This window comes from Corythoichthys intestinalis, chromosome 5 (assembly GCF_030265065.1).
Source record: "Corythoichthys intestinalis isolate RoL2023-P3 chromosome 5, ASM3026506v1, whole genome shotgun sequence".
NCBI classification, from domain to species: domain Eukaryota; kingdom Metazoa; phylum Chordata; class Actinopteri; order Syngnathiformes; family Syngnathidae; genus Corythoichthys; species Corythoichthys intestinalis.
In genome coordinates this window covers 27,234,548-27,378,726 of record NC_080399.1, presented here as the reverse complement: position 1 = coordinate 27,378,726, position 144,179 = coordinate 27,234,548, and the positions used below count along the sequence as shown (strand labels likewise).

At 40.0% G+C, this 144,179-nt stretch overlaps 5 protein-coding genes, 1 long non-coding RNA gene and 1 other non-coding gene across 9 annotated transcripts; 1 reads left to right on the top strand and 6 right to left on the bottom strand.

Moving 5' to 3' along the window:
- Positions 1–16,867: 16,867 nt before the first annotated feature.
- ppp1r15b (protein phosphatase 1, regulatory subunit 15B) lies at positions 16,868–21,639 on the bottom strand. The gene is made up of 3 exons (XM_057836828.1): positions 21,211–21,639; positions 19,236–20,062; positions 16,868–17,655 (listed from the first exon to the last, which is right to left on the bottom strand). The coding sequence occupies exons 1-3, from the start codon at positions 21,437–21,439 to the stop codon at positions 17,440–17,442; spliced, it is 1,272 nt and encodes a 423-aa protein (XP_057692811.1). The 5' UTR covers positions 21,440–21,639; the 3' UTR covers positions 16,868–17,439.
- An 804-nt stretch (positions 21,640–22,443) lies between these two features.
- rps13 (ribosomal protein S13) lies at positions 22,444–30,542 on the bottom strand. Its single transcript, XM_057836726.1, has 6 exons — positions 30,443–30,542; positions 29,960–30,008; positions 28,386–28,464; positions 22,962–23,131; positions 22,781–22,881; positions 22,444–22,519 (listed from the first exon to the last, which is right to left on the bottom strand). Exons 1-6 carry the CDS (start codon positions 30,463–30,465, stop codon positions 22,486–22,488), a joined length of 456 nt encoding a protein of 151 aa, XP_057692709.1. The 5' UTR covers positions 30,466–30,542; the 3' UTR covers positions 22,444–22,485.
- On the bottom strand, positions 22,603–22,735 carry LOC130916909 (small nucleolar RNA SNORA19). The gene has a single exon (XR_009063386.1). It is a non-coding gene; the product is annotated as a small nucleolar RNA SNORA19 (small nucleolar RNA).
- Positions 30,543–33,015: 2,473 nt separating the features above from the next.
- On the bottom strand, positions 33,016–84,469 carry pik3c2a (phosphatidylinositol-4-phosphate 3-kinase, catalytic subunit type 2 alpha). Its single transcript, XM_057836359.1, has 33 exons — positions 84,348–84,469; positions 77,035–78,272; positions 67,518–67,609; positions 65,731–65,891; positions 60,242–60,362; positions 59,990–60,101; positions 59,754–59,833; positions 57,939–58,002; positions 57,652–57,798; positions 57,542–57,575; positions 57,134–57,365; positions 55,738–55,860; positions 55,482–55,649; positions 55,290–55,401; positions 54,510–54,652; positions 52,830–53,021; positions 52,665–52,758; positions 52,490–52,584; positions 49,527–49,707; positions 45,813–45,917; positions 45,641–45,733; positions 45,172–45,301; positions 44,938–45,074; positions 42,548–42,717; positions 42,297–42,453; positions 39,503–39,612; positions 39,078–39,285; positions 38,857–38,981; positions 38,451–38,568; positions 37,313–37,391; positions 34,721–34,827; positions 34,515–34,640; positions 33,016–34,405 (listed from the first exon to the last, which is right to left on the bottom strand). Exons 2-33 carry the CDS (start codon positions 78,199–78,201, stop codon positions 34,223–34,225), a joined length of 5,166 nt encoding a protein of 1,721 aa, XP_057692342.1. The 5' UTR covers positions 78,202–78,272; positions 84,348–84,469; the 3' UTR covers positions 33,016–34,222.
- A 5,778-nt stretch (positions 84,470–90,247) lies between these two features.
- Positions 90,248–102,777, top strand: LOC130916676 (nucleobindin-2-like). 3 transcript variants are annotated; one of them, XM_057837563.1, is made up of 13 exons: positions 90,248–90,409; positions 90,789–90,932; positions 91,432–91,539; positions 91,615–91,747; positions 95,018–95,121; positions 95,309–95,494; positions 95,670–95,760; positions 95,839–95,897; positions 96,344–96,439; positions 101,043–101,132; positions 101,481–101,651; positions 101,729–101,780; positions 101,869–102,777. In XM_057837563.1, the coding sequence occupies exons 2-13, from the start codon at positions 90,792–90,794 to the stop codon at positions 101,940–101,942; spliced, it is 1,305 nt and encodes a 434-aa protein (XP_057693546.1). In that variant the 5' UTR covers positions 90,248–90,409; positions 90,789–90,791; the 3' UTR covers positions 101,943–102,777. The 3 variants fall into 3 exon arrangements, with proteins under 3 accessions (XP_057693546.1, XP_057693548.1, XP_057693547.1); XM_057837564.1 differs by having other exon boundaries at positions 90,298–90,405; XM_057837565.1 differs by lacking the exon at positions 90,789–90,932 and having other exon boundaries at positions 90,273–90,409.
- Positions 102,778–111,678: 8,901 nt separating this feature from the next.
- Positions 111,679–119,202, bottom strand: LOC130915752 (uncharacterized). Its single transcript, XR_009063135.1, has 6 exons — positions 119,111–119,202; positions 118,022–118,065; positions 117,841–117,943; positions 114,909–115,082; positions 111,884–112,073; positions 111,679–111,812 (listed from the first exon to the last, which is right to left on the bottom strand). It is a non-coding gene; the product is annotated as an uncharacterized LOC130915752 (long non-coding RNA).
- A 5,366-nt stretch (positions 119,203–124,568) lies between these two features.
- On the bottom strand, positions 124,569–140,526 carry LOC130915697 (uncharacterized). Its single transcript, XM_057835689.1, has 7 exons — positions 140,332–140,526; positions 137,901–138,025; positions 134,637–134,703; positions 134,341–134,488; positions 128,366–128,508; positions 127,636–127,746; positions 124,569–127,527 (listed from the first exon to the last, which is right to left on the bottom strand). Exons 1-7 carry the CDS (start codon positions 140,482–140,484, stop codon positions 127,342–127,344), a joined length of 933 nt encoding a protein of 310 aa, XP_057691672.1. The 5' UTR covers positions 140,485–140,526; the 3' UTR covers positions 124,569–127,341.
- Positions 140,527–144,179: the final 3,653 nt, after the last annotated feature.

Sequence of the window (144,179 nt, the reverse complement as noted above, 5' to 3'; positions counted from 1 at the left end):
CACACACACACACACAGTCAGGGGGCAAAAGTGCAACAATATGTCAGTCAAACATTCACATTGTTTGAAGTGAGAATAGAACAGATGGGATACAAACGATAAAACATACTTGGATGGAAAAGGGTGTCAAGTGGAGTACTCACAACTCGTGCCAGGAGGTGTTCAACCTCATTCGTAAGCAAAACGTTTAAATAAAATATGTATTTCTTATTTGTGTTAATTCCTAGTTTTTCAAACAAAAATAAAATTAGGAAAAAATGAAACAATATTTAATCAAATAATCAAATAATCAAAATAGTAGAACATAAAACATACTTCAAAATAAGGATAATTAAAGATGACTAAATAAATAAAAAATGAAAAAAAACTGAAAATTATCATGATAAAACCTAAGGAAAAATGTTTGATTTTAATACAAGAATCCTTAAAAAAAAAAAAAAAAGTATTATATGAACAGAAAAAGTGCATTTAAGTTTAAATAATATATATAAGAAATTTCCCTAAAATTGATATAAAGAAATGTTACACACATTGCATCTTTTTTTTTTTTTTTTTTTTAAACATAAAATCCTAATAGTTTTAAAGGGAACCCCAGACTTAAAGACTTGTAGGCTCTAATAAGCTACAATTGTTCTTTTTTACTAAACACATAAAATATTGCCATTACTTTAAAAATGTATAACATTTAGTACATGTTTTGATCTACAGAGGGCGCCATGTTTTATGCACGCAATGGACACTCGGGGTGATGACGTAGATGGACTGGACTAGGAGAATAGTCGTGTTAGCTCGCAAGCGAAGCTCGTATGACGACTGGCATGATTTTGTCACATTCTGCTGCTGGGCAGACAGTTTTGTTACAGAGCTGTGGAATGAGTTCCCATGTCTCATGAGCAGTGTCTTTGAACCGATCATAGGCAGTTTGCTGAGATATTTACTTGCTGCCATTTGACAGTTTGTATTCTCAATCCCTTCGTTGCTTGCCTTGGTTTTTTACGCAGCGAGACGTCCAACATATGCGCACATCGGTTAAAAGCGGTGAGTACCTACAATTTGTGTTTTTATTGAGTCTTTTGTTACCTTTTCATTGCTTCAAAATACTTTTTGCATGTGTTTCCCTCTCATACTTTTAAGGATTGTGTTTTCTTGTGGTAGCTTCAAAGCAGATTGTTGATCTATTAACCACATTACTCAAGTAGCGTATTTAAACCACCCTTATTTGATAATACTACGTTTAAGTATTTTCTTAAGGCATCTTTAGTATGTTCTGTCTGTATGCATCTAAACAAAACAAGCTGAAAGCGAATGGTAGTACTTTGGGTGTCAAATTCGCCTCTTGTAGGACATTTCGCCGGTGTAACACATTTTGGCAGAACACCGGTTTTGTCCTATTCTCGTCTCGTTTCATCTCCTCTTACCTGTTCATTTTGCTTTTGCTGCTCGTTTTGTGAACTATCGACAGTGCTGTCATGCTCATTAATGTTCTTCTTGGGTTCAAATTGAAAGGGCTGAACAGATGACATGTTTATGTTTATGTTAATACTCTGGAAGCCTGGCAGTGTACACAAGTTATGTCACCGCTCTGTAATGTCAACAACAACGGTGACCTACCAGTTAAACTAATTTTAAAGATTGTATAAAAATGAAAACATCAAGAGGGGCCTTCTTAATATCAAATTATTTTAACTCATACTAACGTTTATCTTTCAAAAACTACAAGTCAAATTTAACCAAAAATGTGATTATATTACACACAATGATAATATAAGCTAACAAAACAAAAATTATATATACTGTATATATACAGTATATATTACAGTGGGGCAAATAAGTATTTAGTCAACCACCAACTGTGCAAGTTCTCCTACTTGAAAAGATTAGAGAGGCCTGTAATTGTCAACATGGGTAAACCTCAACCATGAGAGACAGAATGTGGGGGGAAAAAAAGAGAAAATAACATTGTTTGATTTTTAAATAATTTATTTCCAAATTAGAGTGGAAAATAGGTCACCTACAAACAAGCAAGATTTATGGCTGTCAAAGAGGTCCAACTTCTTCTGACAAGGTCTAACGAGGTCTAACGAGGCTCCACTCGTTACCTGTATTAATGGCACCGGTTTAAACTCATTAACGGTATGAAAGACCCCTGTCCACAACATCAGTCAGTCACACTTCAAACTCCACTATGGCCGAGACCAAAGAGCTGTCAAAGGAACCAGAGACAAAATTGTAGACCTACACCAGGCTGGGAGGACTGAATCTGCAATAGGTAAAACACTTGGTGTAAAGAAATCAACTGTTGGAGCAATTATTAGAAAATGGAAGACATACAGTATAAAACTACTGATAATCTCCCTATATATATACAGTATATATACAGTGCCTTGCAAAAGTATTCGGCCCCCTTGAATCTTGCAACCTTTCGCTACATTTCAGGCTTCAAACATAAAGATATGAAATTTAATTTTTTTGTCAAGAATCAACAACAAGTGGGACACAATCGTGAAGTGGAACAACATTTATTGGATAATTTAAACTTTTTTAACAAATAAAAAACTGAAAAGTGGGGCGTGCAATATTATTCGGCCCCTTTACTTTCAGTGCAGCAAACTCACTCCAGAAGTTCAGTGAGGATCTCTGAATGATCCAATGTTGTCCTAAATGACCGATGATGATAAATAGAATCCACCTGTGTGTAATCAAGTCTCCGTATAAATGCACCTGCTCTGTGATAGTCTCAGGGTTCTGTTTAAAGTGCAGAGGGCATTATGAAAACCAAGGAACACACCAGGCAGGTCCGAGATACTGTTGTGGAGAAGTTTAAAGCCGGATTTGGATACAAAAAGATTTCCCAAGCTTTAAACATCTCAAGGAGCACTGTGCAAGCCATTATATTGAAATGGAAGGAGCATCAGACAGCTGCAAATCTACCACGACCCGGCCGTCCTTCCAAACTTTCTTCTCAAACAAGGAGAAAACTGATCAGAGATGCAGCCAAGAGGCCCATGATCACTCTGGATGAACTGCAGAGATCTACAGCTGAGGTGGGAGAGTCTGTCCATAGGACAACAATCAGTCATACACTGCACAAATCTGGCCTTTATGGAAGAGTGGCAAGAAGAAAGCCATTTCTCAAAGATATCCATAAAAAGTCTCGTTTAAAGTTTGCCACAAGCCACCTGGGAGACACACCAAACATGTGGAAGAAGGTGCTCTGGTCAGATGAAACCAATATTGAACTTTTTGGCCACAATGCAAAACGATATGTTTGGCGTAAAAGCAACACAGCTCATCACCCTGAACACACCATCCCCACTGTCAAACATGGTGGTGGCAGCATTAGGGGTGGGCGATATGGCCTTAAACACGTATCACGATAAATGCAGCAGATTTATCTCGATAACGATAAATGACGATAAAGTCGCCCAAGCGGACTGTTATATAATTTGAAAATCTGAATCAATGCATGAAATACAGATGAACAGTTTCTTGTTGATTTAGTTACCAGCATTCAATTTGATATATTTAACAAATGTACATGCAGTCTAGACATTAGTTTTATAAAAATGTATTGTAAACAATAAGAATTCAAGTATGAGCATTTATAACAGCGTGTATGGCTTGAACAATGTACACTGTCAAAATCGATATGCCTGTGCAAACATGTCATTGTAACACAAATGACTTGCAGCTTGAACAGTACACTTCAAAAAGACAATTTATTGTTAATGGCTGCTGTGACATAATTATTCAATACAAGTGTTTACTTTATGGTTTCAGGGTTTTTTTTCCCCCCAGTGCATTTTTTAATAAATGCACGCATACATGAACCCCCAAACAGACAGACAGACAGACACACATTAAAGCTATATTGATCTTCTGCAAATGAAACACTTAAGATTTTATGATAGCAATAATGACACAGAATTAAGCACATACAGAAAAATAGCTGGGGCCATTTCTCGGTCATATTGTAAGTTTCACCGTTGGATTGTGCTTTATGCTGAATGCTTTACCATCACAAAAGCTATCAGAGAAATCACACACAGTCAGATACAAAATAACGCGACATAGTAATTGCTAGATGCAGTCCGTGCCCAATCCACTCATTAAGTCAGTACTTCTCAAATGGTGGGGCGCGCCCCCCCAGGGGGGCGCAGAGCGATGCCAGGGGGGGCGCGAGTGACCTCGGGGAACATGCTTTTATTTTTTTTTAATTTTTTTTGCCGTACTAGAATAAAGTGTACTTGCACATCCACTCCGTGGGGGGCAGTGGCGCTCTCATTTTCAAAGTGCGTGCAGTATTTTTGAAGTAAGCAAGAGCACACGGAAGAGACTCATGCAGAGCTGGACTCACGCAGCGACCCACTGTCTTCTTCGGTTCTCACGTGTCCGGCTGAGAAGTGCCGTTTTCGGCTTGGGATCGTCACGACCACCGCCCTCACCTACGGTTCTACCTCGGCCGCCGAGAATGCGCTTTTTTCGGGTCGTTTGCCTTTGACTTTTAATATAGTGGGAAATGGGGAAAGACCACTGTTTACTGAGTCTAAAAATGATTATAGCGGAGAAGCCAAATCAGTTAAGACGCCACTTAAAGACATTCGACCTCAATCTCATTGATAAGCCGCTTGATTGTTTTTCAGCGAAAATGTGCCGAATATTGCCAATTGTCACAATCGTCCCGCTTTGTCAGTGTTATATCAGTAAACCAGTGAGCACTGTGGTGAATCAGCGAAAATAAAAACTTTCCTTCTGTCCAAAGACTTTCCCCCTCCCCTTCTATTCAGTTTTGTTTTTCGGTCAAATTTTTTGGCACGTTGTCCTGAAGAGTAAATGTTTCTAATCAATTTGAATTTGTTATTATTTACTGATTTTATTACATTTTATTTTTCAGTATCAAATGGTCAAAAATGTACCTTGAGTGTATTTTTACAGTTTGGATGTGACTTTTTTTTTTTTTTTAACTTCAGGCAAATTGATGTGCGTTAAGTCTTTTCTGTTACAAGCAACACAATGTTAAAAAAGTTATACTTTATTATAAGTTGATCTATGTTACTTTTTTTCTTTAATAGAAAAAAAAAGGACACAATGTTAGGCTGAGGCGTACTTATAATAGTAATATAGACGAATGATACTATTTACAGTGGCGGCAGAGAGTTGGGGGGGGGCGCGAAACATTTACGTCTTCCTTGGGGGGGCGTAACAGAAAATAATTGAGAAGCACTGCATTAAGTTCAGCCGTTTCGACAAGGTTAGAGCCGCTATCCGACTCCATCACGTTCATTTGTAGCGTTAGCCGCTAGCGGCCGCTAGCGTTAGCGGCTAGCGTTAGCCTGTGGCCTGGCTACCAGTAGAAAGCACTGAAAGCACCATCTCCGGAAATCGTGAGAACAAGGGAGGACAGCGGGTGAAAGCCCGTCTGGATGCCACCAAGAGTCTATTAAATGTCGGGTGAAAGTTTGGCGAACCTCCCTTAAGCCACACTCCATCACGTTTTGCTTGTAGCATTAGCTGCTAGCGTTAGCTTACCGAGCTTCTGTTTGATTGGCTTCCTGATGATCACGTGACTCCTTACGTAAGTACATTCACTGCTTTCTTAAAGGGGAATGAACATAGACGAACGAACAACACAGAGTCAAAGCAGGATGAAAAGACTATTTTCTTGTTTTATTAATTTACCGAATTTACCGACATGGTCAAAATTACGTCAGTCATCGTGAAGAATTTCGGTGACGGTAAATTTTCGGTTTACCGCCCAGCTCTAGGCAGCATCATGGTTTGGGCCTGCTTTTCTTCAGCAGGGACAGGGAAGATGGTTAAAATTGACGGGAAGATGGATGCAGCCAAATACAGGAACATTCTGGAAGAAAACCTGTTGGTATCTGCACAAGACCTGAGACTGGGACGGAGATTTATCTTCCAACAGGACAATGATCCAAAACATAAAGCCAAATCTACAATGGAATGGTTCAAAAATAAACGTATCCAGGTGTTAGAATGGCCAAGTCAAAGTCCAGACCTGAATCCAATAAAGAATCTGTGGAAAGAGCTGAAGACTGCTGTTCACAAACACTCTCCATCCAACCTCACTGAGCTCGAGCTGTTTTGCAAGGAAGAATGGGCAAGAATGTCAGTCTCTCGATGTGCAAAACTGATAGAAACATACCCCAAGCGACTTGCAGCTGTAATTGGAGCAAAAGGTGGCGCTACAAAGTATTAACGCAAGGGGGCTGAATAATATTGCACGCCCCACTTTTCAGTTTTTTATTTGTTAAAAAAGTTTAAATTATCCAATAAATTTTGTTCCACTTCACGATTGTGTCCCACTTGTTGTTGATTCTTGACAAAAAAATTAAAATTTTATATCTTTATGTTTGAAGCCTGAAATGTGGCGAAAGGTTGCAAGGTTCAAGGGGGCCGAATACTTTTGCAAGGCACTGTGTATATATATATATTATAGTAAATAATATATATTAAAAAAGAAACATAAATTACATAAAAGAAAAAGAAAAATATCAATCAATAAAAAAAATCAAATAAAAAATCTTCAGTCCATATGAAAATGGAATGAATGTCTATTGCTATCATTGGCAGTGAATGAGTTAAATAAATAAACCCTCTCCGCTGTTGTAAATGTTGCCAGGAGGGCCTTGAGCTTGCTCGCTTTATCTTATTTTCTTTGTTTGTCTTAATCCTGTTGATGCTTGGCCAAGCAGCGCAAATAAACTGAAGAAGAAAAAAAGTGAGCGGAAAACTCACACTCTACTACCCCAAGTACAAAAACCTTCCTCTGGCACGATGCCGCCGCCGCCACCACGCCACACATTGTGTCTTGTCTTTTGCAAATGAGGGCTAAATAATGCATGGCTGCGTGCCATGCTTCAACTGACAGCGGACTGATGCTTACAGGCCTCATGTTCTCATTTCCTTCCTTCTTCCATTTAAACACATAGAGAACAAACTTTCAAGTCTGCTAAATGCCTGGAAGAAACCCCTTCAACAGGACAATTTAAATGCGCAGCATACTTTGCTTGTAATTTGCAATATGAGAAATTGCTCTTCCAAATGTTAACTCTGTCACCATTGGCGGCAATAGACGTCCAATCTATTTAAACTTGGAGGAGCTAGCTGCGAAGGGTCATGGAACATGATTATTCACTGCCACTAGATGGGGAGCATTGAAGCAGAGCCATTTTCTATCTTTCTGTACTCACCAAATTTGTGTCTCGAGACAGTTCCTTTGACATCATGCTTGGTTTGTTTTCCGACAGACACCTGTGGGACTCTATGTAGACAGGTGTGTGCGTTTCCAAATCATGGCCAATCAACTCAAGTCAGAGTTGCACATTCACTATAGGAACCTTTTGAAATTTTGTACATCCATCATTTCAGCATGACCTAGATTACAATGGTACAGTGATCGCTCGTTTTCGCGGTTAATGGGGACCAGAACCCGCCGTGATAAGTGAAAAACTTCAAATTAGTCCCCCCCCCCCCAAAAAAACAACCTTTTTATGTGTTTATCTGTGTGTTCAATGAATTTATTCAGATTTAGCATTGGAAAGAGATACATATAACACATGTTTTTTTCACATTTTTTTCCAAAGTATAACAAAAAAAAAAAAAAAACGTATATATTTCAATACAAATTTGTTAATCATTTCAAATGTAATAATTATGATAAGTTTTAAACATGTATCTGTCCTACAGAATTATTTTTAAACAAGAATAAAATACAAAAATGCTTGTCTTTATTGAATGCTTCATTAAGTGAGTCCACACAAATCCACTCAAGCTGCTCACATACAGACAACGAGATGCCACAGCAACTGTTTGACAAGTTAAACGATGATTGACGCATGACGTTGAAGATTCGGTATTTATGAGTCTCTGGCAAAATCAAACCTTAACGTCTGTCAATCATCATTCACTTTAATAAGCAACTACAGTGCACTGCCTGACCAAGAAAAGTGGCAGGAGCGAGAGTGAGAGACGACGTGATCGGATGGGGACAGATCTATAAGATGCTGCATTTACTTATTTAATTTTAAATTGAAAAAATAAATCTGTGATGGAATAAGGGCGCGAGGTTTGAAGCATGAAGTAGCGAGAGATCCTCATATTTCATATCCTCGCTTCATCCCTGTCCCACATTTTGCTTTTAATCATTTGATAAAAACTTTTAATTTCGTCGCTGTAAACATGGTCCTTTTAAGACAGAGTGAAAAAAAAAAATGTTATATAAAATTTTTATTATAATTATTATTTTATAAAATTATTTTTATATTTGATAGACCCACAACAGTTGAAACTATATAGTGTTATGACCAGAGGTGGGTTGAGTAGCCAAAGATTTTACTTAAGTAAGAGTACCGTTACTTCATAAAGATATTACTCAAGTAAAAGTAGTCATCCAAAAAATACACTTATATAATATATTATAATTGTAAGTACAAGTAAAAAATATACATATATTTGGTGAAAAGAATACTCAAGTAATGAGTAACATTGTGAGTAATTGCTTACAATGTTAGAAATTTTTTTAATGGTTTTTTTTTTTTAAAGTTATCTGTTTGAACTGTTATTATTAGAAGAGTGCAAAATTTCCGATTCTTAGATTATTTGCGATTTGGCTGTGGAAGATTCGAGAACGATTCACAAACTTCCAAATTCCGATTATTGACATATGTCAAGTAAAGCGGAAGTAAAACACACTCAACGCGCCGCGCGGTCTTCAGGACGCAATGAGGAACGGAGTGAGAGTAGCTAAACATCATGCTTGTCATTACCCGGCCCCTCGGGTAATGCCGCGAGATAAAAAAAATAAAAAATACCTGACTGCTGCCGAAAGCTGCTACAAAGTACGTCCACATAATGTTAAGGTAGAGATCATATTTATATAGGACTAGATGCAGAATGGACTCGGTGGCGATAGCAGCACATGTAGAGAAAGCTAGATGCGGGCGTTAGTAAACGGCCGCCATCTTAAAACAGTAAACTTCCCTGCAAGGCTGTTGTAGCGAACCTTCCAAGCGAACCTAATTAACTTTTTATCTAAAATTCTCCTAAATCGGTATAATATTGACTTGAATCTATCTTTAAAATAGTTTTAAAACTTTCACATGTCGAAAGTAGACAAAAGGGAAATTATGGAATAACAGGAGCCATTTTAACAACTTTAACGGTTGATTGACAACATTAAATTAATTGAATGTAGTTTAAAGCTGCTGATACAGAATGGGGACTCGAGTATATTATTTATTGTTTTTAACTGTTAACTTGATACTGAAATAGTCGTTTATTTATCCCTGTGAGGATTTTTTTTTTTTTTTTACAGTTTTGTAACTAATGTACAAAACATTAGCAGCTAATAGTGGGGGGGTGTCACCAATAATCGATTTATAATTGAATCGTAGCCTCTGAATCGCAATCGTAATCAAATCGTTAAGTGCCCAAAGATTCCCACCTCTAGTTATTATTATACTGTACTATAGCTTATTATATAACCACCTTAAGACAAAGAAATACACACAAAATTATTGAATACTGTACTATAACCTTTTAATAACCAAATTAAGCCAAAGAAATACAAAAAAAAAAAAAAAAAAAAAATCATTGAATTCTGACGGGAGAAAAACAAAAAATGAAGCATCATTCATCCAAAGAGCATGAGTGCCCTCTACTGGAGAAAACATATTTCACATAATGAAATTAAACGCATCATATCTCCGGTTTTCAGTGGTTAATCAGTGCCAAATGAAAACTGGGAGAGAGGTTAAGATACGCGCTTTCAGGTCATGTTGACGGCAGCGCTGTATGTCAAATACTTAATTCTTTACACTGCTGAAAAGACGCCACGTGATTGAACAGGCCGGCGAGATCATAGAATGGCAAGTTTGAGTCTGATTAGTATAATAGATACATGTGATTATTGTTGTCACGTCTGGGTGAAACTGGTTGAGCCACTGTTGGCATCTCTGGCAGCAAAAAAAAAAAAAAAAAGAGTCAAATCTAATATGTAGTTAACGCGTTACTACCCACCATTGCTTATAACTGACGTGCTGACTCATATTTTAATTTGACGTTGATTACTGAGCGGATTCCAACTGTGTGGAAGATGGCTTTGGTATCTTCATTGCATAAAAGGGTCCTGTGATGATATGAATAATTATCAACCAATCTCTAAATAACTTTGCCCAGCTGAAATATTTGAAAGCAGCAATTACTAGCATTTTTTTCTCTTAATAATATTTTCAGTTTGGTTATAGACCAACACACAGCATTCAGTCACCAACTGTAAAAGTCATAAATAACATTGTCAACGTTATAGATAATAAACTTGCCTATGATGCTGTTTTCTATTGATCTCGCTAAAGCATTTCACATGGTGCCTGTTACTTTTAAAATGTCTTGAATGCATCAGATTTGACAAGAAATCCTGTAACTGGTTTAAGAATTGTTTAATTAATAGATCTCTGACAATACTGGCTGATGGATTTTTTTTAGGCATAGGCAAAAGGATTTATCTCACACATATATAAATAACCTTCTTTCAGTGACAGAGGCAGAGTTGGGTAGAGTAGCCCAAAATTTTACTCAAGTAAGAGTAACGTTACTTCAATAAAATATTACTCGAGCAAGAGTAAAAGTAGTCATCCAAAAAATGTACTCAAGTACAAGTAAGAAAGTACAGTGTATCACAAAAGTGAATACACACCTCACATTTCTGCAGATATTTTTAAGTATATCTTTTCATGGGACAACACCGACAAAATGACACTTTGACACGATGAAAAGTAGTCTGTGCGCAGCTTATATGATAGAGTTCATTTACTTTCCCCTCAAAATAACTCAAAATATATCCATTAATATCTAAACCCCTGGCAACAAAAGTGAGTACACCCCTTAGAAACTACGTACATCCCTAAATGTCCAAATTGAGTACTGCTTGTCATTTTCCCTCCAAAATGTCATGTGACTCGTTACAGGAGTGCTGTCAGCATTGCTGCAGAGATTGAAGAGGTGGAAGGTCATCCTGTTAGTGCTCAGACCAAATACCGCACTCTACATTAAATTGGTGTGCATGGCTGACACCCCAGGAGGAAGCCTCTTCTGAAGACGGTACACAAGAAAGCCCGCAAACAGTTAACTGAAGACATGTCAACAAAGCACATGGACTACTGGAACCGTGTCTTATGGTCTGATGTGAGGGGCGGGCTTTCTTGTTTTTTTCTCTAAGCACAAACTTATCTACCGTATATGAACTGTTGATATAATGATACTTTTCAATAACCCATTACATAACAACATTAACACATTAAGCCAGAGAAAAAAATCGTTAAAAAGGAGAAAAAAAACAGTAATGAAGCATTATTCCTCCAAAGAGCATGAGTGCCCTGCCTTTTAGTGGAGAAAATACCGTATTGGCCCGAATATAAGACGGTGTTTTTTGCATTGAAATAAGACTGAAAAAGTGGGGGTCCTTTTATATTCGCTGTCTAGTCTTTATACCCATTCACGACGCTAGATGGCGCCAGATATCATTGAAGCGAATGCTGAACTTGAAGAGTAATGTTCTGTCATGACAATTCTCAGCTACTCTCAAGTTTAACCAGTTTGCATTATTTTATTGCAATGTTTTTCCTTATTCAGATTTGTTTCAAGACTACAGTTACAGTTATACCTAACTTTCATGGTTAATGCAGTTATTGCAATTTTGTTGTTTTATCACAATAGATTAGGTTTATTTACATTTAAAAAAACAGAAGCCATTCATTTACGAATGTAATTGCACTTTAGTTTACATATTTAAATGTTCAGATATTAAGATTTGAATGAGGCAAAATAACATGCTTTTTCTCTCAAACAAAATGTTATAATCCTTTGTTTCAGATGTACTGTAATTATTTTCTGTATAAAAAATAATTTGGTGTTCAAAAAGTCTTTTTTCAAACTTGAGTCTTGAAAAAGAGGGGGTCTTCTTATAATCAGGGCTGTCTTATATTCAGGCCATTACGCGTAGTTCCTAGTTTGAGTTGTGAATACTGTAGTTCGTTCATAGTTACTATTATGAAATTAAAAGGATCATATCTCCGGTTTTCTGTGGTCAATTGGTGCCAAATAAAAACTGGGAGAGAGTTTTAAATCCGCTATTCGATTCATGTTGAGGGCAGGGCTCTATGTCAAATACTTCATTTGCTATGGTACTTTAAAGACGCTTGATTGAACAGGCTTGCGTGATCATAGAACGGCAAGCTTGCGTAGGATTGGTGTATTGGAGTCATGTGATTATTGTTGCAAATTGCAATGTCTTATTGGTAGGGCTGTCAAACGATTAAAATTTGTAATCGAGTTAATTACATCTTTAAAATTAATTAATCGTAATTAATCACAATCGCAATTCAAACCATCTATAAAATATGCCATATTTTTCTGTAAATTATTGTTGGAATGGAAAGATAAGACACAAGATGGATATATACATTCAACATACGGTACATAAGGACTGTATTTGTTTATTATAACAATAAATCAACAAGATGGCATTAACATTATTAACATTCTGTTAAAGCGATCCATTAATAGAGGGACTTGTAGTTCTTAAAAGAAAAATGTTAGTACAAGTTATAGAAATTTTATATTAAAACCCCTCTTAATGTTTTCGTTTTAATAAAATTTGTAAAATTTTCAATCAAAAAATAAACTAGTAGCCCGCCATTGTTGATGTCAATAATTACTTACACAATGTAATGGGTGCTGAAGCCTATAAAATCAGTCGCATCCAAGCGCCAGCAGAGGGCAGCAAAACTCCATAAAACACAAGTGAGCGTTTCACTGTACTGTCATTTAAATCTGTCTGAGCGGGACATCTGCGTTAATTGCGTCAAATATTTTAACGTGATTAATTATAAAATCACAATTTTGACAGCCCTACTTATTGGTGAAATTAGTAGCGCCACTCTTGGCAATAGCATCGCTAGCAAAAAATAATAATAAATCTCAATATGCAGATAAAATGTAGCAGCTCTTTTGTAGCCCAAAGTAGCGAAGTAAGAATAGCGTTTTCTTCACAAATCTACTCAAGTAAAACTACTCTTAGCTCATTCACTCCCAGCCATTTTCACCGGAGCAAGGCCCTTCGCTCCCGGCCGTTTTACTGGATTTTGACTGATTTTGCAAGGCCCACAGAAAATTCTGTTCTATTGCTATATAAACATGGAACCCACCAAAAGAAAGATTGGACTCTCTTCTTTCAGCAGGAAAAAAAGTAAGTTCATATCTTTTTCCATTCTTTAGAAATCAGCATTAGAAAATAGCTTGTTTGAGCAATTTCCCAATTTCTGATGAAAAAACAGAGAAATTGAGCTTTTTGTGAAAGCATACATTTCAAACATAACTTTGACTTTAACACAGCTGTTTTTTGCTTTAGTTACATCCGAAACATGTGAATAATGTTTTCTTTTTACAAAATAACATAAACAACAAGACAAATAGAGCTTTTGATAGCAAAGTAACAATTCATTTACACATAGCTAACTGAGATGAGGTTGCCGTGGCCGCGACAGCCGGGTTAACTTTTCCCTCATCACCGCCTGTCTAATAAAGATGGAATTTTTTGAGTGTCTATGGGGTCTGCTCGGTGAGCAGCACGGACTCAACGACATCGTCTGCTGCACTGGTGGTCCAGGTCGTTTTGTTCAGTCATCCAGCGCCTGGCATCCCGGGCGTCCTCTCGGTCGTTCTGCTTGGTCGTCCGCCTCCTGGCATCCTTCCTCTGGCATCCCGGTCTTGTGGCCCGGCCGTTCGTTACCGTTGAATCGGGTTGTGGGTCTTACCAAATGCTCTACTGCCCTTCAGTGGCCAATTTTATTGCTTTAAAATGGATTTTGCTTTGTGCTTTGGAGCTCAGTTGAATCAGAACCCAGAGATGTCTCTTATGAAAAAAAAAAAACGTAAAATACGTATAAATACGTCTATGGGACACTAAAACAATTAAAAATAGAACGTATTTATACGTTTTTGGGAGCAAATGAGTTAGAAGTACATTTTTCTCAAAAAGTTACTCAAGTAAATGTAACTGAGTGCATGTAATGCGTTATTACCTACCTCTGGACAGAGGTAATAATTTATATATATAATTTAAGACGGAGATCGTGGACATAAGAGTTTTGTTATGCGAGCAAGATGTTTCATGTCACTTGGTTTCTCTCTATTGGTTGTCACTACATACTGCAACAAGGGCTATAACAAAACCATCTTTGTTATTATAGTCTGTACTGTCTATGCTGATTTTGTTGTATATGTTGGCCTACTTTATGACCCACTGTCGTCACATTCCATGTGGCGGTGTCATGTCTACTCAAAGTCAAAGGTCAAAGCGGACAAAACAGGGAGCAGTACACAAGTCAACCACATGAGGGCAGCAGATCACATTTGAAATGTGTGTAAATAGAGGTCTCACACTGACCCCAACACTGGTCCTCCCAAACCTAAATGACAGTCTCCTGTAAATTTTCAGGCATGGTGTCTTGGAATAAAATTGTGAATCTATTCATGAGCAAATTTCACTCCATTTAGTGTATGTCACTTACTATAATCTTGATGCTGCTTACATTTGAGGCAGCCTGGAGTGCTGCAGGCCTGTTGCATCATCGGCTAATTGCCACCCTGGAGGTTGATCATCCTCATCACCTTCATCTTCTCCTCCTACTTCATGACTAGCACGTCTCTCATTATCCACATGTGCTGCAATCACCTGCAATCCTTTCCACGCCGCCTCCGGTTGCCAGGCAACCGAGAGAGGAGGCAAAACGTAAAGTGCTGTTGACTTTTCATTTGCATCGGTAATTAGAATACAGCACATCGACATATAACCAATGTGAAGCCCAGTATTCATGTTAACATAATTAATAGGAACAAGCTACCTGTGTCAGCAACACCAATTAGCTCTATACATGTGTGTGTGTTGCTAATTGATTGCACTCTCGGGGATGTCATTTCATCATATGCTGTTGTCTTACAACAGTCTTACAACAGATAAGGAGATGCACTGCCTTCTGGGAAATGATAGGTGTGCTTGCTCCTGTTTTTCTGTCTTCGTATCGCATAATTGTGGTGAAGATGTTTGGAAGGCTAGCATGGTAGTGTATATATTTTGATACAGTAGAGTTTGATTAGGATGGGCTCTCCCTTTCTGCTAGCCATATTTTCTCATTTTTTATATAATTTTTTTTTTTAATTGAAAAAAATCCACAATGAGCTGGGGGCGCCAAGTTTGAAGCGCGAATTAGCAAAGGATCCCTGTATTATGCTTGTGTAGTACAATTCTTCATATTCACATTCATTTTTAATTGTCAATAAATTCTAAAGAATGTGTTCTGCAATTCAGGTCAACCCTCCACCCCAAACAAAAAAAAAAGTTTCAACCCTTTAATGCCTACAATATGAGGCAATTGTCAGACAATCACAAAATTTGAAAAACAAAGGTCTTAATGAACCTTTTTTTTTTTTTCAAATTTGTAAAAAAGAAAAAAAAAAAAAACGTGTAATAAGCGCTCTAATATCTATAACCCTTGCTAAATCCTGTTTTCTTTTCTCATGGAACCTGTAGATGCATGAGTTGACTTGCATCCATTTTTTTTTTTTTTTTTTTTTTTGAGGAAAGATATTTCAAAATTCTGAATTAGTCTCAAAATCATGAAATTCTAAGTGTATTAAATGTGATACATTTGGCAAGAAAGGGATAACTCCTTGGGTTTGATTGACAACATGTGAATTCGAGACTTTTTGAAAAAAAAAGACTAGCAGCAATTGTTTTTTTGCCTGCCTTAGAATGTCTGTTGTCATCAATGACACTGAAACAATTCGCTGCCAACCCTCCCAGTTAAAATGGAGTGGATGTACTGTAATATTCGGACTAAAAGGCGCACCTGACTATTAGCCGCCACCCACCAAATTTGACACGAAAACGACATTTGTTTATACCCAAGCCACACCGGACTATAAACTGCTGCCGTCTACACTGTATTATGGACTATTTACACAAAAAGATATTAACCGGTGTTCGACCATTCCTTACTATGCGGCGAAACGTCCTACACAATGCCCAGCGCGCTTGTGCAAGCATCCGCACGCATGCGCACATCGGTTAGAAGTGGCGAGTACTCACTATTTTTGTTTTTATTTAGTTTTTTAGAACCTTTTTACTGCCTCAAAGATACTTTTTGCATGTATGACCCTCTAATACTTTTAACCATTGTGGGTTTTTTTGTGTTAGCTTTGAAGCAGTTGACCACATTAGTCACGTAGCGAATTTAAACCATCCTTATTCGATATAACTACATTTAAGTATTTTCTTCAGGCATTTTTTTAGTATGTTATGCCTATATGCATCTAAACAAAACAAGTTTAGAGCGCACGGTAGTACTTTGGGTGTCAAATTCGACTGAAGTAGGACGTTTCGCCGATGTAGGAGATTTTGGCAGAACACCGGTAACACTGTATTTGACAGCAGCATCCTAAGACTGTAATCAGAGCGTGATAATTATGACATGACAATGTCTTGAGCATTAATGAATTCTTACGACAGATGTCATTTAGTGTCATCAGGCAAATTATCTCACTTTTGAACGGCTGTAAAAGATCCGAGCTGGACATAGTCTTTGAGACAAAATTTGCCAGATGATACTTAATGACATCTGTTATAAGCATTTGTTAATCCCAATGACAGTAACATGTCATTATTATGATAGTCTTATGACACCGCTGTCAAATAAAGTGTTACTATACCTATTAACCCAGATAATTCAACAAATAAACTGCACTGGACTATGAGACATAGGTATCACAATGAGGGGAAAAAAGTAGTGGTTTATAGTCCAAAAATTACGGTAAATCACCATCGTTAGCAGGCAAGTGTGCTTCTGCAGACACACCACCAACAACTAAAAACAACCTTCTAATTTCATTGTTTATTCAGTTTTAAAGTTTTTTTCACAACCAGTCAAAATATTTAAAATATAATCATAAATATCCAAAGTCACAGCATTTGCCAAAAGGCTTACAATGTGTTAAGAAAATATAAAACGGCTTAAGAAACATACAACCAGAGCTCAAATATTTGAGGAAACACAAAAAAATTGCACCACAAAATAAATACATTCAGAAACGCAAGCCTTTTTTTGTGGCGTCTAGAGGTGCTGTACATTCATTTTACACAAAAACACCCAGTGTATGACTTTCCTAGTAGGTCCAAATGCAAGGCAAAGAACATTTAAGGAGAGCTTACATTGCAAAGTGTCATTCAGTGCAATGGTAATTCTATGAACAAATATTGAAAAACATTTTTTTGAGGTACAAAGTTTTGAAATGTCAAAATCATTCTTTTAAATAAACACAACTTCATACGCAGCAACCGGTGAGAAAAGTCCCCCCAAAAAATCATCCAGTGTTCCATCGGGTGTCCACATACTCGCGCATCCTGGCCCGGTGCGCGGCGTTAAAGCAGTATCCAATGGCTCGCTCCGCCTCGTCCACGCGCCGCCGGAAGCGCTCGCGGTCCCGGGCCATCTCCTCCCAGGGTCCTTTACGGGAGGCGGCGGTGGCGAAGTGCCACGCCCACATCACGTGGACCTCCACCACCGGAGAGAAGCGGACCTTGAACGAGAGGACACGACAAAACGTCAATCTATACAAGCGGCCATTTTGAATTCACACTGCAATTTACAGTAGGTTTTTTTTTAGCTGTGATGCAAGCCACGCAGGGGCTCTGCAACAATTCTCAGCAGACTCACTGGAGTCACATGAACAGTCAGCATGACAACAACCCCAGCTGAACAAACAAGTCCTGAAACACATTTGGCACAGTCCCCCCACTAATTTCATATATGGCGGAAACCACAGACAGGACTGAAAAAGCAGTTTCTGCTGTTGCACCCCTCTTTAAAATAAACGGCTGTATTTTAAGCCAAAAGAACTGTTGTGTTTGATAGAACAATATGTCTATATGCTGCCATAGCAGATTCATGGCGCACTAAGCCTCCGAACTATTTTTAATTTGTCTGTCTTACCCTGGAAACCCCCGTTTACAGACGTCGCGCAACCGCTTTTGTTTCAACCTAGCCATAAAAAGGTAAGTAATTATATTTATTATTCAAAATGTCTGTCATTTTTATCTTAGAATCATTATTCGATGTCTAATGTTTAGTTAAAAAAAACTACTTAAAAAAATTATTCACTTGCATATTTTAAACTTAAGCAAATTATGTCACAATGAAAAATTTGGCGTCTGTAAATAAGTCACGGATATCTACCTCAAAACTCGCTTAATTGCAATTTTTTTTGTTACTGTCGCATTTTCCCCAATGTGTTAGATAATCGATCCAAACAAAGACAAATCGAAAAATAACATTTAAAAGGCTAAATATATGAAAAAGAAAATCTCGACCACTCCTTGTTGTCCGCGATTTCTACATCGCGACCCTTGTTATATCACCATTTTCACCCATAAAATCCCCCCAAAATCCGGCTGTGGCCATTCACAGCTGTGTCTTGACACCCGGTGATACATGCTACATGGAGTTTTTGGATCAAAACAAGGTAAGTACGCGATAATATCTCATTAAAATTGTGGCGACTGCTCTCGCATGCTCTCGCCTCCAGTTAGGGTTTTGCAGTTTTTTGTATTGTTTTTTTAAATGCCCTCCTGTTCAAAACTTTTCTTCCCCCAGAAAATGGAGATTTTAAGCTCTCTAATGATGTATCACACATGCGTATAGGACAATTTTGAAAGTTGGCCAAATTGGGGGTCTCAGAGCGTAACTTCAAGTCACCTGAGTGTTTTTTGCCATATATGTGTGTGTGTGTGTGTGTTTATATATATGTTCTGCCACGGATGTCTGATATCACTGGTTGTCATGTTCTCTATCAAATTTTAACCATTTAACCAATTTCTGGCAGCCAAGTGAACATGACATTTTAGAGGCGATGTAAAATCTTATCAAGGCTCAAGATTAATTATTTAACATTACACCTTATCATTGGTATAACAATCTTTGGCTCTTTGCTGTTAGGTAGATGAACACAAGCAGTATGTACCAAAGTACAGTTTTTTTTGTTGCTTTAAGCCAAACATTTGTTGCTTTTGCCATTATACTTCACTAATGCAAAAGTAGTTTATGAAGTCACCGTTAGTTTGAGTAGCAGCGTATCATAGGAATGCATCAAGGATCTCATACCTTTTTTTGTGCATGGGGTGAGTGTCTCTCAGGTAGTTGGTGTCTCTGGGCAGGTCGTTTCCATGGCACCCGTATGACATCTTGAGAGCCAAACCTGGACCGCTGAGTATGTTTCTTGAGTGTTTCAGTGCATTTAGTTGGAGTGACTTTAAGAGGCTGTGGGACATGTTGAGGCTGTCGATCGCTTAAAGGGGCCTGGAAATTGAGCGGGTGGTAAGGGTCGTCTTTCTGGTCGAGGCTCCTCCACAACGCCTCTTCGTCATTGGAGGAAGGCGTTAAGTGGACGTCGGTACACATTGGCGCTTTGCTAATGGTGCAGGCGGTAAAGCACATGGGATTGTACGGGTCGTCGGGCCTGGAGAAGAACTCAAGGAGGCGTTCGTTCTCTTCCAGGTCGGCGGCGGACACTTCAGAGCTGGACCAGCTGGTGTCACTGTCAGAGCGCCTGACCCACATCCGCAGGCCGGACATCTCGTCAGCCATGTTTTTCGAAGACTGGCCATAAGGATCGTCCCACATTTCTGGGTTGAACTCGGTACTGTCACAGTCTCCCTCTTTAAACAGCGCCTCGGTGGAGAAAGCAGGGAAGATGTTCCAGTCGCCTCGAAAACCCACGTAGACGCCGTCATCAGGAGCCAGTCCTGACAGCAGGGCTTCGGCCGTGGCCTTGCCACTGTCCGACAGGTCGTCTGGGTGGCCCACCATCATGTTGTCATCGCCCTCAATCAGTGAAGAGAAGAGGAAGGATGGGGTCTGGCCATGTGGGATGTGCTGACCTATCTCATCTGTGATCCCGAAGTAAACCTCAAAGCGAAACATCTGGAAAACTGATGAAGAAAAAAAAAAGGTTAAACAGTGAGACACAATGGAGCACTATTGGAAATGTGCTTTCCTCTTAAAGAAACCAATTTTTATTACATTTTAAAAAGTTGAGTATTGCCCTCTTGCAGAATAACCTTGCATCATCTTTTACAGTGGAGCTTGATTTGGATGTTTAAATCATTCTTAGCTCTATTTATTCATATCAAATATCCCCATTGAAAAGAACACCTCAAAATAATAATACTAATACATTTCAAAAGGACTTTCTGAACATTAATTATGAGCAGTCGTTTTTTACATGTTTATTTTTTGTCAAAATATAGAAGGAGAAAAACGTTTTAAACTTCTGTAAAAATTATTCTACAAGCATTCAATCAAGAATTGGAAGTCTGGGTGTTGCCTAATGAGTGACGTCATGTGCTTGTCTTGGAATGACTATAATGAGGCGGACAGCAAAAAACACAAAACAAAAATATTTGGCAGACAGCATTTTTTTTTTTTTTTGAGTATTCCCATTGGCTATTTTTGTGTTCGATTGTTTCGCTTTAAAAAATTAATTATCTGCTCTAAAATTGTGATATACGAATAAAGATATTCAGAGAGAAAATTTTATGTAACTTATGTCCTGTATCGGAACATTGGAAGACAGTCTCTAAACCAGGGCTGTCAAATGCCTTTCTCTTATAAGAACGTTTGTAAAATTAAAGATTGCTTCAAACCTAACACATTTACTTTCGTTGCTGGAATGTGCGTGTGTACACGCACAAATTCTCTACCACGCTGAGCGCAAACTACCTTTCAGATTTACATCAAACATCAAAGGAAACCGAACTATAGTTTAAAACGTCGGAATCCTTCAACTGTTTTTTTTTCCTTTTCATATTTGACAAAAGCACATTAACGAAAGTGGAAAAAAAAAAAAAAAAAAAAAGCAAAAAACGAGGCGGTGAAGGGATTCCCTAACGTCATACATGTAATACCTACTTTGAAACCAAAGTCCAAAATGAGTAGTAACTTTTAAAATGAGCCAACTCTCACTAAACTGTTTACGTGAAGTCACACACAATGTAGTGGCAAACATAACCAAATAATCTATAGAGAACTGACTCATAAGGTTTATTAAAAATCGAGAATTTTAACGTTTCCCTCTTACCAGACAAGAAGGTGCAATAGATGACCCGAACCAGAAGCCAGAGGTGCTCCCACAGAACCACCAACATCTGCTTGGTCCACGGCAGAAGTGCCATGCCCCGGCTGCCGAACCGTTCCATAGCCGCCGCCGCGGCGTCGGTATTTGTTGTCCGTTCACAAGTCATCTCCGGGGACATTTTGAACGACGCAGGAAACAAAAAGCTCTTATCACGTATTCTGGTATTCTTCATTGAAGACCAGCTGGTTTCGCGTCAAAGACAAATAAATGTAACTACGCTGACGCTTCTTCATCTTCTGCCGAATCGGTGCCATAGTTCTCTCAGTTTTTCGTTGTCAGGCTTTCCCGTGGTGTAGCGTCTCCATTTTGTTGTTGATTTAACTTGTGTCTTGTAGTAGTCGCGACTGGCAGAGTCGCACGGCACTCTTTTCTTTAAAGAGCAGGATGACGTTAACATGAACTCTGATTGGTCAGAGCGACTGCCAGTCATGCGCGAATGACGCAGCGCTCTTGCGTTAGTGTCACGCTTTTACTCGGATTGGATACAGCGGATGTCAATCAATCCGTTGGAAAAATTAGGCCCACATTCGCTCATACGTCACCGTGACGCATCGAAAGGTCACGCAATTTCTCGAAACCCGAAAAGTCCTTCGTGTAGAAAAGCGAAATTGGAAATGAAAACCCCTACGTCGTGATTGTGAACATTTGATAACGTAATTACGTACTTGTTAACATTATAAATACGAATAAAAGTTTATCTGTACTGCACTGGAAGCAGCACCCATGTGCTGCGGTGCCTTCAGGGAACAACATGAAATCTGAACGTAATAGTTCAATTAGTATTTTTTTTTTTTTAGATAGTCAGACACAATCCTTACAATAATTTATTGATGTTATGAGAAATTACTGAGTTGGAGGCGTGTATTCACCAAGATTGAAAACCAGAAAGCAATGTTGCCATGATAGAAGAAAATTGTCACGACTATCATGCTGTTCCTCCAGCCATACACTGAAGTTTTAGTTGAAGTAGTAGTGCACAGCATGAAAACTCCACTTAAAACTACTAAAATGGCAGTCAAGGGTGACAATCAACATTTTTAACTTATTGGCTGCTATTGACTCGGAGGGCAAGCAAGACAATGATTGTTTCATTGCCATTGACACTTATAGACATTCAATCCATTTTAACCCAGAGTGAAAATGGATGAGTTGATGAAAACAAAAAACAAGTGAAAATTTCCCAACATTTAAACTTTTATTTGGAAAAAACAGAACAATTTATGCCACCAGAGCAGAAGCTGTAGAAGACTCACTGTAAACAGAAATAGAGAACACAACGTTAGAAGATACAGACTCAGCGAAGCAATTCAAATGTCACTGAGATGAAAACATTCGTCATGTGCGAAGGGGACTGGCAGAGGCGACACGGGAAAGCTGCTCTGCTAATTTACCTCCAAGTTTTGCTCTTGCACAAGAGAAATATCACAACTCTCAAGATTAGGGAGAGCAGGACAATGAATTTGTGCCTTGACAAGCAGAGTACAAATAAATACCAAGGTGATTGAATACGTACTACTTCCAGTTGGGGGCCAGAACTCTCTTGGTCTTATAGTAGCGAGCCAGCCTGTGGATTCTGCTCTCGATGAGAATCAGACGGAACTTTGCATCCTTATCCTGCACGTGGGCGAGCGCAGACGTTTGGTCAGGTTGCGATCAGGAAAAATGTGAACAGCTTTTTCTTTTGTACACAGCACCTTTCTGTTTCTCTCCAGATGCTTCCTGACGGCCACTGCCTTCTTGATAAGGTGGTACAGGTCCTCGGGGAGGTCAGGCGCCAGACCCTTGGACTTGAGGATCCTCAGGATCTTGTTGCCAGTGACGAAACGGACCTGAGCCACACCGTGGGAGTCCCTCAGAATCACACCTAAAAAACGCGTAAGATCAGGAACCACAAACACTTAACTTTCAAAATGTTATACTGTATACACACAACAGTGACTAATATTCTTGTGTTCACCTTAGTTAGCTATCAAACATCAAATTCTAAACAATGCTCTGAACAACAGTTTAAAGTTGATTTTTTTATGTAAAAAAAAAAAAATTAACACTTACAGTGTAACATTATTATATTTGACACAACAAGGAAGCGTTTTCGTCAATGATAACGATAACGAAAATATTTCGTCAACGAACAATTTTTTGGGTAACTGATGAACTAAAAACATGCCTTGGTAAACTAAAAGAAAAGCCCATTTTAGTCTGATGAGATGACAAAACATGAAAATGCGACATTGTTTTTGTCATATGTTCACAATGCGTGACATTTTCTTATTATATGTCTAGTACTGTAATTTCCCGAATAAAACGCGCACCTCAACCTGTAAAATCTAGGGAAAATTCTTGTACCCCTGTATAAAGCACACCTTAATTTTAGCACCAATAAATATGAGTCTCGTGTCTCGAACTGTTATAAAGCAAGCGGTTGCAGTATTAAATTCTTTTGTGAAATATTTTTTTCAAAAAATAGAATATTAATATTCTGTGGTAAAATTGCTCACAGTATACGATAATAATTTTCACAAAGTAAGGAGTTGTAGCGAGTTTTAACAGAATTCCCCAGCGGAACTAATGTTGGCAAGTTGTGTAGTTCCCGGGGGGAAAGAGTTTAGTTAAGGGAACAGCCGGAAGTAAATGTCCCGTGAGTTGCGTAAAAGACGTACGTTTTTACTTTGTGAGTTTCAATGTCAATAAAACAACGCAACTTGGCTACGTGGTCCGACACTCCTCCTCAGACTCCTGTCCTAGCTCGCCACACGGTCAACATTTATACGAAACGGATCGCCGTATACGTTCTCTTCAAGACCACATTGCCGTGTGCTGGCATATTGCGACGACAAGGTAAGAAAAATGTACCGGTAAATAATAGATGAATAGTACAAAAAAATATATATAATAAATTTTCTTAGATGTGAAAAATAATATCATGAAAACTATTTACAACATGAAAGTTGATTATTATATCACTGTCATTCGGATTAGGTAATATTGCGCTGGTCCCAGTTTACAATGGAACATGAATCATGATTAATTTTTTCTGTCCCCGTCCCTGTACCCGAGTATAACGCACACCCATGATTTTACAAGTAAATTTTGTGAAAAAAAAAACAGGAAAAAAAGTGCGTTATATTCGGGAAATTACGGTATGTCAGCCTGCATTGTAGTAGTGTTTTGGTCGTGCCACTCATGTTGAGATGTGCTGCGCCCAACCTCCCCATCCTCAAAGGGGGGTTCCCAAGTCCGGTCCTCGAGAGCCCCTATCCAGCTTGTTTTCCATGTCTCCCTCCTTAACATATCTGAATCAAATGATCAGCTCATCAGCAAGCTCTGGAGGAGCCTAATAACCCTGATGATTTGATTCTGGTGTGCTGGAGGAGGGAGACATAGAAACCAAGCTGGATAGGGGCTCTCGAGGACCGGACTTGGGACCTGGCACCCCTGCCTTAGGATGTGTTCAAACGAGGCTGCGCACAAGGTTTGCTTGTGTTAAACACATAGTGAGATTTGCTTTCTTATTTTAGAAATAGAGAATATGCACTGTTGCTTTAGCATCTAAAGGTCTTTGCTAAGTGATCATCACACACCAAATTTGATCGTCGTTTTATACTCTCAGACTTTTTACAACAGTTTGTGGCGTCCAGGTGGGTTTAATTATTTGAAAGTAATGTAGTTTTCCTGCTGTGTGTGTATTATAAGAGAGTTGGCATCCTTATAGATGCTACAACATGTGCTCGTCAGTCAATGTTAATTGGAAATTGTTGGAAACCTTTTTTGACAAAAACCTTTTGAATTATACAGATGAAAACGTCTGAGCATTTGGCAAACAAAACTAGACGAAAATTGTCTTAGTTTTCGTTGACTAAATGTAGGCGAACAAATATTGAAATGACTAAAATCACTGGAACCAATAAGTATTTTTGAAAAAGAAAATTACAAGGGCTGCCAAAAACAACATTGCTAGGAAGTGCTTGCAGAAATGGTTTCCAATTCTGATTTGAATGATATCAGCTATTATCACTCTAACGTGATATTTTGGATGTTTAGAAACATGCTCTTAAACAGTCAGTTTTCAAATTCATCCAAATAAACCAGAGGAACATATTTCACTAACGTGCAACAGCAACTCAAGATACAAACACATATAGAATATTAGTGCTGGAACGATTAATCAATCAACTCGAGTATTCGATTAGAAAAAAAGTTCAAATCAAATTTTGCTGCTTCGAGTACTTGTTTAATTAAAGTGGCGTTGTAATGATTTGTTTTGAAAGTGTTTGCATTTTCCATTTAGTTTTATTGATTCGATACACTGCCCTCTATTCTGCCTCATTTCACATGGCTGAATCCGGCTGCTCCCTGTTAAGACCAACACAAGCTTTTGTTTGAGCTAATGTTTTTCAATGCATCCGTAAAATATAAAGTATATTTAGCCGTTTTTTTGTGGGAATATGTGGCTGAACCATTTGTTTAGTGCATTTAAAAAAAAACGCCCACCTGTCAAATTTTGGGTCACGTAGGCCACAATATCAAGGTTAGGTATACAAGTGTGGCCTAAATTGCACAAGGTCTCAATTTTAATATATATTCTATGAAAAAAAATACATAATAAACACCATGATTAAAAATACAAATACACTCTTTATATGGCCCTCAATAATGAAGAAAATTCATTGTATTGAAAACGTTAAAATTATGACTGCAGCTATCGAATATTTTAGTAACCGAGTATTCGACTGAAAATTATTGATTACTCGAGTAATCTGAAAACATTTTTTTAGGTAAAGAGAGATTATCAATATACATGAGAAAACAAGATAGTTCATCTAATTCTGAACTATTTTCAGTCAATCAGTCTTTATTTTCGATGTACATTGTTGAAAACAGCCAACAACTGCATCTCAGATGTGACTAGAAAAAAAAAAAAAAAAAACATTCACTGCTTTCACTCAAAAAACGTCTAGATCTTATTAAAAAATATATATATATTTCTTACCCAAAAAAGTCATTGCGCTTGATAACACACATCACTTAAAAGTTAGAGGTGTTTTTACCTACATGTTTCAATTGAATTTCCATGTCTAGTTAAGTTTTAAGTTAGTCTAAACTAAGTCCTGATAGGATTTTGAGTTTTTGCAGTGTTCAAAATAAATGTATGATACCTGCTGGATTGGAGCCCATTAGGGACCAGTGCTACTTGGTGTTTTATCCAGCAATGACTACTGAGCTAAAATTGACAGCTTTATTATGTTTTTATTTTACACCCTCAACACTCTACAGCTACTTTTTACAGATCAAATAAAGCCACTATGTAAGACTCGTTAGCCACGCATCGACAGTAGTCATAATTAATAGAAACCTAGCCCTCAGCAGGGCTAGCGTTACATGAGCAAGGGATAGTTACGTTTATCAGCGCTGGGAAGTCGAGTGCTTTAAGATGGTGGCTGTTTACCAACGCCGGCGGATGTCATTTCGCATCTAGTTCTATGTACATGTGATATTCATAAGACGTATCAGACGCTACCTGCTACCACTGTAGCATCGTGCGGGCATAGCTTTTAGCAACGTCGGCATAGTTTGTAGCAGCTGTCGGCTGCAGTCAAGTATTGTTGTTTCTTCTTCTATGACGTCAGCGCGTTGTCCCGCATTTAAAGTAGTCCGGGCAAAACGTGATGCTTAGCGTAGAGCAGGGCAGTAAACCGGAAATTTACCGGCACCGAAATTCTTCACGATGACCGACGTAATTTTGACCATGACGGTAAATTCGGTAATTTAATTAAACAAGAAAATATAGTCTTTTCATCCCGCTTTGACTGTGTTGTTCGGCAATGTTCATTCCCTTTTAAGAAAGCAGAAAATGTTATTACGTATGGAGTCACGTGGTTTTCAGGAAGCCAAACAAACGAGCCCTGTGGCTAACGCTAGCGACTAACGCTACAAGCAAACGTGATGGAGTATGGCCAAACTTTCACCCGACATTAAATAGACTTGGCGGCATCCAGACAGGCTTTCACCTGCTGTCCTCCCTTGTTCTCACGATTTCCAAAGAGGATGCTTTCTACTAGTAGCCAAGCCACAGGCTAACGCTACAAATAAACGTGATGGAGTCGGATAGCGGCTCTAACCTTGGCGAAACAGCTGAACTTAATGAGTGGATTGGGCACGGACTGCATCTAGCAATTAGTATGCCACGTTATTGTGCATCTCTGTCTATGTGTGATTTCTGATGGCTGTTGTGATAGTAAAGCATTCAGCATAAAGTACAATCCAACAGTGAAAATTTTAATATGACTGTTCAATGGCCCCAGCTATTTTTCTGTATGTGCTTAATTCTGTGTCATTAGATCAATGCAGCTTTAATGTGTGTGTGTGTGTGTGTGTGTGGGGGGGGGGGGTTCATGTGTGCTTGCATGTACTAAAAAATGCACTGGGGAAAAAACAAAACTGAAACCTTGAAGTAAACACTTGTGTTAAGTAAATATGTCACAGCAGCCATTAACAATAAGTTGTCTTTTTGAAGTGTACTGTTCAAGCTATAAGTAATTTGTATTACAATGACATGTTTGCACAGGCATATTGATTTTGACAATGTACATTGTTCAAGCCATACAAGCTGTTATAAATGTTCAGACTTGAATTCTTATTGTTTACAATAAATTTTTGTATACTTAATGTTTAGACTGCATGTACGATTGTTAAACATATTAAAATGAAAGCTGGTAAATAAATCAACAAGAAACAGTTAATCTGTATTTCATGCACTGATTCATATTTTCAAATCATATAACAGTCCGCTTGGGCGAATTTATCGTCATTTATCGTGATCGAGGTAAATCTGCTCAATTTACCGCGATACGTGCTTGAGGCCATATCGCCCAGCCCTAGCTTAGCGCTGGCAAAATTAAACGATTCCTCGAGGCGAATAAAATTACTCGGATTAGTTTTTAAACTCGAGTTACTCGAGTTGCTTTAGTATTTGTTTCAGCTCTAGTTAAAATAGCCAATAGATCAGACGTTTGCACCGTCAACTGCAGCCAATGAGTCAAATAAAAGCCCTTGAAGAGTTAATTACGTTGTGCATTTAAGATTTACTATAACTTGGAAGCAATATAAAATTGACTTACCAATCTGAGAGGGGGTCAGGCCTTTTTTGGCCAGCTTGAAAATCTGCTCTTTGACATCATCCGATGTGAGCTTCAGCCACTGAAAAAAGGCAGGAATGCATTATCTACACTAAATGTACAATAGAAAAGCAATGGGATTTAATTAGCTAGTATTACATTTAGGGGAGGGAACCTCTGGGTACCTCATGATATGCGACACAAAGCTCACGATAACGATTTCAAAATATGGCAGTAAAACAATGAAGCAAACCATAATTAAACATTGTTCAGGAAATAATTCTAGCATATTCTACAAAACTAATCAACAGAAAAATAAGCTATTTTCATTTCATCATTCTGCTGTAAATTGGAATGACTATCACTAGCAAAAGTCCAATTCACTTTAACTCTGAGGTTGCCGCCCCCCCCCCCCCCCCCCCCCCCCGCTTCAAACGGATTGGACTTGTAGACCAGGGGTGGCCAACACTGGTCCTCCAGAGCCGCAATCCAGCTTGTTTTCCATGTCTCCCTGCTTTAACACGCCTGAATCAAATGATCAGCTTATCAGCAAGCTCTGCAGTTGCCTGATAACAATCCTGATAATTTGATACAGGTGTGTTGGAGGAGGGAGGCATGGAAAACAAGCTGGAATGCAGCTCTCGGGGACTAGGGTTGGCCACCCCTGTTCTAGACCGTCAGTGGCAGCCAATACCAGGCAATGAGTTAATTTTTTAATCTCACTCTCATTTCCTGATAATTTTCGGTCACTCCGTTATTTCACGCCATTTAAAGGTCACTTCCTGTTGATTTGATGGCATTCGTTAAAAGAATGTCAAGAATATTCCCAAATCAATAGAAAGTGAGTGACACTCAACAAGATGTGACTTGTAAATGCCCAAAAAACTGGCTGAGAAGGCTCTGGTTTCAGTGCCATTGACAGTGCTAGACATCCAATCTAGTCAAAATGAATTGGATCTCTATCGCTGTCAATGGCAGCCACTGCCAACCAGTGAGCTAACGTTGACACTATTCAATGAAGATTTTGGTAACAACAACCTGTTGTTCCATTTTTTTTTTTTTAACAGTGACAGCTTCTCAAATGATATATCTATTGTAAAATATTGTCACACCTCTAAATACAATAATCATGGTAACTATTAAATAATAACAATGTAGTCCGACAACCGCTATATACATCAGTCTATGCATGAAAATCCATATGGCTTACCTTTACCATTTCTAATGGAAAAACGTACAAAGGGTTGACATTTCATTTATATTTTGGTTTTTAAGACCAAACACGTTGCAAACATGCACCATCTGTCAATTCTCTTCTGGTAATTCCTCCAAAATAGTTTTGCTTTAGCACCTTTTTTAGTTGGTCCAATAGAGCTATACAGACTAATGCAGTGACAATTTCCCTCTGTATGAAAATAAGGAATCTAACTATTTTAGGCGCATGAATCCTGTTTATTTACGCTACTTTTAATAATACCGTGAAACCTTTACTATTTCTAATTGGGACATGAAATCATATCGTTTCATCCCAGCAATGATATACGCTTGAATGTTGAGTTCAAGTGTGTGGGACTTACAGTTGGGACACTGCGTCTGTAAGGTAGAGCTGACTGGGACAAGCCCTTTCTGTTGAGAAGGAAACAAAAAAAAAAATGACGGTCAAAGTAGAGAAGATGCCAAGTGAGCTTGATTTCGCGTCGTAGTGGATTCGCTGGTTTGTTAACGCAACACCAATGAACAAATTCTCAACATACAATTTGCCATTTGGCACACAGTTACATCATGATTAAAAAGGAGTATATGAGACACTTGTGCTTTATTTAACTCAAAATTTGATAGACTGAGCGTTGAAGCTCGTGCGGCTGCATGTAAGCATCGGCTAACTACTGCTAGCGGACGACCAACAGCGTCGACTTCATCCTTTTATTAGCTTCTAGATCCATTTTAAGTCTCCGCCCTGACCTACTGCTGCTTGTTTTGTGCGTAGAACTCCTCTCAGAGCCTTAAAAGCAATCTATGATGGCAAATATGCAACTTAAAAGGCTAAAAACGACGTTTACCCGGGAGCGTGCATGCGACCCATGATGGCGGTGGAGGAAGAGAGGCCGTACACGAGACATAAAATGGTGCTTTGCGCTTGCGCCGGACGTGACGTAATTACGCATGACTGACGCCGATTGACGCTACTCCTGCTCTTGGTTAAAAAAAAAAATATATATATATATATTCATTCATTCATATATAAAACAAAAAACGCTGATCTTGGTGTAATTTTTGTATTTTGTATTGTTCAATTATTTTTTTGTGTTTTTTAAAGACGCTGCTCTTAGTTTGAATAAAATCACCTGATTATCTTGTTTACACTGTCAATGGCAGGCAATGACTTTAATACTATGAAATTTTAAAAAATAATAATAAACTTTAGTGGAAGTCACTGGGGACCATGACCTGAGTGTATGTGTTTTTATTCATTTTAATTTTCTTGCAAGATGTAGCTAATTAATTTATATCGATCAATGTATTTTGCATCTCTACCGCATTTTACATACTGTATGTTAATCCGGGGGTCAGCAACCCACGGCTCTAAAGCAATGCGGCTCTTGAGCGCTGCCCTAGTGGCTCCCTGGAGCTTTTTCAAAAATGTTTGAAAATGGAAAAAGATGGGGGAGGGCATTATATTTTTATTTTTAATATGGTTTCTGTAAGATGACAAACATGACACATACACTCTTCTAATTCATTGATATTGCCATGAAACTGGCGGCGGCATCGTACAACAGAGTAGTTGTGTGGTGTGTCATTCTTTATAAGACGCACTGCAGGGAGAATAAACATTTACTGTATTTTTCGCCCTATAAGGCAGATCAGAGTATAAGGCACACCTTCACTGAATGACCTTTATTGAAACTGTTTTCATGTATAGGGCGCACTGCATTGTAAGGTGCAGTAGCAGTAGTAGTAGTAATGGTTGGCATTGCATTATGCATCCAAAAAAATGGAGCTGAGCTAAATGGAATGTCACACCATGATTAACCAACATTCATCCTCATATCAGGCACATCGGATTATAAGGCACACTGTCGGCTTTTGAGAAAATTGAAGACTTTCAGGTGCGCCTCATGGTGCGGAAAATACGGTAATCATAACGGCTCATTATGTATTTACAACTTAGTCATTCTGATAGTAGGCTAATATAGATGCATACAGCATGCCTTCATTAAAAGGCTTATATACAGGGGTGCACATAAGTGTTCCGCATGCGCACATGCGTACTGGACGTAGACAAATGCGCTGGCCCTCAACGGCTTCCATACGCTTTTGCGTACCGATGGCTGACCACTGTATTTGCGGCGGACACGAGAAAATAACTTCTCAAAATTTTGAAGAGGCAGGCCACACTGAGTTCCGTGTTCCCCCACCCCCGTCAAAAGACAGACGACAGAGACGTCACCGGAGCTACCGAAAAAAAGGACTTTTGCTTAAAAGTGGCTACAGGAGGTACCATGGCTAGAAGCAAATGATGCTCGCACGGAAATGCGGTACAAAATGTGCCGTGAGAATCCCAATGTCGCCGATAAGAGCAGCGCATTTTATGTAGGGTCAAAGAATTTCAGCCATCCAAACTTTGAAAAGCACGAAAAAAACAGAGCATGTGGCAATTAAGCAAACTATCGATGTCAAACAGGACCCCACTCGCCCTATGGACAAGTGGCGGAATAAAGGTAATGAACAGCGACATGCACTGACAAACGTGTTTTTGCTCGCATTTTACAAAGCTAAACATGCACGTTCAATGAGGTCTTATGAGGAGGATATCCCACTTTTAAAAAGGCTTGGAGTTAATGTGGGAGCCGCATAATGCCCTTTATTTTGAATTGGTGCTTCTTATTTCTTTACATTTCACTTCAAAGTAATGGCAATTTTGTTGTGCCAGTTGATGTTAATCAAGCATTAATTGTTAATTAATTAAAGTTAATTGGCTCTAAGTAAAGCTTGTCATAAATTTATCGCATCAGGCGGGTCGGCTCTCAAGCTCAATGAGGACCAAGTCACATCTCCAGGTCCTCCTCTGAGAACCTGGGCAAAAAAATTATGTGCACCCCTGCTTATATAATAAGGCTTTCAATTTTTTGCAGCTCCAGACATGTTTTTTTGCTCCAATATGGCTCAACATTTTGGGTTGTCGACCCCTGTGTTAATCAAATGAAGAAGTACGCACATAAAAATCTACCTAGGCTATCAACAGTGTTTTCTGTCAAGTACAGCATGCTTAAAAAAACTACAGTAGAAATGTTTTTATTGCTAATGTGACTGAATTGTTTACTGCAGTGATCCAAAATACGCATTTGATGCAAAGTACATTTCTTCCCTGATAAACTCACACATGCTTGTAAGGGTCCTGTTGCTTAGTAATTAGGAATATTTTTGTAAGTAGTATCTAATTGGAAATGTTTGGCTTTCATTCAGATTTAAGACAATAGTGTCTAATTATTAGAATTATTCATTAAAGTAGATGTCCAAGCTGCAAACAGTTAACTTGTCAGCATTCAGAAACTAAAGGAAACTCAGTTTGGGGGGGGAAATACTATTACACAACTTTTCATCATGCAAGGGAAAGAAGGACAACTTCACGTGTTCCAAAAACATTTTAATTTTCTTTAGGAGTACAGTTCACACAATGATCAACTAAGAAGGGAGTTACAAGTCACCAATTAAGAATAAATAACTGGCCATGTCAATAGTGACACTTGTTTTATACAGATTGTAGTAAAGTGAACTGAGGTGGTTTTAATATTAACGTAACTGAATGTCACTCATTTTAAATGATCATTTTCATGATATGTGAACATGCTTAGAGGGGGCAGAAAACAACAACATCTAAGAGTTATCTTGTTCCCTTCTTTTTTTTCTATTTTTTTTTTTTTTTGCATGTGTGTGGGTAAAAGTGCAGATCGGGAGACACCCTGAACATTCCAAATGAACGTGTAGGCACCAGAAATGAAGTGATGCAAACTCCCCTAAAAGTGTGCTATCTTATCATTAATACCAGCTAGTGTGCAATTAGTGGAAGCCCATCTTTAACAAAAAACCTCTTGTGACCTGGTTACTAAAAATGAATATAGCAATAAGGACACATTGAAAGACTGTGAGCCATTGTTAAGGCACATTTGAGTGGTTGGATTTTGACGCCATTTTTGGCTAAATTTGGCACATTTTTGGGGAAAATGCTAATTAGTTTAATACTTGGAATGTTTTGTCATAACTACACCAAGAGGTTCTGCGATATTAACAGCAAACCCCTCCGTTTTTTTGTGGAAGAATCCTGAGATTCATTACATGGAATTTGGTACGCCAAACTATTCAAATGTGTCCGCAGTGAAAACAGCAAACAAATTTTCAGGTCAGAATTATAATATCTGGTATTATATGAAATATTTCTGTGGTAAACAAAATTTTGCTGTTCATTACCCACAAATCCTCTATCAAATTACCCTAAGTGTCTGCAGTAAAAGCAGTAAACTTGATATTATCATGTTGAATCTTGTAGTTTATTACCAGGAACCTGCTTGTATCAAACTACCCCAAAGTGTCTGTGGTAAAAGCAGCAAACTGTGAAACCCCGGAGAAAGGAGAACATGTAAAAAACCCTTTTGTTTCTAGTCCTTAAAAAATAAACGCGTCTATCTCTCTATATTTATATTTACTCTTGTGTAAGTGAGCAGTTTTGGTCCTCTAATATCAAAATGTACAAAATATTACAGCTCATTGTTAAAGTTGATGAGGAGGGTGATTGTTTTGTCACTGAAACAATCAAGGTGGCTTTCTTTTTGTTGTTCTGTTTAGAAGTAGGGCACAGCTGTGAGTTTGTACCACTTGACCGTCTCCTTGCCCAGGTCAAAGTCTTTGAGGCGCAGAGTAATGCCGCCCAGGAAGTAGTTCTCCCGCAGGGATTCGGCACTCAGCACGCTGAGTTGCAGCTCACGTAGGCCCAACGTCTCCTTGCTGTAGCCGCTGTACACCAGCTGAGGAGAAACGTCAGTGTTTCAATACATTCATATGAGATGGTGGTAAAATACTTTTTTGCATTCATTTACAGGACAGAATGGTTAGGAACTTAATAAGTTTTCTAACCATTTCGTTAAATGTCGGGTTCCTAGTCTTCCTAGAGATCTTGGTCTTCCGCTTGGAGGCCTTGTGTGGATCAGGGAGCAGGTACGTTTTCACGTAAGGGTTTGGATCCGTGCCCTCTTCAGACACCTTGAAATGGAACACAGATGATATGGGGTGAGAAGAAAAGGGATGCTTTCAAACAGAATGTTGGATATTCGGATGTTTACCAGATCTCTGATGTGCATGACCATGATGAATAGTGTGCTGTTCCTGTATGAGATGGACAATTTCACCTCCCCTTCTACACGGCCGGCTGTGGGACTCAATGGGGGCTCTGCAACAGTCCCAACACAACACAGTAAAAAAGTAAAACTGCATAAGCCAATCAATAGTCATTCTGCTTAGTGTGCTTTTGATCTTACGTCAAGTGAAATTCATATTACAACGTTAAAGGGAACCTCGGACTTAAAGACTAGTAGGCTCTAATAAGCCACAAGTGTTCTCTTTTAATAAAATATGTTATAAGAAACACATACACTCACCGGCCACTTTATTAGGTACACCTGTCCAACTGCTTGGTAACACTTAATTTCTAATCAGCAAATCACATGGCGGCAACTCAGTGCATTTAGGCATGTGGACATGGTTTAAGACAATCTCATGCAGTTCAAACCGAGCATCAGAAGGTGATTTGAGTGACTTTGAACGTGGCAAGGTTGTTGGTGCCAGAAGGGCTGGTCTGAGTATTTCAGAAACTGCTGATCTACACGGATTTTCACGCACAACCATCTCTAGGGTTTACAGAAAATGGTCTGAAAAAGAAAAAATATCCAGTGAGCGGCAGTTCTGTAGGAAATTCCTTGTTGATGCCAGAGGTCAGATGAGAATGGCCAGACTGGTTCGAGCTGATAGAAAGGCAACAGTGACTCAAATAACCACCCGTTACAACCAAGGTAGGCAGAAGAGTATCTCCGAACGCACAGTACTTCGAACTTTGAGGCAGATGGGCTACAGCAGCAGAAGACCACGCCGGGTGCCACTCCTTTCAGCTAAGAACAGGAAACTGAGGCTACAATTTGCACAAGCTCATCGAAATTGGACAACAGAAGATTGGAAAAATGCTGCCTGGTCTGATGAGTCTCGATTTCTGCTGCGACATTTGGATGGTAGGGTCAGAATTTGGCGTCAACAACATGAAAGCATGGATCCATACTGCCTTGTATCAACGGTTCAGGCTGGTGGTGTAATGGTGTGGGGAATATTTTCTTGGTACCAATTGAGCATCGTTGGAACGCCACAGCCTACCTAAGTATTGTTGCTGACCATGTCCATCCCTTTATGACCACAATGTACTCAACCTCTGATGGCTACTTTCAGCAGGATAATGCGCCATGTCATAAAGCTGGAATCATCTCAGACTGGTTTCTTGAACATGACAATGAGTTCACTGTACTCAAATGGCCTCCACAGTCACCAGATCTCAATCCAATAGAGCATCTTTGGGATGTGGGCGAACGGGAGATTCGCATCATGGATGTGCAGCCGACAAATCTGCACCAACTGTGTGATGCCATCATGTCGATTTGGACTAAACTCTCTGAGGAATGCTTCCAGCACCTTGTTGAATCTATGCCACGAAGAACTGAGGCAGTTCTGAAGGCAAAAGGGGGTCCAACCCGTTACTAGAATGGTGTACCTAATAAAGTGGCCGGTGAGTGTATATTATTGCCATAAAAAAATCTTTAATATTCAATACATAATTTGACCTATGGAGGGCGCCATGCTTTATGCGCGCAACGCACGCTGGAGGTGATGATGCGGCTGGGCTGGACTGGGAGAATAGCTGTGCAAGCTAGCAAGTGAAACTAGTAAGACTACTGGCATGATTTTGTCACATTTTGCTGCTGTCAGATGTTTTGTTAAAGAGCTGTGGGATCAGTTACCAACGCCGTACCTGCATCCAATTCCAGCTCATCAGCAGTGTCTTTAAACCGATCCTAGTTGGCTTGCCGAGAATTGACTTGCTGCCATTTAACAGTTTGCACATCTCTCCGTTGCTCGTTGCATCATTGGCTTGTTTTTTCCGTTTGTCTGCCTATAATCGCGGTTTTCCCTCTTTTTGTTTATCCTGACCTACTGTCACGGACCCTTTTTGCGTCTCCCTTTTCGCGATCGCGTGTTTTTTGTGCGTTTAATTCACCCTTTTACGCAATCCCTATGTTTTTGTTGTCTGTTTGCTGTCTGAAGTGAGCAGTTTTCTAATTCCATGGTCAAGCCAGCCGCACTTTCTTTTCAGCTGTGTTTCCCTTTCAGGTATGGGTGTGGGTTGTGATTGCTTCATAAGGAAAGTCATGACTCTAACGTAATTCGGAAGTATAGACCTGTGGTCTACGCACTCGTCGGTTGCATGGGAAATGTGGGTCGAATCCTGCTGGAGAACTTAATTTATTTGCTTTTGCTGCTCGTTTTGTGAAATATCACCAGTGCTTTGGTTCAAATTGGAAGGGCAGAACCGACAACATTTTTAAGTAGCTAAAGAAACACTGGTTTTTAAAAAAATTTTTTTTTTTTGACACTGTGGTAGCCCGGCAGCACCGGCCAGTGACATGACCGCCCAGAGTGCATTGCGTCGTCAACAACAATGGTGAGTTAAACTAATTTTACAAATTTTTAGTATCAAAGTTTTAATATCAAATTATTCTAACATACACATATACTAACATTTACTTTTTAAAAGTACTCCAAAAATGCAATTATAAAATGATTTTCTCTAATGTGTATAAAGACATCTAAATCCGAATGATTTGGCCTCTGTTTACCAGCTTTTGTGGCTGCCTCCAAACCTTCTGTCTTGTCATCCCGTGCCACCGGATGAAAGAAGGTGTAGATCAGGTCGCACTAGAAGAGAATGTTAAATGGCAACAGACAATTTACTGACCTGTATGGGGTGTGAGCAGTGTTGTTAATAACAGCGTTAGAATATATATATATTACTAACGGCGTTATTTTCTTCAGTAGTGAGTAATCTAATTAATTACTTTTCTCATCTTGGCAACGCCGTTAACGTTACTGAGGCGGGAAAGGCGTGCGTTACTATGCGTTGCGATGCTGGTTGACTGACGCGATAAAAGTCTAAAAAAGACAGACTCACAGAGACGAGAGAGCAGAGCAGGAGTGGGGAGGAGGCAAGGGAGTGTGACGCCGTTGCAAACGCGATGCTACTATGCTAGGTGGCTCCAATAATACCTGACTGTAGCAGATAGCCTACAAACTACGCCCACATGATGCTTCGGTAGATATCACATATATACAGAACTAAATGCAAATGACAGACACGGCGGCATTAGCAACAAGTTAATAAAGAACTAGATGCGTTGGTAAACAGCCGCCATCTTAAAGCAGTAGGCTTCTCAAGAAAGCTCTGTTGTAGAGAACCTTCCAAGTGAACCTAAGTAACTTTATATAGAATACTCCTAAATCGGCAAAACTTAACTTAAATCTATCTTTGAATGATGAAACCGTTTTAAAACTTATACATGTCGAATAGACAGAAGGGAACTAATGCAATAACGGGTGCAATTTTAACAACTTTAAGGGCTGATTCACAACATTAAATGACTTCACACATAGCAAAGATTACTATCTAGTTACCGCAATATCCGCACTACCCCTGCGTCTAGTTAAGTTTCGGGTAAAGAATTGGGCTAGGGCCAATTGTCCCAAAAACCCTTTAAACTTTAAACTTCACATTGTGTGACATTTTTTTTTTTTTTTTTTTGGGAGAAAAAAAAAACATGAAAATTATCACCAGTTACTTTGCCAAGTAACCAATTACTCTTACATTCAGGTAACTGAGTTACTAAGGCAATTACTTTTTGGGAGAAGTAATTTTTAACTAATTAATTACTTTTTTAAAGTAAGATTAACAACACTCGGTGTGAGTGTGTGTGAACGTACCTGTGTGACCTCAGCCGAGCTCCTCATCAGGTTATGAATGTAGTTGTTCAGCTCCAACTTCCTCTTGGCGGCCACCTCCTTGACATGGGTGCGGCCAAGCACCATTTTACTTGGGAAACTAGAAAGAAAAATCAATTATAAAAACAACCAGTGGAACAGTAATGTATCCACATTCTAAAATTTATCCACAAGAGGGAGCTAGTTAGTTTTCTACCTAGGGATTCCTCTCGTGAAGTTCCCTGAACTCAGTTACTGCCTACTAACGGTTTTTCATTGATTGTTTAATTGTCATGGTGAGTTTTCTTCAGATAATCGGTCTTTAACTTCATTCACAAACGTATCCATTCCATTGCTAAGCGAATACAATTTTATGAATGGTCACAGTGCAAAGCACGGGGAGGAATACCTTGGCAGCTTCCACAATGGGAAGAGGATGGTGAGTTTGTTGTGGAGCTCCTGAAACTCATCGAAAGTGCGGAAGATAAACTGGGGCTCGTTATGGGCTTCCCTGAGTAGCCTCACCACGTACGTCTGCAAGGGGAAACAAGTGGGTGAGGAGTAACAATTTGAATTAAACGTTAACTAATACCTACATCCTAGTTAAAACGATAATATAAATAAACGCACATAATGCTTGTCGGGGTTGTATCTTTTCTGAAAAGAGAAGATGGAGGCATGGAGGATTCGGCCATCCTGCTTCAACGTGTAAGTCTTGGGCGAGAAGGACAGGATAGGCTCGTCATTGGCGGGCAAACCAGAGAAGCGGAGCTGGGCAAGGTTGTGGATGAAGAAGTTGAACTTTGTGGCCACACTACCCAGGCTGGACTCGATCAGTCTATAGTGATATCACAAATTTGTTAACAAACCCAAAACCAAATGTGTAATTTTGTACTTGACCTTAACCAAAACAATGGCCTGTTAAAATTGATTTTGTATGTTTGCCTAAATTTAGCTCACTATTTGGTGGATTTTACATTTATTATTCTGGCTGGATTTACACTGCATGGTCCAGTTTTGCTTAAGTTTACTGCAATGGTCACTAGTAGACCTACCTGGTGAAGAATATAGTGGCGTCTGCATCTGTACTGTGTGGCTGCAGAGCGTCAAAAACATACTTCAGGTCCTGAGAGCCAGTCAGCTCTGGAAGCCCCGATGACATCATCTGAAACAAGATGAGATAATATCAATTACGGATCATTTTGTACAATTTTACCACATACAGAAAGATCGAGTATAAAGGATTTTTTTTAATGACCACATTTATTAAATGATAAAACACACAATCAATTGGAAAACAATGTTGATGCTAGGAGTGGGAACCTCTTGGTACCTCACAATACGATACGATTTGCGATACAAAGCTCACGATAACGATGATCTGACGATATGGCGATACTACGATTATCGAAACATTGGTCAGAAAATCATTCTAGGATATTCTACAAATAACTAAAACAGTAAAACAACCTTCTGCTGTGAATTGGAATGAGTTTATCACTAGTAGACATCCAATCCATTTGAACCGGGAGTTCATCCCTCCCACTTCAAACGGATTGAACGTCTATGGCCGTCAGTGGCAGCCAATGCCAGGTAGTGGTCATTTACCTGTTTATTTTCAGTTACTTCCTGTGGATTTTGAGGTGTTTAATGGGTCACTTCCTGTTTAGAGTTACAGAACAGGAAGTGACCTGTTCTGTAACTCATATGAATAGGCATTGACCCAAACTCAACAGTAAATGCCCTAAAAAAATGCCCTGAAAATCGGGCAGAAAGACTGTGAATGCTCTGGTTTTGAATGAACGAACGTTCCCAGTCTAAATAGATTGGGCATCGAGCACCATTAATGCAGCCTTAGAGTTAACAGACACTACCCAGATAGCAGACCGACGTTGAAAAGATGTTGGATCAACATTCCGCTGTTGATCTTTATCGTTGAAGCAACGTCACTACGCACCCTCAATTAATGTTGTTTCAACGTTAAAATCCTTACAAAACCTAAATGTCATTTTGATTATTAACTCATTCGCTCCCAGCCATTTTCACCAGAGCAAGGCCCTTCGCTCCCGGCCGTTTTACTGGATTTTGACTGATTTTGCAAGGCCCACAGAAAATTCTGTTCTATTGCTATATAAACATGGAACCCACCAAAAGAAATATTAGACCCTCTTCTTTCAGCAGAAAAAAAAGTTTTCCATTCTTTAGAAATCAGCATTAGAAAATAGCTTAGTTTGAGCAATTTTCCAATTTCTGATGAGAAAAACGGAGAAAATGAGCTTTTTGTAAATGAATACATTCCAAACATAACTTTGACTTTAACACAGCTATTGTTTGCTTTAGGTATATCCCAAACATCTGAATAATGTTTTCCTTTTACAAAATAACAAACAACCAGACAAATAGAGCTTTTGATAGCAAAGTAACAATTTACACATAACTAACTGAGAGATGGCGCATGGTGGCCGCGACAGTGGGTTAAACTTTTCCCTCATCGCCGCCTGACTCGTAAAGATGGATTTTTTTTGGTCTTTCTTTTATGGTGACAACTGCCTCGTTCGCCTGGGGAACTTGTGTTCCTTGGGGGAACTGGTTTGGCCGTGCACATTTCCGTGCGGGACACTGGAGGGTGCGGGGGACGCGAGCGGCGAGCACGGTGGCGCGGGCTCTGCTCGGCGACCAGCACAGACTCAACCTCACTGTCCTGGTTGAATCGGGTTGGGGGTCTTACCAAATGTGCTACTGTCCTACAGTGGCCAGTTTTATTGCTTTAAAATGGGTTTTGAGATATGTGCATTCTATCTTAGATACACTGGAACCTATAGATGCGGCTTGTCAAAAAAAAAAAAAAAACGCAAAAGACGTATAAATACTTTTGGGGACACTGAAGCAATTAAAAATAGAACGTATTTATACATTTTTGGGAGGGGGCAAATGAGTTAATAATATTGGAGCAACGCTTAATCAATGTTATGTTTTCGACCAAAATGCTCGCTCATCCATAATTCAATGACTTTTCAATCATATTTCCCGGTCAATCATAAATCAACTATTTGTCAACATTAGTTAATCAACTATAAAACAATGTTAACTCAACCATCGCCTGACATACTATAGAACAACGTTGTTTCAACGTCACTTGATGTCGAAAATTTTGACGTCAACCATACTGATGATTTTGATGGAAAATCAACATTTGTTCAATGTCGGTCTGCTATCTTGGTATTATGGTAGAAGATTTTGGTAGCAACTTGTTGGTTCCTTTTTATTTTTTTTCTTAGACATTGACACCTTTTTAAAGCGACATCTCAATTCTTGACAGGAGCATATCGATAACCTTTTGGGATACAAAGTATCACGATATATCACACTACATCACCATTTCGATATTTTGTCACACCCCTAGTTGATGCTGTATCATAATGACCTAAGAAGCAGAATAAAGTTCAGCATTCTGCTGTTCTATAAATAGTGTTCTGGGACAGTGCACAGGAAGAACTTTCTTTTTTTTTTTTTAGCGAGACAAACTGCTCGTGTCGGGAAATGGCAGCACTGCATTAAAAATGTAACATTCTGTGAAGAATGATGAGGCAGACAGAATTTTATGAGTGAAGAGTATACACCAGCAATTTACAAATGAACCGTCACAAGAATTTCGTATGGATATTAAAATCAGGTGATACTTTATTTGAAATTGTAATGATTGTTAACAGTAGATACTAGCGTGATTTGCTGTGTGCATGGTTGTTCATATATGACATTTTTTTAATATGGTTTTAGCTCTATTTTCCACATGCTGTATATTGGTCCTTGTTTTGTGCATGTGCATTTGTGTAATATGTAAGCGCTCACCAGTGACAGCAGGTTGAGGAAAAGGCCGGAGTGCTTGCGAATGAGGTTGTAGGCCTGGCAGCAGAGGTCAACAAACAACTGGAAGCGACTGGTAGGACGCTCTCCACCGTTAATAACATACGCCATGTCAGAGGTCAGCACGAACGGTGCTCGGTCCCTAGAAGCAGGCACAAAAAAAAAAAAAAAAAAACATTCAGGAGACCAAAACAAGCTGGCAAACTCATCAAAGACGTTTTTCCATTTGCTGTCACCTTTTGAAGCTGCCAAACATTTGGGCATGGCCGAGGAACTTGCCAAAGTCAATGTGGAACATGTGGCCTGTGGAACGCAGCATGATGTTGTCGTTGTGGCGGTCACAGATGCCCAGCACGTAAGTGGCCACGCAACAGCCCGCACAAGAGTAGATGAAGTTCTCGGATGCCTAAGAAGTGGGGGAAGGTAAAATACATTCATTATTTTTAATGTTGTAGTTCAGAGGTTGCGCTAGACATTTTCGTTGTCTGTCATTTTGACTGACAGGGTCAAAAAAATCCGGTCATAGTCTATTTTTACCAGTCACTTAAATTTTTAAAATGATAACGATGACATATTCTATAGTATTTAGTTTTCATTCATTTTTAATTAATATTGTAACGCTTGCTTGGCGGCGAAAAATTAGACACGGAAGTAGTGGTATTTTTCTCCCTTTTTACTCTGCTTACCGCCAACAACTCCGCCCCCAAAGAAAAGGAGGCAACGATATAGACCCCAATCACCAACGTCACACAATGATCTTAATTGTGGTTGTCAGCCCAAAATCTTCTAAATATATATTAAATGCATCTTACCAGATATAAAAAGACTACTACATAGTCTGTGGTGATCGTTTGGTGCCCAGATTTCTTGGCGAATTACAGCAGTCCATCTCGCTCTCATCTTCGCGTCTCTCAGAATACGGTAGAACTTCAAGTCTCTCCGTCTATCTTCTCTGTTACAGCAACCAACCGCCACACACGCCTTCGCCATTTTGATTATTAATATTAACGAGCAGAAAAACACGCCGTAATAGGAGGCATGTACGTAGCGGTAATGTATAAACATGACGGGCTGACACACAATATGGCGGCTCCGGTCAGGGGGGCGGAGTTGTGACGTCATGTGATTGGGGTCTATACACAGGCGGCAATCTTGTCCATCAATTGGATGACGCGCTGGCACACCGGGTGCACCAATAAGAACCTCGCGTTGATGTGTCAATCACGGTGCCGCCGCCAGACCCCGGTTACACTACAATATTCTGACAGAATAGCCAACGACGTCATGCATTAAGAGAGACAATAGCTAATTAATATGCTAACTCGCCACCCTGTGGTCTGGGGTGTGAATTGCAACCTGTCAAAATGACTGACGGACTTCAGTTTTTCCGTCACCGTTTTAAAAAACCGGTCAATGACGGAAAATTTCCGGTTAACGCGACCCCTGTTGTAGTTAGAGAAAATGACCACCTTGAGTGCTACCAAAAAGGACGGACACACAGCGCTTAGACTTTTGCAAATTTTGTTATATTGCAACCTTATTCCAAACTGTAATGTACTTGAATTAACCCTTAATAGGGTAAGTGACTAGTTTTGGTCATTTAAAGCAAAACGTAAAAAACGTGGCCTCCACATATGTGGACATCAGTTTAAGTCATGTAGACTTATATTAAAAGAGAAGAGCTACTTTAATGAACTTCATGAGAAAGATGGTTGCTCAAAGAAATATCTTAGAACTATGATGACAGACAGAATAATGTTTAATAAAAATGACACTGCTTGTGAGCGCAGCCATTTTATGATAAACATGATATTAGTCACGCCACGCAAACAGCAAATAAATGCTGATACACATGAAATAGGTAATAAGTAGCTAGGAAAATAGACACACACCTGTCTGTACCTGTGCAATCTGTCTTTCTCCTTTCTCTGTGTGAGACTCAGGCGCTTCATTTCCTGGATCCATTAATTGCTTATTTTACTTACTTATTTTCACTTATTCCTGGAAATGTTGGCTTTTAATAACACTACCATATTATACATCATAAAAATTCAATTCCGTTTTTTTTTTTCTTCTTCTTCTTCTTTTTTTAAACAAATTGTTATTAAACAACATTCTTCCCACTACGCTGCACTTGATCGAAACCTTGTCTAGCACTTTATTTTAACAAGGTTATTAATTCGGTATTTAAATAAGTAATAAGTGTGGCCTACATGCCCCAAAAAGTAATGTCCACATATGTGGACACCATGTCTTAATTATATGAATATAGTATATTTTTATTATCAATCATTATTTTACAGATTTTTTGTAAATACAAAAAATTATAAACTAATAAAATATTAATTGAAAATTGATAAAATCAAAATGAATACAAGCAAACACACTTGCGGGTATGTATGTCTCCGAATAACACTGTAAAATTGATTTTTTGTTTTGTTTTTAATTCTATAGTACTCAACTAATTGCCTGCCACTGACAACAACAGAGATCCCATTCAGTTAAACTGGGGACACTGGCTATGAATGGTCATCTGTCATGCCATCGCTCTAATGCTAGAAGCCCAATCCATAAATAATGTCGAATCATTTCCGTTACTTCAAATAGATTTCCTAATATCTGATACCTTTTCGTACTCGTCCTCGGCAGGGTTGTACTTGCGGAGCCACTCGGCCAGCGGTTTGTCCTTAAAAGAGCCGGTGACACCATACTCCACCTGGATCTTCCTCAGAGTGTCAGAGAATGGCACGAGCTCCACCATGCCTGCCGACAACACCACACATTTTAACCTTTAACCTTTCAACCAGCTGCTGAACATGTGTTTCCACAGCTGGCAGTGTGACTTCTGAGCTTTTGGCACCTTTGTCCTTGCCCGTGGAGATGCACTTAAAGTTAACGATGCGCAAGTCCAGTCCCTCTTGCAGCCAGATGCGGTCCATTATGCGAATCATCTGGAGCGCTAGCATGTCCTGCCTCAGATCTTCCCCGACCTAACATTATTATCAAACAAGGAAAGTTGGCTTTATACTCAGGGTCCAAACACCAGTTTTCATGTACAGTATATCTTAAGTGACTTATAGAATATGGCTGTGGTTACAGAATACCAGATGGTTTTAAGAAACTATACAAGAATCAAGAAAATTAAGCATTTGTGTCGGTTGTTCCATCCCAAATAAAAACAAGCCTGTTATTTCATTTTTACTCAACCAGAAGGAGCAGCATTCGGCCAAGTAGAAGTTCAATGATCTCAATGGTCCCGAGACTCGAGAACCATTGATGCGACACTTGAAACATGTCATCCTACTTCCAAATCAGTTTGTGTATTATACCTTGAACATAACATTGATCTCCTCCCCAAGTGGGTCAGCATTCACCAGAGCCAGCTTGAGAGGAACGGCATTGGAGTTGAAGAAAGAGCAGGCCTGTCCAGACAAAAAACTTTTAACTTTATCTTACACTACAGCAAACCTTTCAAAAAGAAAAAGAATCCCTGCATCTTACTTTAATGTTAAGCTCCTTGGCAACCAGACTGGGAAAGAGGGGAAGTCGGCAGCTACTTCTCTGGAAAAAGTTCTGAACACTCTCAAGGCCCTCTAGAAGAGCCACCTGAACACACAGACACACATACAGACACACATACATGTTACTAGCCACATGTAACATTAGCAACAACGTGTTTAAGTGCTAAATACAATACAATGGAGCCTTGAATGTCAAACACAAACCATCTCAAGCATTTTTATTACGTGTGATTATTTTTGGTATTTAAAAAAACTTAACCTTATAAAGACTAAGAGTATACGTATATATATATATATATATATATATATATATATATATATACGTATTTGAGGACAACTCATTTTGGGTCTTGTAGACCGTAATATTAAAATTTGGTAAACAAGTGCAGTCATTTTTACATATTAGTAATGTTTGTTATGAATCAATGAATGACTTAATTAATTGTTAATAAAAACAAAATACCCTGAAAATGAAATAAAAATAGAAACATACTTTTGGCCCGATAACACTCAAATGTTGACTTTTTAAAACATTTCATAGTATTTAACTGATTGCCTGCTATTGACAACAATAGGCATCCCACTAGTGCTGCAACGATTAACTCGAGTAATTCGATTAAAAAAAGCTTTGATTAAAATGTTGCTGCTTCGAGGATTCGCTTAATTAAGAGTGGCGTTGTAATGGTTTGTTTTGAAAGTGTTTGGATTTAGTTTTATTGATTTGAGTGGATACACTGCCCTCTAAAGGCAACACTGAATATGACAACTCATTGAACATGGCTGCATCCAGCTGCTCCCTGTTGAGACTAACATAAGGTAAGTTTTTGTTGGAGCTAATACGTTTTTTATGCCTTCCTAATTTGTAGGCACCTTTAGCAGTTTTTTTTTTTTTTGTGGGAATATGTGTTTGAACGATTTATTAAGAGCATTGTAAAAAAAAAAAAAAAAAAAGCTAGCAGACTTTTGCTATGCAAGTTAGCCAATTGTTTATTTGTTGTACTTAAATTGTCATTTATCTATCTTTTATACCGTTTGGGGCTAAGCTTAGGTATTTCCGTTTATTTTGAAATGGATTTATTGCTCTTTTGAAATGAAAGTGCAATTCTGCGTAGTTGATGAAACACTTGGGAATTTCATTTTGTATTCGCATTTAATGCCCTTTAAAATTGCAATCTTAGCAAAACCTTTGTACTACATCTCCTAAAATGTATTCTGCAACGCATTAAATTTTCCTAATCCGATTACTCGATTATTCGAACTAACTAATTGATACATTAATCGATTACTTAAATAATCGATGGCTGCAGCCCTACATTCAAGTCCTTTAAACTAGGGATGTCCTGTTCCGATCAAGTGATCGAAAATCGGGCCGATCGCGCCATTTTTCAGAGGATCGGAATCATGTGAAAATGATCGGCTTTTTAAGTTTAAAACATAAATTTATGTTTTTCTGCTTCATGTTCGTACAGCCTTTAACCCTCCCTCCTTCTAAGCAGTGCAACCAAAGTGGTTTTGTTGGTCAACAGTTCAGCTGGCGTTTGGCACTTTAAAAGTTAACAATGATTGACAGTTTTGTAGCTTTGATCTGGCCAGCGGAGCCTCGGTAGCTCTATGATCATAGCCACAAACGTGTTAATCATTGTTCAACTTGGTACACAGTCAGAAGTGTGCTGTGCCAACTCATTTATTATGGAAGTTAGAGGCTGTTCTCTGTAGCGCCAGTGTTAAAGCGTGAGTGAATTTGAGTGGACTCTCTCATATGAATTACATGAATGTTATGGAGAGTGATTAAAAGTATGACGTTAAAAGTGATGCAATGAAAAATGTGGGTGCGCCTACATTTTGTGCCAGTGCACCTTAAGAAATAAATTAGGCGCACCAGTGCAACCAATACAAACAGTAAGTGTAGAGCCTTGGCAATATATATCGCAATGTTAATTGTTTCCAATATCGTTCAGGCCTATCCACAACAGAGCTTTTCAAGTAATCTGGTGAAAATTCTTGTAGTTTTAATATCGCAATATTTTGCAAACCCCCCCCCAAAAAAAAAAAATTGCATTTTTTTCCCCCCAATACCGTTCATTTACGGTGTATATATATATATATATTTTTTTTTTTTCAAGGGCTAAAAAGTTACAAAATAATCAAAATACAATGGCAGTACCAAAAGATACAAAAATATATACGTTTTACACTCCGCAACACTCCCGGAAAAAGCGGAAGAGGAAGTACTGTAAAAAGTACAGTACTGTAACATAGAGGAGTTCCAAAAAATCGATTATTACATGCATCGCGATTCGACACGTGACGATTCGATTTCGATTCAGGTTCAAAAACGATGATTTTCACTCATTACTTCATGACAACCACTCGTTGCCGAACGAAATTCAAGACACATCTGCCGCACGGACACCGTTAACGGACGCACGCACAACGTTATGATGGATGCTCCCAGTTACTGGGAGAGAGATTTACTCCTTTTTAAAAGACGGGAAAATAAATTTGTGTATATGACACAGGCAGGCACAGAATGTGCGCAAGTTATTTTTTGGAGCGAGAGGGGAAGAGAGATAGTTCGTTGCCCCTTGTCTTTCCTACTGTCCAGCAGTAGTTTTAAGGCATTTCAATTGAAAAATGTCCTGAGTGTGTTTCTAAGACTTGTGTGCGTCTATAAGAGGTGACTACACAAACCCTCTTGTACTGTTTAGCCTTTATTGTTGTTGTTTTAGAGATGTTAATAGTTAGCGCCGAGCGCTAAACTAATTTGCTAATTTGCTAACGTGTATTTCATATGCAGAATGTGTAAAACCATGATTAAGTACAGCTGTAACACTACAAACATGTGAAATTGTACAGAAATCTGTTGTTGCGGGAGAGAGGGGGAGAGAAGTGCGCGCACTGTAATGAGTGTGTGCGTGGCGGTGTCAATAGCTATTGTGATTTCCACCTGTAACACTGTGAAAACAAAGTATATTGGTTAAAAGAAGTCTTTTTTCTAAAGACACTTTGTTTGTGTCCAGAAAATGTGGAAATCATTCCACCAGTGTAAATTTTATTGTATTGTTGAGAGAAATAAGTACTCCCTTTAATCTGGTTAATGTTTTTGCACTCTCTTGTAAAAAATAAATAAATAAAAAAGCAGCTTAAGGGCAGCTTTTTGTTGTATGGGCATGTTTCCAGCTTTCCATTTGAATCATAAGGATATTTTAAATAAATAATGGACATAAATTTGTTTGGCTACTTTACTAATCAGTACTGCACGATGCATCAATAATCGCGATAACCGCGATCATCGTCAATACCGCGATCATCGTTCAAAAATCGAATTGGAGCACCTTGAATCGTAATCGAATCGGGTGCCTAAGATGGCACACCCCTACTGTAACATGAACTTTTGCTCAACCTTTTTTTTTTTTTTCCCCGGAATCGGACTGGGACTCGCTATTGAAGATCGGGACATCCCTCCTTTAAACTAAGATGAGTGTTTGTGAATGCTCATGTTTAGGTGCTCATTGATGGGGCTAGACTGAGAGGGATGGCAGCAATCATTCACTGCCAAGCCTCTCCTAGTCAAAAAGATTGGACGTCTAGTGCCGTCAACAGCAGCCAGTGAGTTAAATGAGTGCCCTATAATGGGTTAATTAATATCCACATTGTACTACTGTTTCAGGGCTACACACAAACACATACATACCTGTCTCGTGGACCCACCAGCCTGTCTCACCCTCTCCGCCACAGCTCCAAGCAACGTGACCAGCTGCGTTTGTTTCTCCAGCTCGGCTCGCAGCTTCGCCCCGCAGAGGCACAGCAGGGCTCCAAGCACACGATCGTAACGCCGCCCCCATGCCGCATCCTGCACGGCGTCCTTGAGCAGCCTGCCAACGCCACAGTTAATAACAGACACTTAGAACCTTGCTTTTAAATGGCTCTACAGTAAATAGCACACTGAAGTAAATTTTCTGTTGCGATCAAAGTCAGAAAATTATCATGCTTCAGTGCCATTGACGACGATAATCGTCCAACCCATTTTAACTGGGAGGGTATGGAGGGAATTTTCCAAATTGATTGGACGGCTATTGCAGTCAATGGCAGCCAAATAGTTAATATAAGGCAGGCACCCAAGTAGACTGGTATATACAGTCAATATGCTCCTTAGATCAGATTGTAGAAGCTAAAGCTGCTTTTTAACTGCTGCGATAATTTATTCAAGCAGTGTTTTTTTTTTTAACCAGTCTCGCATTTCAGTGACTTGAGTGACAAACCTCCTCGCCAAATAGCGTCAAAACTTGTGTTCCTAGCTTTGGTTGCTAATCAGGCATGGTAATGGGAAACAAGTTTGTCTGCACTGCACTGCCTGCTAGAAACACATAGCACACAGCTCAGTTGAACCTTGTTATGCTATATATGTGATTTTTAAAAAAAGACAGCGGTGCAACTGATCACACTCCAGTTTGGCATGCAAGTACAGTAGTCCACGGAGTGGTTGGTGGAAAAATGAGACACATGATCAGGAACAATAGAAAATAAATTAAGATTACAAATTTACTTAAAGAACAGCGATTAAAAAACCAGGACTTGTCTATTGTTAGGGACGGCGATGCGGCAGGCTTCGTTTTTGTGGGCATTTCACGGTCAGTATTCTGCATTTCAGTTTTTTTTAAAGCAATATTTTATATTCATCTGCCAGCTACGTGTGTGCTCTGCTCAGGTTCAGGGACACTGTGAATGAAAGTTTTGTTCATTGTTTCATCATTTGACAAACCAGATTACATGAGAAATACAGTATAGATTTTATTTCATCCCTGCTGACCGGATGCGCAGTGAAAATTCAGTGCTTTCAGCTCCGATCAGTAGGCAATCATAGAACCGTAGTTAGATACGTGCCTTTTGTAATACTATTTGTCTTCGTATTTGTACACTGTATTAACTATCACACTGTGGTTTTATGAATGCAGGAGTTATTTTGTTTAAGACAGAATCGAGAGCAATGTGAAATGACATAAACCTGAGACCAAACGTAAGTTTACTATTTGTCCTCTTGCACTGTCTTGCAGGCCTGTAAAAAAACTGGAATACAAGTACAACCTTGTAATCCACTTGAGCATCTGTAGCCACGTTTACATGGAGCCAAATATTCCAATTGCAATCGGTTTAGATGTTCAAACCGAATAACTGTGTTCCATATAAACACCTCATTCGGAATGAACAGGCCCAAACCGAATGGAATTTCATTCCGTTTCGCAGGGGTGGAATATTCCTTTTCCCAAACCGATTAGAAGTAAAATTATATCATGTAAACAGGGAAGCGGAATGGTGTCTGGTTGCGTTCTTTCTGCACATGCTCCGTACTGACGTGGTGACGTCACTTGGTGACGTAAGTAACGTCACTTGCAACATGGCTTCCAAGCACACGCACAGCGCACCCAATTGGAGTCCGGCGGAAAGTTTATATCCATGAATCCCTCCACCAGCCCACACAACTTTTTAAATGAACGGCGTGTCATTCTGAAGTTTTGTTTCCACTCGAAAAGTTAAAACAGCAGCTGATCTGACGATCGATCTCCATGTTTTGCAACGTGACACTTTGTTTTGATTAATCTGCGCATGTCAGACGGCAGTTGTCAAACGTCCTTTTGGAATAAAAGCAGACACATGTAAACGCTGGATCGGAATAGATGAAGTGACATGTAAACAGCTGATCTGAAATTTCCATTCGGAATTATTTGAATCGGTATGAATAAAAGTCAGCATGTAAACGTGGCTTGTGAAACTTTGAGGCAGTGGTCTCCAAACTATTCCACATAGGGCCACTGTGGGTCCTGGTTTTTGTTCATACCGATCAAGTACAGACTTTTTCACCAATCTGGTGTTTTGTAAGTGAAATCAGTTGATTGCAGTCAGGTGCTGCTTCTTTTAGTACAAACCACATTGGTTAATAGGTCTGCACTTGATCGGTATGAACAAAAACCAGGGCCCACAGCGGCCATCGAGGACCGGTTTGGAGACCCCTGCAGTTTGAGGCATCAGTGGTGTAAAAATGCAATGTGCCACATGCAATAGTCACATTGGAGTTGTGACCCGTCACGTGTTTATAATTTTTGTCAACATATTTATTGCAAATCTGTTGTAAAAGTAATGACTATTTATTTAGGATTCTGGTTTCATGTATTTAAAAGTATAACATGTCAAAATTGCAAATCGATTTCCATTCTCAATATTTGTCAGAAGAATCGCAATTAGGTTTTTTGTCAACGTCGCGCAGGCCTAGTAGAGGTTATAATTTTAAATACAGTTAAAAAAAAAAATTTGAAAAAAGTATTTACTAGTTCTTTAGCTGTCCAAATCATATTATTGTATATAAAACCAGGGGAAAAACATATGGGCACAGTATTAGACACTTAGTAATATTTCTTAAGTTCATGGTAAAATTAGATATTCTGAAATGACAATAAAGGAATCTTTAAACGTGCAGTCGAATAGTTCTATAGAAAATAAGTGTCTCCGGTAAGATAGAAGAATAACTTTTATTATCGATGGTATTAACAATATGAAAAATTTTGCATGGTTGTCGATTTTGGTTGTGAATAACTTTATTGCTTTATCCTGAAGGATGCTTACAATATATTAACTGTTTAGATGTGTGTGTTATTATCTCACCAGTAGAGGTAGTGTGCAATGTTTATGTTGCCGAGCGCCCTGGAAAGCAGCAACATGACGAGGGCACTCTTGAGGTGACATTCAAACTTTAAAGCCTGTGACAAGGAGGACAAGCAAAGGAAATTAGGTGTAAAGTACTTAACTAAACCTGTGTTGTATGTGCCAATAGCTGTACCTGCACCAATTGCGGTAAGTAGTCAGTCAGCTCGTCATCAGTACTCTCCTCAACCCAGCTGACAGCCACCCGCCTCACTTCGGTGTCAGCAAATCTGCATACACATTTGATGACTTCACACAAATACACACATACACAAAGTACAAATTGCAAAACAGCGCATACTTGGAATCGAGTAGTTCCAGAGCGGTGACCGGTGGCAACGGGGGCCAGGAGTGAAGCAGCGAGTGGATGTGAGACATGCTGGCCCAGTCCCAGCTGGGCGCACTGGCCAACACCTTGGGCAGGCTGCTGGGGTGATCCCTCCGGCAGTGGAGCCGGTGGTCCCAGAGGAGCTGGTGGTCTGCCCGTTTCAGCCTGCAGGATGAGTGCCAATAATATGGACTGTAATACTAGAATCAATAATTTAGCTAAAGCTCACATTTTGTGAGATTTTTAAGATTGGAATGAGATAAAGTGAGAGGTTCCGAAGTCTTTTTCATCTCGTTTGAAAGGCATTGTTACCAATTATCATCCAAATGCCCATTCAAGTACCGTATTTGCCCGAATATAAGAGGGGTCATCTTATAATCAGGGCCGTCTTATACTAGAGCGAATACGGTAAGTCCTAGGTGACACGATGCCCTGTTCAACTGGCCGACCTCTCTGGATAAACTATTAGTATATGCTGCTCTCTGGGGATCAAGCCAAAACCAAAACACAAAGAGGGCACACACAAAAATCCTGTGCCCACACGGGCCAGAGACAGGAGTGGGAACGACGCGGTCATGGACGGTGAGGGCCGGATAAACTCTGTGTTTGAGTCGTGATTGTTGGCAGAAGAAATAGATTTATCTGGATCTACCTCACTTAGTAAACACAAAACTGTGCAAGACTTAACATCTGAGATTTTTAAATGGTTGAACCAGCAGCATGTACATTACTGTTCTGTTGTTCTAATCTAGACTGTTGCTTACTTAATTAGTACTTACCCATAATTTTCGTACTATGAGCCACTAGCCACCAAATTTAGCACGAAAACAGCATTTGTTCATAGATAAGCCGCACTGAACTACAAGCCGCAGGTGTCCTCACTGTATTATGGGATATTTACATCAAAAGATATTAACTGGTAACACTTTGACAGCAGCATCATAAGACTGTCATAAGACCAACTGAACCACCATGAAGCTTTGCAGTCAATCGGTTCAAAGCTTCATGGTGGTTCAATTGCTTTTGAACCAATTGGCAGCAAGGCTTCACTGCTTCAAGAAGCTTCATTTGGCCATCACTGCTCCCTTGGGGGAGACAGTCAACCTCTGTTGCTATCTGCTGTCAACACTTGTTGTCCAACATGCCTTCTAGCATGATTTGCAGCGCGACAAATGTAAATAACAATCAAAATTCATGTTCTGTGCTAAATATTCCTTCAGTTACTGTTCCAGTTGTTTCATTAATTGCTAGTTATGGTATTTGGTAACATTTTATTTACAGTGGCGCAATATGACTGTCATTAGACAATCATAATTATGACACTGTCATGCGCATTAATGAATGCTTATAAAATATGTAATTTAGTGTCATCTAGCAAATTATCTCACCTTTGAATGGACGCATAAGATCCGAGCTGGACATAAATGGAGTTAGTGACATACGCATTCAGTAATGTCATAATTATGACGGTCTTATGACAGTGCTATGACACCGCTGTCAAATAAAGTGTTACCTATTCACCCAACTAAATCAACAAATAAGCCTCACTGGACTATAAGCCATAGGGTACAAAATGAAGGAAAAAAGTAGCGGCTTATAGTGCGAAAATCAGGGCAGTTAAATTGTTGTCTTGTTAAGATGTATTTCCTTTACCCAAAATTAGACGCTCGACTGCAGATTTTCTCCAGTTTACGTCGGAGGTCAGGGTCAAGCTCCTCAATTGGGTTGGGCTCTGGAGTGGGGTCTTCCTGAGGTCCCACATACAAAACATCGAGCGTAGAGTTGGGAAAATCCACCTGTTGGCAACATGGTTCAGTTATTTTCAAGCTGTATTCAAAAGGACACTTCATGCCATATCACGCAAAAAAAAAAGACTGGTTGTAATTAAAAATTATTAAAATGTGTGTTGATTATAAATGAAATTGGTGTTTTGACACATCATTGGTTTTAGAATATTATCAAACATAAAAAATACTAAGGCTCAATTCATGGAGAAAAGAAATCTGTGCATTAAGTGCATTTACTCCATTAAAAAAAACTTGTTTTGTCAACTTAATTCATGAAACTCTTGTATTTTATTGAAACCAGAAAAAATTATGGCCTCAGGCCACATATAGAATGATACATTCTTTAAATCTGGCCCAAAGAGCATTTACGTTACAGAAGGTTTTTGGACAAAAAGGCACACTGGATTTTAAAGGGCACCAGCAATGAACTAGATTATTTTCGTACGTAAAGCCCACCTGATTAAAAGCCGCATTAGTGCATCAATGTACTGCATTTGTTCTTTATACAGTAATATCTCTGTTAACACTATATAAAAATTTTCCACTTCTACTATATTAGGTACTAAATGAAATGCTCCTTCAACTACAATCTTCACTCCAAAATCTCTCCAGTAACTCAAGCACATACTGTATCTATCCTACTAACCTGCAGCACAATTCTCTCTGTAGGCAACTTTTTGCGGCCCCCTGCAGAGCCTGCAGTGGCTCCCTGTACTGATGTCCACAAACACAACAGTCTGGTGCCCCTGGCGAGAACTCTGTGAAGCATGGCCAGTCTCAAATCAGCTGCGTATGCAGATTTGGGACTTTATTGGTGACACAAATTGAGTTTATGTACCGTCTGAAGTCAAATAACGGCATTGACACTTTGCCCAGCATTTCTGGGGCCTTCCTCTGTTTGTTGGAGTCCGGAGAGCCTCCGGCATTCTGGTTGAGCACGCCGTACAGAGTCAGGCCCAGGATGGATTCTAGTGGGAGGACCGCCACAGCAATGGGGAAGTTGATCCTAGAACAAACCGATGAAGAGGACGTAATCTTTGTCACGGAGGGGAATGGGATTTAAACGAAACAAATACACGGGATTTATCACTTACAGCTCGTCCCATTTGATGTGGTAGAAATAGCTTTTGTATGTGCCCACTCGTTTAGACTGAACTGGTTTGAAGAGATTCTTGCCATTGTGGGTGAGAGAGCACACCAGGAAGTATTTCTCATAACTGTAATATATGCAGGGCAAAAAAATAATTACCAGACACATTTTGTGGCATATCACTCCCTGAGCAGATGAGAAGTTTTACCTTAACTCACTATTTGTTCGCAGTGATAATTACACCTACACACTAATAGACCAGAACATTAACTCAAAGGCTCCTTTTGTTGTTCTTCGACATCCCTGTGCGCCCACACACACCTGAGAACAAGTCTAATTTTAACATGTGTGGGTGCTGCAACTAGTAGACTGGATTTTGGTATATTGCAGTTTTATCAAACCTTAGAAAACACAGAATGTGCCAAGTGGGGTTACTGTAGTATATACACTTTACATTTTGTTCCCATTTATTACATGTACACGTTTGAGTTTTATTTCAGAAATGCTGGGAATATCCTCTTCAATACTGCATCAGGCATTTCAAAATGCTACGACTCAAAGCACCATATTATGGTTACGCTAAAGAAAAAGATACAAGATCAGACAATATGTTCAGATTCAACAGTGTTACAAACACACATAATGTGAACATTTGCACTCTATGCTATCTGTGTTGGTGACATCCTTTTCCCGGGCCTTCCCTGTGGCTGTACCAGATGGATGACACACACAAGCCAAACGCACACGCAACGTGAACTCAGCAAGAGCATCACACGACAAAAATGTCGGACTACTAATATGTGGATGGAAAAACACAGCACCGATGTTTGCCACCGTCTTAAAATAGAGCTGGGCACAGAGTATGCAGAAGCTGGTTATTAGAAGGAAAATTGCTACTGACTGGAGGAATTGCAAAATACAAAAAGAAATGTCTGAATAAAGGTTGGAGGGAAAATTGGTTAGGATAGTTCAGTGGTGGGAAAAGCAGAGGGCCGAACGGAATCTGATTTTTATTCTCGTTATTCTGTGGCATAACTAGTGATCCTACGGATATTTCTTTAAAAATCGACACACATAGACTATATAAACTTGCAGCTTTTACAGCCACAAAGGTACTGATTGTGGTTATGGATGAACGACAAAGATTTGGGAATGGAAAATTTCTCCATGTTCATTCCAGGCACGCATGCATGCACACAGGAGATAAAGCCAGGTTGAAATTGGACACTGGCATGGAAAAACAAGTCGTGAAGAGCCACATTAGAGCTGTTTGTTAATGTGCGTGTGCTTTAACAGAAGACAGCAGCCAATTGTTCGCTCCTCTCATCATTTTTTCTAATTAATAAATGATGATTATACTAATAACTTAATTCATCTGGTCAATTTGCCTCTGCATTTACCTGCTGACCCAGTTGGCCGGGATACCATGTAGGGCAAAGAGGGTAAACTGGAGGTGGTCTGTGGTTCCGGAGGCTTCTTTGCTGCTCCGTAGCTCGTTCGCCGTATCTCCTTTGAGCGAAGGAGAGGTGACGGAGGTAGATGGCGCACAAAAGGAGCGAAGGTAGAGCTTGGCAAGGTCGTACACAGCCTGGGTGAGCAAAGCCATGCTTTCATCCACTGGGCTGGCGTGATCTATTGAGTGAAAAAGGGATTTAGCCCAAGTGTGGTACTTACATTTTATTACTACAATTAACCTGTATACAAAGTTCTCAATTTATTTGAACTTCGTCGGACCTTTGCGAAGGTCTGAATAACAGAGCCATTATAAACTTATAATCAACTACACAGACAGTGTGGATGTTTCTTACCATTTGCTGCCTGTCCAGATGACTGGGAACCCAGCTGCAAGGTAAGGCATGTTCATGCTTTAAGGACCATGTACACATAAAGGACTATGATGTGTGTCTTTAAAACCTACCTTTGGCGAGTGCGTCCTGGGCAGGTTGACAGAGTGTCGCAGCCGTTTGACAGCCTCGGCAACAGCCTGTGTCTCCACTTCGTCCAGAGCGCAGCAGAAGTTCTTCACCGTCTGCACTACCCGATCCACAGTCTTGTACTGGGTACTCTGAATTCAGAGGAAGAGATGTCTTGTGTTGGGTGTACTAACAGCGACAGTGACCATGAGGTGTCTTGTGGAAAAATCGCTGCAACACATGCCATAAGTGGCTATGAGCATGTGTACACTGTACAGAATTGTAGAGGTACCTCATTTTGTAGACAGATGCTGACTTGGTTGTGATAACCTTCTAGGTAGTCAATCAGACCTTGTCTGCAGACAAAAAGACAAAGAAATAGGTGAGCTTGGTAATAAGAGGTGTGTGAAATTTCCGATTCTTAGATTATTCACGGTTCGGCTGTGGAAGATTCGAGAATGATTCACAAACATCCAAATTCCGAAATTGAAATATGCCAAGTAAAGCGGAACTAAAACAACGCGGTCTTCGGGATGCAATGAGGAACGGACCAAGAGTAAACATCAAGCTCAACTCACTTTTCCACAACTCTGGCTCAACTCATGCCGCTAGATAAAAAAACAATAATACCTGACTGCGGCCGACAGCCGCTACAAACTACGTCCACATAATGCTACGGTAGATATCACATGTATAAAGAACTAGATGCGAAATGACAGACTCGGCGGCGTTAGCATATGCATAGAAAACTGGATGCGAAATGACAGACTTGCCGGCGTTAGTAAACAGCCGCCATCTTAAAGCAGTAGACTTCTCTGGAAGTCTGTTGGAGGGAACCTAATTAACATTTTATCTAAAATACTCCTAAATCGGCAAAATCTTGACTTTAATCTATATTTAAATGATGAAACCGTTTTAAAACTTTCACAAGTCGAAAGTAGACAGAAGGGTAATTATGGAATAAGGGGAGCAATTTTAACGTTTAGCGATTTAACGCAAGTTTAACGGTTGATTCACATTAAATAAATTGAATGTAGTTTAAAGCCGATGATACAGAATGGGGACTTGAGCATTTTATTTACTGTTTTGAACTGTTAACTTGATACTGAAATAGTAGTTTATTTCAGCCTGAGAGGAGTTTAGTACAATTTTGGAACTGATGTGCGAAGCATTAAAAGCAGCTAATAGCTGAGGGGGGCGGGGGGCATCAGTTATCGATTTATAATCAAATGGTAACCTCTGAGTGGTAATCAAATCGTTAGGTGCCCCAAGATTCCCACCTCTATTGGTAATAGGTGAATATTGTAAGACAGTATTGTATTATTATTATTTTATTTATTATTATTATTGTTATCTCATGTATTATAATTGGTTTGTCTGATTTTTTGGTTTTTTGTTGTTGTTTATTACTTTTATTTTCTCATGTCCAAAATAAAGCATTGTAATTCTCATAATAGGTGAATATTGTAATACAGCGTACGAATTCTTACTGCCTAACAGTTAAAATAGATGGGGCATCTACCGTGGTAAATATCAGTCAGTGAGTTACTGTGAAAATGTTTCTTCAAGCAGACAGCTAAAGATAGTAATTTTTGGAAAAAGGCAAATCTACTGCATGCGTGTCTTCAATATGAATTCTAACCAATGTATAAACTTTGCATAAATGTGACTGAAAATGAAACACTACTACTTATGAAGTTAGCTAAGGCTGCCGCTGTTTCAAGAAACAAAACGGTTGTGTTGAGTAATTGTGCAACATGGTTCATACTTCTTTCACATCATACAAATGACATTAAAAAGATTTTGCCTCTGAGGTATTGATCGCAGCTTTTTCGCCTACTACTGCGATCACAAAATTAAAATATACTCTGGAGTAGTGCGGCCAACCTATTAAAATAAGTTAGGTCTGTTGCAGGTCCCTGAAGTCTTCAGGGACCTACCAATAAACATTAGAAAAATCTTGGCTCAGAGTTCACAAAGTGGATTTTAGAGCAGCTTCCGTGACGCTGTTGCTCTATCATCCAATATATTCAAACTTCGGTATGTTCTGAGACTATTCAGATCCATTCCAAGGATTCCCTCACTTAAACCTCTGGGGCCTTCTTACCTAGTGGCAGTCTCCTTAAATGGTCGCTCCACATAGCTCAGGTGTCTTTCCAAATTTATGGAGGCATTGTCATCATCCACCTGAGATAGAATAAAGAAAAACACAGGAAAGATTAAGCAGCTGATCATGGAAAAAAACTGAGACTGAGCAGAATCTCCAGGGTGAAAATAAGGATGAATGGAGGTGCGGGAAGAGAGATTAAAGAGGACATTTCGATGGAGATGGAAATGACTTACAGTGCGAGCCAAGTCCCGTCTCATGGTGGAGTGTGAGAGCAGCTGTAATGTGATCTCATTCTCCCACTTCCTGCAGTTCTGGACGTACTCATGACTGCCCAGGCTGTATTTACTGTGGTGCGGCACAAGACAATTGGAACATTAAGCTAAGCATAATGATGAATGGGCTTATAACTATGAAGGGAAATGGGAAGAAGCCATGAGACAACAGCCAATGAAATTTGAATGTCACTTTATGGTGGGGTAACTCACTTCTGCAGCACTTCCTCCCGGCCGCACACTTTGAGCAGGTAGCTGGAGAAGTCCACCTGGTCCAGGTCATCATGGACCCAGCAGAGTGTCTGACTGATCAGAAGCTCCACTGGAGAGTTAACTGTGATGTCAAAAAGAGCGACTGATGAATGGATGATGGGAAAGGAAAGGTAACAGGAGAGGCAATGAAGGTGGAAATGATGACCAAAAGACCTCTTTTAGCACATACTGTACATCAGCAATAGAAGTGGGGGAAGTAGGTGAGACAATATCTACTGCTTGTGGCTTTGGGGAGAACTATTTTAATTTTACACGGTACAGTCAACAGCTTGATTGAGAAAACTAGCTTAATCCAAGAAATTTTAAATGTGCATTAGCGCCCCCAAGAGTACTCAGAGGAATTGAATCACATTGTTTTTTTAAGTTACAGTAATAGAGCAGCGACAGGTATGTTTTGGGTGTTTGTCATGCCTTGGTGGAGGCCTCACTTTCACTTTCATATTGGAATGCATGAGGAAATCCAGAAGATTTCCGGCTGGATACATTGTGTTCCACCATGTTTTTCTAGTTATGATGTGCATTTTTGGTAGTTTTTGCAATGGATTACTCTTTGAAACATGAATTGCGGACCTGATGTTGTGACGTGTGAATGTATGCTTATGCTTCCAACCGTTTAACTGCCAATAAATGGGCTCATATTCCTCCCAAAAAAACTGTTTTCAGTTCAAAAGAAATAAAGAAGCAGCGTGTTGTTGAAGGGGATTAGTGGCCATAGATTGTGATGTAGGTATGCTTGTTAACACAAAGAGTTTATTTTTGTAAGTTACGTAGCTTCTTTTAAAGTGGCTATGTTATTGAACAAATGCAAAGCCAGATAACACGCTTTCCCCAAAAGGAAAGGGTGGTTGTAAGGGAGACATTCAGAGATGGAGACCACCCTGGATCCAGTAATAACAGCCCTCCACCCACCAGAGGAATGGAGGCTAATTCTTTTCAGAACAGAATTGCAGTTGAAAGACAGGGTAAGATATGGTGGGCGCAGGGGTGTAGTTTTGTTTTTTGCAGTGGGTATAATGTTTGTATTCGAAGTGACTTATCATCCGAAAGTAAAAAAATATTAGTGTACATTTTACATATTGCCTTATCGTCAGATACTGTATAAAATGGCCTGCGATTATGCTATTCAGGGCGCAATAAATTACGGGCAACATATGAGGTTATGTTGCCCGCACAACATAATTAACTACTGTATGTGCATTTAAAAAAAAAATATATATATATATATATATATATATATATACATACATGTATATACAGTGGTACGTCTACATACGAAGTTAATTCGTTCCACGGCCTTGTTTGTCAGTCGAAATGGTCGTATGTCGAGCAGGATTTTCCCATAAGAATAAATTATAATTCCATTAATTTGTTCCACAGCCTGAAAACCTAAATTCTCAATAAATATTGATGTTACTATTGAAAATATCAATTACAAAGAGCAAAACAATACATAATGAATAAAAAGTCGGAATAATAATATAATAAAAGCAATAACAATACCTGTAATAATGTAACAAACCGGGTTCTAATGTGGCGAATGTGTTTGCGTGGTGCACCTGAACGCATCGCGTGGCTGACTTAATAGTGAGCCTTTTTAGTTTCACTTTGTTTACTTGCTGCGGGGGGACATTAGGCACAATTAGTGGAAAAAGATCAAGATCCTCCAGGACTGGCCAGCCCAGTCACCAGACATAAACATCATTGAGCATGTCTGGGGTAGGATGCAAGAGGAAGCATGGAAGACGAAACTCAAGAATGTTGATGAACTCTGGGAGCCATGCAAGACTGCTTTCTTTGATGTTCCTGATGACTTCATCAATAAATTGTATGAATCCTTGCCGAACCGCATGGATATAGTCCTTCAAGCCCATGGAAGTCATACAAAATATTACATTTGAATTTCAAAGCACCACTACTTAATTCGCTTATGTTATGTAACATATTTTTGTATTTGAAGTAGATTTTTTGTTCAATTTTCACACTACTTTCTTTAGGCGACAAAACTTGACCTTCATGCCTTCATTAAATGATTTTTTTTCCTCCGGTGAAACAAATATATTTTTTTACATTCTACATCATTTGGGAGGGGCTTAACTTTCATATAAGCCATTTCTGAAACCAATTGAATAATTAAAAGTCAGATTATTAGCAATTGTTTTAACAAAATGGATAAGCGGCAAGACTTTTGTCAGGGACTGTATAATCGATAATTCTGTTTTACAATGGAATGTAAGGGGTGCATTACCACGAGGCATACTCTACTTAGTTTACCACCTCCATTTCTGTTGTAATTATATTTTCAAGCATGCCGGTAGTAGGAAAGCAGAGAACCCCTTGACTACAGCCTGGAGCTCTCACACCAAGGTGTTAATAGATACACTGTCGTCCATGGATTTGTCCACTGAGAATTGATATGTATATGTAACAGTAAATTGTGAGGGCCACATTCACTGGGCCAGCTCTATCATAATATGTTTTTGCAGTTACTCTTTTCCTGTTACCAACTGAAAAATGGACAAACCTGACTAATTTCATTTGCTTGTGCTATCAGTTCACAATTTTGAGACTGGATCTCTACTAAATCTGTGGCTGATTCCAGACCACAATTCTGTATCTTACCGAACCATAGAACAGCCAGCTAAACTGTTCAACTTGTTGGGAACGCAGACATTGCCCACATAAGTTCAAGGACTTATAAGCAGTCTGGTAGTGTGCACAAAAGAATGGAAAATGAAGTGATTTAACATTTTTGAATTCAGAGTGCCAGTACCATAAACATTGAAATGTTAAGAAAACTAGGAAGAATATCAATTGAAAACAGAACACACAGGATGACGAGAGGAATACGGGAAGCTGGGAAAGTGCTTTTTGGGACATTGGGAGGAAGGAAGCTTTATGTCTTGGCTAAGAAAGTAGGTACGTCAGCTAGATGCAACAAATGACACTTTGCTGGAAATCAGTTGTCAACATGATTGATGGTATGCTCTACACACCCAGCAAGCACAAGGTATCTTAAATGTTGATATTTACAAAACTAAAAGAAACAGGTTATGTTATTAAGGTCACGGAAGCTCATACTAATATATACAGTGAGGAGAAGTATTTGCAACCCTTGTGATTTTGAAGTTCACCCACTTAGAAAATAAGTAGAGGTCTGACATTTCAATCATAGATGCATTTCCACTCATAGAGACATAATCTGGAGGAAAAAAATCCAGAAATCACACTGTATAATTTTTTAATTAACTTATTTGTAATTCATTGGGGTTCATAAGTATTTGTACCCCAGGGTATCAGCAATAATTATGACAAAGAGTAGTCAGTCTCCTTTAAAAAAGTTCACCTTGACCCCATGAGTAACCACGCATCTACCACCCGTTTAAGATCATTACTGTCACTTGTGCACCCCACAGTCAGTCATAATCCAACTGCTAGCATGGGCAAGACCAGAGAGCTTTTGAAAGACACCTGAGAAAAAACTGTAGAACTCCACAAAGGTGGAAAAGGCTATGGGACAATTGGAAAGCAGCTTGGTAAAAATAAATCAACAGTTGCATCAACTGAAAATGGAAAAGGCTAAACACGACTGATAATCGAGCACAGACGGGGCCTTCATGTAAAATCTCTCCTCGTGTGGCATCACTCATGATGAGAAAAGTGAGGGCTCAGCTTAGAACTACACAGCAGGAGCTGGTCAATGACCTGAAGAGAGCTGGGTGCACAGTTTCAAAGGCTACTGTCAGTAGAACACTACAGTGCAATGGTTTAAAAAGATGCATTGCTCAGAAGGTTCCCCTGTTGAAGCCAGTACATGTGAAGGCCTGTCTCAAGTTTGACAGGGACCATCTGAATGATGCAGAGGGGTCATGGGAGAAAGTCGTGTGATGAGATGAGACCAAAGTAGAACTTTTTGGTGCAAACTTTACTCGTAGTGTGTGGAGGAAAAAGAAGGATGAGTACAATCCTAAGATCACCATCCCCACTGTGATGTACGGGGGTGGAAACCTCTTGCTTTGGGGCTGCTTTTCGGCAAAGGGACAGGACAACTGTACTGTATAAAGCAGGGGATGAATGGTGAAATGTATTGTCAGATTTTGAGCCACAACCTCCTTCCATCCGTCAGATACTTGAAGATGAGTCATGGCTGGATCTTCCAACATGACAATGATCCAAAGCACACAGTCAGGCTGACCAAGGAGTGGCTGCGTGAAAAGTATATCAAGGTTCTTGAATGGCCTTGCCAGTCTCCAGACTTCAATCCAATAGAAAGTTTTTGGATGGAGCTGAAACTTCGTGTTTCTCAACGACAGCCACGAAACCTGACAGATCTGGAGAAGATTTGTTTGAAGGAATGGGCCAAAATCCCAGTTTCCACATGTAAAAACCTGGTGAAGAATTACAGAAAGCGTCTGACCTCTGTAATTGTAAACAAAGGTTTCTGCACTAAATATTAGCACTGATTATCTCAGGGCTACAAATACTTATGAACCCCAGTAAATTACAAATAAATTATTTTTACAAAGTTATACAATGTGATTTCTGGATTTTTTTTTTTCAGATTAGGTCTCTATGAAGGGAAATGCATCTAAGATTGAAATTTCAGACCTCTTCCAATTTTCGAAGTGGGTGAACTTGCAAAATCACAAGGGGTGCAAATAATTCTGCTACTCACTATATTTAGGAGATACATACCCCACCCATGTCAAGGAAAAATAAGCAAGCAAACTTCTCCCCGTGTCATATTTATTGTTCGGGATGATTTAAGAGACAAGCACTGAACGCAACAAGTGTATGCTTGCCTGTAAACTGTACCAGGTTCAGGTTGACTGGCTAACATTATGTTTCATGACAAAATCATGGAGTCAGTGAATTGGCCAAAGCAAAGTTTCATTCCATTGAAAAAGTTTTCACCATTATGATATCAAACATGTTTAACATTAATGACTGCCACGGACAAAGACACCAATAATCACTCTGAAAACACTACACCAAAACAATAATAAAAATCAATTGACTGTTGGGCCTTTGCTGACTGATTAGGGGAACTCATGCGCAAATTAGTTATTAGTTAACTTAATTATCACGATGTGGTTTCTCCTTATTTAAGCACACAATGGGCCAACAAATGAGCTTGGTGAGAGAAGCATGCGAGAGGTCGGCCGGTATCAGTTTTGTTCAGGAAGAAACCGAAAGGCCTTGAGATGAAGCAAAAACATAGCTCCTTCCAACTGAGTATACATTTATGTCCGAGTCACATGGTGTACTTCCCACGAGACAGTGGGAGGTCAGGGGCTCTATTATCAGCAAGCACTCCCTTAAAGGCATTGGGACTTGTTTTGGCTGACTGAAATGTTATTAAAGCAAAATATCACCTAGCACAAATACGTTTGGAATATGAAACATTTCGACCATCAAGGAACACCGCATACCGTCACATGTAAAAGTCACAGGCTGCTGAGACTCTGAGATTTCGATGGACACCTTCACGGAACAGCTGGTATCCCCTCTGGCCTCCCCCTGGGAGATGACAGGGCTGCGGATGTAGCCAGGGTTGGTGGCCGTGTCACTGTGAGGGAATTTGGATCGCAGGCTGCAACAAGTGACCCAAAGAGAGAAATGGATTAATTAACCCTTTGAAGAAAAGCGGTCACTACGGAGGACAGCTATTCAAAAGTTAACACTCAAAACCTTTGCATTTTATAGGGCAAGTTACTATTTTTAGTAATTATATTTTTTTCAAATTATCAATTATTATTGAATTTTTCATATTATTTGTTATAATTATAAATCACTCAAAATGGATTGGACATCTAGTTCTTGTAAGGGTTAAATAATAATCCTAATTTTGGCATTAAAAGGTTAATTCCTTTAATTCCTATTCATTTTTTCTACACATATTATTTGTAAAACTTTTTACCAGTAAGACAAAATTTTGTCCCAGCTTATCACGTGTGGAGTCCCTCAAGGGTCAATTCTTGGACCACTCTTATTTAACATCTATATGCTTCCGTTAGCTCGGATAATGGAACAGTATGACATCTCCTATCACGCCTATGCAGATGACACACAACTGTACATTTCTGTGTCCCCACATGATTATAGTCCCTTAGTCTCCCTGAGTAAATGCATTCATCAAATCAATGAATGGATGTGCCAGAATTTTCTCCAGTTAAATGTGGAGAAGACAGAGGTGATCATTTCTGGGCCAAAAAAGGAAAGGTCAAAGATAAGCAGCCAACTTAGCACAATGTCACTTACAGCTACAAATCAAGTCAGAAACCTTGGCATAATTATTGACTCAGACCTAAAATTTGATAGCCATCTAAAGTCCGTCACTAAATCCGCTTATTACCACCTAAAAAATATAACCAGAATTAAGGGGCTTCTGACTCAACAAGATATGGAAAAACTTATGCATGCATTCATTATCAGCAGATTGGACTATTGCAACGGTATATTTACGGGTCTGGATAAAAAATCAGTCAGGAAGCTGCAGCTAGTACAGAATGCTGCAGCCAGAGTCCTCACAAGTACAAGGAAGCTGGACCACATTACACCGGTTTTGAAATCGCTACACTGGCTTCCAGTGAGTCAAAGGATAGACTATAAGATACTACTGCTCGTCTACAAAACACTTAATGGCCTTGGACCAAAATACATGCTTGACTTGTTAGATTCCTATGAGACATCTAGACCCCTAAGGTCGTCTGGAACGGGTCTTCTGCATATTCCAAGAACAAGAACCAAGCAGGGTGAGGCAGCATTTAGTTATTATGCTCCTCACCTCTGGAACAAGTTACCTGAACGTCTGAAGTATGCTCAAACTGTTAGCTCTTTTAAATCAGGGCTAAAAACGCTTTTGTTTAGCACTGCATATCCATAACTGGCTATATATTTCAATCTACCTGCTTTCTATTCCTCTTGTGCTTATCTCCATTGCTGAATTATTATTATTAGTAGTAGTAGTTTTTGTTATATTTTTGTTTTATTTTTATTTATTTATTTTTATTCTATTTGTGATTAAATGTGATCTTTTGTCTTGGTTTTTACGTTGTATTGATTTAAATGTGATTTTTATGATCTTCATGTGATGTAAAGCACTTTGAATTGCCTTGTGTTGAATTGCGCTATATAAATAAATTTGCCTTGCCTTATAGTTTCACTTTAACATTCTACAGTCAATTATTAATCAGTAAACCCAGTCTAGATATTATACCTCGCGACCTCTTTACAGAAGGCTACCACTTCCAGATTCTGAGCGTCTTCTTGCTCCAATGCGTCATTCTTCACCAGACCTTTACCCTTGCCCTGTACACGGTAAAAACGCACAAACAAAGTGGATGAATTAGAAACACAAATGCAGAACACAGTATTTGAATTCTAGGAATGTTGATGGTACATTTCTGACAATGAAAAACATTATGCAAAGAACTACAAGAGTCCTTATTTATTTAAATCATCATTATATAAAACTCATTATTGTGAATATTGACCATGACACAATTTTCTTTATTTAGCCATTTTAAACGGTAGACGGCAAGTTTTTTTTTTTTAAACAGAGGAAATAGAAATGCCTTACTGGGTCAAGCAGGATTTCATAAGTGTTTACGGGAAACAGGGAAACAGTTCCTCACGATCACGCAACTTGTATGATTAGCTCCATACTGCCAGGAACTACGAATCTGTAACACTTTGTGCTATTTTACGGGACTCTCTGACTCAAGGAATGCACTTCCCGTGGCACAGGAAATGCAGAGCACAAGAGTCCTGGCTCTGCAAAAGTGCTCAGTCACTGTTTTGGTAGTGTTCGACTTTGGCAGCAACGTCGGCAACAATGGTGAGGAGCAGAAGAGGGAAGTGATAAAAGATGGAGACGAAAAGATGGGGGAAGGAGGCAAAAGGTCTGGAGAAATGTTTGGAATGTGGATGTAATCGTCGTTTCCTCCCATTTGAGACGTCTGACTGTTTGAACACACTAAACCACTTGTTGGACAGCACGTCTGTCACAATAAAACTAAAAAGACTTCCTGAAATGGTTTCACATCAGGTCATCCAGTTTATAGTGACTTTAAAAAAAAAAAAAAAAAAAAAAAAAAAAAACACTTTAAATAGAGCTTAATGAGGTTTTACAATTCTAAAGCTGTTCCTTAGCTCTGTTTGATGTTGTATGTCATTTCATTAAATTTGTCTGAATGTGTCATTGATAAAGTGTCTTTGAATACAACCCAAAGACCAGTTGAACATACAGACTGTTTTTGAATAATCTTGCATTGCACCAGCAGTAAAGGTTTACACACATTTTTAGTAGGTTAATGTGAAGTCTTATAGAAGGCCAAACTGTTAGGCTGCACAAGCTCCATCTGAATGTGGGCTGAGCTGACGTGACGCAACATCGGGAGATGTCAGGAATCTCCGTATGTCACTTGGGGAGTTGACAACTGACCTGCGTCTCTCAGCAAGGTAGGGAGGCAAATGACACATATCATATGCACCGTTGCTTTGCAATGCCACTGCTGAGGAGACAAGTTTCACAAGTTGTCCTGTTTTTTTGTTTGTTTTTTAGCAAGCAGCATGTTGTAAGCAAAAACAAAACGCAGGCTGAATCAAACAAAGTACAGTGAGACAGGGCCGTCTTTGTTCGGCACTCATGTGATTCCCACGTTGACTAAAAAGCCTTCTCTCCCTTTCATCGCTGTGATGTGTCACGGTGCTGCTGGGCAGCATAATCAAGAAAAACAACCGTGAGGAAGGCTCATGCTCGCCTTATAAATTATTAGAATGTAATCATTTAGTGGACTCATAGTCAGGAGAAGCTGCTTTGAGTGACAAACACGTTTGACACAAAATGGCACCTGCAGACCTATGCAGACGTTTATTCTATCATATTACTTTGTATATAGAACATGCATGAAAAAGGACATATTGAACATTGACTTTTTAATAGCTTTATAAAATATTGTTTGGGACTTTTCCTAAAAATATATCTGCTTTGTAATTAACTACACAACGTTCTTCTGCCCTTCTGTTTTGCAGCTCCTAGAGATTGTCAATTCTTTGTTGGATATCATTCAAAATTAATAGATTTGTTGGTCTAACAGGTCAATTATGAGCAAGACATGAGCAGTCAGCAAATCGATGCAGCTAAGTGCCGGTTGCAAGCAGTGCCATTTAAATCAGAGAACGAGCAAGACTCAAAACAAGTCTGCTTCCTCTTTCGATCAGGAAATGAACATGAGACGCAATTTTTTCTTTTTAGTGACAGACTAAAATTTAGCCAAAAATATTTTACCTTCATCAACAAAGGACAGGTGTGAGAAAATAAGGTGTTGAAAATACTCCACTAAATGAAATATGTTTAGAAGTCTAGTTTGCTGTTGATTTTTCACAATGTTTCTCTAAGCCAGTAAAAAATGGTTTACATTCAGAAGTTGATCTTTCTGCCAAGTGACTCACACTGTTGTTTACATCCCTGCACTGCAAAGGCAAGCATCCACTATGCTGAGTGCACTGCAGTGTAGTAAAGGTGTAATTAGAGCATTAAATAAAAGATCAAGACTCTGGCAGGGGGGTCTATTAGGAGAGTTCAGACAGTTCAGTGTATTTCTGGAAAATGGCAAGCGGAACAACACTGATTGAATTTGAGATTAAATTGCCCGAGCTGATAAAGATCAGCAATAAGACAGGCAGGCTAGTGGGAACATGCTGGCTCAGTCTGTGATAGCGAAACGCTTCAGTGTGTTTGTGGTATGTCCCAAACGTTTGCTGACACATCAGGGAGCTGCGGTGTCTGAGGCAGTTAAGCATTATCACACTCTAACAACCTTTAAAGCAAGGGACATTTTTTGGACGCACAATTTCAGTAGAGCAAGAAGCAGTTTTGTAAAGCTAAATAAAGTTTGCGTGTACTTGAACGAAAAAATAATCTCATAAATACAGTGTGAACACTGACTAACAAGAAGGGGTAAAGTGTTGTCAGCAATTTCCCACCTTCAAATGGAGTGTCAGAGCCATAAAAGAGGAGGAAGGCACCTGCGTGTAAGCAGTGGTGTGTAGTTTATAAACTGACGATGACCTCTGCCTCACTTGAAACAACTTCATAAAATGTTGACAACGTCTAATCAAAGAATTGCTGTATTGCTGTGTAAAAGAGAATAGTTTGGGCAATATGCTGCTTTTTTAGATTTGTTTCAAAGGGCACCAGCAGACAAACGCTCCATCTTCTGTGAAGGCGATGATGTAGCAAATAATGAGTGGTAAATTCCTCCTTCCGATCTTTGCACATTTTAAGACATACCAGTCTACGAAGGGCTTCACTTCATGACAGTTTCGAGGTCGTCAGTTTAAAGGTAATGGATGTTTGGCTTTTATAGCTGTCAATGACGGTGAATTAAGGACACTGCAATTCATACTAAAACAGATATTTTAATTCTATAGCTATCAGTGGAAGTGAATAACAACTGTAAGGCATATTAACCCATTTAATTAATTTATATCCAGGGGTGAAAGTGGCTAGAATTTCTTGCCGGAAATCCCCTACGTGAAGGTCGCCACGGAGCCAGAAATTGTATTTATTTTATTTTTAAATTTTTTTTTTTTTTTTTTGGGGGGGGGGGGGGGGGTGGGGGCAAACCTCTTTACTGAAATGCAAAGAACACTGTTTGAGCACCGTTATTTCTATAACTAAAGTTGCACCGATACCGATACCAGTATCGGCAGGGGGCGCCGATCCGGCCCAAATTGGTGGTATCGGTATCGACGAGTACCAACATTTAGGGCGCCGATACCATGTACTGGCATCATTTGAACGCTAATATACTGTCTTCCCCACGTGAGCTAACTACCCAAATCATTACATCTGTATGTCTTTGTCTCGAAATTACCACACGAAATTTACACCTTCGTCTTCATTATTTCGGATGTACACTACAACGCATATCCACAATGTAACACTGGTCATTTAACATGGTACTCACAAACGATTAGCATGCGTAAGCTAACGCTTACTGTTGTACAGCCGAAGGGATCAGAAAGGTTAAGACCGTGGGAGACTCAGCAAACTCATGGTTTCATGATGAACAATGAGTGGCAAATTAAGAGCGCTGTACTTCAAACTCGTCCTGTTTATGAAAGTCGATTGTCATATTATGCTGGTGTTGTGCAGTAATGAGCAGAAGTGACTTCTGTGGCCAGAAAACACTCAAGCGGCGCAGCGCGCACACTAGATATCATCAAATAGCAATCTAGATGTCCTATGTTAGATCCCATGCCAACTCTCGCGCGCACACACTAGATATAATCAAATAGCAACCTAGATGTACTACATTAGATCCCATGCCGTTAGCTGCGTGAGCCCAGAGCGACGCGTAGTCCATAGACTACATTGATTAAATAGAAACCGCCATGACTGAATGGAAGTTAAGAAGGCCAAATCAACCCATACCAGTGACTATAGATAATGCTGCAAATACTGTTAATTCAGTACATGTTACAGATGGACTCAGACCACAAATAGGATGTTAAAAATATCTGCTAGGAGAGCTGCAGCAATCAACAGTGTGACCCACTTTACAAACAGTAAAGATTGTTCTCAGCACTTATATACAAAATTTATTCAGATCAGTAAGAAGTAAGCACATAAATATTATCCACTAAAATGCTTGTTTATATGCTGGCACTGTTATTTTTGCTTGTTAGCAAAAAAACCAAAAAAAATTAATAATAATAATAATAACAGTTGTATTTTCTGTTTCAGAGCATTAAATGTATTGAATTGTATCGAAAATCGTACTGAACCGTGACTTAACTGTATCGTTGCATCCGTTATACGCACACACACACACACATATATATATATATATATATACATGTTTTTTTTTTTGTTTTTGTTTTTTGCAAACAGAGTGGTATTGGAATGGTATCGGTATCGGCCGATACTGCACAGTCAGGTATCTGTATCGGTATCGGGCCCAAAAAATGGTATCGGTGCAACACTATCTATAACACATACAAAAACTATTTTTTCAATGATTTGCAAAATAAAAGCGAACAAAAATAGCAATAACCCCAACCTCAATCTCCTAATTTTTATTTTCCCTTATTTCCACACATACTAAAGGCCAAATTTAAATTGAAGTAAATTTAAACATTTACTTTTTTTTTTTTTTTTTTTTTTTTTTTTTTAACAATAAAGACATAAGGAACATACATTCAAAAAATAATTACAAATGACTTATATTATGCAGAGTGAAATTTATATTTTCAAGATCGCACAAACATACTTTTTTTTTTTATCATAAGGAAATGAATAAGTGGCCTAAGATAAATTAACAAATATAAGTCCAAAGTGCACATTGACAGCTAATATGTTCTGAACCTCCCCATCGGAGCAAATAAAACTAAATACGATAAATAAGCCTCAACTCTTTCGTTGCTCTTAAAGATTTGATCCATTTTATGTTGCATTGCCTTTTTTTGTCGCATCAATTAAACAACCTTTTTTTTTTTTTTTTCTTCTTTTTTGCTGTTCCAGAAAATATGCACATTTGAACCAATCAGAGCTAACTATCTCTGTTGATCACATGTCAGTATGTCAGCCAATTGAACGGATAAATGGGTCCAGGCGTTTTGCTTTGGTGCGTGCATTCGCACATTGACCTGACTCATCATCGTCAGACTCAGATAACTGCAGCAGCTGGGGAAACCTCCATGCCGGCTGTGGAATAAAATAAATAATAAACATTGGTGGAAACGGATTACGCTACACAAGTACTTTATTATGCTTGTTGTTAACAGTTGTGTATGTATGTATGTAAATCTGATGTTGTTGGATTGTTTTCTTCTTGGAGATGAAAGGCATGTGTGGCAGCTTAGCATTTTTATTTATTTTTTTTACATAGTGTTTTGAGAGTTGCAGTCATATTTTCGGAATCAAAGCACCGTGTACCAGAACTGCGTTCCGGCCCTGAATCTTATACCGGGACTGCGTTCCGGCCCTGAATCTTATACCGGGACTGCGTTCCGGCCCTGAATCTTATACCGGGACTGCGTTCCTGAACATTCTGGCTCACTTTCACCCCTGTTTATATCTGATGCTCACGTGTTTCTCTCTGTGCTCTAAAAAAGTAAAAACACTTCTAAATAAAATTTAAAAATATATATACCGCAACTTTGGGGGGGGGGGTCATGATGTCATGCATTTGTGTTAAAAAGAACAAAGAATTCATTATTTCATAAGTTAGTTAAAAATGTATAAGTTAGTTAAATGTAAAAATTGTTGTGGAAAGGTTTCATCTGTAAAAAAACATTGGGAATGAGACCTCTCCCCGTCTAACGAACGTGGATTTCTGCTTAAGGCAAGATCATCTTTCCCAATTAGCTATCTTTGATGCTATCCTTTTTTTCCCCCTTTATACACGCTTGTTTCTCATTCAGCGGCTGTGAAACCTCGACGAAGTTGCTCAGCCAGCTAATCCTAGGCTAACATTCGTCTTTGTAAGTTTTTAGTTCGTTTGTATATTGAATTTGAAAGGAAAATGTGTGTTTTGTTTTTGGCAAACTTTTTCATGGTGCTAACCTGTTGAACCTACTCACACGAGGAAAAATACAATCGTACAACGTTTTAAATGTAATCATTTTGTATATTTCACTTGCCACGATTTGAGAGCTCAATAAATTGAAGAAAGGTACGCCTTGTGTTTGGGGTGTTTGTTTTTGGGTTGGCTGGCTGTTTAGCAGAATGGCGTAACTGACACACACGACAACAAACAGCGGAAGGGGTGCCCCTTCTGGCTGCATTTTTGGCACATGAAAAATAGCAAATACCTTGCTACGGTATGACGGAAAATTTTAGTTGTTTTGAAACTGCGACGTTTTCACACCACGGTAAACCCTGAAACCGGTAACCGGCTCATGCCTATTTACAACAAAGACAAACATGGCTCAAGATAAATAAAAGGTAGGAAAGTAGTATACAATGACATTAAGAAAAAAAAAGAAAACAAAAACAGCGCATCGCGATAAAAGTCAGATGACAAATAAAACAATAAAACAGATAAAATCCGAAAACATTAAAAACCCTGAAGAAATAAAACCAGGCTACCCTAATCTGGGAGAAAAGGAGAGTCTAAAAAGGCGCATTTTTAACAGAGACTTAAAAAGACCTAGATCCATTGTGGTGCGGATTTCAGGAGAAGGCTATTTCACAACCTGGGGGCAGCAACCGCAAAAGATCGGTCTCCCCACTGTTTTAAGTTTCGACCTCGGAAGTTGCAAAAGAAGCTGGCCGGTAGAACGAAGAGTCCTGCCACTGCCAGATTTACCGAGGGTTAAATTTTCCGATAAATAAGAAGGAGCCTGGCCATTAATAGAATTAAAAACAAACAGTAAAAGTTTGTCTATCAATTCTAAAAAGGACTGGAAGCCAGTGGAGTGATGATAGCACGGGGGTAATACTGTATGTTCACATCTAGGTGTACCTGTTAAAAATCGAGCAGCAACATTTTGAACAAGTTGCAGACGAGAAATTGAGGACTTGGGGAGACCAACATAAAGTGGATTGCAATAGTCCATCCTTAAGCTTATAAAAGAGTGAACTGCTTTATCAAGGTCGTGATGACTAAGAAAAGGCTTCACTTTGGCCAAGAGACGGAGCTGGAGAAAACTTGCTCTTACAGCAGAACTAATCTGTTTTTCAAAGTTGAGCCTGCTATTGAATATCACTCCGAGATTTTTAACGCGCGTCTTAAAAATGGGAGCCGCAAGCTCCCCACACTAGCGTTGCGAGATCGACATAATGGGCACCCCTTGATATTTCTTTCTCCAAAAAATTGATGGTTGCAAGTCGACACGTGCATCTGCAGGTTCGATAAGAAAAAAAAAAATCACGATGTACCAAAGGTTATATATATTCATTCATTCAATTTCTCTATGCCGCTGACCCTCACGAGGGTCGTGGAGGTGCTGGAGCCTATTCCAGCTAACTACACGCAGTAGACAGGGTAAACTCTGAATTGTTTGCCAGCCAATCGCAGGGCACAATGAGACACACAGCCATTCCCGCGCACACTCATATCTACGAACAATTTGGAGTGTTCAATCAGCCTACCACGCATGTTTTTGGTGGGATGTGGGAGGAAACCGGAGTCCCTGGAGAAATCCCACGCAATCAGAGGGAGAACATGCAAACTCCATCTCAGTACTGTGAGGCGGTGCTAATCACTCGGCCACAGTGCCGCCAGTTATAGATATTAGCGCGCTTATTTACACATATTCATTTTGATTTTTTTTTTACAAGTTTGATTTAAAATAAATTAATTAATTAATTAATCTAAAAAATTAATTAATTTTTTAAAAAAGGTTCATTAAGACATTTTTTAAATTTTGGGATTCTCTGACAACTGCATCATGTTGCGGGTCTTTATTGGTTAAGGTTTTAATCATTAGGAATTAAATATTTTTCTTTCATCACAATTGGTTTGATTGGATTGTGAAAAAGTTCCCTTTTTTTGGTCACCCTGCATAATGGGCCTAGAAGTATTTTTCATATAATAGGTATTTGCTGTGCTATAAATGTTGTCTTCCAACAAAAAAGGTGGGACTGGGGGTAGGGTGTCAGAGGCTAAGTCCAGTTGTTTTATTTTATAGCCAATGTCATGTGTTCATAATATTCCACTCCCACCCTAACAGTGAATGAATGTATAATATAGCATAGTTGCCGACTAAACAACAACTGAAGACATGTTATGTTGACAAATGGCAATTGTTCCATTATTTTGACTTCAACTGCTTGTTCCATTTTAAGACACAAGCCCTTTTTTTGTTTTTATATCAACACATTGCTTCTGTAGCCCACACAGCCCATGAACAAGTCCAAATTGCCCCGAAACAACATATGGGAGTTTGGTTATTTAGGGTAAAAATAAAAAATGAATAGAGTAACTGCAGAAATGGCTACTCTCTTCCACTCACCCATAGCAGTGTCTTGAGGCAATGTTCTAAATATTCCTTGCAAAACCTCAGCTAACTTGTGTTTGAAACCAGATTGGAAAAAAAAACAAAGCAGATAACTGGATTTCTGTATAAGTAAAGAAGATGTGAAGATACAGAATTGATGGGTAGAGTAGTAAGGCTGAGTGACCAGCACTGGAATACTAGAGCGGCACTATTTTACTTTGACCAAAATGATATGTTAATCCATCCAATATTTGGGTCATGGATGGGCTAGAACATTTACCAACCAATTATATTTGGGGTTTACACTGCATGGTATCAACTTGGCTTTTTTTCTTGGTTTGTAGTGTGAGAAACAGTAAAAAAAAAAAAAAAACAAAAACATGCAGAATTGAACACATCAGATAGAATGAGACACATTAAAAAGCAACTTTGTCATGGAAAGAGATTTACAAAAAGATGCTGTGGAGTAAAATACTATAATCTGGAGAGATGTGGCACAGTAAAACAATGTGCAAAGTAACCCCGTATTTTTTTATAATTTGTTATAGTTTTCTATGCATCTTCAAATCTTTATTTTTAAGAACACAGTAATGACTAATGCATTTAACGACTCACACAAAAAATGGTTTACCTGTATGGTATCGTTTTGATTTGGTACTGTAATACCGTTTCCAGATGCAGCGGCATGAGTAGCAACGTACAGTTTAAATTAAGTTTATTGCAGTCTGGGATTTTACCATTTTGAAATTGAAACAACTATGAAAACTTACGTCTGTGCATACCTGACTGTTTGCTTTATGCTGCGAGGAAGTTCCGGGGATGTTGAGCGAGTGGCTCCTGGTGACAGCAGCCCCAGTGGACGCCCTCCGAGCTTGCGATCGGGCCGACCCTGATGTAAGCGGGGGGCTGCTTTTACTACTTTTACCTTCGGTTTCCAACACTGCATCCCAGGGGTCCCGCGCAGAAAGCCCCTGAGCCACCTCCGGATCGTCTCCCGGCGACGTGCCTGCTTCCTCGCTGTCGGCTTTACGTTTAGTCAGCGGGTCAAGATCCAGCCACTCGAAGCGGCTGATGCACGCAGATTCCGTCGCCACTGGCTGTTGGGTCACCGGGTTGGGTGCCAGGGAGGCAGAACACGCCGAACCGGAATCTATGTCAATGCAGGCCGACTTGCCGTTTTTCAAGTATTCCGAGGTGCTGGCAATCTTATCAAAGAGCTTAGCCATCTCAGGGTCCACCGTAGGTGGTGGAGGGAACACCATGGTGGTGGCGGCGGTAACGGCAGGTTGGATGGGAGAGAAGGCTAAGAATGATGGCTGCTGAGCAGAAAGCGCCATGAAGGGCGATATGGTTGGAGTGAAGCCATTCGGAAATGTCCCTGGTTTGGGGAAAGGAGCGGAAGGGAACAGCGGTGGCGGTTGATGAGTGGGCGTAGACCCGGTGGAGCTCGATGGAGTGGACAGGATGGGTGTCCATTGAGAACCTTGGAAAGGAGATGAGCTACATGTATTGCCGCCAGGGTAGGAGGCACTGAGGTTAAAGCCCAGCAGCGATGAAGGGCGAGATACTTTGCTGTTGGCCCCAAAGTTTTCATCCAGGAGGAGCTTTTCCAACTCTTCATTGGTCAACTTGTCCACATCGATGTCCCTGAACTTATTGGCCTCTGGTTGCTTCTTGGTCTCAGGGAACACAATGAGGTCCTTTTCTGGTCTCTTGGTGGCAGGCGAACGTTGAGAAGCAACAAATGCAGCAGTAACTTTAGCTGTCTTGGATTTGTTTGACTTGGGTGAAGACGCCCCAGTGGGAGATGAGGAAAGAGTGTGTCTTTTGTCCCTCTGGAGCTTTGCTAAAGCCTCCTCTTCCATGCGGAGGGCTTCCTCTTTACCCACAAGCCCCTTTGGCTGGGGGACATCCAGATTAAACCCATTACCTCTCGATATCTGGGCCATGGTGTCAACTGGGAGGGGCCATGAGCATAACAGCTTCTCACATCGGGACTGCGAAGCCAAGCCTCATACGCCTGCAAAGAGGGATAAAATTAAAATTTACACATAACAAAAGTGTAACTCAGTGGTTTTCAAAGCATTTACATCACATATGCTCCCATAATACTTAAACTTCCAAGTGCCACGTTATATGTTATTTAATATATTGCAAAATGTTTAAAAAAAACTTTAAATGGACTGAACACAAACGATCAAACACCTGAAACATACTTAGATGGTCATTCTTTTGCACGCAACTAGCAGGAATTACACTTTATTGATTAACATCGTCAAAATATGTGTAATCATGCATAACAACCAAAACTGCAACAACAATTAGAAAAGCATTATAGAAGGAGACATATTTATTATTTGCATTTTTTTCTGTAAATAGCCTGTTTTGAGGTGAGACAGTGGATACCATGCTGGGGCGGAGCTAGAAGGTTGCCATGAAGCAAGCAGCTGAACTAACTTCCTACATGTCACAAGCATCCTATATCAAACATTTACACAAGGTGTTTTTACAATGCAGCCTCATTTACGGTAGATGTGTACAATGAGATAAGAATATTGGGTTTGTTAAGTGTGTGTTGTGGAAATAGTCATAATTTGCGTTTTCCTTTAAAAATGGTCAACTTTTTATCAAATCAATCATGACATCTTTTTTCTCACAGCTCCATGACTGGGATAACGGTTAGGAAAAGCCGAGTAAACATCTTCCCTGAACACTTCAACCAGATAGCGTTGCTAAAAATGACTGTGCACTCCTCAAAGCTGCCATTCATCTAGTCACCTCAGGGTTGAGCAAGTTCCTTCTCTCGCCATGCACTCCAGAGCAACACCCCTCTCCCCCACTACTCCCCTCCCATTGTGGCGGAGGAGGCTGGCTAGGGCCAGAGCTTGCCTAACACCATTGTGCGGTTCAAGAATTTGGCATACTAAGCAACCTGAGGGGTCTCTCGCTCTGACTCAATCTCACACTCCCCCGATGCCTTTGGCTGGCCCTCACACTCTCAGCAACAAGTTTATGTTATCAGCTGCACTAACACCAGCGGGCAGTGACAACAAACCTAAGAAAGTAGAGTGTCATCATAATTTGCCCTCAAAACCTATGTTACTGAACACTGGGGTAAACCATTGTAATAAAATGAAATAAGAGTGGGCTCTAGGTTCAGATGTGGAACCGTGATCATGCATTAAGCCAAAGTCAAAGGACTCAGTCACCCTACCCCCCTCCCCCGCGAAAAAATTGAGTGATTTCAGAATTTGTTTACATCATCAGATCCCAGTTCCAAAGTAGCATTATCTGCATTCCTTACAATGATATGCTGTCGCATCTCAACTTAGTGTTGTTACTGTTCATGGTTTATCCACAAAACTCAATCCTGAACAACCACTGAAACTATGCTGAGATGACAAAATGCTAAACGATCCCAATTCTAGATCCGCGTACGCACCAAATCAAATAGATCCGTATATGGCAGCGGGATATATGAAAGGGAAGAGAGAAGCCAAGCTGAGCCAAGACAAACCCCAGAACTGAGTAGTTTCAATTGCATTGAGAAAAAAGTGGATGGCGGTATGGCGCTTCAAGACATTTAAACAACATTGGAGCCGTCAGTCGCTGTGCTGTTTAAGTATTCAAGAGGCAGTCAAGAATGCTCACTAGAGTGGAAACAAATGAAGAATGCAAGCAGAGGTCACTGAAAAAACTCTTGGAAGCTCCTGGTTCATTCACTTCCTCCATGAATTGACAAAATCACACACAAGTGTTTTTGTTGCGGCTGTTGCTTTCCAATCCACGTTCAAAACTGCCAATGTTAGCAATCTGTTGGCTCAAAGTGCAAGGAGAGCATCTTAAAAATGGAAAATATGTAACCGGGGTATAGACTTGGGAATATATGACAAAAGCAATACTTATCGACAATACTTATCAAGTAAGCCTAAACATTTAAAGTAAAAACAATTCGATGAAACAGTAAACCTTCACTACTTTCAAAATGTCATGTACAACATGAATATAAACATTGACCAGAAAAAAAACATTGTTTTCTGCTCCCTGTGTAAGACTGAAAATAGCCAATCAGACAAACAGGCAAGGTTTCTTGAGAGGTTGAAGTCAGGGTGGAAACCTCCTCAAGATGATGCAGAGAAACATCTGGATCACAATTGGTGGATCAGCTAATAATAGCTAGCTGCTCAACATCCCAATTTAAGATAAACAGTATTGGTAATACACAATAAGTATTTATTAAAATGATTATAAATGTAGTAGGATGCAACAATGCAGCATTGCTTAGTCAATAATGTAAGAAAGCTTGCCTGGCACGGCCAGACTGTTCTTCCTGTATTTTTCAAACACTGAGAGAAAAGTCTGGGACCCAGCCCATTAACGGCCTCTCGAGCAGGTAAAAAAATCAATCGACAAATCAGATTCGTTTATTTGCGTGACATGTTCTCAACGAGCAACAACACTCTTGCGCGTCGGGAGTCGTCTCCACAACAACACAGATGGTGAACAGGAGAGCCGAGAATATGTACCAATCCACGGTAAAATCAGTTTTAAATTACCAAAAACACATCGACACGAGTCATTGACAACAGTCTGTCTCGCGCTAGCCATGTTGAATAAACTCCGCTCTCCTCGTATGTTTCCTTTCGCGTGCAAGTCCCTCGTCCTGCCCTCGTCGTTTTACTAACGTCACGTCTGCCCGTCGCTGATTGGTCCACTCCGCTGTCTGTTTGCTGTGGCTTGCTCCGCCCTGGAAATTGTATCCGCTGAATGGTGACCAGACTCAATAGCTGGAACAGCGGTGAGTCTGGTGTGCCAGGCAATAAGAAAGCAGCTAACACAGTGGTTCTTTACCTGGTTTCGATTGAAACCCAGGGGTTAGTTGAGTAAGTTTAAGGGGTTTGGCGAAGGTAAAGAAATGCACAGCCCTATTTTCTTTCTGATAAAATCTTGGCAAAGTGGCTTTTTAGACCACTTTTGGATTGGTTTGCTCCCAATTTACAGGCTTAATCTATTTCTTTTAACTGCTAGTCCTCGATCTGATGGGAGGAAGAACTGGTTTGCTCAGTGGAAGGTTGACCCGCAATTGGTATGAGGGAATACAACAGACCAATGGGCAGCGTGGTCTCAAATTTTGACCCGTTTCTAAAACATGCTGTCAAAATTAGAAGAATCTTGAACAGGAATTTGCTGAATTATATGCCATCTTAGATATATCGGTTTTGAATTAGAACACAAAAAGGCTTTATTATCTAATTCCGAAGGGTTCGGTGAATCCACATGTGAAACTTGTGGGGTTCGTTACCTTGAGCAAGGTTAAGAACCACTGGGCTAACAGGAATGTAGTAGTCTAATGATCGTATTATTATTGTGTTATATTCAGGGGTGCACATAAGTGGTCCGCATGCGCGCATGCGTACTGGACGTAGACAAACGTGCTGGCCCTCAACGGCTTCCATACGCTTTTGCGTACCGATGGCTGACCACTGTATTTGCAGCGGACACGAGAAAATCACTTCTCAAAATGTCAAAGAGGCAGGCCCCACTGAGTAATTATTTCCGTGTTCCCCCACCCCCGTCAAAAGACAGACAGACGACAGAGACGTCACCGGAGCTACCTAAAAAAAAGGACTTTTGCTGAAAAGTGGCTGCAGGAGGTACCATGGCTAGAAGCAAATGATGCTCGCACGGAAATGTAGTACTAAATTTGCCATGAGAATCCCAATGTCGCTGATAAGAGCAGCGCATTTTATGGAGGGTAGGGTGACCATATTTTGATTTCTAAAAAAGAGGACACTCAGCCCAGCCTCGGCCCGGCCTCAAGATACTTGAATTTTACTCGAAGTTCACTCAAAGATGCCTATATCACTTTAATATATTTAAAGTGTGCCCCTCACTCTGGATGGAAAAATGCAGTTTGAAAAAAAATAAATAATGACTTTAAAAAAAAAAAAAATATATATATATATATATATATATATATATATATATATATATATATATATATATATATATATATATATATATATATATAATGCAGACCCATAGAAATGTAGTCCAGTCAATACACATACACACAGTAGGCTATGTGCCAACTAAACATTTTTATAAATTACTATCACAACAATTGTCCTTGACAAATTGTTATTCCCATTCAATTGATGTTCTCATTCAATGTTCTAGATTGCACACAAACAAAAACCGAAATAAACTGACAAACTATTCAATCTGCATGTTTCCAAACGTAGCAGTTCAAAACTACGTTTCCCATAATGCCTAGCGCGGTTTAGCTTACTGATAGCTAGCTGAGGCAAAAATCAAACTTTGCTATAAAAGTTTACAATCATCGGCAGCGCGCCGATGCGACACCAAATGGGATTTTACAGTCAAAGCTCCAACAGAAGTCAACAGTTGCCATTATACACGTATTTATCATTAAAAAAAAAAAAAAATTCAGGCATTGTGGCCAAATCGTCAACCCAGTAGATGGCGGTAATGCCTCATGATAGGGGTAAACTGCCAACAAAAACAAGAAGAACTACTACTTCCCTCCATTCTCGTAGGAGCCATGTCAACTGCTGCCACCCAGCGGTCGGAGGGATTCTCTTCAAATTGGTCCCGTGAAAAATCATAAAAACCGGACATTTTTATGAATTTATAAAACCCGCCCGGACCACGAGGACACTACGTGAAAGCAGGACTTGTCCGGGCAAAAGAGGACGTTTGGTCACCCTAATGTAGGGTCAAAGAATTTCAGCCATCCAAACTTTGAAAAGCACAAAAAAAGAGCATGTGGCAATTAAGCAAACTATCGATGTCAGACAAGACCCCACTCGCCCTATGGAGAAGTGGCGGAATAAAGTTAATGGAGAAAAGCGCCACACACTGACAAACGTGTTTTTGCTCGCATTTTACAAAGCTAAACATGCACGTTCAATGAGCTCTTATGAGGAGGACGTTCCACTTTTACAAAGGCTTGGAGTTAATGTGGGAGGCGCATAATGCCCTTTATTTTGAATTAGTGCTTTTATGTTTATTTCTTTACATTTCACTTCAAAGTAATGGCAATTTTGTTGTGCCAGTTGATAATCAAGCATTAATTGTTAATATATTTTTTTAAAGGTAATTGGCTCTAAGTAAAGCTTGTCATAATTTTATCGCATCAGGCGGGTCGGCTCTCAAGCTCAATGAGGATCAAGTCACATCTCCAGGTCCTCCTCTGAGAACCTGGGCAAAAAAAAAAAGTGCACCCTTGGTTATATTACAACGTTTTGGGTATGCGTAGAGATTCAATTCTTTGAAAGGACAATTTAAAACATTTTTAGTATGGCTGAGGGGATTGCCAACTATTGATCAAGTATTGCTTTTAACAGCAAGTCATGGTTTCTAAAAACAAACGTATCAGACAAAACGATTATCAGATGAAGAAAATAAATTTCAAGTTAATAATATCCCCAAATTCCAAACTAACGTTACATATTCATTGTAAGGACTTAGCAATAGTAACTGAACATGTCAGATGTTGTTGATAGTGTATTAATTTCACTTATCACACATGCATAATATCATTGCTGACAAATTTAAAGTGGATGTAAGCTAGTTTGGCAGGTAAATTATGAGCACCTGTTTCGTCCGGTTTGGTTCATTCTTTGTGCAAATTCCTAACTTCTGGACGAGCGGTTAGCGTAATACTAAAACAAAAATCAAGTTCACGAACATCCATTTTTAATATGCCGGTGAGTCTTACTAATGTCAACACTCGAAACTTCTTGAGTTGGCAGCTAAGTTAGCTGCTAACTAAATAAAGAGGGAAAAAGACACGTTCAATTGCCATTTGAACACACGGTAGTTGCATTTAGTTAACGTTGACGTTGTTAGAACAACGAGATAGCTATCTTAAGTTTTATTTAACGATTTTACAAGTAGTAGCGAATCAAGAGCTTAGATTCCACAACAAGGAAGAAAAGCAGGTTTTTGTCAGACGGAACACAGCCGATTTCGATCTGGAGAAGGCACCGCAGATTCAAAACGACGGCAAGTAAACAAAAAAGTTTCGGCACGCAGACATTTTACTGAGGGGGAAATATCACTTTCTCACCTTTTAGCGGTGCGGTGTTTGGAGCCATTTTTGTCCCGCAGCTGCATTTTTTTCCATCTACTTTGCACAGCGGAGACGTCAGTTCCTGTGGAGGTTGGACGAGATGTTTTTTTTTTTTTTTTTTTTTTTTTTTGGCTGGACTTGAGTATGGAGGGTTAACCGACCTCGGTGGCGTTGCCATGAGAGAGGGAAGCGGCGCCCCCGTGTGGACAAATTAAAACACAACTTGACCGTGACGTTGATAAACGTCATAGACGCTCTTTTTTTAAAAAAAATGCTGTGAGATCATTTCATCAATTAAATTTTACCTTCAGTCATATGAATTATTATTATCTTATGATAAGAAATACAATAAGAAAGCAAGTACTGTATCCCCACAAAGACCTGGCGTCCACATACGTGGAACACATTTTGGGTCATGTGAATATCGTGGCCTACTTTACCCAAAATATGATGTCCATAAATGTATACATTTGTGCGTCTATAGACGCCAGGTCTCAATTAGAGAGAGAGACAGCAAGAGAGAATGCAAGAGAGAAAGAGAGGGAGAGGGGGGGCGCTTATGATTAATCATCATTTTTGTATGGTATTCACTATACACCGTGTTGGCCCGAATATAAGACGGCCCTGATTATAAGACGACCCCTTCTTTTGAAAAAAGACTTTTTGAACACCAAATTAATTTTTATACAGAAATTTACCAAAAAAATAGATGATTACAGTACATCTGAAACAAATAATTATAACAATATATTTGAGAGAAAAAGCAAAAAAGCATGTTATTTTGCCTCATTCAAATCTTAATATCTGAACATTTAAATATGTAAACTAAAGTGCAATAACATTCGAAAATGAATGGCTTCTGGTTTTTGAAATGTAAATAAACCAATCTATTGTGATAAAACAACAAAATTGCAATAACTGCATTAACCATCAAAGGTCGATCTGTAACTGTCGTTTTGAAACAAATCTGAATAAGGAAAAACATTGCAATAAAATAATGCAAACCAGTTAAACTTGAGAGTAGCTGAGATCTGTCATGACAGAACATTACTCCTCAAGTTCAGCATTCGTTTCAATGATATCTGGCGCGAATGGGTATAATGTCTAGACCCCGAATATAAGACGACTCCCACTTTTTCAGTCTTATTTCAATGCAAAAAACACCGTCTTATATTTGGGCCAATACGGTACTGTGGCCTATACTACGAAGCCGGTTTTCTGGCTTAGCAGGGTAACTTCGAGAGTAACTTTATCACGTGCAACGTAAGTTCGCGGCTATGCGAGACTACGAAAGGTGGATATGTTGGAACCGAGAAGTGTTGCCATGGCAACACACGCCACACGCCAAACCTGGTCGTGTCAGAGTTAGATCTTGCTTAACATCATGATTCCAATTAACCACGCTCTATTTAAACAGCACTCCTCCGCGGACGTGTCCTCCTGACAATGACAGCGTACTTGGACGACCCATACGACATTGGCGCGCGGATTGTGAGGGGCTCTCTCCGGAGGGCACGGGTATTTCGGGACCGCCAGAATCCGCTGGCGTACCCGGAAGATGTTCTCCACGAAAGATATAGATTTTCAGCTGAGGGAATTCTTTACCTGTGCCAACTGATCTAGGCAGACGTCACTAATGTAACCCGCCGAGTCAGGCCCTCACAACCGCGCAGATTGTGTGTGCCTGTCCGTGCGCTCTTTCGCCAGGGACAATATATGTATTCCATCGGTGATGCTGAATATCTGCGTAAGAACACTGTATGCCGTGCGATTCGGAGTGGGGTATGGAAACGCTTCAAATTGATGCATTTATGATAATCATAGAAATATGTAGACTATTTAAACATTGAGAAAACTTGCGTTTTTTTCTGCCAACTCGAGGAGATTAAATTAAATGTCAAATCCACTGATAGGACAGACGCACAAATATAAAAGATATAAATGTTTATTGAATATGCATCTTACAGTCTTGTTTAACTGTGAAAAATCGTTACAAAAGACGGGCTTTTATTTACGCAACAACGCATGGCATCCCCGCATTTCCTTCTTCTCATGAGTCCTCACAAATATGACATTTTTTTTTTTTTTTGGGGGGGGGGGGGGGTGGGGGTGGGGTGGCGAGATTGTCGGGCTCGGGCCTGCAAATCAAGTTTATTGATCGGACTCGGCTCGGGTCGGGCTGGATTTTTTAGGCCCAAACTAAAAAAAAGAACATACGTATTCGTACAGTCAAGGGGACTAAACATACAATCATCCTGTTTCGTGTGGTGATGCGTGACAATTATTTCTTACTGTTAATGTCCCAAATCTTATTTTATTGTCCTGACAGCAGGCTTTATTTCTTTTCATGGACATAAGTAAACTGGCATATTGACGCATTCACAAATCACACGATCTGCAAATTCGCTGTCAACAGACCCGTTGCGCTCTACTTGCCGAAGCGGTGTTGGATTTCACGGTGAGGGTGGATTTTAATTCCTCATAATTCCGCATGATCATCGCGCATTCCTCCTCCGTGAAGTAAGGTGCCCGTGCCGTCGTCACAAGTAGTGTTTGACTCTGGTCACCGCCCCCTTTTATGTGAACGCGCAGTAACTCTGACTGGGTTGACACAGGTTCGACTAATAAACCTCATAATCAGCGTCGTAGCACCGATTGACCACAAACTAGAGAACCAGGTTTTGTCAACTCCAGTTACCCGATGGTAAACTAGATTACTTCTGGGGAGGTTGAACTCGGTTCGTAGTATAGGCCACTGGAGGTGCACGATAATCATCGGTCTGATATTTATCGGTCCGATAATAGGAATTATAACATCATCCCAATAAATCCGATAACATTATTAATAAGCCCGATAATATATGATGTTTTTGGCACGGTGTCGGTGGAGTGGTATGTATGCGTTTGTTTTCACTCCTGTTTTGCCACTATGCAAAGTTTTGTTACTGTTCTAGAGGCCGTATTTTTCCATCATTAAGTGATAAACCTTACTATGGCAATTAGCAAATGTTGGCATTTCACAGTGTTATGTTAACAAGTTCTTGAGAGGCCTTTTGGTTATTGATAGGCTTGCTGTCCTATAATTTCAGGTTAAGAAAGTTGTTTCATAACCAAGACCACAATTGCACCAAATGTTTTATCTGCTGACAAAGAACAATACCTTTTGGATTTATGTTTGTTTTAGTTCAGTGCTCATTGTTCAGGGGAACACATCATCAATGATATTGACTGATTGATTGTGATTGACTTAAATTATATTTATTTGAAAAAATATATATGAGCACTTTATTTGAAGTCAAAACTGTTCTTGTTTTGTTTTGTTCATTATAATAATGTTCATGTCATCATGAAAATTCTGGTTAGGTCAATGGCAAATCTATGCTGAATCCACCACTAGTATTTTTGACCTACAGGTGTTTAAAAACTCAAGTGAATATACATTTAAAAACAACATATTACCCCCGTGCTATCATCTGGCCACTGGTTTCCATATGGAATTACCTACAGTTAGCAATGTTGACTTCGTGTGTTGAGTTGATACGGTGTTACAAGTATAGGAAGAACTCGAAAGGAAAAACGGCAATTAACGACAGCGCGTACCGTCGCCAGTGTGATAGATTCCAGAAAACTAGAGATATTATTGTTTAAATCTGATAGTATATAATTTTTTTTTTGTGCATGAGTGAACAGTACAGGGCATTAATGCTATTGGAACTGGGCATCATTTCTTTATATACGGCAAGTCGGAATTGGCTAATTTGGTTTTATTTTTTGGGCGTAAAATGTTAATATAATAGATCATTGTGCAATAATATTTCATATAGATGGCGTTATGCTGAGAAAGTATAGCAAGCAAGACACGCAGGGCATGGTAGATTTTTACATGGTATAGATTGTAATATGTATACAAGTATTCAAAAATATAAACGTCCAAGAAAATCCTCAGGTAGTACTTTGATCTTACAAATGTAATGCTTTATGTTACATATGCAACCATTTTGTTTTACTTTACATTTGGCAATCAGCTATTGCAAATTAAAATATTCTGAATTAGAATACCTTGTTATACAAATGATGACCAAAACAACCATTGTATATATCATGTTGGGATAGTTTCATTTAAAGAAGTTTTTTTTCCATATATTGCCATAGACTTCACCATCTCATAGTGAAGTCTATGATATTGCCTAGGTATGCGATCGGGATTCAAAATCAGGTGAACTCGCACTTGGGTGCAAAAATATGCGATTGAGACATCTCTAATTGTAATCTTGCAATTGAAAAGTTACCTTAAAATAGTTTCAATTTATATAATTTGTTCATTACTTTCGCAGATCCTCAAGACACATTGTAACAATTGGCGAAATTCTCAGTTGGCTGGGAGATTCCATTGGAAGATATGCAAGTGGAGATAGTTGAAGCAGAGCATCCCACATCTTCAACTCGCCTCCCTTTCCTATGATTGCCCGGTCACTACACTACTCAACTTGAGGACTTTAAACAGAGTTGGAAATATTGCAATGCATCAGTAGATTATGTATTTTGGAATTATAGCGTATTGCTTTTGTATAATTGAGTATTAAAGCTAAACAAAAGAGGAAAAAAATGTGACTTCGAGATTTAAGTCGTAGTGTTAGTACAAGAAAAAAAGTCATAACATTACAACTTATAAAGTCATGTATTGCAACATTAAAAGGATAATCTCGTGGTCCTATTTTTAAAGATTTGTTTGACCTGTCGTACTAGACCAGGGGTCCCCACTGCCCAAGTCCAGTCCTCGAGAGCTCCTATCCAGCTCGTTTTCCCATGTCTCCCTCCTTTAACACACCTAAATCAAATGATCAGCTCATCAGCAAGCTCTGCAGGAGCCTGATAACGGTCCTGCTCCTTCTCATTTATCAGAAATGTTAACCCTCTGTAACTCTGGCAGGACTCTTAGTACTACCGGCCATCTTCTATTGCAAGTTCAAAGTTCGAAACTTAATGGGGAGACTGATCTTTTGCGGTTGCTGCCCCCAGGTTGTGGAATAGCCTTCCCCCTGAAATCCGCACCATTACGAATGTAGGCCTTTTTAAATCTCGGTTAAAGACATACTTTTTAGAAATGGCTTTTTACCCAGACAAGGATAGCCTGGTTTTATTTCTTAAGGGTTTTTAATGTTTTTGGATTTTATCTGTTTTATTCGCTGTTTTGACTTTTATCCTGATGCGCTGCTTTTGTTTCCGTTTTTTTTTATTTTTTATGTCATTATATAATAATACTTTCCTGCCTTTAATATATCATGAACCATGTTTGTCTTTGTTGTAAGGCACTTTGAGGACCTTTCGGGTTTATGTAAATTTCTATATAAATAAAATTGATTTGATTGAATGTTCATATTTTAGTTCCATTGATGGTGCCAGACAGCCAATCAACTGGGAGGGTATGCAGCAATCATTCGGTGCCAACCTCTCAAAATTGATTGGACGTCTGGCGCCGTCAATGGCAGCCAATGAGTTAAATGAGTGCCATATAGAGGGTAAATTCATTTAGTTTTTGTTTTTTTTAATCAGTGTTCAATATAATATATGTTCACCTAAAAGATACACTGAAAATCATATAGCATACACGTAAATATAAAATCATTTATCAATTAGCATAAATGTAATGCAGAAGTGTTCGAATTAAATGGGATTAAGTTTCCTCCCAAAATATCATTTTTTAAAATTTATTTAACCTGTCAGAGTCTATTATCTTCAACGATTTAAATTATTTGAAATTGTCAGTAAATTGACTCCTCCCTCTCGGTGGTTGACCGAGCGCCACGTACGGTCTGCTTAATCAACTCCGAGACATCTTCATTGACTGGTAAATTCTCCAATCAGCATTTAGCGTGACTGCCGTGCCGCTCGGTCGTCCAATGAGGTTAGCCGTGGGTGGGACGTTACCATGGCGACCTGCCCGTCCTGAAGGTTGATGTCATGAGCGGCTTGTATTGGTGGCAGGTGGTGGCTGTAAACATCCACAAGCTAGGCTAAAGAGAAGCTCGTTCAAGAGTCAAAAGTGTTACAAGACGTATGTAAGTATTATGCATAACCCTTCTTTACCCTTAGTGTGTTTTAGTAAGTTACTGATGGAAACTTGTTTCACTGCTCAGTCTATCAAAATCGCTTCACCGGCCAACATATGGAAGTCGTTCGTGTGTATAGCGGTACCCTGGTTTGCAAAAAATATAATTTTTTTTCGGCAAATTACCATGTTTCCAACCAATAAGTAACATACAGTGAACCTGTTTAGTAGCTATGGTGCTTTAACCTTTTCACATTTCATGCAAAGCCTTATTCAAAATGTGGAAAAACTAGTGAATATGTTCATAGGATGCACTGTACATACTGGATGGGTTTATTATAAATAAATAGTAAAATTGCACTTACTGTATACATTTCAATGATCCGAAGCTGATGGGGATTGTGAGAGGTAAAGTGCTGGCCCATTGCGCTCTGGTTCTGCTGAGTCTGTGGCTGTGCACCCATTCACTGCCCATTGGTGTGGACACAAGCAATGAGAACACAGAGGATAAACTGGATGCCCCACAAAGTGTTGTGAGTCACAAAAAGTGTTTTTAATTTAGTACATATTCATATTATGTAACTACATTAAGATCTACTTTGGTATTGTAAAATTGTCATTTTATCATTTCTAATATTAAAATGGATGGACTAATTAAGTGTGAAATCAAAAAACTTTGTAAATGTTCTCTGCTTTTTGCTAAAAATGTGTAAGTGAGTCATTCTGTTCTTTCACTTTTACTAAACAGAGTAATTCAAATAACTGCCCCAAAAAGAGTTCTCTGCCCATCATGTGATTGCTACGTTGGAGATCAAGACACATTTTGAAAAGTTATAGTTGCTGGCTACAATGGTTAGAACACTGCCGTGTTGAAAACATTCCCTTTGGGTTTATAAAAAGTTTGATAGTGACAGAATGACCCTCAATTCACTTTCACAACTTTGAAGGTTTCACTGTTAACATAAAAAATGACACATACAGTGCAAAGCATACAGGTGAATAAGATTATGCATTCCATTTGGTTGATCACAGAACACTGGGCTGCACTATGACCGCTACCTCAGGGAGGTCATCGAATACCTGGAGAAAGACCCCCACTTTCGGGAGAAGTTAGAAAACGCCAACATGGAGGACATCAAAGTAAAGTCTCTAAATCAAAAACATCTGTTGATTCACATGCTTGCCACACTACTAAACCGTTGTGTCAACTTGCAGCAAGGTAAACTTGCCAAAGAGCTGGACTTTGTCCACAATAACCTACGCACCAAGCTGGATGAGCTTAAGCGGGAGGAGATGAACAGGCTACGGATACTCATCAAGGCCAAACACGACCTCCAGGCAGGGGACGGTAACTACACAGTATGTTATTGTTGCGACATCGGCGTGTGTCCTACTTGTTGCACAAGACATTTTGTAATGAACGTGGACTGTTGAAATATCGGATTTGTCATTAAAATTGGAATACGGGAAAGCAGTGACATCATACTTCTACAGCAACGTTGTTTTTTTTGGTTTTTTTTTTTTAAACTATTGAGTAAATCGAGTGCAGGAAGTTAAAGAGGAACATACAAAAGTTGCATCATGGAGGCTTAACAATTGGCAGCTGAAATACAAAGCCATTTTAAGACTCATACAATTTGATTTCTGTTTTTTTTTTTTTTTTTCAGATTATGTCTCTATGAGTAGAAATGCAAAGCCTATTTTCTAAGTGGTTGAATTTGCAAAATCACAAGTGGCTCAAATACTTCTGCTCCTCAATATATATAAATATATATATTTATATATCACAACCAAGATAGCTTGATTTATCACATTGGATTAGTTTTTAATCCAACTTTATATATGTAAAACAAAATACTGAAATTCCAGTTACCTACATTGATTTCAACATATTGTCAGGTGTTGACTCAAATGCTAATGAAGAGGCACCGTGCAAGTCACCAGCTTCCTCTAGTGTTAAAAATAGGTAGTGCAACATAATAACTAACTTATGCGGGCCATTTTCAATATTTTCTTACTTTGTTACAGGCAGTGTTGTTTTCGTCAACTATGACTATAACGAAAATATTTCGTCGACGAACAATTTTTTTCATGACAATGACAAGACGATAACAAGCTAAAAACGTCTCTTAGGAGACTAAAACATAATGAAAACAATCCCAGTTTTCGTCTGACGAGACGAGAACGAGACGAAAATGCACCATAGTTTCTGACTTTCTGTGACGTATTCACAATGTGTGATGTTTTACGTGTAGTTAGCCTGCATTGTAGCAGTGTCTGATTGTGACGTGCTGCACCCCTCTACCCCCAACTCACCAGTGTCCAGGGGCGGACTGGTAATCTGTGGGTTCTGGAGGATCACAGAACGGCCGGTGCCCTGGACGGCCGGCGGCTGCCATTCATTATACATCACTGTTTTTATCCCCCCTAGCCTCTCATTATCTACATCTCGCATCCAATCCGACAGGTGGCAGCAATGCGCCTGGCTGTTCATCGCCAGTCTGATAGAAGAACGAAGAAAACACAAAGTACCCTTCATTAGTTCTTTGTAGAAGCAAACTAGCGACGAGCGGTAATGCACAATATGGATGGTGGTGGCAAAAGTAAGAAAAAAAGGGTGGCTCGGAGAACTTAGGTTAGGGAGAAAAAAAACAAAGAAGAAAGAAACAGGAGAGCAAAGCATTAAAATGTCTTAAGTTGACAAATATTTTCGCAGGCAGCAGTCTGGCTGCAACGGCCACGTCGGGTAACAGCAGCCTAGCCCCCGGCAATGGTGAGAGGGGTAGCGGGCGCCGCTCTGACGTGCAGCCAGTGCAGGGAGAGAGAAAAGAGGGAGGGTTGAAATGATAAACTGGTGGAAGTTCCCCAGACAAGCGCAGGGCAAGTAAAAAGGGATGAAGAGGGTCACTTGCTCGGTATACCGGCAATTGTTATCCACCAGGTAGCTACATTTTAAATGACAATTAAAGGGTTAGTGGCTTAGTGCCAGCTAGTCCATTTGCAATCGTGTCAAGTTACAGTATGCTAGTCCTACTATCACTCTCCTAAGGAAAAATATTTTAGCTGTAAAACAACGTATGCACACGCAGCAGCAATATTAATTCATATGAAATATAACAAAATATTAATAAAATGGTTTTACTTTAAAGTTTAGTAAGTTAAATTGGTATGATATATTTTTTTAAATCATGTATATAACGTTTTGTTTTCTGGTTAAAACTTTCCAATGAAGGTTATGTATTCAGGATTTGTCTTGAAATGTTTATTGTATTTTCATTGAAATGTATTATTTGTATGGCAAGATTAATTGTGGCAGGGGTCTCCAAACCGGTCCTCAAGGGCCGCTGTAGGGCCTGGTTTTTGTTTCAACCGATCGAGTACCGACAGTTTAACCAATGAAGTTTCTGCTAAAACAAGCAGCACCTGACTGCACTTGTAAAACACCAGATTGATGCATAGGTGTTGTCTTGTTTTGTTGGAATGAAATCCTGCGCCCGCTGCGGCGCTATGTGGAGTAGTTTGGAGACCACTGAATTATGGCATGAACAATGAAATCATTTTATAGACAGAGATATATTATAATAAATTAGATACATAAAACTTGCTTTGAAAAATAAATTCTTTCATTTGTTTTTTCAGGTTGATCATAGAGCTAGTACAGAAAATGAACCCAACTCCAGTTCAGTCTTGCAGTACTTTGAGCGCCCCAAGTCAGACAGTCACAGTCTAGACACATTTTCTTCATTTTCTCTCAAAGTGCACGAAATTGATGCATTTGGGCATGCCCCCGGACCCCTAGGGGGTCTGTGTTTCCCTTCGTATAGCGATTCTTGTGGGCTGGGCCGAGCCAAAGTCCAGGGCTGCTTTTTAGTCCCAGTCCGCCCCTGCCAGTGTCCTCTCCGCTCCATACTTGTTTGTTTTGCAACACACAGTAAGATTTGTTTTCTTATCTTGGCAAGAGAGAATATGCAATGTTTTTTTTTTTTAGCCTTTAAAGGTCTGTGCTGAGTGATCATCACACACTAAATGCAACTCTTAGCATTAGCATTGCATTTGTGTTAGCATCAGGCTAGTGAAAGTATTGTACTGTTTTGCTGCTTAGAGTGCCTTATCACTAGGAAGTTGGTGTTGTCCTTGTGGACGCTAGGATATGTGCTCGCCTGTCAGTATCCATTCGAATTGTTGGAAAACTATTAATTATTTTTGGAATAAAACGTTGGAATTTTAGAGACAAAAACCTTTTCAGTAAACAGTGACCAAAACTAGAAAATATTAGTTTTAGAGTTTTCATCACCAAAAACAAGACGAAGACACACATTTTAAAATGTGTAAAAAATATTTTTTAAAAAAATATATGACTAAGACTAATAAGCATTTTTGTCCGAAAGACTTGGACTAAGGCGAAAATTAAAAAGGGCTACCAAAAAAAAACCACTGTCTACAGGCCAGTAAAACCTGGGCAGTTGGCTGCAGTTGGCCTGCGGGTCGTAGTTTGGACACCATTGAAATAGCAGGAAGCCTGTGCAGTGTGCACCAAATTTTCAGGCTTACTGAACTCAAATAAAAGTATGACAAAGTCTCCTTTGATAGGAATAAAAGAAGTATCTTTTTCTCGTAGGCTGGAAAGTTGACCACCTGGCCTTGCTCAAACAATTTGAGCACCTCAACCAAGACAATCCACATTCGTTTGAGCCGGAAGACCTGGACCGCCTCATCAAATCTGTAATCAGCTTTAATAAAACTACAGTATTTGTGTATGTTTATATGTCCCAATTATCTCATCGGCTGCTATTGACGCCGATAGACATCCAATTCATTTGCACTGGAAGGTCTGGGAGTTTAAATGCATTGGATGTCTACTGCAACCAATAGTAGCCAATGTATTAGGAGGTACTGATCGCCCCAACAGGCCACAAAGGACCTGGAACACTTCGACAAAGAGCGCCATGATGAGTTCAAGCGCTACGAGATGATGAAGGAGCACGAGAGGCGGGAGAAGCTGAAGGCCATGACAGAGGAGGAACGCAAAAAAGAGGAGCAGCACCACGAGGAGATGAAAAAGAAGCACGCTGAGCATGCCAAAGTCAACCACCCGGTGAGTTGGCAGGAATTGGATGTAGACAAGTACAAAGCATTGCTACTTTAACTAGATTTTTCAGGAACAGTTTCTGTACCTGAGTATTTATCATTTATTTATTAGTATATTTTTTGTAAAACAAAAGTGAAAAATCAAATCGGTTAACAAGTGCTAACATGCTAAGTGTATGTAGGGAAGTGAGGATCAGCTGAAGGAGGTGTGGCAGGAGTCCGACGGTCTTGACCCGAATGACTTTGATCCGAAGACCTTCTTCAAAATGCACGGTAGTATTGACAAGGGAAGCGCAAATAACTCTATGGTACTTTGTATATAAACCGTTGATATTTGCTGTATGTGTACAGACAACAACGGTGATGGTTTCTTTGATGAGAATGAGCTTGAAGCCCTCTTCACGAAAGAGGTATGATATTGTCACCTATCAGTGGTCATGTAACCCAATCTGCTATTTAAGAGCTTTGCTATTTGCTAATGACCAAAAATCTTATTTCCCCTGACATGCTTAACACACTAAGATTTAAAACCTATGTTTTCTCTAGGTTTTGTCATATTTTTAAAGTATCCCAATATATATACTGTATAGATTTCTAATATAAAAACCTCAGCTTGTTCCATTATTTTTTTTAAACACTATCTGATTTTTTTTTTTTTTTAAATGGCAAAATCAAAATAATGATGAAAAACCTCACGATTCTTGGGGACCTTTTCTAATTGAATCAATTGAATGTCAAATAAAAAAAGGTTTTGCTCAACACACACACAAACACAGTAAATTGTTTTTTTTTTTCCTCCAGTTAAAACAAATTTAGATATAATTTTAGAGTGATCATTGTATGTTTGGTGTTCAAGCTTGAGAAAGTCTACAACTCCAAGAACGAGGAAGACGACGACATGGTCGCGATGGAGGAGGAGAGGCTACGCATGAGAGAGCATGTCATGGCTGAGGTAGTATGATTCATAATTCAGATCCACAGTGCGTCCTGAAAGTATTTATAGTGCTTCACTTTGTCACATTTTGATTTTAATGCTATATTAAGTACATTCAAACACTTTTTTACTTTACCATTTATTAAAAACAAAGGAAACTAGGCCTGCAAGCAGGACTGAACGGGCCCTCGCAATCTAGCGCAACTCGGACGTCACGCAACTCGGACTGTGTGCAGGTCAGGGTGTTGGCAGATGCTCCTCTCTAATCATCTCATTAGAACATAACATGCTCGAAAGTCGCCTATTTACATTCCCACACCCAAGAGATAAAAACCCCTATTGGAGAGAGTACTACAAAAAAGGAGCCACTACTGAGCTGTGCAGCCAAGCCCTTATTCAAAACCAAAATTAATCATCTAACTGGGCCAATTCGACGAAGTGTGCCAAATATTGTGGCTATATAAGCTGCCTGAGTCTTTGAAAAAAAATATTTCCTTTAAATGGCGAATAAAGGGTCGTCACGGCAACAGACAGAGACACGTGGACATGGGCTGTAAATAAGTATTACAATAGGTCTTCAAATTACAATGACCAACCTGAAAAGAACTGGACATGTATTGGAAAAACGAGTGACTTTCTATTGCCACTAGTTGGCGCTGTAGGGTTGATGCAAATGATCTCTACAAGGCCCTTCAGGGTATGACTCTCAACAAGCACGGGAAGTTTGGCGCAGATATGTTGTATATCTGCCGAGTTATGACTGTTCAAAGTTTTTGGAGAGAAAAATTGTTGACAGTCATTTTCACTTTCCTATTTGGACCCCTCCGCTTCAACGAAACTTCAATATTTTTCATCAGGCACCTGAAGACAGGTCTTAAGCCTTCCCTTATGCAGGTTTGAGGTCAACAGATTTTTTTTCCTTGGAGGAGGAACCTGTCTCGTAAAAAAAGGCATTTCCTGTTCTCACTAGGGGGCGCTAGGCCTAATGGGTAATATTTCAATGCACTCGTGTTAAGGGTGGGATGTCGCACATACATGCCAGATATGAAAAAGATGGAACGCTGTGTGAAGGAACTATTAGTCATTTACTGAATTTGTCATTTTGCCGAAAAAATGGCCGACTTTGGCACCCCGCCCAGGTCAGGCCCGTGAATGAAAACACACCATTTTGATAACTTAAGATTTCATATGCCTCATGAACAGTCTCGCCAATTTTGAGAATGATCAAACTAATTCCCTAGGTGCCAAGGTGTAAAATGTGCACACTGTAAATCGATAAAAATTTCACATTCAATCCAAAATACCCGATTTCCTGTTGGGTTTGGAATATGCATGCAAGAGACTTTTTGGAGCAGTTTTGTACAAGGTATCGACTCTCCGAATTTCATCCCTCTACGTTGAAAAAACCTAAATGGAGAGGCCTTTTTGAAAATTTCAAGGGGGCGCCACTGAGCCATTTTGTTACATGTTTTCGTAACGTTGCAAGATTATTGAACGTTATGCAAAGCCACATGTATGTCCAAATTTTTGTGAGTTTTCGTGCATGTTCAAGCCTCCAAATGTAAACTCCTACTGTGAACCGATAAAAATTTCACATTCGATCCAAAATACCCGATTTCCTGTTGGATTTGGAATACGGGTGCAAGAGACTTTTTGGAGCAGTTTTGCACAAGGTATCGACTCCCCAAATTTCATCACTCTCTGTTAAAAAAACCTAATAGGAAACGCCTTTTTGAAAAATTCAAGGGGGCGCCACTGAGGCATTTTGCTACATTTTTTCGTAACATTGCAAGATTATCGAACGTTATCTAAAGCCGCATGTATGTGCAAATTTTTACAAGTTTTTGTGCATATTCAAGCCTCCAAATGTAAACTCCTACTGTGAACCCATGAAAATTTCACATTCGATCCAAAATACCCGATTTCCTGTTGGATTTGGAATATGGGTGCAAGAGACTTTTTGGAGCAGTTTTGCATAAGGTATCTACTCCCCAAATTTCCTTGCTCTATGTTGAAAAAACCCAATAGGAAAGGCCTTTTTTAAAACTTCTTTCTATCGCCACTAGTTGGCACTGTAGAGTTGATGCAAATGACCCCTACAAGAACCTTCAGGGTATGACTCTCAACAAACACGGGAAGTTTGGCGCAGATATGTTGTATATCTGCCGAGTTATGACTGTTCAAAGTTTTTTGCGTGACAAATTGTTGACGTTCATTTTCACTTTCCTGTTTGGACCCCTCCGCCTCAACGAAACCTCAATATTTTTCATCAGGCACCTGAACACAGGTCTTAAGGCTCCCCTGATGCAGGTTTGAGGTCAACAGATTTTTTTCCCTTGGAGGAGGAACCTGTCTCGTAAAAAAAGGCATTTCCTGTTCTCACTAGGGGGCGCTAGACCTAATGGGTAATATTTCAATGCACTCGTGTTAAGGGTGGGATACCACACATACATGCCAAATATGAAAAAGATTGAACGTTGTGTCAAGGAACTATAAGTCATTTACTGAATTTGTCATTTTGCCGAAAAAATGGTCGACTTTAGCACCACGCCCAGGTCAGACCCGTGAATGAAAACGCACCATTTTCAAAACTTAAGATTTCATATGTCTCCTGAACAGTCTCACCAATTTTGAAGATGATCCAACTAACTCCCTCGGCGAAAAGGTCTCAAATGTGCACCCTGTAAATCGATAAAAATTTCATATTTGATCCAAAATAACCGATTTCCTGTTGGGTTTGGAATATGCGTGTAAATGCTTTTTTGGAGCGGTTTTGGACAGGGTATAGACCCCCCAAATTTCATTGCTCTACGCTGACAGACCCTAATGTTATAGGCCAATTTTAAAATTTCAAGGGGGCGCCACTGAGCCATTTTGTTATATTTTTTTGCAACGTTGCAAAATTATCGAAATTTACAATTTTCCGGACGTATGTGCAAATTTTGGTGACTTTTCGTGCATGTTCAGGCCTCCAAATTGGCCGTTTTCATTTGCCCTGAAAAAAAAAAAATAAAAAAAAAATAAAAAAAAAAATAATCCTTTGCAAAACAATAGGGCCTTCGCACGCTTAGTGCTCGGGCCCTAAATATATGACTATGCTCTAATAACTGGCACAGGAAACTTGAGCTCAAGCTTTGAGTACCAATGTACAATCTATTTCTTTTTTTTACTTGTATCTATTGGAAGGAAAAAATATATTAAAAAATACATATATTACATTTAGAGAATGGCTGAAATATACAGTGGTATGAAAAAGTATCTGAACCTTTTGGAATCTCTCCCGTTTCTGCATAAAACCACCATCAAATGTGATCTGATCCTTGTCAAAATCACACAGATGAAAAAACAGCTTCTGCTTGAACTAAAACCACACAAAAATTTATAGGTTCTCATATTTTAATGAGGATAGTATAAAAACAATGACAGAAGGGGGAACAATAAGTAAGTGAACCATCGCATTTAATATTTTGTGCCACCCCCCGGCAGCAATGCTCAATTTCTCCTAGAAAGCGATTGCAATTACAAATGCTTGGGTAGTAATATTTTCATTTATTTTGCTTGCAATGAAAAAACACAAAAGACAATGGGAAACAAATCGTTATCATTTTACACAAAACTCCAAAAATGGGCCGCACAAAGGTATTGGCGCCCTGAGCCTGCCCAACCTTTAGACGAAATAACTGTGAACACCCACTTCCGGTATACATCAACGAGTTTCTTACAATGCTCTGGTGGAATTTTAGACCATTCATCTTCGGCCAACTGCTCCAGGTCTCAGAGATTTGAAGGTTGCCTTCTCCAAACTGCCATTTTCAGATCTCTCCACAGGTTCTATGGGATTCAGGTCTAGATTCATTTGTGTCCACTTTAGTCTCCAGTGCTTTCTCTCAGACCATTTTCTAGTGCTTTTGGAAGTGTGTTCTGGGTCATTGTCCTGCTGGAAGACCCCTGACCTCTGAGGGAGACCCGGCTTTCTCAAACTGAGCCCTACATTATGCTGCAAAATTTGTTGGTAGTCTTCAGACTTCATAATGCCATGTACACAGTCAAGCAGTCCAGTGTTAGAAGTAGCAAAGCAACCCCAAAACATCAGGGAACCTCCGCCATGTTTGATTATGGGGACCGTGTTCTTTTCTTTGAAGGCCTCGTTTTTTTTTTCCTGTAAACTCTATGTTGATGCATTTTCCCAAAAAGCTCTACTTTTGTCTCATCCGACCAGAGAACATTCTTCCAAAACAGTTTTGGCAAACTCCAGCCTGGCTTTTCTATGTCTCTTGGTCAGAAGTGGGGTCTTCCTGGGCATCCCACCATAGAGTGCCTTTTCATTCAGACACCAACGGATAGTACGGGTTGACATTGTTGTACCCTCGGACTGTAAGACAGCTTGAACTTGTTTGGCCAGCAGTGTAAAGCAGACAGTTTTTTCATCTGTGTGATTTTGAGAAAGATCAGATCAAATTTGATGGTGGTTTTATGCAGAAATGTGAGAAATTCCAAATGGTTCAGATACTTTTTAATCCCACTGTATCAAAATGTGGAAATTGCAGTGGTGTGAATCTTCCCTACATCTCTGTATAAGGGATGAGCTTTTTTAACCTGTGGACACTTGTGATGTGCTCAGGTGGACACCAACAAAGACAGACTGGTGTCACTCGCCGAGTTCATGGCGGCCACGAAGAAGCAAGAGTTCCAACAAAAGGAGGAGTGGGAGGTATAATCCCTTCACTTCCCCATACAAATGACATTATTCTCAAACATTTGACTCCAAGTAAAAAAACCATGAACGGTAGCAAGTTAAGGACCACCATGACCAATTTACATTTAAAAAAAAAATAAGGCATAGGTTTTTTAAAAATGTTTTTTAAGTACTTATGTTTAAATACAAACCATTCATTCATTCGTTCATTCATTTTCCATGCCGCTTCATCCTCACGAGGGTCGCGGAGTTGCTGGAGCCTATCCCAGCTTATAACTCTAATTCAAAGTTTAAAAATGTGAATGCAATCTACTGAACTTGTGTTAAGTACATCCCACTTTGAGACTCATGTATGGCTTCCAGACATTAGAGCAGAAAAACTTCTTCACTGAGGAGGAGCTCGCAGCATATGAGCAGCAGCTGGCCAAAGAGGGCAAGATGATCCTGGATCAGGCAGTGGAGCTGCAGAAGCAGAGGGAGGAGCTCCAAAAGAAGCAGGAGGAGCTCAACGCTCAGAAGCAGGGCCTTCAGCAGGTCACAAACACAACATCACAGGTCGCCATCCGCCTTCAAGTTTAATTGATTCTGCTCTTTACCCTTCTCTTTTTCAGGCTGTTGATGAACTGCAAAGAAAAAAAGCCCTATCCCAGTCCAACGTTAAAGGTGAGTAATGGGATCGTCAGTTACTTGCAGTAAAATCTTGAGGTGAAACCAAGTGGTATAATAATTTTTTTGGGGTTAATTGTTGCAGAGTCTGAAGCAATGGGAGTTGGAAGTGAACCGGTGCTAAATGTGCAGCCCACACAAACGCCCTCTGTGCTCTGACACCCTTAATTAGCCCCAACGTTGAGTGTGTGTGTGTGTGTTTGTAGTCATTTCAACCTTCTTTCATGTCTACTTTTCTTTGTTTTAAATACCAGTGGATAAAAAAGTAGGGTTGCAAATTTTACATGGGAATTTAAGGTGGGAAGTATTTCAAAATGGAAACTGTGGATTAATATTAATTGAAAGCTCTTTACAGATATACACATGCATAAATCTAGACTTTTCCCCCATTAGCAGACCACTAAAAACCAAGTCTCCTTGGCAAATTTTGGTGGCTTTACAGGATCATAGTTGCTCCATTTTTCACTTCGCTCAGAACTCAAAATTCCAGCTCAAAATAAAGCGCCAAAAAAAAAAAAAAAAAAAATGACCAAGCTCAAAACTCTGATAAATTGGGGCATCAACGGATGAATGGACTTGTCCAACAATTTCTTTTTTGTTTTATTCATGATTATTCACAAATATATTCCACCTAACATTTAACTTCCATTTTTTTAAATTCATGGTTTATTCCCATACATTAAAGTTTCCAACTTTGAAAATTCCTAAAACTTTGCAATCTTAAATGAAAGTTAGCCTAAAACGGCTTCTTTACTATCCACTGGAAATTGTTGCCACTGAAATGAAAGCAGGAAATGTTTCATAATATTTATTAATTTAAATCTACAACTACTGTTGTTATGGAACGGCAATCCTGAAGGTCATATTTTCTTTGTACCTGTAATTCTATTTTTTGAATGATTAATTATTGGTTTTCCCAACACATTGTACTTTCTTTGTTCTGACTTTTTACCACCACCTTGTTCTGTGTGGCTATAAAATGAATGAGGCGGCATGTCTTGTGTGTTTTTCCATCCATCTGTAATAGCCTGTGACAGTAACCACAGAACATTGTATGACCTAACACCAAGTGTCTTCCAGTGACATAATGACCAAAACAAAGGTCAAACTACAATGAAATTGTACTTTTTTTGGATCAAAGAATGAGTGTTAAAATGGCCTTGTCAAAGTCCAGACCTAAATCCCATAGAGCATCAGTGGCAAGACCTGAACTGCGTTACAGTGCTCGTAGACATACAAAGCTGCAAGAGAAGTATTGAAACAAGTAACTGAATACAAATGCACACTTTTTTTTTTTTAATTGCTTGAAATCTTTAAGAAAGTAACACATAGATTCTCTTAGTCGATGGGGAAAACATTTTATGAAAATGTTGGCAATGTATGGGGAGTATAATTTTTAAAATTTTGAAAGGAAGTCATTTTATTTAAATGGGGGGGTTAGTGTCCAAATAGAAAACGTAAAACACATTGAGAAACATTTTTGGGATAAAAAGTTATAAAATCTAAATTTTATAAAATACCATCTTTTTTAAAAAAGTGTTTTAGAAAAAAATGAGAATTAAAGCAAGACTTGGTAACTTTTCAATTTTGGATGATTTTAACGACATGGTGGAAAAACCGGTAGTGGTTTGCCTTAAGGAAGACTGCGTTTTCCATGAGGACCAGTGCACACCCGCATGGTGTCGTAAAATCATCAATCAATCAAAAATCCATCTCCCAGTCGCCTGCAGATGGATTAAACAACATGCCTGTTTCTAGCAGCTGTGTGAAGGATGAATAGTAAGGTAATGAATCCAGTTGTGGCTAAACAATAGCATATTACGGTTAGCAACGGCGTGGCTTAGTGTGGCTAACCCACCCTCCACCCGAACTCGTCAGCACTGGGGGGGGGTCATACCAGCGAGTGAAAGCCGGGCCAATGTTTATTCTGTACATCCTGGTAGCCTCCATTTTTTCATCATCAGACAAAACTTTTTGTCTCTTTTGTTGCTTTGCCATCTTTGCAGAATTTGCGCAAAAGCGTTCGCATCTTTATAATGAATGGGAAAGGAGGAAGTGACGTATGCCGTAAAGCAGTCAGCACATTTGTAGTTTTTTTTGTGTGGCAAGGTTCCTGCCACCCTCCTCAAATTTAATTATGCCGGTGAAAGCGATACAGAGCCCCTCAAGATAAAGTGTCATTCAACTAGTAGTCAGTCGACATACTAGTATTATCACAAATGTTATGAAAATATTTATATTATATATATATATATATTTATAATATATAAAGGTTAAAAAGTTAACTAGTAAAAGCTCTATCAACCGTCAACTATATCGAGACCAAGCTATTCTGACCGATAAGTAATCCCTAAATATTTCTAGTATGTATATAAAGCCGAATTAAGTTGTCCTGATTTAAGTAAGACACGTATAGACTAGGGATGCTTAATACTTTGTTTGTACTTCCTAAATACTTCTAGTACGTATATAATGCTGAATTAAGTTGTTTTGATTTAAGCAAGGCACATTTATAGATAATTGTTGCATCATTAATACTTTGTACTTCCAAAACACTTCCAGTATGTATATAAGGCCGTATGAAGTTGATCTGATTTAAGTAATGCACATGTACAGATCAGGGTTGCATGATTAATGCTTAGTCTATAAGAGTCACGCATGTCTCACACAACACTTTCCTCTACTGGCGCTTATATCATGTTCTTTCTGGGTTATCTGCTTCACCTCTTTATGCACGTTTTCAACACACACTAAGTAAGGTGCTAAAATGTCTAGTCTAAAATGCACAAACTGGGGTTCTCCCAATCTGATAAATGTACAAGCTGCAACGAAGATACTTCAGACACATACTTTCATGCTCTTTGGCAATATAAACCAGTACAAGAGTTCTGGTCACAGGTAACGAAGAAACTCTTCCCTTTAGAACTGCAGGGTTCCATTGTCTCCAAATCTTTGTCTGCTTGGCAATCTGAATACAGTGAATATCTCAAATCATCAAGTCCGTCCACTACTGGCAAGTTTAACGATAGCCCAAAAAAAACAATATTGCTGAATTGGAAAAAACAAACAAAACATTAACATGAACCTATGGCTAAATCTAATCATTGAATATATAACATTACACGTGGGGTTAGGGGTGCGTCCCCTCTTCCAGTCCCTGAAGGCCGGTTGATGGGGGCACAGGTGGCCCTGGATCCCGGGGGGGTAACGATGGCTCCTTTGCTGGGCTGCGGGAGGAGGGATGGGCTGCGCTGGCTCCCCCAACCCCATGCGCCCTCCATCCCCAGGCTGGCTGGGTGGGGGCCGTGACCCTGGGGTGGCGCCCATGCGGTGTCTCCCATCTGTGGTGCCCATCTGCGTGGCTGTCGCGTGTTGGTGGGGCTCGCTCCTGGCTGGATGTGATTGGGCGCGCTCGGGTGGGGGTGCCCCCAGTGCCGGGATTGGCGATGGGGCAGTGTAAGGTCGGTTGCCGACTGGCTTACACTAGCAAGGGATTCACACAATTACTGGTTTCTTGATCACAGAGCTTGTTTGTGTACACTCCACCCTTCCCAATGCAAAGGTTGCCCAAGACTTAAATAGCACTCGGCACACTAAATGCTAATGCTAGTGAGAACGCAAATGCTATGCTAACGCGCCGAGCCACCTAGCATCGCATTTCCAACAGCGTCCCTCCTTCCTCCCGCCCGCTCTGCTCTCTCCGTGTCTCTCGTCGTTCAACCAAATTGGAGTAATGCGCGCCTTCCCATCCTCAGTAAAGGTAACTGTGTTGCAAAGACGGGAAAAGTAATTAATTATATTACTCATTACTGACAAAAATAAGGCTGTTATTAACAACACTGCTCACCACATGTTTCGGCTCCATATGCAAAATAAAACTAAACAACGAAAGAATCTTGCAAAAATAGAAAAAAAACCAAATCTCATTATCAGTATGAGCTACTGTGTGTAGAATTCTGAGGAATAAAATGAATTGTGGAACATTACTGCAACATAAAATGTGGAACAAGTGCAGCGCTATAAATTTACATATAACACATTCATTTATTCACCTGCTACAGTGGGGAGAACAAGTATTTGATACACTGCCGATTTTGCTGGTTTTCCCACTTGCAAGCCATGTAGAGGTCTGTAATTTGTATCATAAGTTCTCTTCAACTGTGAGGGACGGAATCTAATAGAAAAATCCAGAAAATCACATTGTATAATTTTTAAATAATAAATTTGTATTTAACTGCATGAAATAAGTCTTTGATACATTACCAACTAGTAAATATTTCAGCTCTTAGTTCTTATTTTAAGAGCCCCTCCTGTTCTCCACTCATTACCGGAAGTAACTGCACCTGTTTGAACTTGTTACCTGTATAAAAGACACCTGTTCACATGCTCAAACAAACAAACTCCAACCTCTCCACAATGGCCAAGACCAAAGAGCTGTGTAAGGACATCAGGGATAAAATAATTGACCTGCACAAGGCTGGGATGGGCTACAGGAAAATAAGCAAGCAGCTTGGTGAGAAGGTAACAACTGTTGGAGCGATTATTAGAAAATGGAAGAAGTTCAAGTTGACGGTCAATCTGCCTCGTTCTGGGGCTCCATGCAAGATCTCATCTTGTGGGGCATCACTGATCATAAGGAAGGTGAGGGATCAGCCCAGAACTACACGGCAGGACCTGGTCAATGACCTGAAGAGAGCTGGAATCACAGTCTTGAAGAAAACTGTCAAGTTCAAAAATAGACCCTTAGGTAGACATTTGTAAAATTACCCAAAAATAAGGAGAGAAGATACTCAGTTTACTTGGCCAAGGAGAGCAAGGAGGGACTAGACAGTGAAATGCTAGATTACGCTGTATAGTCACCAAAATTGATCTAAAACTAAACTCATTGCTCTTTCTTTTATTAGAGGCTTGTCCTGACACAGAAAGGTTCCGCTCTAAAGGGAGGGGGAAAGCAAGCTGGAGACACCCATGTGATTTTGGTTGGCTATGTGTGAGCATGTAGGTGGAACTAACTAAATACACGTGTGTAAGCAAAGGCACTTAGGTAAAGTGGTCAGAATGACCCAGACACTTCAGTTATGCAACGCTGCGGCCATGGAAGATGTCCTCGATTGAAGGATGTCCTCGAAAGTCTAGACGAAAGTCTAGACGTAAGATGCTGAAGATGTCCCAGAAGGTCTAGTTACGCAATGTTGCGGCCATGAAGCAAGGCAGTTGTCACCCCGACCCTCTTTAACACTTTATAACACTTAAACATTATACTACAGCCTAGTATTACAAGCAATAATCATTTACTGGTTACATCAAATAAGAAAAAATATGGCAATATCCAACCATCCATCCATTATCTTCCGCTTGTTCCGAGGTCGGGTCGCGGGGGCAGCAGCTTTAACAGGGAAGCCCAGACTTCCCTCTCCCCAGCCACTTCAACCAGCTCCTCCGGCGGGATCCCAAGGCGTTCCCAGGCCAGCCGAGAGACATAGTCTCTCCAGCGTGTCCTGGGTCGTCCCCTGGGCCTCCTGCCGGTGGGACATGCCCGGAACACCTCTCCAGGGAGGCGTCCGGGAGGCATCCGAACCAGATGCCCGAGCCACCTCAGCTGGCTCCTCTCTACGCGGAGGAGTAGCGGCTCGACGCCGAGTCCCTCCCGGATGACAGAGCTTCTCACCCTATCTCTAAGGGAGAGCCTGGACACCCTGCGGAGGAAACTCATTTCGGCCGCTTGTATCCGGGATCTTGTTCTTTCAGTCACGACCCAAAGCTCGTGACCATAGGTGAGGGTAGGAACGTAGATCGACTGGTAAATCGAGAGCTTTGCCTTTCGGCTCAGCTCCTTCTTCGCCACTACGGACCGGTGCAGTGTCCGCATTACTGCAGACGCCGCACCGATTCGCCTGTCGATCTCCCGCTCCCTCCTACCGTGACTCGTGAACAAGACCCCAAGATACTTGAACTCCTCCACTTGGGGCAGGATCTCATCCCCGACCCGGAGAGGGCACTCCACCCTTTTCCGACTGAGGACCATGGTCTCGGATTTGGAGGTGCTGATCTTCATCCCAACCGCTTCACACTCAGCTGCGAACCGCTCCAGTGAGAGTTGGAGGTCACGGCTTGATGAAGCCAACAGCACTAAATCATCTGCAAAAAGCAGAGATTCAATGCTGAGGTCACCAAACCAGACCCCCTCAACGCTTCGGCTGCGCCTAGAAATTCTGTCCATAAAAATTATGAACAAAATCGGTGACAATGGGCAGCCTTGGCGGAGTCCAACCCTCACTGGGAACGAATTCGACTTACTGCCGGCAATGCGGACCAGACTCTGACACCGGTCGTACAGGGACCGAACAGCCCTTACCAAGGGGCTCGGTACCCCGTACTCCCGGAGCACCCTCCACAGGATTCCCCTAGGCACACGGTCGAACGCCTTCTCCAAATCCACAAAACACATGTAGACTGGTTGGGCGAACTCCCATGCACCCTCGAGGACCCTGCTGAGGGTGTAGAGCTGGTCCACTGTTCCACGGCCGGGACGAAAACCACACTGCTCCTCCTGAATCCGAGATTCGACTTCCCGACGGACCCTCCTCTCCAGCACCCCTGAATAGACTTTACCGGGGAGGCTGAGGAGTGTGATTCCTCTATAATTGGAACACACCCTCCGGTCCCCCTTTTTAAAAAGGGGGACCACCACCCCGGTCTGCCAATCCAGAGGCACTGTCCCCGATGTCCACGCGATGTTGTAGAGGCGTGTCAGACATGACAGCGCTACAACATCCAGAGCCTTTAGGAACTCCGGGCGGATCTCATCCACCCCCGGGGCCTTGCCACCGAGGAGCTTGCCAACTGCCTCAGTGACTTCAACCCCAGAGATCGAAGAGCCCTCCTCAGAGTCCACAGACTCTGCTTCCTCAAAGGAAGGCGTGTCGGTGGAATTGAGGGGGGCTTCGAAGTATTCTCCCCACCGACTCACGACGTCCCGAGTCGAGGTCAGCAGTACACCATCTTCACTGTACACAGTGTTAATAGTGCACTGCTTTCCTCTCCTCAGACGCCGGATGGTGGACCAGAATTTCCTCGAAGCCGTCCGGAAGTCGTTTTCCATGGCCTCACCGAACTCCTCCCATGTCCGAGTTTTTGCCTCGGCGACCGCCGAAGCCGCAGTCCGCTTGGCCAGCCGGTACCTGTCAGCTGCCTCCGGAGTCCCACAGGCCAAAAAGGCCCGATAGGCCTCCTTCTTCAGCTTGACGGCATCCCTTACCGCTGGTGTCCACCAGCGGGTTCGGGGATTGCCGCCACGACAGGCACCAACCACCTTACGGCCACAGCTCTGATCGGCCGCCTCAACAATGGAGGTGCGGAACATGGCCCACTCGGACTCAATGTCCCCCACCTCCCCCGGGACAAGGGAGAAGTTCTGCCGGAGGTGGGTGTTGAAACTCTTTCTGACAGGGGATTCTCCCAGACGTTCCCAGCAGACCCTCACAATACGTTTGGGCCTGCCAGGTCTGGCCAGCATCTTCCCCCGCCATCGGAGCCAACACACCACCAGGTGGTGATCAGTTGACAGCTCCGCCCCTCTCTTCACCCGTGTGTCCAAAACATGCGGCCGCAAGTCCGATGACACGATTACGAAGTCGATCATCGAACTGCGGCCTAGGGTGTCCTGGTGCCAAGTGCACATATGGACACCCCTATGTTTGAACATGGTGTTCGTTATAGACAAACCGTGACGAGCACAGAAGTCCAATAACAGAACACCACTCGGGTTCTGATCGGGGGGGCCGTTCCTCCCAATCACGCCCCTCCAGGTCTCACTCTCATTGCCCACGTGAGCGTTGAAGTCCCCCAGTAGAACGAGGGAGTCCCCAGAGGGAGCGCTCTCTAGCACACCCTCCAAGGACTCCAAAAAGGGTGGGTAGTCTGAACTGCTGTTCGGTGCATAAGCACAAACAACAGTCAGAACCCGTCCCCCCACCCGAAGGCGGAGGGAGGCTACCCTCTCGTCTACCGGGGTAAACCCCAACGTACAGGCGCCAAGCCGGGGGGCAATAAGTATGCCCACACCTGCCCGGCGCCTCTCACCATGGGCAACTCCAGAGTGGAAGAGAGTCCAACCCCTCTCGAGAGGATTGGTACCAGAACCCAAGCTGTGTGTGGAGGAGAGTCCGACTATATCTAGTCGGAACTTCTCTGCCTCACACACCAGCTCAGGCTCCTTCCCTGCCAGAGAGGTGACATTCCATGTCCCAAGAGTTAGCTTCAGCAGCTGGGGGTCGGACCGCCAAGGTCCCCGCCTTTGGCTGCCGCCCAACTCCCTACGCACCCGACCCCTTTGGCCCCTCCCACAGGTGGTGAGCCCATGGGAAGGGGAACCCACGTTGCCTTTTCGGGCTGAGCCCGGCCGGGCCCCATGGGGACAGGCCCGGCCACCAGACGCTTGCCTTCGAGCCCCACCTCCAGGCCTGGCTCCAGAGGGGGGCCCCGGTACCCGCGTCCGGGCAAGGGAAACTGTGGTTCATTAATGTTGCTCATCATAAGGGGTCTTTTTGAGCCATACTTTGACTGGCCTCTCACCTAGGACCTGTTTGCCATGGGTGACCCTACCAGGGGCTTGAAGCCCCAGACAACATAGCTCCTAGGATCATTGAGACACGCAAACCCCTCCACCACGATAAGGTGATGACTCATGTATTATGTATGTATTAGGTATATATGAGCACAAGCAAATATTCAATCAATCAAGCAAATATTCAATCAACCCTCGATAATTAACTCAACAAAAACCATCGGAAACACATTACGCCGTCATGGATTAAAATCCTACAGCGCACGCAAGGTCCCGCTGCTGAAGCCAGTGCATGTCCAGACACGTCTGAAGTTTGCCACTGACCATCTGGATGATCCAGAGGAGCAATGGGAGAAGGTTATGTGGTCGGATGAGACCAAAATGGAACTTTTTGGTCTAAACTTGGCTCGTCGTGTTTGGGGGGAAAAAGAGGGATGAGTACAACCCCAAGAACACCATCCCAACCGTGAAACATGGAGGAGGAAACATTTTTTGGGGCTGCTTCTCTGCCAACGGTACAGGACGACTGCACCGTATTAAGTGGAGGATGGATGGGGCTATGTATCGCCAGATCTTGGCTGACAACCTCCTTCCTTCAGTGAGAGCCCTGAAGATGGGTCATGGCTGGGTCTTACAGCACGACAACGACCCAAAGCACATAGCCAAGGCAACTAAAGAGTGGCTTCGTAAGAAGCATCTTAAGGTCCAGGAGTGGCCTAGACAGTCACCAGATCTGAACCCGATAGAAAATCTATGGAGGGAGCTCAAAGTCCGTGTTGCATGGCAGGAGCCCCAAAACCTGAAGGCTCTGGAGAAGATCTGCATGGAGGAGTAGGCCAAAATCCCTGCTGCAGTGTGTGCAAACCTTGTCAAGGACTACAGGAAACATTTGGTATCTGTAACAGCAAACAAAGGTTTCTGTACCAAATATTAAGTTTGATTTTTGTGATGTATCAAATACTTATTTCATGCAATTAAATGCAAATTTATTATTTAAAAATCATACAACGTGATTTTCTGTTTTTTTGTATTAGATTCCATCCCACACAGTTGAAGAGAACTTATGATACAAATTACAGACCTCTACATGCTTTGTAAGTGGGAAAACCAGTAAAATTGGCAGTGTATCAAATACTTGTTCTCCCCACTGTACCATCACCTCAAGTTGTCATAGTAACAATATACACCCTGGGGTATGGATGAAAAGTGGTACAAGTCTTGATCCTTGGGATACTTTGATTAAATTTGGGCACAGAAAAACCATTTGCTAATGTTTTTGTTAGGGTGCGTGACAGGAAAAGATCCCAGAGCAGGCAACTGCACAAGTGACTTTGATCAACATTTTATTTTTAACAGATCCCGGAGCATATAGACATGCATCCATCAAGTTGCAGGATGCAGACAAGGATCAGGGGGAAAAAAACAGGCTTGAGGTTCTGACGTGGGGTGCGCAGAGACAGGTCCTGGGACAAGAGCAAAAAATCATGAGGCATGAATCACAGAGAAAATACAAACAAGGTGTGATGCAACTGACAGCAGAACTAGATGAGTTGATCTGGCAATGAGTGAGGCGTCCACTGGCTTTTCAAGGTTGCTGATTGTGATAGCCTGCACCTGTGATCCCTCCACCCGTCTGACGTCCAACCTGTAAATTAGATTAAAACATGCACCCCTGCCGGAGGTGGCCCAGGTCTCAGGAGGGAAGGGCTGATGCCCTCACAGTTCTGAAAAATAAGAATGCTGTTCAATGGAAAAAAGTTTTTTTTTTTTTTTTTTTTTTTTTAACCCAGATAGAGTAACACATTTTAGAGCTGTAATTGCAATACCGTGATACTGTGATATTTTGGCTTCAGGTTATCATACCGTGAGAATATCAAACCAGCACATGCCTAATTGTTACGTCTGATTGGAATAATGGAGCCATGTGATTATTGTTGCTGTGTCTGATTGGTGAGACTAAGTCATGTAATTATTGTTGCTGTGTCTGATGGGTAGCGACTCGTGCAGCCCAAAGTAGCAGAAAAAGTAAAAAAAAAATATGGCATGGTAAAACTACTCATCCAAATACTTCCCCCCCCCCCCAAAACTACTCAATGCCATTCATTACTACCCACCTCTGTCCAATACAGAAGCCCAGGTGTCACACTTGAGTAAAAACATATTATAAAATAGTCTACAGAAATTCATTTTTACATTTTTATGGTGGTGTGCCTTGGGATATTTTTTTAATGAAAAAAACTGCAGAAGCTAAAAAAAGGTTGAAAACAGGTATAGTTGTACAATGAAAATTTAAAACTTGAGTGATAAAGGCTTTTATTTGTATTGTAAAAACTGCTCCAAAAGGTAAAATACTAGGAATGCACAAATGTTACACACCTGGGCCTAAAAAGTATACCAACATAGTTTCACAGTTTTAATATTTCAAAATGAAAAAAAAAACGAACATTTTGGTTCCATAAAAGTGGGGTTCCTGTTTTGATACTAATCTGTACCATTTACACCTAACGCTCCACCAAAAAATATTCGAAACACATTTTTAGTTTTGTATCTTATACATTTTGCTCAAATTCTGATCTCAAAAATAGTGCAAAAAGTTTCCTGAGCGAAAACATGGGGGGCGGTATCTTGGAAAATTTCTGCTCCGAACTCGCAGTTTAGACAAAACAACATGAAGTGCGGTTGGAGTAAGCAGTGTGTTGACAAAATTAAAACTGCAAAATCAAACCAAAGGAACCCACGGAATCTCCAAAAAGGGATTCGGCACAACGTAGATGAGACACCGAGACTTTCTGTACTGTGCGTGAACACCTGGAAGCGCCTATATATGGTTGGACGTGGAATGTTTTGAACAGAACGTGGAATGTTTTGAACAGAGTCCAGCTTAAAAGCGCCAGTGTGGATCTACCTCGCCATACGCCCAAATTCGCCAGCTTCTGATAATAGATTAAGGATATACCTAAAAGATTGTATGTTTGTTGTTATCACTTCGTTCATCATTGGTGGACAAAATTATAACAACCTGTCAGCCTGTATTGACTTGAGGTGTAGATTGATATGCCGGCCACTTCAGTGACTATAATGAGGTGAAATTACAAATATATCATTTGCCGAATGCAGGACGAAATATTACAAGGTATGTACATATGAACAAAAATAGTTATGTCATTCTTTTTTTATTGCAGATATTGATTGCAATAAATAGTTTGGACAACATCATTCCATTTCTTGTTTTATTTAAAATGATTGGCTTAAGGGAGCCTCGCCAAACTTTCACCCAACATTACGGTGACCCTCAGCGGCCTCTAGACGGGCTCTCCCCCGCTGTCCTCGGTAATTCCAGCTTCAATAGCATATCTTAAGTTGCTGCAGTTAAAAAGCTCGTAGTTGGATCTCGGGATTGAGTTGAGGGTCCGCCACGAGGCGAGCTACCATCTGTGCCAGCCTCTCGACCGCCCCCTGGTAGAAGGCACATAGTCGCGATATACTGTATGTCCGTCAACGTACATTAGGTGTTGTGTTGCGTTGACATAATTGTGCCATCGTACACGAACTGATTAGCAACAGGCTAGCAGCAAATAGCATCTGTTGCAGACACTGTAGTACAGTATTTGTAGTAAATAATATGATAAAGATCATCATAATTACAGTCACCCTAGTAACAATATCAAAGGCAACAAGTCGTTTCATGTGTTATAGCTAGCTTTAGTAATTTTTGAGCACCGGACACATGAAAATGCAAGGATAGGAAGAACATACCTTCCGTAACACAGCGGCAACATGGCTACAAAAACACCCGGTCTTTGTGGTGGCACGAGCTTGGCTCCACATCTGCCTTCATGAACATGTTGCGTTCCCTGTCGTTATGATGGCAGATGGATGCGGTATTTCCAAATTGTCTTTTTTAAGGGAATTTGATGAGTAATGTTACTCCAACTCTACTGTTGTTTTGGATGGAGAAAATGTCAAACGGAAGTCGCGAGCAGAAAAGCGGGAGTAAAGCGCAAGTACCTCGGAAACTTGTCTATACCCCCCACAAATCAACAGGAAATGACCACTTAATGCACCAAAATCAACACAATATGACAAGAAAAAACAATAGGATGTAATTTGAAATAAGCCCAAGTGACCCAGTAAGGTGACAAATCAGCAGGAAGTCACCAGTGATCAACAGGAAGCGACCCAAAAAATGCCCCAGAATCTTTAGGAAGTGACCTTGAAAAGCCTCGTGTGGAATTTCCCCAAAAATCAACAGGTGACCCAGAAATGCCTTAATCTACAGGAGTCACCAGAGGAAGTGACCCAAAGTAAACGTGATCTGCAAATGCTCAAAAAACAGATAGAAATTTACTTGGAAAATGCCCTAAAACTAAAAGGAAAGTGAACTGGCAATGCCCCAAAACAACAACGTGTGTACCAATCACACAATTTCTCAAGTATTTGCATTTCTAATCTATGAATACTCACAACATAAACTCATAAGTGAGACAATTTTTTGTGAATTATTTTCTGAACCTAAAGCTAACACTGAGTTTCCGAGCTGTGACTTTGGAGTCTGCCACCTTTTCCTCCTCTGGATCTGGTTTGGGTTCTGGATCCAGTTAAGGTTTGGGATCGCGTTTTTGGTCGCTACCCATGTGAAACAGTTCGATCTCATCAGAGTTGAGGGACCGCAGGCTGGTCATGCTGACAGCAGTAGAGCCTAGCCGCTCCTTGTCCACATGGAGAAGGGTGGTCTAAAGGACGCAAAAACAAGATGAAATCGGGATGATCGGGATGCCGATCGATCAGGACATCTTTAGTTGGAACACCCATGACCTCTGACGCAGACCCAGTTTTCTGACACTACACCCTACATTCCAACCCAAAACATTGTGATAGTCTCCATATTTCATGACTCCTTGAACACTGTCAAGGCACCCAGTGCCAGAAAAAAGAATGAGGCCTACAAAGAAAAGAACACAGTGCCTGTAGTCAAACATGGTGGAGGTCCAATGATGTTTTGGCCCTTGGGGTAGTTTTGCTACCTCTGGCACTGGGTGCCTTTACAGTGTGCAAGGAGTCATTAAATCTAGAGACTGTCAAAATGTTTTGTGCCGCAATGTAGGGTGCAGTGTCAGAAAACTGGGTCTGCGTCAGAGGTCAAGGGGGATCCAACAGGACAATGACGCAAAACATACATCAAATAGCACCAATAAATGGTTGGAGACAAAGCGCTGGAGAATTCTGAGGTAGCCATCGATGAGTCCAGATCTAAATCATATTGAACACTATAGAGCAGGGGTGTCCAAACTTTTTGCAAAGGGGGCCAGATTTAGTGTGGTAAAAATGTGGGGGGCTGACCTTGGCTGACAACCTTTACATAGAACAATATATTTAAGCAAATTTTAGCAAGCCATTCTGTGTGTCACATTTGCTTCATTATCTTTTTTAATTACTGTATTGGCCCTAAAATAAGACGGTGTGTTTTGCATTGAAGTAAGACTGAAAAAGTGGGGGTCGTCTTATATTCGCGGTCTAGACGTTATAGCCATTCACGACGCTAGATGGCGCCAGATATCATTGAAGCGATGTTCTGTCGTGACAGATCTCAGCTACTCTCAAGTTTAACCAGTTTGCATTATTTTATTGCAATGTTTTTCCTTTCAGATTTGTTTCAAGACTACAGTTGCAGTTAAGACTTCACTATGATGGTTAATGCAGTTATTGCAATGTTGTTGTTTTATCACAATAGATTAAAAAACCAGAAGCCATTCATTTACAAATGTGATTGCACTTTAGTTTACATATTTAAATGTTCAGATATTAAGATTTGAATGAGGCAAAATAACATGCTTTTTCTCTCAAATATATTGTTATAATCATTTGTTTCAAATGTACTGTAATTATTTTCTGTATAAAAATTGATTTGGTGTTCAAAAAGTCTTTTTTCAAACTTGAGTCTTGAAAAAGAGGGGGTTGTCTTATAATCAGGGCCGTCTTATATTCGGGCCAATACGGTAATAATTAAAACAATCTCGCAACTACCCTTGTGGCGTTCTCTTTCGACTCTCGGGCTCTTGCGAAATACTGCTGCTGTGAAATTAAACTAGCTTCAAGTTGCTGCAATTTCTCGCTGCGTATCTTCCCTGTAATCTTGGCGTACATGTCAGCGTGTCTTGTTTGGTAATATCGACTCACATTGAACTCTTTAAAAACAGCAACTGTCTCTTTGCAAATCAGGCAGACACAGTTGTTGCGTATTTTAGTGAAGAAATAGTCCAATTTCCACCTATCCTTGAAGCGTCGGCCGTCGCAGTCAACTTTTTTTGTTGATTGTCGCCATTTTAGAAAATTGGTAGTAAAGGGTCACACAGGGTAATGTTGCTTAGAGTGCTGCTGCCTTTTAGTGGGTATATGAGGAGAAGTATTTAGTTTGTAAGCTACTTCATATGCTGGTGACAGTACTGCTGACCAATTCATTAAGTCTGTGTGCGGGCCAGATGTTATTGATTTTATGACAGAGGCTGGAGTGCTGGAGGAAATTTGATCACGAGCGGCATTTGGCCCCCGGGCCGGACTTTGGACATGTCTGCTATAGAGAGATCTCAAAATTGCTGTTGCAAGAAGGCGCCCTTCAAATCTGAGAGACCTGGAACAGTTGGCAAAAGAAGAGTGGTCCAAAATTCTGAGAATCTGAGAAGTCCACAAAACTTGTTGATGTTTATGGGAAGCGATTGCTTTCTGTTATTTCTTCTAAAGAATGCGCAACCAAATATTGGGTTGAGGGTGCCAATAATTGTGTCTAGGCCATTTTTTGCATTCTGTGTAAAATTTTGTATATTTTGGCTTTTCTCTTCAGCTTTTTTTGTGATTTTCCAATGCAAATCCCCAAAAAACACATTCATACTGAAAACATTTGTAATTGCATTAATGTCTGGTAAATGGAGAGTACTTATACAGCGCATTTATCGACATTGCTACAATGCCCAAAGCGCTATACATTAACACACATTTACCCTTTCACGCACGCATTCACGCACACCAATTGTACTGTTGCCATTCAAGGCGCTTCCAACCCATTGGGGGCAATTTCGGGTTCAGTGTCTTGCCCAAGGGCACTTCGACAGTGGGCAGTCGTAGTCGAAACAAAAATATTTCATTGGAAAATTTACAGTACTACAAAGAAATACACACTATTTTAATGTGCTTTTGTTGTTTTGTTCATGACATTAAAAATGTCTCTTTGTGACTATCGATTTGAAGTGCTTTTTACGTTTTGTAGATTTGATTAAAGTACACAAAGATATTGTTTGCAAAAAAATATTGAAAAATAAAGGGCAAATAAAATACTTCAAATAATGTAAAAATAAAGAAAATTAAAAACTGAATTTTAATAAAATACATTCAGTCCCATTTAAAATGTACTATCGCTCAAGAAATACAAGAAAACAACAACACATTTGAATAAAATATTAAAAACAAATGTTGAAGAATCAAAAATTATAAACTCACTTTGAACCACGCCATAAAGCAGAAAAATCTTCAGAGCCAAGTGTGTCATTTTCCCCCTTTTTGTCAGCACGGCTCAACAAAAAAACAGAAATTCTCTTTAAAACTGAAACGAAAAAAAATAATAACACTGTGACATTAGACCAGAACAATATTTGGATATTTCTTTGTGTGTAAAACTTACCTTTAAGTGGACAACATCGGTTGACAAGTGGATGGTTTGAAATTCTAAAAAGAAATGAGCGATCAGCTGTGAGGAGGTGAAATACATAAGTTTTTTTTTTTTTTTTTTGGTTTTGATATTTAGTCTTTAAACTTAACCCTTCCAGAGAATCATTAGCTTAACTCATTCACTGCCAGGAACCAGCCCAGTTCACAGTATGAGTAAGTTTTGTGGTAGTTAAGAGGGGAATTAATTTTGAAAACACCTGTTGACGGAAATAGACATCCAATCCATTTCCGTCACTCTCCTTTTTAGATTTTTTAACGATTAAAGACACCCTTAGGAAGGGGCTATCTCATTGTTGTATCATATATTAAAGTACAATTCTCCTGAAAATTCAAAGGACAAAATGAGGGCATGGATCCATAATTTAGATTGCAATATATCAGAAAGGGAATGGGGGAAGTTGTGTGTAAACCCTCAAACCAAATACATGAACGCACGGCTGAGACTTACTCAGTACAACTGGATATTATGAGAGCATACATAACACCAGTAGAGCTAAACAAATATAATAAAAAAAAAGACATTCCTGACACTTGTTATAAAAGGAGAAAAGCTACTCTGCATAATTGTGTACAGCAATGTGGAGAAGTAAAGATGTTTTGAGATGAGGAAAAGCCATGGTTCCCATCCAATAGAGATGGATCCATTATGTGATTTTATTTCCGGGTAATGGAGCCTCGATTAGTTCCAAACATCGCTTCGACAAGGGTGTACCCCACTCATTTTAATGGCTGGCTGTCAAGTATATTGGGAGGTAAGTTGAATAAAAAACCTCTTTTGAATTTTCGACTGTCTGTATATTACACCATGTTAGACAAAAAAATGTTCCTGGCTTTTAATCATTTTATTTGTGTTGCTTGGGTCCAAACTACATAAAAAAGTGCCACTAAAAAGACCTAAGTTTGGTTTTGCTAAAATTAGAGGTTACATACAAAATTTCTGATTTTACGTCCAAGTTATGCAGAAAATATTTTATGTTAAATGTCATTTCTTTGTGCTTCCGGTCAAAATAAGTCTATAAAATAAGGAGGTAAATGTACATACCTATATATGTATAAAAGCATTAGAAAGTACACCACTAAAGAAAAGTGGAAATCCAAACCTTTTGGGAGACCAAAGGGTTTTTCTATAAAAATGCGACGAAACAAAACAAAAACGTGTTACATGGCGCTTTATGATGTATATGTTGGGCTTTATTTCTATTTGCATGGCGTAATTATATAAATATATATATATACACTATAAAATGCGACGAAACAAAACAAAAACGTGTTACATGGCACTTTATGATGTATATGTTGGGCTTTATTTCTATTTTCATGGCGTAATTATATAAATATAAATATACACTACGGTTTACCCCAAACACTAGTGTATATACTATACACACACACATATATATATATATATATAATATATATACTAGGGCTGTCAAACGATTAAAATTTTTAATCGAATTAATTACAGCTTAAAAATTAATTAATCGTAATTGATCGCAATTAATTGCAATTCAAACCATCTATAAAATATGCCAGATTTTCTGTAAATTATTGTTGGAATGGAAAGATAAGACACAAGATGGATATATACTTTACATTCAAAATACAGTACATAAGGACTACAGTATTTGTTTATTATAACAATAAATTAAACTAACATTCTGTTAAAGCGATCCATGAATAGAAAGACTTGTAGTTCTTAAAAGAAAAATGTTAGTACAAGTTATAGAAATTTTATATTATCACCCCTCTAAATGTTTTCGTTTTAATAAAATTTGTAAAATTTTCAATCAAAAAATAAACTAGTAGCCCGCCATTGTTGATGTCAATAATTTCTTACACAATGCTCCTGGGTGCTGAAGCCTATAAAATCAGTCGCACCCAAGCGCCAGGAGAGGGCGGCAAAACTCCATAAAACACAATTAACAAGCAGTTCACTGTACTGTCATTTAAATCTGTCTGAGCGGGGGGAGTGTGTTAATTGCGTCAAATATTTTAACGTGATTAATTAAAAAAATTAATTAACGCCCGTTAACGCGATAATTTTGACAGCCCTAATATCTTGGTTCGTCGTCATCGTCTTCCACTTATCCGAATCTGGGTCGCGGGGCAGCAGCCTCAGCAAAGAGGCCCAGACAGCCCTCTCCCCAGCCACTTCCACCAGCTCATCTGGGAGAATCCCAAGGCGTTCCCGGGCCAACCGAGAGAAATAATCCCTCCAGCGTGTCCTGGGTCGGCCCCGGGGTCTTCTCCCAGTTGGACATGCCTGAAACACCTCCCGAGGGAGGCGTCCAGGGGGCATCCTAACTAGATGTCCAAGCCACCTCAACTGGCTCCTCTCGACATGGAGGAGCAGCGGCTCTATTCCGAGTCCCTCCCGGATGACCGAGCTCCTCACCCTATCTCGAAGGCTGAGCCTGGCCACTCTGCGAAGGAAACTCATTTCAGCCGCTTGTATCCGCGATCTTGTTCCTTCGGTCATTACCCAAACTTCATGGCCATAGGTGAGGGTAGGAACGTAGATTGACCGATAAATCGAGAGCTTCGCCTTCCGGCTCAGCGCCCTCTTCACCACAACAGACTGGTTAAGCACCCGCAACACTGCAGACGCCGCCCCAATTTGCCTGTCAATCTCACGTTCCGACCTATCCTCACTCGTGAACAAGATTTACAGTTCTTTCTCTGACCCTTCGCCTAGGACCAATCTGTCATGTGAAACACTACCAGAGGCAAAAGCCCCCAACAGCATAGCTCATAGGGTCATTAGGGCACTCAAACTCCTCCACCACGATAAGGTGACGGCTCACGGAAGAGTTTATCTTGGTTGACGAGCGATTTTCGCTGACTTTTTAAGCTGACTGCTAACTGGGAAGATATCGCCAGGGATAAAGTCATTATCTTTTTTAAATCGTCAACTCTTTCAGAGGCTCTTTGTGACGCATACACGTCTTTATATTTGTGAGTATTGGTAGATGACCAGCATTCATGTGCTTCTTAGTTCGATTTTGTAAGCTTTGAAAGTATCACTCTCATCGGTGCGTATCAAGTTATGCATCACAACCTGTATTCTTTACATTAAATAAATACACTACAGTTCAAAAGTTTGGGGTCAACCGTAGTGTACATAATGAAAAATCATATATAATACACTACGGTTCAAAAGTTTGGGGTAGGGTTTCCCCTACACCAAAAGATTGTGGTGCACAGCCACACCAAAATAAAAGCAGTCACGCATTGCAAATGAGAATTTTTTTAAAGGTTTAAAGTAGTGTTGCACCGATACCATTTTTTTGGGCCCGATACCTGGCTGTGCAGTATCGGCTGATACCCATACCATTCCGATACCACTCCGTTTTAAATTTATATACTGTATGTAATATATGTATGTACGTATATACTGTTTATATGAAGCGCTACATACTTGGATGTGAAATCATTGCTATCATGGCCTTCTCAGGCTGCTGCTTACCTTTGTGAAACAGGAAAAAGACGAATACAAAGTGAATGCAGTATAATTTTTATTGCATACCTGGTTAGGGTGCCAAATAATAATAATAATTAATCACAGCATCTTGTCTCTCTATCAGCCTCCCTCTCTGTGCACCAGCAGCAACATACGAGTGGTAGCATTTCGCCTCGATTATAATAATGGTCTCCTCTCTGTAAAGTTCAATGGACATACTGCTCCACTGCATATTGCAACCCTCACTGTAACATAATGTCACACTGCTGTTGCCATAGTTGTGCCCTCCCTGTCAGTACAGTAAAAAGGAACCTCTGTGATGTGTCGTGTGCACATGTGATGAGAAGCACAATGAATAAAGTGTTTTTTCACTTAAGTCTCGGCCTTAAATGTACTTAGATTGAGGAAGTACATAACAAAAGTTACAACTCATTACTGACAAAAATAACGCCATTAGTAACCCCGTTATAGACCCCAATCACGTGACATCACAACTCCGCCCCCCTGACTGGTGCCGCCATATTGTCCGTCAGCTCATCAAGTTTACATATTACCGCTACGTACATTCCTCCTATTACTGCGTGTTTTTCTGCTTGTCTAAGGAATCACCGTCTAGTAAACAAACCCAAAACCTTCCTGACAATCGTTAACATTGATTAATCAAAATGGTGAAGGCATGTGTGGTCGTTGGTTGCAGTAACAGAAGATAAATGATCATTTTAGTCGTTGCTGTGTGCCCATTGTTAAAAGGGCAAATCTCAAAAGCAGCACGGTTTGTTTATCTTGGTCCATGATGCGTTTGTGTCGACAGCCATTAGACAGCGGCGAAAACATCAATATGATGCCAACACGATCGCAGACATCATCAGACGGAGACTACGAAGCTCGTCGCCACGGTCGCGCAGCAAGAGGGTGAGCGCAACAACAGGTGTTGTGCTGAAAAATAGCCGCCCTGCGTGAAATGTCCCCCTTGACGGGAGCGCCCACATGGAAACGACTTTCTTGTACCGTGAATATGTATGATTTTACTCTGCTTGAACTAATAAATGTCATACCTGTGTGATTGTCATTGGGATATGGTCGTGAAAACCTGTAGACAAATACATTTCTGTTCAAAGATGATTATGTGGCCCAGTCCACGATTTGTTACTAAAATACAGTACTAATACTTTGTGTAATTGAATTATTTAAAACTGATCTTACAGTCGTAAATCCATTACTGTAATGCGTCCATGAAAACATTTTTTCATGTTTTTCATGACATGTTTTCAGGTCAATAAAGCGTTATAAATAAGCGCTCCCATCAGGGGGGACAGTTCACGCGGGGCAGTTATTTTTCGGCACACACCGGCCCGTTGTCGATCAAGTTTCATTTTACAATCGTGACAACCATTACTGTAATGCGTCCATGAAAACATTTGATGTTTTCACGTCAATAAAGCGTTATAAATAAGCGCTCCCGTCAGGGGGGACATTTCACGCGGGGCAGCTATTTTTCGGCACACACCGGCATTTTACAATCGTGACAACGGTGATGCTCAGCTGACTAAATGTCGGTTTATATTCGGGCCAGTGCCGATTTTGGGTACCCGACTCCTCATCGTGACATAAACTGGAGTATGATTGGAAATTTTGTGGTCTCAGGACGAGCTCTGACGCACGGGACGGGACCGGACGGGAAGAAACATCGGTTTGGGCATCAAATATGGATCTGGCGACTGGATCGACCGAAGCTTTTCCAAATAACGGCTTTTATGCAACTCATCCAATGAGTTTACAGCATCTGAAAACACCGGGGCTTCCATGATTTGCGAGTGAATCCACCTTTAGAAACTACGATCATTGACAATACGACACACAATGACGGACAATATGGCGGCACAATACAGCGATCACGTGATTGTGTGACGTTGGTGATTGGGGTCTATACTCTAACGCCGTTATTAACAACACTGCTCACCACATGTTTGGGCTCAAAATGCAAAATAAAACTAAACAACGAAATAATGCTGCAAAAATTGAAAAAAACAAATCTCATCAGTATGAGCTGTTGTGTGTAGAATTCTGAGGAGTAAAATGAATTCACTCTATTGTGGAACATTACTGCAACATAAAATGTGGAACAAGTGAAGCGCTATGAATTTACCTATAATACATTCATTTTGTCACCAGCTAGCTTCACCCCAAGTTGTCATAGCAATATACAATATACACCCTGGGGTAGATGTGGGGTTTGCAGTGGCTTGTAAAAATGAATGAAAAGTGGTAAAGTATTGATCCCTGGGATATTTTGATGAAATCCTGGCACAGAAATGTTTAGACACCTGAGGACTATTTTGAATTCTGAACAAATACGTTGTCGCCTCTGTACAAGTCCTGACAATAATACTGGAGGAATTGATTTAATTCACTTTAATTCTCCTGCGTTAGGGAAACGGTTTGAATCAATAATGTGTTATGACTCCTGTGACTCCAGTGACAATTCCTGATAAAATCAGGAAAAAACTCCCAATCGCAGCATCACAGTAAACATTTGCGACATGATTTAAAAAAAAAAAAAAAAAAAAAAAAAAAAAAAGCTAAATGTATTTTTCAGTCTTTTAATTTGTGCTTCTGCATCTCTTCTGCTGGCTTTTTTCTTTTTTTTTTGACAGCAATGTCAACTTAATTGCCTTTTTTTTAATACTGCATGAAACAAAATGAGCATTTCTTTCCATAAGGACAATACTTGTCACATTTCATATTTTCAGGCAACAGTTTTGACATGCTTGTCTAATGAGAAAATAGGGCTAAGCGTTTAGTCCATTTAAAGACATTTGTACAATACAGATCTTCATTTGCAAACAAATAGGCTGATGTTAGAAACACTCCCAGTCCATTTATTTTTAAAGTCAGTGCTTATTCTAAAAGATGAACATCAGCCAAACCATCATTAATTAGGCATGATTAAATATTGCATACAGACACTGTTATTAGTTTTTCCTTCCAGAGGAGAAAGAATACACTGTATAGTCATTTGAAAAAATTAGAACACCCCATGAAATATTCAGTTCTTTATTAGGAAATGTTTACAGATCAATGTCTGATCTTGTTTTCTTTATCTCCGTAAAAGAAAGTAATTTAATTACAGGTAAACAACAAAAATGAACATTGTTTTAATCATTAAACCAAATATTTAAACAAAAATGCATATCCTAACTGAGGAAAAAGTTAGGACGCTCAACCAATAGCTGGTGTTCCCCCTTTTGACTTAAATAACTTCAGTGAGAAGCTTTTTGTAGCCATCTCCCAGTCTTTTACATTGGTCTGAAGAAAGTTTGCCCCACTCCTCAGCGCAGAAGGATTCCATGATGTTGAGCTGGCCAGGTCCTGCTGTAGCAAAGCATCCTCAAACCATGACACTCGCACCTCCATGCTTCACAGTTGGTATGAGGTTGTATTTCTGGAATGCTGTATTGGGTTTATGCCAAACATGTCCTATTTTCTGGTGTCCAAATAATTCAATTTTAGATTAATCTGTCCAAAGAACTTTATTTCAGAAGTCCTGGTCTTTGGCTACATTCACTCTGGCAAACTTCAGTCTGGCCTTCGTGTTCTTCTTGGACAGCAAGGGTTTCCTCCTTGCACACCTCCCATGAATGTTAAATTTGTGTAGTCTCTTTCTGATTGTAAAGGCATGCACTGTCACATCAACAGAAGCAAGAGCCTGCTGTAGGTCCCGTGATGATATTTTAGGGTTTTTGGAGTCTTCTTTTAGCATCTTGCGGTCTGCTCTCTGGGTGAAGTTGGTTGGACGGCCAGACCTGGGCATGTTGGCAGTTTTTTTAAATGTCCTCCATTTGTTTGTTGACCATTTTAAGAACAGTGGAATGGCTGATTTTATATTCTTTTGAGATCTTTTGAAATCCCTTACCAGGCTCATAAGCATCTACTGTACAATCTTCTTTCTGAAGGCCTCAGACAGCTCCTTTGATCTCACCATGAAGTTTTCTCTCACTTCAACATTCAGTCTCTGTTGAAAGTATTCTGCGTTGAGGAGTGGGGCAAACTTTCTTCACACCGATGTCAAAGTAGATGGCTGCAAATAGCGTCTAACTGAAGTTATTTCAGCCAAAAAGGGTAACACTAGCTACTTGCTAGTTATTTGCTCACAGCAAGGATAAATCAGAAAGGAGGAATGAGAGAGGTAAGCTAGGTAACCTACTGAGGCAACATAAACCACTTTCACAACCTACCAGTTGAGAAACACTGATTAATTGTATAACAGTTACAGTGATAAATCTGTTTCTGTTCTGCTCTGATGAAGTAGAGCAGCAGAGTGCTGGCAGATGTGGAAAAGAGATGGAAGTCGATGAGCATGAGCAGAGGTGAATTGACTATGAACAAGGGATGTCCCAGTTTTGATTTTTGAATACTGATGGCTGAAAAACGGTCACTTTTTTTTTTTTTTTTTTTTAAATAGAAACTTGTATTTTGGTCAAGTGACTTCGGTCAAAAGGAAGGGTGACAATCCCATCACGGTGCTGGGTAATGGCTGGCAGCAGGGGACCTGGCAGCCACAGTAATAGAGTGGTAGGTGGATCCCACACTTTTTCTCTGTGGCTTGGCTCCCGGAGAGTGGCCTCCCCTCTGCCTGCTGCAGGCCACGGGAGTGGGGGAGGTCGGGGCTCCAATCTCGCTTCGCCCTGCGGTGGCTCCTCGGCGTTCTCCTGCTTCCGCCTTCCCCTCTCTACTCTACCTGGGTATCCACCCTGCGCTCCGTCAAGGGTCGCTGGCTGGACGCCGGTGTGTCGGCTGGGACCTGCCCTGCCCTGGGCTTGGTGGGCTGTTGGGGTCCCGCGGCGTGTCGTGCCTGTTGGGGGACTGCGGCAGTGGCTCATGGGCCGGGTGGGCGGACGGTGGTGGGGGTAGTCATGGGGTTGGTGGTGCGTCCCCTCTTCCCATCCCTGAAAGCCGGTTGGATGGCTCCTTTGCTGGGCTGCGGGAGGAGGGATGGGCTGCACGGCTGGCTGGGTGAGAGCCGTGGTCCTGGGGTGGCACCCACACGGCGTCTTTGCCCATCTGCGTGGCTATCGCGAGTTTGGATGTGATAGGGCGCGCTCCGGTGGGAGCCCCGGTGCCGGGAATGGCAATGAGATGGCGTAGGGTCGGTTGCCGACAGGCTTACACACACAAGGGATTCACACGATTACTGATTTCTAGATCACAGGGCTGATTTGTGTATACTCCACCCCTCCCAATCACATATCCTATAGACTCCCCCACCCGCCTCCCCTTCTTTCCCTGGTCAACAGGCCCCCCACATGGTGTCAACCGGAAATACATTTGGCTGACGATAGCACCAACATATTCATTGTTAGTGTAGGTGTTCAATGTATTTCTTGTTGTTGTGTTTCTTTTTTCTTTTTTTTGTGTTTCTTTGCTTCTGTTCCATCATAACCCCTTCCTGTTCGCTGCTTTGTCATTATAAACGAGGTATGTTTAATGATCACAATGTGAGTATGTCATACTCTCAATGTGAAACATTAAAACTGTTCAGACCAACCGGACACTTAGACTTCCATTCTCCGTGTCAAACAGCTTAACAGGACAAGTTAAAAAAAAAACACACAAAAAAAAAAACCTTACCTAGTGTTGCTTTAAAAGGGAAAAAAAATCATGTATTACGGAGAAGAAATTATAGTATGGAGATTTAATACATCTACCGGTATATGTTTTCATTTACAAAAATAAAATAATAGATTCCCCCAATTTTCTACAGGGAAGAAAGTGATTTTGAATTCACATTGTGTTCCAAATGACTTTCAATTACATCATGAATCTTTGTCAACGTAAATATGGGCAAGGCGCTCAGCATAGTAGTCGCCAGCCCTAATCGGTGGGTACTTGTTTGACCCGTCCACGCAGCTGATCATGGCATCGTCGTCAGGCATAAGGAAGAAAGCCAGGGATTGTCGTGTACTGGAGTCATCGGCCATGGGCAGCTCAACTTTGTGGACCTGATGGAGTAAAACCATGGGGGGAAAAAACACTTGAATTGGGGTCTTTTTCATGCAGTTGGGGCTGGAAAGTATCACCCTTGATAAACAAGTTAAGTATCTACTTACCGCAGATACAAAACGGTCACTTGTCCAACGTTGCATCATGTCTGCTATGTTGACGAGAACTGCCCCTGGAATGCACGGAACCATAATAAACTCACCAGAACGTCGGCGCACCTGCAGGGAGAGGCAGCGAATAATAATTTTTTAGGCCGAATGAGCTCTGCCTGTCCACCCCAGTTCAAATGGGTTGCAAGACGTTTTCCCTTCGATGGCAGCCAATGAGTGAATATAATTATATCCATTTTTTTATTTTTTTGTTTATGTAACATTCATGTAGGAGATTGGGCTCAAACGTGCAGCTCAGGGACCAATTGCGGACCAAGGGACGATATCTTGCAGCCCCCATTTGACATCCTATTGTAGTTTTAGTGTTGCCTGCATTTATTTTGCCAAGGGCAGTAAAAATATATTTATTAATCATTTTAAATAGAATTAATAAATTGAAGGATCCATTTTGAGAAAAAAAATCTTCAAATAGTATTATATTAATAATTTTTTTAAAAAATTAAATACGTACATTGAAATAACTGTGGCCTGTTTGCGCTTTGCTCTGGGAATTTTACGAAATGTTTTTGTTTGGTTTGGTTTGATGAATCTCTTGTGACCTCACGTAGCTGAACTCTTTGGCTCCCACTGACAGCAATAGACTTCCAATCCATTTTAACTGGGATGTCCACTGAAGTGATCGCAGGCCCTAAACGCATGACGCAAATTTTCAAAGACGGTCCATCACCTGCAGCCCTTGTGAATCCTGGAATAACAGGGTCATGCTCCCATAGTCGGAATGCTGTCCACATCTCAGCTGACCCTCCTTGGCAAGCCTGCTGTTTACCGGTGGATAGTACAGCGAACGCAGCGTTGTCAGGTTCTGATCAGCTATAAAAAGACAAACTTCTCATTAAATAAAATAAATTATAAATGTCCACCAATATATCGGCTAGCCGATATATCAGGCCGATAAATGGACTTTTTTCCCAACATCGGCCGATTAACAAAAAAAAAAAAAAAGCCGATAAAAAAGGATTTTGATCAGGCATCTGTGTGAGTAACTGTGCCCGCCGCTGACTGACGGTAGAACCTCGGAAGGACCCTGCAGCAACTTGAAGGCAGGCTGCTACAGGAAGCTTCAGGCTTGCTCGTTTTGTAAATATCGGGCATGAAAATGGGTCAGGGGTTAAAAAGGTGAGAAGGGTGTGGAGGAAATATGTTCTGGTACACTGTACAACCCAATAAAATATTGAGCTTTGTCGACCAGTGTTGTTAATCTTACTTTAAAAAAGTAATTAACTGTAATTACAAATTACTTCTCCCAAAAAGTAATTGCGTTAGTAACTCAGTTACCTGAATGTAAGAGTAATTAGTTAGTTGGCAAAGTAACTGGTGATAATTTTCATCTTTTGTTGTCTCCCCCCCCCCCCAAAAAAAAAAAAAAACTTAGGTCACACTAGGTGAAGCGTAAAAGGTTTTTGGGACAACTGGCCCTAGCCCAATTCTTTACACTAATTTACGCTTTACCCTGAATCAACCGTTAAAAATTGTTAAAATTGCTCCCATTATTGCATTAGTTCCCTTCTGTCTACTTTTGACATGTGGAAGTTTTAAAACTGTTTCATCATTTAAAGATAGATTCAAGTTTTGATTTGCCAATTTAGGAGTGTTTTAGATAAAAAGTTACTTAGATTCGCTAGGAAGGTTCCCTAGAACAGAGCCTTCCTAAGAAGTCTACTGCTTTAAGATGGCGGCTGTTTACTAACGCATCTAGTTCCTATACTGTACATGTTGCTAACGCCCCTATGTCTGTCATTTTGCATCTAGTTCTATGTATATATGGTATCTACCATGTCTACCATATCATGTGGGCGTAGTTTGTAGGCTATCGGCTGCAGTCAGGTATTACTGGAGCCACCTAGCATCGCGTTTGCGCGCCGTCACAACTTTTTTGCCTCCTCTCCACTCCTTCTCTGCTCTGTCGTCTCGGTGAGTCCGTCTCCCTCAGAATTTTATCGCGTCATTCAACCAATATAGCAACGCTTAGTAACGCACGCCTTTCCATCCTCAGTACCAGTAACGGCGTTGCCAAGATGAGAAAAGTAATTAATTAGATTACTCATTACTGAAAAAAAATAACGCCGTTTGTAACATCGTTATATTCTAACGCAGTTATTTACAACACTGCTGTCAACCCACAGTGTTTCAGTGATCTGCGGGAGGCACCCAAAGATTCGATTCGATTACGATTCAGGGTGCTACGATTTGATTATTGAACGATTATCATGGTATTGACAATGATCACGATTATCGATGCATCATACATTACTAATAAATAAAGTAGTCAACCAAATTTATGTCCATTATTTATTTAAAACATCCTAATGATTCAACAGGAAGGATAGAAACATACCCATACAATAAAAAGCTGTCCTTAAAGTGCTTGTGACACGAAAAAAGCATGTTTATTTCATAATACACGCGGTATTTTATGCTCCTGAATGATATGGACCGCTTGGATGTGTGTGGAAGCGATCGCTATATTTATTTAGTTTTTTGAATCCCGCGCCAGGAAAATGAGTGACTTCCGGCTTCGGTCTCGCATTGAGGAGGAGGGCGCTGTGACGTGTACGGTAGAAGACGTCCTCTTCACGCTACAGTGTACTGTTGTGTATGAGGACGAAGGATTCAGCTGATTTTGCGGATTAATACTTTTATTTTTTGCATCACGCCAGCCAAACGGCTGCAGAAAAATCATTCTGTATGCGGGAGAGGCGTATGCGCCTTTTTGGAGTTTCAAAAGGTTCCCATTCACCGTGGATATTTACTGTGGGACCATTGGACTTACAAGGAAGTGAGTAAACATCTTGTTTTGTATTATGTCAAATACGAATACAGTGATTACAAAGTAAACACTATAAAATTCCTTTAAATAAAGGACTACTTACGTTTGATCATTGATAGGCATGTAAAAAGCTATCCTCACGCTCATTAGCAGTTAGCTGTTAGCACGTTAGCTACACAACAATTCCAGCCACCCTCCTCCAGGGAACGAACTGTAAATTGCTCTCCGCCGGGCGGTTTGCCGATCCGCAAAGAAACTTGACAACCGGGTCGTCATGTCAAATAATCCAGGCTAGTTATGTGTGATTTTCCACTTCGAAGACTTTGAAACATCCCTCGGTTCGGGTTAGCATGTCGGCTAGCTGTCACTCCTTCTGGTCTGTTTACATTCTCCGAAGCCGGGGAAGGGAAATGACATATGTCCGATTTAGGTGTCATAAAATATCGTTCGGCAGGTGTGACAGTAAAGGTAAAGTCGACTGTTTTGACCATTATGGAGTAATTTTGCCATGTCGTCTTGAATAAATGGATTTTTATTATTTTATATTCCATTTAGCACAAGTTATTTGTCATGACCATGCCATTTATTTAGCAATTGGGGAAAGTACTTGGGTAAAAAGAATATCCTGTAAAAATATTGAAGTAAAGAGACAGAAACAATGACATTTTGCCGCTCTCTTCGTCGCGTTTTCCTCATTGTGAATAGTTCCCCCTCGACGGGCTGACTGGTCCTTCTCAAGCCATTTATATAGCTATTGGGGAAAAATACTTGGATAAAAAGAATATCCTGTCAAAATATTGAAGTAAAGAGACAGAAACAATGACATTTTGCCGCTCTCTTCGTCGCGTTTTCCTCATTGTGAATAGTTCCCCCTCGACGGGCTGACTGGTCCTTCTCAAGCCATTTATATAGCTATTGGGGAAAATACTTGGATAAAAAGAATATCCTGTAAAAATATTGGGAGTAGAGAGACTGAAACAATGACATTTTGCAGCTCTCTTCGTCTCGTTTTCCTCGTTCTGAACAATTCCCCCTCAATGGGCTGAATAGTAAAACCGATGAGCCTAGTCTACCGCTGACGTCATCCACCTGTTGGGGACGCTAAAGCCCTATAATTGTAGGCGTGGCTAACCGGCAGATTAAAAGACTAATTTCTCGTCATCTGCGCTTTGCTAAATTGTTGTATATGGTCGAATCGTCTCAAAATATGATTCTAATTCACATAATAATGCCATTTAAGACTTTTTTTCTGGTGTCGTATGCTCTTTAAGCTGTTTTTTTTTTTTTTTTTTTTTTTAAACAAGAAAGTGCAAAATCATTAACCATTTTAAAGGCAGTGCTTATGTCTCAACATGCCTATACAACACACAAGCTGATCTTGAGATGCTCTTTTTCACAAGAAGGTGCAAAAACATAAACTGTTCGGAACAGCAGTACCTATTTCTCTCAACAATACAATAAAATTTACACTAGTGGAATGAATTCCACATTTTCTGGAAACAAACAATGTGTCCTTAGAAATAAAACTTCTTTTAACCAATATACTTTGTTTTCACAGATTTCTGTACTATTTCGCATGTTTGTAGTGTTACCGCTGTACTTAATCCTGTTTTTACACGTTCTGCATCTGGAATAACTTTTGTACACCACCAAACAACGCACAACTTGACATGGAAATACATGTTAGCGAAGTCGCTAATTAGCGCAGCTGTAGGAGCCTAAATAACGTTTGCTTAATTATTCATGTTAGTTGTAAATAATTTACTTTGGTTCTATAAAACAAGTTGTGATTTGTTTATTTGATTTGTGGAACTAGTTCATGACGTCACATTTGACGACGTACTATATAACGCGGAAGTGGCTGTGTGGACGGTCAGTTGGTGCTAAGGCAGAGAAGGAGAAATAAGTCAGATAGAGCCGAAATAGTTTTCAGACCTCTCTCTTTCTATTTCTATTTGACTTAATCTTTCTCTTTACTTTGGCTTTACGTTTTGGAATCTACCTTAGCGCTCGGCGCTAACTAATAACATCTCAAAAACAACAACAATAAAAGCTAAACAGTACAAGAGGGTTCATGAACTCGCCTCTTGTAGACGCACTCGGGACTTAGTAACACACCAGGGACATTTTCCAATTAAATTGAAAGGCAAGAAGCGATGAACTCTCTCTCTTCCAACTAAAAAATAACGAGCACAGAAGAAGAATCTAATCATCAATTTTTGGCACACACTTACTAGGTTAATCACATGATAATAATAATAATTTTAAAAATCTCCCGACCACCCCCCCACCCCACTACAAATTTTCTCCTCGGATCTACACAATTCATGTAGGTCACCATTTTTTACTTCAAAACGGCGAATTCCGCCAAAAGGTGAGATTTTCATGCCTGAAATATTGTAAGATGCTTTGTTTTTATTTTGCATGAGAGAATATGCAATGTTGCTTTAGCCTTTTAAGTTTTTTACTGAGTTTTTACTGTCCTTACACTCTAAATGTAACTCGTCGTGTTAGCATAGCATTCGCATGAGCATGGCGAGGATCCTCTTTAACTCTCATTTGTTTCCTTTTTGTCGTGACGTCCTAGTGGGTTTAATTATTTGGGAATAATGTACTGTTCTTGCCGAGTGTGTAGAATCATAAAAAGAAGTGCCGTGTTCGTTGGTTTGGTAGCACTAGATCGAATTAATCCTTTAAGTCTCAGTTCATCGTTGTAAATTTGATTCTGCGGTAGCATTTTTTTTTTTTAATTGCCTTTTCATAACCTACATGCTTAAAAGAAAAAAAAAAAAAAGTATATCACCTCAAATATCTGCTTACAAAATCAGCTTTGGATATCGGCAATCGGACGAAAAATTTCTTTAGATATTGTTGATTCCGAAACTTCAAAAGCCCAGCTCGACGCTCTTATCGCCTCGTCCCTCTCTCGCTCGCTGGACGGCAGCCCCCCCCCCCCAAAAAAAATACTCCCACTTAGGGATTGGAATCGAGACCGGCTCCTATAGAGAACCGATGTTCTGCCACAATCTCCTACATCGGCAAAACGTCCAACAATAGTCAAATTTGATACCCAAAGTACTACCGTGCGCTCTAAACTTGTTTTGTTTAGATCCATAGAGGCAGAACGTACTACAAAAATGCCTTAAGAAAATACTCAAATGTAGTTATATCAAATAAGGACGGTTTAAATATGCTACGTGACTAATGTGGTCAATTGCTTCAAAGCTAACACAAAAAAAAAAACACATCAGTTAAAAGTATGGGAGGGTAATACATGCAAAAAGTATTTTGAGGCAATTAAAAGGTTCCAAAAAACTAAATAAAAACAAAAATAGTGAGTACTCGCCACTTCTGACCGATGTGCGCATGCGTCCGTGTTTCAATTCCATGGAATCGTTTGGCAGTTTATGCAACGATTCTAACCAGCACAATTTACGTCACGTAACTTATGCATATTACACACATTCGATTCAGCAGGTGCCACTACATGATTACTGAAAGAGAGACCACTCACCAAGTATACTCTAGAGAGTCGTCACTGAGTTATTTTGCATTGATTTTCACAGGCCAGGTCATTATTCATGAGACTACTTAAAGAAATGGTGATTTTCACCCAAAAAAGTCTGTTAATAGTTCTATCGTATTACTCATCGAATACTCTATAAGAAAAATGTAACATATATGCATCTAAAATAATCCTAAACGATTTTGTGCGAGTCATGTATGGTGTTACACTTGTATGGCACCTTGACGGCCCCCACCTATCGGGCGACCTCTAATAAAATACTAAGAAAAAAAATACTTTTTTCGGATTGGACATTTTTCTCAAATTTAAAATGTATCATTTCTACTTTTACAATTGGACATTTACATACTGTCAAGGTGGCAGTGGGCACTCAGAAAGACTTCGGGGTCCACATCCAGACTGTGGGCAATAACCCTCAAAATGCGCAGACTCAGCTCTTTGCAGCGGTAGTAAAAGGTTGTCTGGCTCTCCTGGAATCCTTCCAGAGAAGACCATTTCTACACAGCAGCACAAAATGAAGAGTTTGAAGTTAATCAGTGACATTAGTTGTGATAAAGGGTGACTTTTTTTTTTTTTGGGATCCGGATAGAGGACCTTTTAGAGACTTGCATTTTGACCTCAAAACTCTTTAAAAAATTTCCTTACTATGCTGGGGTTGATTGAAGTCATGTTGAACGCCTCTTTTATATCTTCTGGTTTTTCTATATCCACCCTGAAAGAAAATAAAGACAATAATGAATGAGTCAGGTCAAAACAAACTATGCAAAAGACAAATGTATACATCATTTGCATTAAAATATAATTCACAAAAGCCTCCATCTTGATGCTAATATTAGGAGTGGGCAAACCTTTGTGCTGAACTTTTGATTTCAAAAACAGTAGTTGGCATTCATGGACAGGGCAAACAAATGTAGAGTGGTATATTTTATTTTCGAGCATAAAATTCATCAACAAATTTGATTTTAGACCAATATAAAGAAAAACGGCTCAACTGATGAAATACCATATGAACACTTATAAGCAGGGGTGCAACAATTAATTAAAAACTGATCGATTAGCAAATTAATCGACAATTATTTTGATAACCAATTAATCGTTTCGAAACTTCTTCACCTTCAAATTTTTTAAATTCTTGAAAATATAACATACATACAGAGAGGAGAACAAGTATTTGATACACTGCCGATTTTGCTGGTTTTCCCACTTGCAAAGCATGTAGAGGTCTGTAATTTGTATCATAAGTTCTCTTCAACTGTGAGGGACGGAATCTAATACAAAAAACCAGAAAATCACGTTGTATGCTTTTTAAATAATAAATTTGCATTTAATTGCATGAAATAAGTATTTGATACATCACAAAAATCGAACTTAATATTTGGTACAGAAACCTTTGTTTGCTATTACAGATACCAAACATTTCCTGTAGTCCTTGACAAGGTTTGCACACACTGCAGCAGGGATTTTGGCCCACTCCTCCATGCAGATCTTCTCCAGAGCCTGCCGGGCAACACGGACTTTCAGCTCCCTCCATAGATTTTCTATCAGGTTCAGATCTGGTGACTGGCTAGGCCACTCCAGGACCTTAAGATGCTTCTTACGGAGCCACTCTTTAGTTGCCTTGGCTGTGTGCTTTGGGTCGTTGTCATGCTGGAAGACCCAGCCACGACCCATCTTCAGGGCTCTCACTGAAGGAAGGAGGTTGTCAGCCAAGATCTGGCGATACATAGCCCCATCCATCCTTCCCTCAATACTGTGCAGTCGTCCTGTACCCTTAGCAGAGAAGCAGCCCCAAAATATGATGTTTCCACCTCCATGTTTCACGGTTGGGATGGTGTTCTTGGGGTTGTACTCATCCTTCTTTTTCCTCCAAACACGACGAGCCGAGTTAAGACCAAAAAGTTCAATTTTGGTCTCATCCGACCACATGACCTCCCATTGCTCCTCTGGATCATCCAGATGGTCAGTGGCAAACTTCAGACGTGTCTGGACATGCACTGGCTTCAGCAGCGGGACCTTGCGTGCACCGCTGGACTGGCCATCGGGCATACCGGGCATTTGCCCGGTGGGCCGATGGCGATTTTGGGCCGGTCCTGAATTTTTTTTTTTTTTTTTTTTTCCTAAGGGCATTAATCACATTGGTACACAAAACTGGTAGATCGGCCCATCAGTCAAGATTGGTTATGGGCTGGACCAATTACAAACGAGGGCCGATGCCCCCTCCCTCTTGATCAGAGGTATCAGATATACATTAATCAGACATACAGAGAGAGGAGATAAACAAAATGGATAACTACAAGAAAAGGAAAGGAGGCGCGGAAAAAATTAGAGATAGAAAGAGACAAGCCCTTCATGCGGATGCCGCTAAATGTGTTAAAATAACACAGATGTTTGCCGGTGGCGGAGCTTCCTCTTCAGCGACAGCAGCAACCGCAGGTTACAATGGCGGGGGTGGCCGTCAGGTGGATGAGGGGAAGGGGAGGCAGGAGGAGAGACCCGCGGCCGCCGGCGGTCCGAGTGGAGGGGAATCTGAACTTCAGGTAAGAAGTGTTGAACTGCAGTCTATCTGGTTCAGATATGAATTAAGCGTGGGTGTAGTTTATTTTCATTGCGCTCGCTAACTCTTAACACCGCCAGTAGTTATAATTAGGCCGTTAAGCAATTTAGCTAGCTGTGCATGCAAACTAACATGATGGGGTTTCTCTAATGCTGGACGGTTTCTATGATGCTATTCTAGTTGTAATTATGTTAGTGCTTAAGTAACTTTATTTTATTAATTTAGTTAGTTAAGTATTATCTCTATTTGTTAGGTAGTTAAAAACTTTATAAGGTCGAGCGGACGCGCCGGCGCGTCCGAGCACATAACTTTTTTTTGGCAAGACAACACAGGCAAGATCTAGCCTGGTAGTTTCCATTCAAACTTATGATAAGTCGATCACTCCATACTTTGTTCATTGTTTGTTCAGGAGTTTGCCCTAAGTAAGTACTATATGGAGTATATAATGCAACTACTTTCCCAGATTTTTCTAGAAACCAGTACTGTGATCATACCAGTCCATAAAGTGTTATTCTTTATCACTTATCTTCCTCTGTCTCCTTTCACTTTTTAAAGGTCTCTGTGTTTGAGGGCCTATTCTGTGGATATATTTATTTGCACTTTTATTGATGCAGTAAATAAATAGTCTATGAAAAAATCAATTCAAGGTAATTATTATATTTTTCATACCATGCATGAATTTTGAAACGTTGTGAAAAAAATCAATGGGAGAAATTACCCGCTATGGCATTGGCGTCATAATTCGTAATATTTACGTAAAAATAAATGCTAACTGCCAGGTTTTTAACTTTTAACCAAGAATCGAGACTGTTTTAAGTTATATCTATAAAGAATTCAGGGATTTAAGCATTTATTCACAAGAATTTTCAACGTAAAAAGCTCTTTGTGGTGATAAGGCGGTACCACAGTGGCTCAAAGACTAGCAGCACATTCAACATATTTACGTAAAATAAATGTTAACTGCCTGTTTTTTTGTTGTTGCTTTTAACCAAGAATTGAGACTGTTTTGAGTCCATATTTATAAAGAAATCGGGGATTTTAGCATTTATTCGCAAGATTTTTCAATGTGCAAGAATTTTCAATGTAAAAAGCTTTTTGTCTGTGTTTCCACTCGGTCAGCTTTGACGGAAATAGACACCCCCTATTAATCGGCCCTGCGCCCCGTCAATATATTATGAAGTCTATGACTGTATATACATTTATTTTTAAGAAATATTTATAAAAATGATTGTTATTATTAGCATTTTAACAGTTATTTAGTGTATAACGTGCATACTTTATCAAACATGTTACTGTTACATGTTACTGTGCGATCATGACTTTTTGAGTCCCCTGGGTCTGCATTGAAGCGTTACCTTTCCGATCCCAGAGGTAGCCAGCCGTGGACGATACAATTTGGGAAGGTATTCCTTCTGAATGGTTGCTTCAGATGGTCTGGCTGCCTGAAAAACCTCAATGAAGCGTCCATGACACTCTTCACCTGCATGGATATGTGAAGAAAAGAAATACACAAGAAAGCTTAACTTTTTTTTTAAAGCACTCACATTTACAAAGCATCTGTACATTGTAAAAAAAAATAAAATAAAAAAGAAAGCAGGACTTGAAATTTCAATGATTTTACTTAGATTTGCAAATTTTGATGGACAACTTGCAAATGCAAGCCATTCCTGAAAATTAAAATTTTCAATTTAGTTAACTGGATTTACTGTATATTACGTAAGCAGAACTTGAAATTTGAAGTAAACGTTACTAAACTGAACTCATGTTAAGTAAGCAGAACTCAAAATTTAAGTAAACAGAACTCAAAATTTTAAGTAAAATGGACTTATTTTAAGAAAGCAGAGCTCAAAGGTTTAAGCAAACTAGAATTTAAGTTTAACTACATCAATATATAAAGTTAATCCAATCAGGATTTGAACCTTAATGCCAGCCCAATGAGTAGACAACTGAGCTATTGCCAGAAAAGGCTCTTGAAGGCAACGGGAGGGAGGCTAGGGCTAATATAATACAGTACAGTAATTAATTATAATAATGTGTGACGTAGCGCGTGAGAGTGGTGTGAATTGTGTGTGTATTGAAAATTGCCATCTATTATAAATTCAAGGGTACAAGCTTCATAAATGGATTTTTTAAAAACATTTTTTTATTTAATTTACTTCTGGTAAAAGGTTGTTATGGAATTTTGCTATGTCCCCAGTGTCAAACTATCTTTAATCATGTGCTGTTTTTAAACTTTTAAGCGTTTCTGTTTGTCCCCACTGTCTCTGACACTGTCCACTCTGTTATGTTAGCGTCACTTTACGCTATATATGGCGGAAAACACAGACAAGACTGAAAAAGCAGTTTCTTTTCTTGCACTCCTCTTTAAAAGAAACTGCTGTATTTTAAGCCAAAACAACTGTTGTGTTTGATAGAACAATATGCCTTTATGCTGCCATAGTAGATTCATGGCGCATTAAGCCTCCGAACTATTTTTAATTTGTCCGTTTTACCCTGAAAACCCGTTTAAAGACGTCTCGCAACCGCTTTTGTTTCAACCTAGGCAAAAAAAAAGAAGTAATCGTATTTATTATTCAAAATGTCTGTCATTTTTAGCTTAGAATCAATCATTGATGTCTAATATTTAGTTTTAAAAAACGACTTTAAAAATTTATTCACTCGCATATTTTAAACTTTTAAACAAATTATGTCACAATGAAAAAAATTGTGTCTGTAAAAAAGTCACAGATATCTACCACATAAGAAACGCTTAATTGTATTTTTTTTTGTTGTTGTTGTTGTTACTGTCACATTTTCTCCCATATGTAAGATGATAAATAATCGATCCAAAGAAAAAAAATAAAATAAAAAAAAACGTTTAAAATATATGAAAATGAACATCTCGACCACTCCTTGATGTCTGCGATTTCTGCATCGCGACCCTTGTTATATGATCATGTTTCACCCATAAAAATTCCCCCCAAATCCGGTGTTCTGACAAAATTTGCAACCCATCAGACCATTCACAGATGTGTCTTGACACTCAGTGATACATGCTACATAGAATTTTTGGATCGAAAGGAGGTAAGTACGCGATAATATCTCGTTAAAATCATGGCGTCTTTAATTCTGCTCTCGAGTGCTCTCACTTCCAGTTAGGGTTTCGCGGTTTAATTTTTTTTTTTTTCAAATGCCTTCCTGTTCAAAAATTTTCTTCCCCAAGAAAAGTGAGATTTTAAGCTTTCCAATGATGTATCACACGTGCATGTCGGCCAATTTTGAAATTTGGTCTCAGAGCGGAACTTCAAGTCACCTGAGTGTTTTGCGCCATATCAAAGAAATTAATTAAATTTAATCATTTCAACAACAAAAAATATTCGTAAAATTATAGATTTGTCATCAAGTATCCAAAGTAATGTTAGCTATCATGCCAGCAAAGCTAGGCTGAGGGCTAACTTTAGCACAAAATGTCTCCTCCACTTTGTGAAGTCCATATGGCACCCTTTAAAAACACTGCACCCATAGACTTTTCTCAAGAATACATTTTTGTTTCCAGTATTTAAAAATACACAATTCTCAAAAAAAGTCGAGCTGCATCTAAAGATTGTTTTTTTTCTGTAGAAAAAAAGGTCGAAAAAACCTAAAATTACTTTGTGAAGCATATACATGACCAAAAATATCACCATCACGAAACATTATGGCTGTATTTTTGTTTGCAGTGCCACCCAAAACTTTTCATGCAATTCCCGCTACTCCCGAGGTTATGTTGAGCTATGCGAAATTGTGGTTGAAAAAGTATGCTGTCACCTCTTCTTGCGTGATGCCCGTGTTCTCCAAGAAAACAAATCCCACTTGTGTAAAAGCATTTTTAAACTCCGTGCTCAGTTCGTGCAGATCCACGCGGGAAATATCGTCCACGTCGAGGCTGCATGAGCCAAAATCCACCACTGGGATGCTCATGATGGCTTCAATCTCAAACTCGGTGGAAAACAGACTACCACAGTAAACGTGTGAGGAGTCAATTTACATACTTTGGGCAGGAGGAAAGGGGCGTTGTTGAGGTATTGGTCAGTCACCTGACCACTGCTGGCCAATCAGAAAGGCGTCAACGTCAACGCGGTCAGCTATTTTTTTTTTTTTTTAAGGCATTTGTCTTTTGAAAACCTCAATAACCCTATGACCAAGGGCGTAGGTTTGCATAAGGACAGTAGGGACAAAACACAAGCAACTTTTGAGGATGCTCACATTGTCCCCACCAACTTCCACCACTTCCCATATGTTTTAATTGTTGCAATTGACCCCATCGTTATTAAGTGAATTATTTTCATTATGTTCAGACTTACATGTATCTCTTTTCACTTGCTGAACGTGCCGGTCCATTTTTTCCCTCCTAAACGCACATTTGAATGGCTAATGACTTGGGCCCCCCACAGACACCCACACATTAGATATTAAAGATATTAGATGTTTTTTTTTTTTTTCACCCAGCAGCAGCCATTGTAAGAAATGTAAAAATATGTCAAAGTTATGGAAGTGGGGAACACACCACTAATTTTGCTACTGAAAGTCTGAGCTGCATAAGAGTTAGCATAACATTAAACTGTGTGAACTTGATAACCTGCAAAAGTCGAGTCGGTCGCTGCTTAAAGAGTCCTCCTTTATGTGTTTTCTACTGTTAACGTTAATTAAACTGTGAAAAATCTAGTGAACCGAGTTCAACCTTTCTCTCCAGTTTTACTTTTAATTGTATTTATGTGGTCTAAAGCATACCACGGGAGCTTTTATTTATTTATTTATTTATTTTTTTTGGTTGGTTGTGCTTGTGGACAAAAGCAGTAGTTTACCTGGAAAACAGCTCAATTTTTATTTATTAATTTTTGTTTTTTTGTTTTTGTTATTTCCTGACAAAGAAGATTTTCAGTTATATTTAATTTCTTTATTTAGGCAATGTTGAGTGGTATTAAGAGAAATGTTTAATTTTTTTGCATTCCTGGATAGTTAAGGGATGATTAACAAGTTTCTATTTATTGTGAATGCTAATATAATTTATGTTCAAACAATGCAAGTTAAATTTGCTCATAAAATCCGAAAAAAAATTCTGGAAGTTTTCAAAATGCTTTTTTAGTACATTTTTGACAACAAAGGTTTGGATTGAACGGTGTAGGCTGAACCAATGCACATAAAAGTTAGTATAAGTCAATACAGATTTATTTTGCATTCAAAAACTGGTGTGTATTTATTTAATGTTTGCACACCTGCTCCTCCATATTTTTCATATTAGTTTCAAATACAACCCCCAAAAAAATGTGTGGAATCACCAGTCTCGGACGAGCACTCACTCAGACTTTTTATCATGTAGAACAAACTCAGATAAAAAGCTTGACAAAAATAATGAGTTAGTTCAAAAGTGCAACTCTTTAGCATTCAGAAACACAAAAAGAAATGAATAATAAAACATTGTGGTTGTCAGTAAATGTTACTTTTATAGAGCAAGTGCAGGGAAATAATATATATGGAATCATTCCATTCTCAGGAAAAAAAATATGGAATCATGAGAAACAAACAAAGTAATAACAATTAAAACACATCTCTAGTATTTAGTAGCACCACCTCTGGCTTTTTTGACAGCTTGCAGTCTCTTTGGCATGGACTTGATGAGTATTCTTCATCAATTTGGTGCCAACCCTCTTTGATTGCAGTTGCCAGATCATCCTTGCAGGTCGGAGCCTTGCTGTGGGCCTTTTTTTTTTTTTTCAATTACCACCACGGGTTTTGAATAGGGTTGAGATCTGGGCTATTTGCAGGCCATGGCATTGACTGGATGAATCTTTCTCCAAGGAATGCTTTAACAGTTTTAGCTCAGTGCCATGATGCATTGTCATCTTGGAAAATGACATATTTTCAATTAAGAGGATAAGAAAACTGTCTAAAATTTCAATGTAAATCTGTGCATTTATTGAAGCTTTAACTACAGCCATCTCCCCAGTGCCTTTGCCTCAAGTGCAGCCCCATGTCATCAAGGACTGAGAGATTTTTTATGTTTTCTTCAGGCAGTCATCTTTGTAAATCCCACTGGAACAGCACCAAACTAAAGTTCCAATTCAATTCAATTTTATTTGTATAGCCCTCAATCACAACAGATGTCTCAAATGGCTTTACAGAGGCAATATGATACACAATTAGAAATGAAGCAACAAAGATGAATAGATACAGTTCAAGTCCTGGGTATCCCCTATCCTTAAGACCCTCCATGCCGGCAAGGAAAAACTCCAAAAACTCTAGAGTCAATTGGGAGAAAAATGAGAAACCTCGGGGAGTACCACAGTCAGGAGAGATCCACTCCCAGGACGGATAGACAGGAACCCCAGAACTGCTAATGGGAATTAGCAGGCGAAGTTACAGTCCGTAAAAATGCAGTGGAGTAAAGGAGCAAGAAGAGGTCCATCTAGCCAGATGAGACGGGGGTAGCAGCGAGGACGTCTATCCAGCCAGGGGTGCAGACAGTCAGGAGGCTGCAGCTGAAAAATAGCCAATCCCCAGAGGGGAGGGGGGAAAGGGGACACCGGGTGACTAGTGATGAAGAGACTAGACAACTAGATATTAACATTGGAAAATAGAAATAAAGTAAGACAAGTGGTAGGTAGAGTAAGAAAAGGAGATAGAACTCAGCGGCTGTACTTCCCCCAGCATTACAGCTTCTAGTGCAGCTTAGACTAAAATGTGAGTCTACTCCGACTTCAACTAGCCTGACCATAAGCTTTGTCGAATTGGAACGTTTTTAATCTAATCTTAGTCTTGTGCAGACTGTCTCGGCTTCTTTAATACTAGCTGGAAGCTGATTCCATAAAACAGGGGCTTGGTGGCTAAAGGCTCTAGCTCCGACAGTATTTTTATAAACCCTGGGAACTACCAGTAGACCTGCATTCTGAGATCGGAGTGTTCTGTTGGGGCGGTATGGAACCAGAGCATCGGTGAGATAAGATGGCCCCAACCCATTAATGGTCTTAAATGTAAGAAGGAGTATTTTAAATTTAATTCTAAACTCGACTGGAAGCCAGTGAAGTGCCTGGAGCACAGGGGTGATGTGCTCTCTTCTATTGGTTCCTGTTAAAAGTCTTGCTGCTGCGTTTTGGACTAGATGAAGACCTTTTAGAGAACTTTTAGGACAAGCTGCAAGTAGGGAGTTACAGTAATCCAATCTCGATGTAACGAACGCGTGAATTAATTCCAGCATCATCACCCTTTCCAATGGAGATTGTTGACTCTTGACACCTTATTACCACCTAAAAAATATAACCAGAATTAAGGGGCTTCTGACTCAACAAGACATGGAAAAACTTATGCATGCATTCATTTTCAGCAGATTGGACTATTGCAACGGTATATTTACGGGTCTTGATAAAAAATCAGTCAGGAAGCTGCAGCTAGTACAGAATGCTGCAGCCAGAGTCCTCACAAATACAAGGAAGCTGGACCACATTACACCGGTTTTGAAATCGCTACACTGGCTTCCAGTGAGTCAAAGGATAGACTATAAAATACTACTGCTCGTCTACAAAACACTGAATGGCCTTGGACCAAAATACATGCTTGATTTGTTAGATTCCTATGAGAAATCCAGACCCCTAAGGTCATCTGGAACCGGTCTTCTGCAT

Coding starts and splice junctions, on each gene's coding strand:
- LOC130915697 (XM_057835689.1), bottom strand. CDS start 140,484: ATGAGCATCCCAGTGGTGGATTTTGGCTCATGCAGCCTCGACGTGGAC. Junction 138,026..140,331: donor CGGGCATCACGCAAGAAGAG/GTGACAGCATAC, acceptor ATATCCATGCAG/GTGAAGAGTGTCATGGACGC. Junction 128,509..134,340: donor TGCCCACTGCCACCTTGACA/GTATGTAAATGT, acceptor GTCTTTTTATAG/CTGATCAGAACCTGACAACG.
- ppp1r15b (XM_057836828.1), bottom strand. CDS start 21,439: ATGAAGAATACCAGAATACGTGATAAGAGCTTTTTGTTTCCTGCGTCG. Junction 20,063..21,210: donor CTATTGCACCTTCTTGTCTG/GTAAGAGGGAAA, acceptor TTTCTTCATCAG/TTTTCCAGATGTTTCGCTTT. Junction 17,656..19,235: donor CACCCCATGCACAAAAAAAG/GTATGAGATCCT, acceptor CTCTCGTTCAAG/GTCCGCTTCTCTCCGGTGGT.
- pik3c2a (XM_057836359.1), bottom strand. CDS start 78,201: ATGGCCCAGATATCGAGAGGTAATGGGTTTAATCTGGATGTCCCCCAG. Junction 65,892..67,517: donor TTCTGTAAAGAGGTCGCGAG/GTATAATATCTA, acceptor CACTTGTTGCAG/CCTGCGATCCAAATTCCCTC. Junction 37,392..38,450: donor GCTCGGCTGAGGTCACACAG/GTACGTTCACAC, acceptor ATTCTCTTCTAG/TGCGACCTGATCTACACCTT.
- rps13 (XM_057836726.1), bottom strand. CDS start 30,465: ATGGGTCGCATGCACGCTCCCGG. Junction 30,009..30,442: donor GGTCGCATGCACGCTCCCGG/GTAAACGTCGTT, acceptor CCTTCTCAACAG/AAAGGGCTTGTCCCAGTCAG. Junction 23,132..28,385: donor CCTGACCCCCTCTCAGATTG/GTAAGTCAATTT, acceptor CGCGTTTTTTAG/GTGTGATTCTGAGGGACTCC.
- LOC130916676 (XM_057837563.1), top strand. CDS start 90,792: ATGGGGATTGTGAGAGGTAAAGTGCTGGCCCATTGCGCTCTGGTTCTG. Junction 95,898..96,343: donor AAGCCCTCTTCACGAAAGAG/GTATGATATTGT, acceptor TTGGTGTTCAAG/CTTGAGAAAGTCTACAACTC. Junction 101,133..101,480: donor AACAAAAGGAGGAGTGGGAG/GTATAATCCCTT, acceptor TATGGCTTCCAG/ACATTAGAGCAGAAAAACTT.